This window comes from Ambystoma mexicanum, chromosome 9 (assembly GCF_040938575.1).
Source record: "Ambystoma mexicanum isolate Mex_15411 chromosome 9, UKY_AmexF1_1, whole genome shotgun sequence".
In the NCBI taxonomy this organism is placed as follows: domain Eukaryota; kingdom Metazoa; phylum Chordata; class Amphibia; order Caudata; family Ambystomatidae; genus Ambystoma; species Ambystoma mexicanum.
Window position 1 is genome coordinate 1086024789 of NC_090931.1, and position 144179 is coordinate 1086168967.

Sequence of the window (144179 nt, forward strand, 5' to 3'; positions counted from 1 at the left end):
CAACTCTCGCTATACGCGGATGATATGCTCCTATTCGTACGCGAGCCAACCACTAACCTACCCTGCCTCCTAGAGGCGATCGAGCGTACACTAGGCTTTCGGGCATAGCGATTAATAAAGAGAAGTCCCTCCTCTTCCCCTTGGCAGGTCTGAAACACACACCCCCCCCCATTGTCTGCCGGACCTGGGTCTGACATGGGCGCCCCGCACCTTCAAATATTTGGGTATAGGGATACATCATAATACCGCTGATACCCATGCATCCAACACGCTCGTCGCTCTAGAGAGAACACAGCAGTCAATGACTTTCTGGGGGACACTACCACTGGGAATGATGGGAAGAGCAGCCCTCCTGAAAATGGTGGTGCTGCCCCGCCTATTATACTTCCTCACAAGCATCCCATACAGCATACCCAGGGCCTTTTTCACTAAACTAAATACAATAACGCGTTCATTCCTATGGGGGGGAGGGAGAAATAGGATCGCAATAAGGACCCTGCAGAAGGACTACGAAGAAGGGGGTATCAGACTACCAGACTTTGAGAAGTACTATTTAGCGGGGCAGCTGCAATTTGCAGTAAAATGGCTGGGGGAAGACGAAACAATAGACACTCGCATTTTCCAACCTGCACTGAAACAGTATTACCTAAGGGAAATACTATAGCTCGATAGACCCCGGCTCAGAACCCTGCCGAACATGCTCAACATCGCAGTGGACTTATAGAAAAGAGTGTGGAAACTCCAAGGGGTAAAGGATCCGCAGTCAACGCAAATCCCTCTAGCGGGTCTCCTGGGAGGGAACACAAATACACTAGCAACATATCGAGCACACTGGGAGGCTAAAGGGGTAGCACAAATTGGAGACCTGAGAAGGGAGGGAAGGTGGGTGGACTTCCACGAAATGGTAGATGAATACGAAATACATATGGGTCAATTCATCCTATATTCCAGCATGCTGAGAAACATCACAAGAAGATGGCCAGATTGGGAAGACCAGGATGAGGAAACAGCATTAGATGTATGGTATGATATTGCAGAGGGAACGCAAACAACCTCCAGGTTGTACGAACAGCTACTGAAGGCCAAAGACCCACAGGAACAACACACGAGGCAGCGTTGGGAGGAGGAGTTGGGGAGGCCCCTCAGCGATCAAGAATGGACTAGGGCCCTACGATACCCAAAAAAGGTATACAGAAATGCAAGATTTAGGCAGGCACAGCTATATGTAACACACAGAGCGTATCTCACACCCAAGAAGATGAATAAAGTCCATACAGGAGCCCAGAACGGGTGCCTCCGCTGCTCGTCGGAAGAAGCGGACATGGTACACATGTTCTGGTCCTGCCCAGTGATACAAGAGTTCTGGGACGGGATCAGACTCAAGATAGCGGAAAGCGGACTTGAAATCCAGGCGGAACATCCCGAAAAGTATCTACTGGGCCTCTTCTCGAGAGGGGGTAAGCATGAATCGCATCTGGCAAAGATGAAAGATTTGATAAGTATACTGGCCAATAGACGGATAGCAATGACATGGAAGTCAAAGGAGGGCCCGCGTGTGGAGGCATGGTGGTCAGACCTTCAGAAGTGGGCGCAGGCAGAGACAGTGGTGTGGACAAGAGCAGTGATAAGAGGGGAAGGTGAAACTGCACACAAGTTGACTGCATGGAACACACTAATACAAGACCTCTTTGGCCACCCGGAGGAAGGAAACTCTGAAGATCCCTCGGAAATAGAGGATCCATAGGTGAAATAGTAAGGCCAAGCACGAAGCCCAAGAATAGAACATTATGCGTACCAGACCTGGTGCTCGACCCCACGGGAGGTCCAGACTGAACTGATAAGGTCGCTGGGGAAACTATGAAACCACAATGGAAAGACAAGATCCGTATGAAATGCTAATAAGCCATTTATGTTAAAGTTGTTTGTATGTTATGTGTTTGTTGTTGTTAAAAAAACAATAAAGAAATTAAAAAAGAAAAGTGACTAATCATAGAAATAGTAACCAAAAGTAGCAATGAGTCCTTTCCACAGACTTCTGTACACTTTACTTAGCTCCAAGAGGCTTGAAGGGTCGGTGTTTGTGGTCATATCATTTAGACTGCAAGCAGAAGACTATCTATTTACAGCAATAATACCTTTTGGAACAGAAGTTGATTCTGAAACAAGCATCTTGAATACTTGGATCTCATCATTGGATCATCCTGCGGCTAGCCACTGTGTTACATCATTATGGCCATTGCATCAGCCTCAGATGTGCCCCATGAACCTACTGTGAACCCAAAGAAAGCTACGACACCCCACTGACATCGCATTGGGTGAGCAGTAATTACAAAAAGAAATCTTTGGGATCGATTTAATCATACTGCAAATAGCAACTGCATTATATGATTGAGGTCAGTCCATCTTCCTCAGTTGTGCCCCACAGTTCCCCCAAGACGTCTGGGATCTGCCGACATCACCGTGTCGTTGCTGGGGCTCTGAACAGTGAGCTGAGTCAAGATTGGAGGGTCCATTCAAGTAACTGGGCTGGCAGAATTTTAAAATGGTTTTGGGGTTTGATTTCATCATCCTGCAGCTACCAACTGTGACCCGCAGAGCCCAGCACTACCAAGATCTCCCAACATCATCTTGCCATCAGTGTGACCCAGAACAGTAGGGCACACCCTGATTGGATGGTAACACACATGGCTGAGCCAATCGATTGGGCAAGCAGTGATTTAAAAAATGCCTTGCATGTTAACTATTGACTTCATTACATCATTGATGTCTGGTCATTGGCCTCAGGGAACCACTCCAAGACCGCTGCAGACCTGTTGTTGGTCCGGACACTGATTGGAGTATCCAAACATGTGACTGGGCTGATCCATTGGTCGAGCTGCAATTTTAAAAACACTTTAGAGGTTGCTTCTAGTGACTGCTTTACATCACTGAGGACTGACCATCTGCATCAGCTGGGACCCACTGAAGCCCCACACACCTCTGGGATGTCGTAACACCACCCTGCCCTCACTGTGGCCCAGAACAGTGGTTAGCAGATCCCATCATGTGACCAGGCCGAGCGATTGGGCGGGCAGCATTTTCAAAAATGCTTTGGGTGTTTATTAAATCACAATGTGGCTAGCAACATCACTACATTTTGGCCTGTCTTTCAGCTTGAGCTGTTCCTCTTAAATCCCCTTCCAAAACTGCTTGGATCTCCTTACTCATACATAGATGCCAAATGTATCTGTTCCATGCAGAATCTTTGAGCCAGTCCTGTTTACTTTTCCGCACTGCATGCTGGGACTTGTAGGCCCACCATTGCAATGGGAAAAACAAAACTACAAGTTCCACCAGGCAATTGGAAGCAGACACCAGGACTGACTTGAGATGTCAAGCATGAAACTGGGAAACTTGGCAATGAGGGTCGAGTGTCCCTAATAGCCACGTCAGCTGCTGGGCGCCCATGGCCAGGGTTTCAGCAGATGGAGGGTCCCCAGAGCCCTAGCTGTAAGGCATTAGAGTTTAGCCCTTGGTAGAAGTATGGGGCCTCTCTGGGGTGCCTGAGAGCAAGGGCAGCAACTGCTGCCAGCCGGGGTGTGTAAGAGTTTTTTTCTCCAATGGGAGCCAGGGCTACCGCTGGGGTGCATGGGAACATCGACCATGGACAGGTGAGCGGTGAGCGTTTTGGCTCGGTTCTTGTGGGGTGCAGACCTGGAATACCCCAGATGACTTCTGGGAGCCATGTCCAGGACCTGAGACTCACTCTGTCTGCCTTCCCATACACCTGGGTGTCCAGATGCTGTGCTTGGTGGTGCTCTCATTCTGCTCTTGCTCCTCTGGGGCCCGTTGGTTAAGGCCCTGTGCTCTAGGATCTCAACCCAGGGGGCCCAGGACTGCCTCATGGAGCACTGGCAACTCTTCCCTGTGACTCCCGCCCGACTCCAGGTCCTACATGGGCCTCAGCTGATGGCCTCACCCTTTGCTCAGGCCTGTTGGGCACCACCTGCACTAGTGCCCCCTGACCACCTCGGATAGAAGGGGGTGACAAGCTGAATTCCTGGGACAATGGTTTGGGTCTGGAGGAGGCATTTTCCATTTGTGCCACACACTTCCCATCGACTATTAAGCCCCCACAAAGTGGGGATTATGGAGCCTGGCTGAAGACAAATGTAGGAGTCAGCCGGTGAAGCCGCGACTCGGGCTATCTGGTCCGACCATCCCAGCCAGTTGGCCAGTTGGGCCAGCCAAAGGATCAGATGACCCGGGCAAACCTGCCCAGTCCAGGTGCCTGTTCAGCTATGAGTTTATGCCTGCCTTAAGGCCATCATCCAGGGTTGCCGCTTAAGCAGTCAGCTACGCTCCCGGTGGCTGATGCTTAAGCCACCATCCGAAACCAAGACCCAGCCTCTCTTCCCTGCCTGCTACAGGCTCGGACAAGGCCATCTGGTCTACTAGGTTGACCGGAAAGGGAGAGAAGAGTGCTCCCCGGCACGCCCGTACCACCGCGGGTGCATCCATGGTGGGTCGGAGCTTCCCGTGTGTCCCAAGAAGGATGGAGATCCTTTTGCACGGCCAGGGTGCCTTTTTTGACAAAAGCTTGGCTCAGAGGATAACTTTCAATAGATGGCAGTGAGGTAGATGTTCTGCTACTTACAAAACCCTGAATCAGAATGAGGTTGTTTACGAATGATTTATAACCAGGTTCCCCACGGACGTGCGATGCACAGTTGGCCAGAGAGGTGGTCCCCTTCTGTCCACACTCAAGTCCCTAGCTGAGTGGCTCTATGCACTGGCCCAAAGGCCAGCTATCCTAGACCCTGCTGAGGCTCTACAGGGCTACGGTATCATTATGGTTTAGGGGGGATTCTCACTTAGAGGGTGTAGTCATAGTCCCATAGATGGTAGCTTCACCCCATTGGCTCATCCGCCAAGCACATACACCAAATGTCTGAACCTGAGGTTCCTCTCATACTGAGCAGAATTACCATTGCAACAACACATCATCAGTAGGGTAAAACAAACCTTTCTCAAGATGGGCTAAACACAGCTCATGTTTCCTATCAGTGGGTTAACAATCCAACTCATGTTAAATTCTGCTTCACAATTGAAGGAACAGCTGACATTGAAGGATCAAAAAGCGACGTTGCTTGAACGCTTGGCCTCCACAATCCAGTTATTCCTCTGGTATCTTTTCAGACACCTCCTGCTTGAAACCTAAAAAGCCAGAAGGATCATGAGGCCCAGTGAATATGGTCTGTATTCATACTGAAAATTGAGATCCAGTGAGCTTTTGCCCTTCTGCTGCATGGGAAGTTTCTGTCCTCCCTGAGCTCTCCTGAGGACACCTGCATTATCATTTGACAGGCGTACCACCCCAGTCAAACTCCCCAACTGCCACTGTCTCCAGAGCATGTCATGCCCGGTGGGTGCCGGGCACTTGGAGCCAGAATCTAGAAACCCATGGGACTTGTCCCTATTGCCTCACTGGGTAAGTGAAAAAACAAGAGCAGAAGTATTTCACCGGTGGCCCAAGGGCCTCTCACTTATCCTATGCATCTCATATCTCTTCTCAGTACCAGACTCGAGTCACGCTCAATGGGGTATTCTTGCCCCCGTGATTGTACCAAGCCCCTTCCCTTGGCTGTGGTTTCTCTAGATAGTAGGTAGGGACAGTGGCGATATCGTTCATACATTCATGCACGCCACTAATCAGATGTAGGAGCATTCTGATATTTTTGTACCACATAAGGGGCCCATTCCGGGTTAATGAGCTGCCCTTAGCTGACAATGTATTGTTTTTTTACAGGCTAAGAGCAGAATCAAATACATTCTCCAAAACATGCTCTATGCACACCTGGTATAATACTTACAACGCGTGAACATAGGTGTAACAATGCAGCACTTGAGACACCTCCTAACAATACTATTATCTACCACCATATATCTAACATTGTGCGGTGCTGGAAGTATCTGGGCAGTGGTCCTGTGAGGGATCCGCAGCTCTGGGCACTTGATCTGCCCATCATGTTGAATCCTCCTGGTAGACTGCACAGACCCCACCCGTCTATCTCTCAATGGTTTCACGCCATCTTGAACTCTCTCTTCAAAGTTCTTTTCAACTTTCCCTTTTGGTAATTGGTGGCTATCGTTCTCGCGCCGGTATTTAGCCTTAGATGGAGTTTACCACCTGCTTTGGACTCCAGTCCCAAGCAACCGAACTCTGAGAAGACCCAATCCTGGTGCACCGTAGGTAGCTACAAGCCTAAGACCTTCCATGGAGTGAGCCTCTCTCAGAAGGACTTGGGCCCTCTGAGTGATGCTGGGGAGTTGGTCTTCTGTACGCCAAAATTCCTGTCCAGGCTGCCGGATGGGGATTCAGCGTTGGGCTCTTCTCTCTTCACTCGCCACTACTGAAGAATACTGGTTTGTTTATTTTCCTCTGCTTACTATTATGCTTAAATTCAGTGGCTCGCTATATCTGATCTGAGTTTGTAGTCAGAGAGCCAAATCTCTGATGGCCCCAATCCCTCACCTCTGGTGTGGTCAAATGTGGGCTCTCCTTATCTGCATGGAAGCCTGCCTCAGAGAGGTTGCTTGCCTGATGCTGTCGCGAGGCCTACACTCAAAGGTTGTCCGCAGAGGCAGCTGTGGGACACCACAGACAGCCACACAAGACATGGCCCTGGGATGGGGAGATGCATCAGTATTTAGGCCAGTGCCACCACCACTGAGGATTGCCGGGGCACCTGGCCCTAACAACCCCACAAGGGGTTAAACAGAGAGGCCCAGATCAATGGTCAGCAAGACTCCATGCCAGGCTCAGTGATCCTGCGACAGTGCTGATCGAGGTCTGACCTTAGGGATGAAGGGAAAGTGGGTCCCTGCAATTGTCACAGCCATGCCTCAGGGAGTATCCCCAGGTGAATGACATTCAGCAACCCTCAGAAAGGTGTAACCCTGAGAGGGACTCAGGACTACAAGCTGCGTTCAAAGTGTCAATGATCATGTGTCCTGAAATTCACACCAATTCTCTGAGCTAGCTGCATTCTCCATCGACATGCAAGCTGAGTGATCTACTGCCAAGAGTCAGAGGCAACCTTCAGACATCAGCCCGACCTGCCGGTGCATGAGAGCCTGGGGGGGCAGCACTGCCCATTCCCCCACATGTTGAGAAGGCCCAGCACCCTGTCTAGCTTCCCCACTTGGGATTCAGCCAAGACCATCAGGGTTTAAATAAAAAAATGGGTTCCAGTAAGCCCCTGCCATCTGCGGCAGCACGAGAGGCTTCCCACGGCAAAGCAGGCAGGCTGCTCCACGGCTGGCCCACTCAGACACACAGCAGTCATTCATCCACCTCTAATCCTTTGAGGGATGAAGGGGAAGGCTGGTGGTTGCAGGAGGTCAGGTGGGACTGTTAGAGTCTTCAAACCACAGCCCGGCCACACGGGTCTCACTCTAGGTACCTGGAGACAAGGGAGGTTCACTCACTGGACCGGCAAACATGGCCACCCTCGCTGCCCACCCTTCAAGTAGGCTCAGCTGTGCCATGGCTCAGAGATGAACCGGTGTACCAACCCCATCCACTTTGAGACACGTCTTTCGAGAACAGTTTCCCTCAGCTCTGCCCCCACTCAGGACTTTCCCGCTAACCGGGGCACCATCAAGCGATCAGAGACAGAGTGTCCAACCGTCACAGCAGCTGCAGCTTGGGGGGGAAGACTGGAGCGCTCTTGCTCTCTCTCTCTCACTTTCTTGTGCATGTGTGGGAGGTACTCTACCAGCAAGTTAAACCAACCCTGCTGGATGTCCCCATCCGTCTGCTGGGCCGCAGCCTCTAAGGGGAGGTCATCCCAGCCCCAGCACTTGGTCCCCCATGTACCCTGTCACGCACCGCTTCATTAGCCAGACTGTAGCTTGAGGGATGTTCCAGACTGTGGGTGTGCGCATCTCGGACGTAACCAAGGTCAGGCCTGTGGCTCACCTTCTGGCTGCTCCAAGATTAATGATCCTTCCGCAGGTTCACCTACGGAAACCTTGTTATGACTTTTACTTCCTCTAGATAGTCAAGTTTGATTGTCTTCTCGGTGCTCCACCTGGACCCTTGTTGACCCCAGCAATGACAATCTGAGGACCTCACTAAACCATGTAATCAGTAGTAGTGAAGTTCAGTGTGCACAAAGGACAGGGACTTAACCAATGCAAGCTTATGACCTGCACTTACTGGGAATTCCTTGTTCATGGGAAATAATTGCAAACTCCAATCTATATCACTAATGGCGTTAAAGGGTTACCCGCACCTGTCGGCAAAGGATAGACACACGCTGATCCATGCTACGCGCATCACAGACCTGTTATTGGTCCATCTCCTGTGGCTGAGCGCCTCTTGTCCCTCTATGAAGGTGAATACCGACTGCTGGGGGTTGTGTAAGAACTGCCATGCACCATCACCAACAGATTGACAAAGAGCTTTCAATCTGTCAATCCTTTCCATGTCCGTTCCAGGTGAGGTTTGCCATGCTGAGTCAAAATAAGCTGCAAGCTCAACTCCTGGTGGTCTCCTTCTGTCAATCCCTTTGAGTTTCAGCTTTGCAATCATACTCACTCTGGGTTCCAAAGACTTTGGTTTCCTGGAAGCTGCTCAGTGGGGCATGGAAATAACACTGCCAGATCGCTAGTCGGCATCATTCATGGTGGGAACAACGACAGTATCTGAACATATTCGAACCTCTGACATTCATTTTTGATTAATGAAAATAATCTTGGCAAACGCTTTGCTTTGGTTCATCTTGAGTCAGTCCAAGAATGTCACCTCTCCCCACACAATCTGAATGCCCCCGAACGTTCCTCTTAATCATGGACCCAGTTCTGAAAACCGACAAAATAGAACAAGAGTCCTATTGCATTATTCATAGCTGAAGTATTCAGGCGACCAACCTGCTTTAAGCACTCACATTTTTTCGAAGTAAACGCTTTGGACCCCCAAGACACTAAGTTAATACCAGCAAGGAGGTGCAGAGAGGCAGCGGCTGTGACAGGCGGTAGCTCGCTGCAAGGCAGACCTTGAGCTCAATGCAAAGATCCAACTACAAGCTTTTTAACTAAAGCAACTTTAATATATGCCATTGGAGCTGGAATTACAGCGGCTGCTGGCACCAGACTTGCCCTCCAATGGATCCCTGTTAAATGATTTAAAGTGTACTCATTCCAATTACAGGGCCCAAAAGAGTCTTGTATTGTTATTTTTCATCACTACCTCCCCAAGTCGGGAGTGGGTAATTTGCACGCCTGCTGCTAGCCTTGGATGTGGTAGCCGTTTCTCGAGCTCCCACTCTGGAATCATGAGCCATGGTCACCATTGTAGGTACAGAAAGTACCAATGAACGCATGTTAGTAGTAGTAATAATAGTAGTAGTGCATCATTTGTATAGCTCCTTTCACCATTAGTATGGGCACAATGCGTTGAAGGTTGAATGCCCTCAGGGGACCAGAGTCCAGATATGGGAAGACATTTCAGGAGGTGCTAGTATGTAAGTGTGCATATTGGCCAGTGCATGGGGTACGAGGTGTGGTCAAGTCCCTGCTAGCCACCCATGTCGATCTGGCATGTGGATGGATGGTGAAGTGGTCTACAGAAAATAAGAGAGAGCGGGATAGAAGTTATGTGTGCATTTACATATAGAATTTTGGTTGCCAATGATGGCTCCATTCTTATGGCAGAAGTATTGCACAAAGCATTGTCAAGTGGTGTATGATGGCAGATGCATGCGGGTCTGCGGCTGTGTCTTGAGCTAGTTTACATATATTATGTTATGTTGTTTTATATCACACACCACTACCACCCAAGGGCAGTCTCCAGGTGCTAACGTGGCTCTGGAAGAAAGAGGACAGGGTTGGTTAGTGTGGGTAGCATGATACGATATGTCCAGAACCAGGAGAAACTGGCATCTGAGTTTGTTGGCTTGCAGATGGTTGATTGCGTGCACTGGCTTGTATCCGTATGGGTAAGAGCCAATGCCTCAGTTGTTTTCTATGTGAACGTTTGTTATGTTGGGCTGTGTCTGTCTGTTTTTATGTAGATTGTCCGGTATTTTAGGTTGTGGTTGTTGCGCACTGGCTTGTTGTACCCATATGGGTAAGATTCGGTGTCATGGATTGTTTGTTCTTTGTGAGTCTTACTTATGTTGGGTGTGTGTTTGTGTATAATTTGACTAGCCCAAGTGGGAGTGTATAGTACTTGGGTGTTGAAGGGGAGCAGGAGCAGGCGGGTAGTACATCTATGTTCTTCTAGGTGCCTAATCTACACAATTCTATCTAATGTGATGGATGACTAATCTTCACAATCCTGTATAGTGATACGCATGGTTAATTTTACAATCTGTCTAACTGTGGCTTGTGCTAATCTTCACAATACTATCTAGATGTGATGCATGGCTAATCTTCACAGACCTACCTAAATGTGATGCATGGCTAAACTACACAAATCTAAGTGTGACGCATGGTTAATATTTGCAATTCTATCTAAGTGTGACACATGGCTAGTCCTTGCAATTGCTAATTACAGAATATTGCTGCCTTACAAAGTTAGACTATATGCAGTATATGGCTAACCTACACAATTAGGCTAAATGCAAAACATGGCTACCCTACACAATTAGGCTGGATGTGAGATATGGCAACCCCTCCAAAATCAGGCTGAATGTGAGATATGGCAAACTATACACAATTAGACTAAATGCAAAACATGGCTACTCTACACAATTAGGCTAAATGTGAGATATGGCAACCCTACACAAATAGGCTAGCTGTGAGATATGCCATCTCTACAGTTCAAGACCCTCTGCATTGTCCACAAGGCCTTCTGGGGCCTGGGTCCTCAAAACCTCCAGCTCTCTCTTCGCAAATACCTTCCTACTTGGGCTCTTTGCTCCTCCACCTCCAACTCCCTCAGGGTCAGTCGCTTCTTCAAGCAACAGGTTGGTGGTATATCTCTTTCTTTGTCTGGGGCCTCCCTCTGGAACAGCTTCCTGAGGAGAACCATCTCCGGTTCCAGAAGCAGCTCAAGACCTTCCTCTTTGCTTCTGCCTTTTCTCTTCCTATCCCCTGCTGACTGCACTGGTCACCTGGCCACCCTCTGCTTTTGGGCCCACGTCCCTACCCGCCTAGTTGCACACCTGCACTGGCTCCTGGCAACCCTTGCACTTGGGTCTATATCTGTAACGCTACAGACCCCCTATCTGCACTTTTGGACACCTGTTGTCTGCACTTACCATTGCCCCTGCAACCTGCTGACCGCACTTCTTTTTATTGTTTTGATCACATGTACAGCACTGCCGCCTCCCCTTTCCCCTGGCACTTTTCCCCTCCCCATCCCCAAGTCACTTGGCCTGATATATTCCACATTCTTCGAGATTCCAAGCTTAGCTAACATTCTTCAGTTCACCAAGGTTCAGTATCCATGTTAGATGGTACATTTAGCTTAGATTCCATATAGGAACATTCTGAGTTCACCAAGTTCAGTACAATGGCACCATTCTGAGTTCACCCGGAAGTAATATAATGGCTGCATTCCGCAAGAATATAGAATTTAGTGATGGTTCCATTACATGGGTAACTACAATCAATACATTAGCTGTATTTTTCATTCATCTAGATTCAAGCGTAGCTGCATTCTGTAGTCCACAAAGACCTGATGATATGTGATGGCTACTGCGTACAGGCACTCAGAAGCACTTGATGTATTCTTCATCCACCTGGTTTTTGGCTGTCTGCATTCTGCAATCATATAGTGTCGGAACCCTGGTTGCACTATGGCAATCAACTTTATAGAATACAGTGTATGTACTTAAATGGTCGCCTTGCTGCATGCAACCACTGACAATGAGATTTAGGGCATTGTGTTTTACCTGGCAGTTGCTGTCAATTGGTTTTGATGCCTGGGTGGGGCCTCCCACGGGAGAAGGGGCAAGCTATGGTTTGGGAGTTGTCCCTGATAACCTGCCCCGTCCCCTACTGGACGCCCGGCCAGGAGTGTCCTGGTTGAACCATCGAGTGCAAGTGTTCTCTGGTCACTAGAGTAAATTCAGGAAAAGTCAGGTTGCACGAAGGAAAAGCCACATTTTTAGGGCCTTCCTGAATATGAGGTGATCCTCTTGGAGGTAGAGGTTGAAAGGGAGGGAGTTTCAGATTGTGGGTGCTTAAACAGAGAAAGATGATCCCCCTAATCTGGTGAAATTGAAGGGGGCACCACCAGGGGGTGCGCATAGCCAGATCTGAGTATTCCGTTGGGTTGACACAAGAGTTTGTTTTGGCGGAATTCAGGACTTTTCTTCTGGAGGTCACAGTGGGTGATGCAGATGGCTTTGAAAGTGCCCCTTTGGATGATTGCAGGGGATATGTGTTCTCTTGGGGAGAGGGCAAGGAGAAGACTCGCTGCAGAGTTTTGGTTCCGTTGGGGCTTTCTGAGCTGGGAGGCAGGGGCACCTATGTAGAGGGGGTTGGCATAATCTAGCCAAGAGAGGATGATGGTCAAGATTGCAGAGATTCTGTGAGGGTAGGAGAGAGAGGGGAATATTAGCCTGACAATGCGGGGGTGGTAGTGGCAAGATCATAAAATGGTATTGAAGTGGCTAGAGAGAGTAAGGTCCAAGCTGAGGGTGCATCCCAGGTTCTTTACTGAGGAGGTTGCTGAGAGAGGGGGGCCTATGGAGGGTAGCCAGCATGTGGGTCAGGGTAAGAATGCTGTCTTGCAAAAAAAAAAAATCAGGATTTTGGCCGATATCCGTGAGGCAGGAGGCAGGGTCTCGGTGCAGGGAGGCCAGGGAGTTGGGAATCTTAAAATGATCTGATTGCCATCGGCGTAGTTGTAGCAGGTAATGTTGTGGGAGCAGATGAGCGAAGGGAGGGAGCTTAGGTAGAAGTTGAAGTGGAGCGGGAGATGGATGCTCCCTGGGGAGCCCCCTGAGGCACAGGGTGGGAGGGAAAGGAGAAGGAAGGGAGGATGGTGATTTGCTAGTGGTAAGAGAGGAAAGAAAATATCCATCGTAAAGGAGAGTCCCTCATGCCTAGAGAGTGGAGTCTGTCTATGAGGGTGACATGCTCGATTGTTTTAAATGCTGCAGAGAGGCCAAGCAGGATGAGGGCAGCACATGCTTCTGAGTCTGCTGCTCTTTTCATGTTATCCCAGATGGAGACAATGGAGGATTTGGTTCCACTGAGCTGTCTGAAGCTAGGTTGGGGGATTCTGTGTAAAGGGAGAGTAGGGAGTATGCAGTGTGATGTAAACATTTGGCAATGAAGTGGTTGTTGAAGATTGGGTGGTAGTTAGATGGGGGTCAGGGGTCAAGGTTGGGCTTTTTGAGTAAAGGTTTGACATGAGAGGCTTTGTAATCTGCTGGGAAGATGCCTGATGTTAGATAAAATTGAATTATTGATCTGCACAAGTGGAGGAGAGGGTGTTTTTAGGAGTGAGGGTGGAAGGGGTCTCCATGGGATCCTGAGGGGCAGCTACTTGAGAGTATCTTCAGGAATTCTGGATCGGAGATGGAGGAGAAGGAGCGGATGAGGGAATGCAGGAGGGCTGGGCAGGAGGCGTGGGAGTTGGAGAGGGAGAGGGTGAGTGGGGGGCATGTTGCTAATCTAGTGCTGATGGTGAGGTTTCTTTCAATTGCAATGTTATGAAGGTGGTTTGACAGGGCATCACAGAGTGATTGGGAGTGAGGGTGGATTGGGAAGAGCAGAGAGGGGCCTTGAATTCTGAGTTGATCTTGTAGAGTTCCATTACTGTTGTTGGGGGCTTTGGATGTTTGGGAGCCATAGAAAGATATTTTTGGCGTTCCTTTTTTCAGCCCTGTAGGCCCTGATCTGCCTGGATAGGTTGGCCTTGTAAAGGGGGGATGGATCAGCACACTATTTACATTCCAGGTAGTGGTTCAGGGATTTGAGGGAAGGTATGAATGACTTTGTAGAAGGGCCTGCTCTATGGGAGGGGAATCTGTAAAGGGTGAGGGGGGAGAGAGCACCAGAGAGCCATAGGGGTATTCCTCATAGGGGAGCAAGAGTGGGAATGGAGGATTGCAGGGAGTTAGCTAGGTCTGGGGAAACAATTACCTTGTTCCAGAGGGGGGCAGGGTGGGGTGGGCATACAAAATAGGGTGGGGGCGAGGGGGTACTAAGAGAAAAGAAGATGGTTGAGTGATCTCTCCATACAAGGGGCGGGTGGAGGGTGGGCTGGTTGTTATTAATATTAAAATTGGTTATTTATAAAGCGCTTAATACCCAGAGGTTTCTAAGCGTGGACCCGGGGATCGAACCTGTGTTTCTCCACGTCATCTTGCTTCCAAGGCAAGCACGTTGCCCCTGAGCTATCCTCCTTAGACAATTGAATCAGTGTAGCTGAATACAGCGTCAAGAGTGTGTGCTGTTATGGGGGTGAGACCTGATACCAGCTCGGTCATGTTGTGAGCTTCCAAGATGTCGATGAGGGGGCAGGTCCTGGGGTTTGATGTGGGGTCAAACCAGATGTTGAGGTCTCCTAGCACGGTAAGCAAAGGGTGTGAAATCAGGATGGCTGGTAGGGAGACACTGCAAAGTTTCCATTATAGCCAGCGGGTCTATAAAGGATTAGGAAGCTGTGGGTCATTACAATGGAGAGTTGGAATTTGACTAGCAGAGATTTGCAGTCAGCGTGGCAGGGTTGATACTCAATGTGTAGGACTGTGAGATGTAGTTTCTGGAGAATGGCTCTCCCCATGCTCTGTTGGATCTATTATGTACTATCAGGGAGTATCCAGGTGGGCAGGCCTCGTGTGTGGTGGGAAGGAAGCTGTCAGAGAACCAGGTTTTAATAAAGAAGAGGATGTCTGTGTTTTCTGAAGAGATAAAGTTGAATATAATGTGTTTGTTTTTGGCAACATATCTGGCATTGATAAGAATGCATGATAGGGGTGGGAGAGCGGCAGTGCGGGGTGGGTGAGGAAGGGCAGAGTGACTAGGTGTGGGAGAGAGCATGCTGGGGAAGCAAACTTCTAAGGGGTGGTTCAAGGGGGAGGACAATTGGATGGGGTGCACTGGAGAAGTGGAGGGGTGATCAGGGGTAGGAAGAGGGGATAGTGAGGGAGGTGTGTTTCTGGGAGTGTGGGGGGAGTAGATGCTAGGGTGGGCTGGGACTGGGGGAAGAGTGCACAAGATGGTAGAGGGTGCTAGGGGTCCAGAGGGGGGCAGAGCTTGGAGAATTGGAAAGAGAAGAGAAGAGTGGATTGATGGCGTTAGCAATGGGGGGAAGTCATCAGGGTAAAGTGGATCTGAGCAGCATGGGTTCTAAGAAGGAGAATCAGGGATGAATGTTGGGACTAGAGAGTACAGTGAGAGCTGCTTCCAGGTTTTGAGCGGTGTGATGGTGCCTGAGGTGGATGTGTGAGTGTAGGCGGGGCTGCTGAAAGCGGGATGTGGGGTCTCTGCTAGGGCTGCATGGCCTGAGCTTAGGGAAGGGAAGGCTGAGTGAGGGACAGGGGGAGGGAGGTGGTGGGGAGTAGAAGGGGGTGCTGTGGAGGAAATGAATGGTGGAAAAGCAGGGGGTTAGTGAAGAGGGCTTGAAAAGAAGGCAGCAGCAGACAGGAGGGATGGAGGGGTTAGGTGTCATGCCACTTACCTTGTGCCATGGTTCGAAAAAAAACTCATCTTTTTTTTTTGGGGGGGGTAAAAACATTCAATATATGGTTGTGGGTGTAAGGGAATAAAAAATAAAAAAGGGGGGTTTGGGGGTACCCCCCAAAAAAATAAAAAAAATAAACAAGTTTTTCAAAAAAAAAAGGCGATGAAAAAACCTGCGATGAAAAATACCGCGGCAAAATAACATAGAACCGGTTCAAGGTCATGGGTGCCCTCCTAGAGGCTCTACCCACGCTGGAGGTGGCCTTGGGTATGCTCAGCATGGCCACCGACGGTGATGGCTGCTGCCATTATGGCAGCTCTGCGCATGCACCGGATACCGTGCTCGGCCCTTCATGCATGCGCAATCCGCAATGCCCTTTCAGTTGCCAGAGCCACCATTACCGGTGTTCCCCAGCCATCCGCTCAGTTGTCTGCTCATTTGCCTGCCTATAAAGGCAGTGGGAAGATGCTCTTCCATGTGTCTCAATGTGGAAATTCTTGTCCATGTCCTCGCTCCTGGGATCTGTCCCTTGTTTGCTCCCTTGTTAGTCCAAGCAGCTTTTCCCATTCCTGTTCTCTTTCCCCTTCTCGCCCTGGTCTTCCTCTTCTTGTCCTGCCTCCTGCCTTGCTTCATGTGCGTTGGCTTCGCAGTCTCCTGCAACCTACCCAGCTGTTTTGCTTGCCTTGACTCTGCGGTCTTCATTAATAAAGCCATCTGTTCCATCACTGTGGCCAGCTGATCTCTTCTTCATTCTGCTTGCTGGTGATTCTCCTGGGCTCTGATCTCCATGTGGCCTTCCCTGTCAGTGCTTGCACTGTCCTTGCACCACATAAATCAGGGAAGGTCTGACCTGTGGAGTGAGGAGCTGATCCAGCGTAATCCTGTGAATTGGGGTGTCACAGGGTTGGTTTCCCTTCCTTACCTTGTCATCTGACCATCTGGAATCTACCTTGTGGCTTACTCGCTTCACCATCTCTTCAGCAACAAAAGAAATCAGGTATGCAGCACAATAGCGAGACTCTGCATGATAGATTGAGGTGCCTTCAACCGGATCACGACATAGGCAGAAATGGCGACCCTACTCCAGAAAAACACCATCTTAGGTCAAGCAATGGTACAAGGTGCTTCTGCTTCCTCTCACGCTGAGAGCACCATGACACAGACTTATCTGATGAAGTTTGACCGAGATCCATGATGTCTGGCTGAGTTTTGCAATCATTGCAAGGTGCATTTTTGGTGCCGTCCAACTCACTTTGTACAGGATAAAACCAAGATTAGGATACATCTTGGGAAATCTAACTGGGAGTGCTTTGGCCTGGGCAGCTCCCTATGTGCTCCCCAACAGCCCACTCGTAGCTGATTTTGCAGAATTTGAGAAGACCTATTGATTTATTTTATTTATTTGTATTTATAAAGTGCACACAAACAGCCCAGAGGCATTGTGACACTGTTACATGGAATCGGCTTAGTTATATTTGCACATAGATGTACTTAGTTATGCAGGATGTGTTACATGGAGGGTGATAATGCTGCACAGGGTTACATGATGAGCAGCATATTGTTACATAGCACATACATACAGCTGTTTGTAGTCTACGTACATAATTGGCTTGGCCAGGGATACTTGGGAGGTTTTAGGCAAAAAGCATGGTGTGAAGGTTCAGATCGAAGGGCACGTGGGAGGGTGTTCATTGCCTGGCAGCGATGAAGGGGAAGCTTACACCCCCTCCTCTGGCGCGTTTAACTATGGGAACAGGCAGCAAGTTGGCGTAGGGTGTTCTTGTGGGTCTGGAGGTGGAAGGAATGATAACCCTCTGAGAAAGGAGGAGCGGGACTGTATAATGGATGCATTTGTGGGTTAAGGGCAAGTGTTTTGAAAAGGACACGTTTGCGGACAGGCAACCAGTGGGCTTGTCGTCTGGCTGCGGAGATGTGTTCCCTTTAAGGGATGCCTATGGCAGTGCGTAGGGTGTTGTTTTTAATGGTTTGAAGTATGTCCACGTTTTTTGCAATGGTTCGAGTAAAGAGGACATTACAATAGTCCAGTCTTGAACCGATTAAGACTCTGGTGATAGGCAGGCAGTTTGCGGTGGAGAGGAATGGCCTTGTAGAATTTAGAAGTTTAGTGTAGTAGGCTGCAGAGGCAGCGATGGCACTAACTTGTCTGCTCATGGTTAGGTTAGAATCCAGGTAGATTCCCAGTGTTTTGAGTGACTGGGAGACTGGAATGGTAGTGTTGTCGATAGTGAAGGATGAGTATTGGTTGTCAAGTTTTATCCGCAAATCGGTAGGAGCTAGCAGCAGTAGTTCTGTCTTATCCCCATTTAGGCAAAGCCAGTTCTCAGCCACTGAGGTGTGGATGGTAGTGTAAATGGAGTTAAGGGTTTTGGAATCAGCCTCATAGTCACCGGACAGAGGGAGGAGAATTTTAGTATCGTCTGCGTAGTTGGTGTACACGATGCCGAGCGAGTCAAGTGTGTTGAAGAGAGGTATGGTGAAAATGTTATATAACGTGGTGAACAGACAGGAGCCCTGTGGGACTCCGCATTGGATGGTGGCTGGTTTCACTGATGCGTGGTCAGAGAAGACTCGGATGGCTCTGTCTTCGAGGAAGGAGGAGATCCAGGTGATGGCATTGGGGAAGAATAAGGCTGAGGAGAAGAGATGTTGACAGCGTAGCTTGTGGCCCACCAAGTTGAAGGCGGCTGAGAGCTCTAGGAAGAGAAGTAGGGCGGGTTTGCCTGCGTCTCTAATGTCATCAATTTGGATTTTGAGGTCTAGCAGGGCAGTTTCAATTCCGTGATCAGGACGGAAGCCGGATTGTCGGGAGCCAAGGATGTTGTTAGATTATAGAAAGTGCTGGACTTGCAGGTAGGCTGCCTTGTAGAGGATTCTTAGTAGGAAGGGCACAGTAGTTATGGGTCTGTAGTTATTAGGGTTGGTTGGGTCTAGGGAGGGCTTTTTTAGGGGGGGCGTACCCATGCTACCTTTAGTCTAGACAGATCCTGATACAAAGGAGGCCTTGATGAATGCTGTGAGGAAGGGTGCCAGTGTGTATGTGCACTCTTTGATGAGGGTGGCGGGGCAAACACCCCCTTTGCACATGGATGGTTTAATGTTCTTCTTGATCGAGATTACGTCAGTCTCGTTGATTTTTATTTTATTTATTATTTATATAGCGCACCTAACCCAAGGGTATCTGGGCACATTACTTGAGGGTTACACAGTTGTTGCGCGACAACAATGACAAATCATTACAGATCATTACATAGAAGGTAGAAGGACAAACAATACAAAGTTATGAAAAGTAATTACATAGCTGGTAGATGGACATAGTCAGGACAGATGAGTGCGGATGTAGATCAGGGGCACCATTATCGCTCTTGTGTAAAGAGCAAAGTTTTAAAAAAATGTCTAAAGTTCCAGAAGGAGGGTACTGCTCTAAGAACCAAAGGCATGAAATTCCATAGTTTTTTGCGGCTAGAACCGTGAATCTGTTACCCCCAGCTTTTTGTAGCTTAAATCTTGGAATCTTTAAGCAGTGTGTAAGTATGGACCGGGTAGGTCGGTCAGAGTGATTTCTGGGGAATTTGTTCAATAGGTATTTTGGAGCTGAGTTGGAGAGACACTTGTGAGTAAGTTCTAAAGTTTTGAACACAGTTCTGCCTCGAACAGGAAGCCAGTGGGTGTTTCATCTAGCTGATGAGATGTGGTTGGCTTTTGGGATGTTAAATCCCGCTCTCAGTGCACTGTTTTGTAGTACTTGTAATCTATTTATAGTGCGTCTGTTCGTCCCTAGACAAAGGGCATTGCAATAATCAAGTTTAGAGAGTACAAGTGCTCTAGCCAGGGTAATACAACTGTTGGGTGACAGGAATGGTCTACAGGCATTAATCAGTTCAGATGTGTAGGCTGTTGCTGATGCCGTAGCATTCACTTGTTTGGTGAGAGTGAAGGTGGAATCAAGATAAATGCAAAGAGTTTTCACTTCCTTGGAGACTTTAATATCAATGCCATCGATATTGAAGGAGTTGAATTGAGTGTCAAGTTTGGAGTTCTGTCTTATCACCTTTAAGGCAGAGGCTGTGGATAGCCATCCAAGCCTAGATGGTTTGAAACATTCTGTTGAGTAGTCTGGTGTCTGTGTAGTAGTAGCCTGAGATAGGGATAAGGATTTGGGTATCATCCGCATAGTTAGTGTAGGTGACACCCATGTAGTCCAATTTGTCAAAAAGTGGCTTGGTAAAAATGTTATATAATGTAGGGGAGATGCAGGATCCCTGCAATACTCCACATGTGACTAGGGCAGGCTCAGCTGAGGCTGAGGGTGCAAAAACCCTCATGGTTCTGTTGGCAAGGAAGGTTTGAATCCATGTGGATGCTTTGGCAGTGAAGTGGGCAGCCGAGGTCAGGTGTTTACACAGGACTTTGTGGTCGACTAAATCAAAGGCAGCTGATAGATCTAATGGGAGGAGAAGGGCTAAGTTTACTTTGTCTTTTAGCTCATCCATTTGGGTGTTTAGGTCTATAATGGCTGATTCAGTACCATGACCTGGTCTGAAGCCTGATTGTCAAAAGTCTATGAGATTATTCAATTCTAGATGTGATTGGATCTGTAGGTATGCCACCCTGTCCAGAATTTTAAGTAAGAAGGGTACTGTCTTTATGGGCCTGTAATTTGTGGGGATGTTGGAGTCGAGGGTCAGTTTCTTTAGTAGAGGGTGGACCCAGGCGTCTTTCTGATTAGTCGGGACAAAGCTTGTATTGAAGGATGCGTTTATTAGCATGGTGATGAATGGAGCAAGCTCCACTGATGCCTCTTTAACGATTGTCAACGGGCAGATGGCCCCTTGGCATCTGGATGGTTTTAGACTCATTATTATTCCTTCTACATCCCTAGTTGAGACAGGGGCAAACTCGAATGGTCTGCAGTGGTTGATGGAGGATTCGGTTGTATCTGAGTATTGTGTGTCAGCTGTCAAGCTGAGATTTTTGGTCTCTACTTTTGTTTGTAAGAATTATATTTTGTCTAGTAATGCTTTTTTTTTTCTAGTGCTCGAACATACAAAAAGAGGTGGTATAGGAGATACTAATTGTCTCAGGATGATGAACAACTCTTTGGTTCCAGTGTTACCGTTCAGGATTCTGTCGTTGTAGGTATCTCTTTTAGTTTGGAGGATCGCTGCCTTATATGTATTAGAGACAGTAGAAAACTTTGTTTTGTTAGAGTCCGATGGGTATTTTAACCAGTTTACTTCGGCTGTTCTTTTGTTCTTACGCAAGGTTTTAAGGTTAGTCGTGAACCATGTGTTCAGGTGTGCAAGCCAACATAAGAAAGGGGTGCAGGCAAAAAGCTTAACAGGGGCTAGGGCACTAAACAACTTAAACTAGGCCAATAATACACAAAAAAGAAGTACAATGCCCTCTATCCATGTATAACAAGGTTTTGAAACAAACACAATCTTTCAATGGATCCAAAACAGAAAATACTTTATTGTTGTCTTATCAAAATCAACAAGTTCAAAATAACAAATAATTCACATTAACCCAAAATTGTTTACAAGACTGATTTGCAATGCAAATTTGACACTGCTAACCTACCAATGATCAAAACACACCCACTACTTTCACACCACTCTTACATACCACACACAAACATGACATAACCAATCATAACCAAAAAGGAACCCAGGCTAAAAACATATAACGTTTTGCATTGCTAAACAAACTGGATGTATAAAACCATTAGGTTTTTCATACAAATGTCCAACATTCTTCAATGTTTTGATGGTACTGTGAGTTGCCCTTCCTTCTCCTCTCGACTTCATTTCTTGAGACAGTCCGCTCCAACTGGGTTTCTGCAGGGGCAAACCGGTGGATCATTTTTATTATTGGTTACATTTTGCATTCATCTATCTTAGGCTTGAAGTGAATTTTTCCTTCTTCCTGTTTCCATTTTATTTCCGTTCCCCCCCTCTTTTGAAATCATCACGCAGGTGATGGGTGTATAGTAGCCCGCCTTGCTTATGTCTGTAGATGAACTATTCTAGGTTGTTGAATTTTTCATCACAGCACAAATTAGCCATTTTTCACCACCTTTCATCCACTTCGTCCTGATGAGGCTGGTCCGCAAAGCATCTTGAGGACCCTTGGTAAAGCCGAAACTCGAGTCGACGAAGACTTTGGATTTACATCTATTCTAAGAAGTATAGAGTTTGTAAATAATATACAACTCACAGTAGCATCAAAACATTGAAGAATCTTGGACATTTGTATGAAAAACCTAATGGTTTTATACATCCAGTTTGTTTAGCAATGTATAACTTTATTTGATTTTAGCTTATATTTCTTTTTGGTAATGATTGGTTATGTCATGTTTGTGTGTGGTATGTATGATTGGTTTGAAAGTAGTGGGTGTGTTTTGATTATTGGTAGGTTAGCAGTGTCAAATTTGCATTGCAAATCAGTCTTGTAAACAATTTGGGGTTAATGTGAATTATTGATGTTATTTTGAACTTGTTGATTTTGATCAACAATATAGACAACAATAACATATTTTCTGTTTTAGATCCATTGAAAGATTGTGTTTGTTTGAAAACCTTGTTATAATTGGCTAGAGGGCATTGTACTTCTTTTTTATGTTTAGGTGTGCAAGCGTGTTAGCTTTGCGCATTTCAAATGGAGCTACTTTATCTATGGCCTGAAGTAGAGTATGGTTGTACAGCTCCACGATGGAGGTGGGGTCCAAACTCGTGTAAGTAGGGTGATTGATGATGGGCTGTAATAAAGGCAATCATTTCTGTACTGTAATATTCTGATTGTTTCTGGTGAGAGCTGGAGGTACTTGTGTGGTGCTGGAATTTGATCTCGGGCTGTCTTGGATAGTGAACGAGATAACATGGTGGTCAGACCAGGCACATGGAGGGTTGGATAATATCTTGGTGTCACAGTTTAGGTCAGCAAGCCAATCAAGGGTTCTGCCTTTATTGTGCATAGGATTAGTGATGCGGTGAGAGAACCTTAACTCCGTGATTGCGTTGGCTAAGGCTAGTGCATTGTCATCCTTAGGGCCTGAGTCATGGAACGTTTTCCTATGAGATTGCACCATTATAAAACACTTCCATGAATCAGGCCCTTAGAGTAATTGAAACCTTAGTTGAGATCTCCCAGCAGCATGATTTGGGAACCTAGTTTTTTGTTCCATGAGAGGAGTTGTATGATGCCTTCCTCTAAAGAATATATAGGGCCTTGGGGTCTATATATAAGGTGGATAGTTAAGGTGCCTGCAGACGTAAGTGGTAATTTGATCGATAGGAGTTCTCCTGAAGGGAGCATTTGGTTTGGTAGTTTTCTCAGACCAAGCTGATTTTTAGCAATGATGGCTACTCCGCCTCCTCTGGTGGTTTTTCTATCAGATCTGAGAATAGTTTAGGTTTCTGGTATGGCTAGTGATAAAGTAGGGCCTGCTGTGGCATGGAGCCAGCTTTCGGAGATTGCTAGGAAGTCTAGGTTGTTTGTTACGATGAGGTCAGCTATATCTAGCGCATGTGCCGGAAGTGACCTCGCGTTTATGAGAGCACCATTGATTAGTGGGGAGTGACTATGAGTTGTGTATTGTTGGCAGGAGTGGGCAGATTGCTACTGCCTTTGTGGATGTCATGGTTACCCTAGTAGGTGATGCCTTCCTCCATGATTGTGTTCTGTGATGGGTGGGCAGCAGCTGGTGATTTTTTTAGTTGAGAGCCTATTCTCGAGTTACTAATGTTTGTAGGACACAGTTGATTCGGTGCAGGCTATGTGGCATATAGTCGGATCCATTGGCTGGGTGTGGAAGGGTCATGGTTGCTCAGCATCGTTCCTGAGTAGGTATTAGTTTAGGTTATGAAAGGCTGTAGTGCTGGTAGGAATATGGTAGGTGCTATTGCATGGGATGGTGGTAGTAGCGTGGACATAGTTAGTGTCACACTATACTTATTATTCATTGTAGTAAGGCTAGTACGCAGGGAGCAGTATATTGGACCTATATAAGTGAGCTGCTGCATAGATCAATTTGGGGGAAGCAGTTTGTTGGCGCTATGCTATGGCAAAGGATTGGGTGTAGGAAACACGTTGGCAGTACACTGTTTTGCAATGCAGGTGCACAAGTGAGATAAGGGCAATTTAGCAAGTATAGGCATGGCGTAAGATGCACATTGGCAATACACAGTTCTGCAGTAAATGTACTGCAAGATAATAGGTCTGCCTAAGGACAGTTAACAGGTCTAGGGGCAGTTCTGGAATTCAGGTGCACTAGTCAAATATGGTCTATTTGGTAGATATAGGCATGGCATGGGAGACACATTGGCAGTACACAGTTCATCCGTACAGATGCAGCAGGTTAATAGCAAGTCAGGCGGTGGGATTGGGCCAGGTCCACAGAGAAATGATCGTATACACAATCTCTATGATATGCGATGGTGCGGAATTGCACACGATTGTAACAGCGGATTGCAGATTCCGCGAGGCTATATACTGCAGATGAGGGAGGTATACAAATTAAGCCTAGGATGGGGTAGAGGCATCTGGCGATGAGGTCGCAAGTACAACCGCGGTGGGTGATGTTGGCACTGTTAATGGCAATGTTTCGTGTTGTGGGTTGTGCGTCCCTTATGCACATAGAGTTCACCGGTGGGTGCAAGTCTGGTGGCTAAACTGCCATTTGATGTTTGGAGGACATGAGGCCGTAAAGCAAGAGTTTACAATATAAGTAGGTTGCAAGTATGTTCATAAAAATAGATTAGTGTCCAAGTGGATAGTCCGTGGGCACCACAAGCGCTGTTCCCGAATGAGAAGTGTGTTGAGTTGGTGGCCCTATGGTTGGAGGCGAGGGAGTGGACGGGATTAGGGAGATGAGTGTGGAGTTGTTTGGTTAGTATTTTGTTCCGGAGGGTATCTAGCTTGAGGAGCATGGCAGATTGTATGTTGGATCACCAGGCTTCATTTTTAGGAATGGCTTGGAGGTTAGCGGGTAGGAGTTTCCAGTACCCTGAAGATGGCGAAGATTTCCTTGGAATTGGATTTAGCATTAGATATTCTTGTGTTGAAAGAGTTGGCCTTGGCGTGAATGATTGCTTTTTTGTATTCATTGGAGAGTTTATTGAACTCAAGTGTGTCTGAGTCTAGTTGGTTGGTTTGCCACTTATATAGGGCTGTACACTTTTTGGAACGCAGGTCAGAGAGTTCCGGGGTGAACCATGTGTTGGAGTGTTTGGTCAGTTTGGCTTTGTGGACAGTTGGGGGGGGGGCGATGGCTTCTATTCGCTTAGTAAGTATAGTACTAAAGGAGTGGGCAAGTATATTTGGGTCTTTGGAGAATGGGGCCTTTAAGGCTGTGACTCAAATGTAGGAAGCAAGTCTCTCTTTACTGAGGAGGCATGCGCTCTTAGTGGAGGAGGAGGGGAGAGACATGGTGGGTGATTTTTGGTATTTGGGAGGGGAGAGGGTGAACTGGATGAGGTGGTGGTCAATCTATGGGAGAGGAGAGTTGGCAGTGATGACAGGTGGGCAGTTGTGGTGTGCTAGTCAATCGAGGGTGCGTCATTTGCTGTGTGTTAGATTGGAGACTGAGTGTATGAAGCCTAATGTTTCCAGTGCCTTAGCTAGGGATTTTTCTGGGGTGTCGTTGGGGTTGTGGAGTCCTAGGCTGTCGGTGCCTGCGAGGATAACCTTGGAGGAGGTCTTTAAGTTGTCAGAGAGGAGGTGTATGAGGGTGGAATAGAAGTCAGTAAGTGGACAAGAGGGGCAGTAAACAATGTGTAGTGTGATAGTGCAGTTGTGAGAGGTGGTAAGCTTGAGGGTTAGGAAGTAACAATTACTTGTGACTGTTTTTTCAATCTTTCTGCTGGCGATAGAATCTTTGGCTATGAGGGCTACCCCGCCTCCTTTGGAGTGAAGGTGGTCTTGAAGATGGTGTAACCAATGGGAAGTGCAAGCGCGAGAGCTTGCCCAGATGCTTCATGGAGCCAAGTTTCTGTAATGGCAAAAAGGTTGAGGTTGTGGGCGATAATCAGGTCGTGTAGGTCTGCAATCTGGGCTGGGAGAGAGCGTGCATTGTTGAGGGCACAGCTAAGAGTGCTCTGTGGTGGGAAGGAGTGTGGTATTAGAGCAGCCAGCAGTAGCGACTGGACTGTTACAAGTTGGCATAGTAGTGGGCAGAGTAGGCATAGTAGTAACATTGGGATATGCGGTAACAGCAACATCATTACATGTGGGCAGGGTGGACACAGTATGTGGCATGGACGCAAGAGGGCATGTAACAGCAGTAACAGCATCATCATTACCAATGGGCATAGTAGACAAAGTAGGCATGGTAGTAGCATTGGGACATGCAATGGCAACAACTTCATTACATCTGGGCATGATAGGCACAGTATGTGGCATGGTGGCCACAGGGCATGTTACAATGGAGGTGAGGTCACAAGTGGGTAAGCAAGCATTATAGGTTATCTGCATATGGTTCTTGGGTGTTTTAGGCATCTTTGTGGTTGGATATTCAACAATAGCATGCTGGATGGGTGTCCGTGAGGTGGGCATCCGTGTGGCATATGCAGAACAAACTTCTTGAAGTCCATGACTCTGATACAGAGCCTGGGTTATGTTGAGAATGTTGGCGGGAGGGTGTATGCTCGCAGGTGCGCAGACCAGTGGGTCAGGGTGGCACTGTGTAGAGACAACCTGGGGTAAGGCATGCAGGGAACAGTGCAAGGCTTCAGCGTAGCGGCAAGGGATTGAGAGGTAGGCCCATCCTGGGACGTGGACGGCTTACCATGATGCAATCGCGTGTAGTATTGAGAGACATGGATGTGGGCAGAGATGGCAGCTGCGAGCAGCAGAGAGCTGCGGAGAGCGATGTCGGCCTTCCAATCAGGTCTTCCCAGCATGGCCTCGCCTGCCAGCTAGGAAGCGCACCAATTATGGAGGAGTTGCTGCAGGAAGGAAGGTGTTTGTGCCAATCCGGGCCCGTGGCGGTGCATATTTTATGATTGTTGTTGACACTTGTTGTGATGGGGATGGCGGCGGCCATCTTAATAGGCTGGGTTTCTGAATCTGGCCCGCCAGGCAAGGCAAAGGTGGGGGAGCACTCCAGTGTCCCTTGTGTTGTGCATCCTGGGGGTCCGGACTGCTGATGATGTGGGGCTCTCAGCAGAGCTGCGGAGAGCGATGTCAGCCTTTCCATCAGGTCTTCCCAGCACAGCTTTGCCTACCGGCTGGGAGCACACCATTTATGGAGAAGCTGGTGCAGGTAGGAAGGTTTTGGGGCCAATCCGTGCATGCTGCTGTGCATATTTTATGATTGTAGTTGATGCTTGTTGTCATGGGGATGGCGGCGGCCATCTTAATAGGCTCGGTTTCTGAATCTGGCCCGCAAGGCAAGGCCAAAGTGGGGGAGCACTCTGGTGTCCCTTGTGTTGCGCATCCTTGGGGTCCTGACCGCTGGTGATGCGCGGCACGCAGCAGAGCTTCAGAGAGCGACATCGGCCTTTCCATCAGGCCTTCCCAGCACGTCTTCGCCTGCTGGCTGGGTCGCACACCATTTATGGAGGAACTGATGCAGGTAGGGAGGTGTTGGGGCCAATCCAGGCCCACAGGAGTGCATATTTTATGATTGTTGTTGATGCTTCTTGTCATGGGGACGGCGGCGGCCATCTTAATAGGCCGGGTTTCGGAATCTTGCACGCGACAGTCATGTTGAAGTAATGTCTGGGTCATTTAGAAACATCATATGGATTGTGAGAGGTTTAAATTGCCTGTCCAAGTGTCGTAAATTCCTGATATATCTGCAAAGACACCAGGAAACGCATCCAACAACGGAGATAGAATCAAAATTTGGGAAAGTCTTGGGGTTTCCACCGCTACTTTTCCTCATACTCGACATATGCCAGGGGGGGTGTATACTAATCCACAATTCCATTGGGTTTAGAATGATCTCTACAAGTAAAGATCGGGAGGGGCGGGGCCTGATAGTACAAGGTATCATACAAGGCAAACTGTACATGCTGGTCAACTAGTATGGCACGAATCAGGACACCACAGAAGCACTTGAATGGATTGACATCCAACTGGGAAGGCTCACACCCGGCGAGGGACTTCAACGTGGTCATTGGCCAGACCCAAGATCACACCGTGGGGGTCCATCGGCAGGTACCCAAAGGGACTGGCATATTGCAGGGTTGGTAATGTGTGGAGAATCAGGAACCAAGAAGGATTGGAGTATACATACCACTCATCCATTCATAACTTTGCATCCCGGTTGGATTTCTTCCTGGTCTCTCACACATTGATGGGCAAAGTGAAAGAGGTGAATATTCTAGGGCACAGACTGTCAGACCATGCCCCGATATGACTAGCGGTCAAGCTAACGGGCCACAGGAAAGATAGGGCAGCCTGGGTATTTAAGAGTGAGGGGCTAATGGACATACTGTTTCGAGAAGGTCTGGCAAGAACAATAGACCCGTTCTTCGAAATCAATGAGGGATCGGTGGGATTGCCTGGGACTCTGTGGGAAATCTTCAAATGCGTAATAGAAGGGGAATGTATATCGAGGGAATCCGGGATATTGAAACAGATAAGGGAGAGTACTGATAGCCAATACTGAGGCCCTCATTAGGGGACAGAAGTCTGGAGCACCCACACCCACACTATCGGAACAAGCAGAGATTAAGAAACATCTGCAGTTATTCAACGAATTGACGCTCAGAGAATCCACATTTCTTGCAAGGAAAGTGGTGGTGAGGCATGGGAAAGGGCAAAAACCGGGTAAGATGCTCACAAGGTCTGCCAAGCTGGAAAATCTTAAGGACCGGATCTTCATAAAAGACATCTGGGGGGGGTACATTTGCAGATGTAGAGCTAGTCCAGGAGTTCTTTCAATTTTACAGTCAGTTATACTCCCACAATCAGGTTTCCCAACAAGAAGTTAACGTCTAACTAAATCAGGTGGCCTTATATTGGTGCACTGAGGAAGAAAGGGAGTGGTTGAGTCGCCCAGTGTCTCCCTGGAGTAGGTGCATAGCGTTATTAGGTCTCTCCACTCTGGAAAATTTCCTGGGCCTGATGGATTCACAGCAGAGTTCTACAAACAATATGCTGGGAAACTTGCTCCATACTTACTTCTGATGTTCCATCAAATCCTGCAAGACATCCGATTACCGGACTCTCTAAGGGAAGCCGTGTTGGTGTTGCTGCTAAACCAGATAAAGCCCCAAATGAATGCTCTTCCTATAAGCCCATGCCTCAATACCCTGGACAATAAAATCCTGGCCAAAATAATGGCATCTAGGTTAGCACCCCTGATGCAAAGGCTGGTAAAGGCAGACCAGGCTGAATTTATTCCAGGATGATCTACCTCACACGGTATATGGAGGATGTTTGGGTTGATAGCTGCAGTACAGCAGGAGGAACCAATAATAGCAGCCTTACTAAATGCTACTAAAGTGTTTGACTCTGTGGAGTGGCCCTTCCTATTCACAGTACTACGTAGGATGGGGATGGGGGAACCATTGATCTCTATGGTGTCATTGCTATATTCCATACCAACGGCTAAGACAAGGGTGAATAGACAGTTCACACCGAACATAAAGCTGGAGAGAGGTGCACAGCAGGGCTGCCCCCTGTGACCACTGTTATTCGTGTTGGCGTTAGAGCCATTGGCTGATAGAATAAGGGAGAGGCACCTGCACAGAGGAGTTCAGTTATACAAGCACAGTTTGGTTATCTCTCTATACGCTGACGACATGGTGCTGTTTATCACTGATCCCAAACACAACCTAGATCCAGTAATGCGAGATGTCATCCAGTTCGGGGATTTCTCGGGGCTCAGGGTGAATGCTACCAAATCTGTCATATTTCCACTAACATTAAACGTGGACCAGTACATAGATGGGTGGGGGTTTCAATGGCATATGGACCAAACTCGGTAGTTAGGGGTCAATATTGCCCGGGACCCAGCTATTCTGTACAAATTTAACTATTACAAGGTGCTTGAGTGGACCAAGTCTGCAATAGACATATGGGGGAATTTGCCTCCTAACCTCTACGGTAGAATCTCCCTGATTAAAATGGTGCTATTAACCCTGTTCCTATTTTTAAATTATTTTTATTCAAAATGTTTTGGTTTATAAAACCTTTACAACACTTTCAAAATTTCATTAGCAATACAAATGTACACCAAAAAGAATCTATGATAAACATAGCTTTCTTCGAATAAAATTTCATAACATTAGCACATTAGACAATACAGAATAAACAAAACCAAAACAAAACAAATCTTCCCCAAACAGAAAACACAATTCAACAGTTTCATTTAGAATCATGCATGATTAAGAATCTTGAACGAAAGCTATACCAGACTCCTAAAACTACCACTCCTAGGGAGCATATCAATATTTAGATACAAAGTCTACAAATCCTATTATTAACATATCTCATCAATCACCATGAATCAAGAATATAGACCGGGTACAGGTTGAACATTGCCCACACCAGGGGATCTGTGTTAATTCAGCAAGTTTTATGAACACACAAAAAAGCTAGTTCAGGGTAACTTGCATACATTTTATTCCTTTTTCTTCAACCATACTCCACCAAATGAATATTCAAGCAGTGTACAAAGGACACTAATCTCAGCTTTAATGGCATTGAGTCTCCATGTAACATAGACGACCAAAGCTGATCTCTAAACACTCATTGAGTGTCATGAACAAATTGGGCAAAATAAAGCAATCGAGCCGATAATAAAGTGGGACACAAAATTAGCAGATGAAATAAGGTTTCCACCTCTCCAGAATTCATACAGAATCTCCAGCTCCCATGACCACTGACTCAATTATGCCTACTAATATGAATTTCATGCATACTTAATACTTTAAAACGGAAACATATTATGTTGTTTCGCACACCTCTATTTGGGTATTTCTTCAGGTAAGTCTCCATGGCCTGATACCACTTGAATGGGCAGACTGCCTAAAAATATAATTTGAAGTCCAATATTTCACTATTGCTTGTTCTCCAATTTTTGGCTATTATGAGTTTTTTTATCTTGCGAGGATTATGTATAGGTGTGCGCATGGATGAACCCAAACGGAGCAAAATCTCAGCACCTTCCATGAGTAAATCCTTAACATAGCCTTCTGAGTCATATTCGTCCAGCAAACTGTAAAGGCTCTCTTTCGGGGACAGTAGACATTTTCTCAATAATGAGAGTCTTTTCCACTGCATGATACTGCTTATGGACTGAAGACCCATCTCATATCGGATTAATTGGATAGGAACATATTTTGGTAAATGATAGAGAACCCCCATACAAGACCCTCCACAACTTTCAAATACGGAAGAATCCATAAGGGTTAGAATTCCAAACCGTAACACGGCATCAGCAGTACTTTCTTTCTGTAATACTCCCTGCACAGAGTCAAAGTAACTTTACCACATTTCCGATCGATCTAACTCAGTTTGCCGATGTTACTACTTTTGTTTTCAGACAATTGCAGTGAAAAAAGTTAGACTGAATACCCGAAATTGAATACCCGAGGTATTTCATGGTCCTTTCACTGACCAGGACCTTATTCTCGTATTTCCAGCAAAACTTAGAAGCAAGCCGAGTGCTTTTGCCAAATCTCATAATTATTGTTGTGGAGGGATTCATGTTTACCTCTAACCCCTCCATGTATAGGCCAAAAGCATTAATCCGTTTCTGGAGCCCAATCGGCGTGCAGTCAATCAAGACAAAATCATCAGCATAGGCCGCCCACTGGACTCCAAGAGACCCTATTTTAGGTGATACAAGACCACATTCATCCAGAGACCTTACTGCACCTGCCACATACAGGTTGAATAAAGTAGGCTCTAATATGCACCCCTGGCCAAGCCCCTTATGCATGAATAAACTAGCTGACATAAAACCATCGGAATTCAGTCTAAACTTCATCTGAGTGTTATTGTGTAAATTAATTATAATACTTATCAAATCCTTGGGAATACCAAAGTCTGAGAGTTTTTTTCCATAAGAATGCCCTATTGACCAAATCAAAAGTCATGGACATATCCATGAAGGCCACAAACACACGGAGCGCATTAGTTTAGCCCATAGGCGCACATCTTCAGGATCACCTATGACAAGTTATTAGGTCCTGCTGCTTTGGAGGCTTTGCATTTCTTAATGTTTCTAGTAAATTATCAATGGAGCTATCCAAAGACCATTCCCACCATCCACTGTGGGAGTTTCAACTAACATGGCAGGAGCCTTATAGATACCGTAAAAAATGTTTAATCATTTAGCCTCAGCAATCTGTTTAATAATTAACTGCTCTTGCCGAAACTCAGAACGGTTTACAAATTCCCAGAAATTGTGAGTATTTTCTACCTTCACTGAGGCCAGCATCTCTTTGCTGTCCTTTTGATACAGAACAGACCTATGATGTTTCAGCCAATTCTTAAAGGTTTGTCTAGCTTTCTTTATCTGAGATTTGCAAGTAGAACGCATGCCCCCTCTTTTACCTGTGATTCTAACTTCTTTCTGGAGGGCTCCTTGATGCTCTTTCACCTGAATACCCAATGCATGCCTATATTTGCGAGCCACTGCCCTATTAGACTGATTAAATCTAGAGAGTCTTGCCATGTTTTTCTCTAAGTATGCCCGAAAGGTACCAACAGAATAAATCTGTCTTTTTCTCCAGGGTATAAGAATTAAAGTCGTGCAGCATGGTGGCATTCAGCCTGCGAGTCAAGGCAGAGGGCCATTTTAATCGATTCCCTCTGGTGTTGACTTCCAAGTTACCCAATACATACATGGAATCGAGCACCTTAGGGGACCAACTCAGGTTCACACAGAGCATTGAATGATCCCTGTGATGAACATATCCTAAAATCACTTATCCTAACAAACAATAATTCTGAAACAAATATGTAGTCAATTACAGAGCTTGAACCCCTCGACTGCCAGGTAGGATTGTCATTCACCACCACTTCTAGCCCCATTCCTCTGCAAAATTCAACCAGTGAGCCTCCCGAGTTAGTTTCCTCAGGTAGGAAGAGGTAGATTTGTCCAAAAAGGATAATTGCTCCAGCATATCAGTGGAGGCTTCCTTACAGTTGGCATTAAGATTCGCCAGACAGAATGATGACCCCTCCCGAGAACCTTGAAGAAACACTCATCAAAGAGCTCAAACTTTCCAAGGCAGAAACTAATTTGGTTTCATCTTTCTCAGCATTGTTCCAATGAACATTTACTAGCATCATATAATTTACGCCCCATGGTCATCTGCATGAATTGCAATAAGCAGAAAAGCATCCAAGATCCTCCACTACCCCACTTTAGCTATGTGAAAGCCCTGTTTATATGCTACACCTCCTTTGGGATGCCCCTTCACCCCCTCCTTGGCACACAGGCAGGTAACCTCAAACCCGTCCCAAATAAGGTTACCCAAAGCCTATGTTTCCTGCAGAAATAATAAATCAAAAGACTTCAGTTACTTAATCAAAATCTCATTAGAAATTAGATGCTAGTGCCTACTGGAATTCCAAGACACAAAGCTAAAACCCTCTACCCAACTAAAGTGGTTGGGTCAGTGTTTTTAATTGGGCTATGGAGTCTCTTAACAAGCATCCTTCACTAACTCCCCAATGGAAGTTGTGAGTGCCCTCATCGCCTCTAGAGATAACATGGCCTCCCCAGTAATTTTTAGTGAAGCCTGACCCCATGTTGATGGCACTTATGATGTTATCTACGCTCTCCTTGATAGTAATCTAACACTCTGAGATGGAGGTCATGGCCTTGAGTACCTGATTCAGGGTCAACGTATGAGTTTTAATTTCGTTCCTAAATTCGGTCTTCCAGTCCAGAGATGTTTTAGATAAGGATGGCTCCTCGATGCCCTTGGATGTTGGGGTGCACTCTGAGTGGGGCTGTTTCTAATCTCGCCTTGCCCTCCCCCTTCTAAATGTTGTGGCAGGCCCAATAAGGTAATTTCGCCTGACAGGAAGATCGGGGGAGTATCCAGGAAGGAGCAAACCAGAATGCGCTACTTCCGACGGTCAGCAATGTTGAGAAAGTTCCCTCAGATGAGGTGCCTTATCAGGGATCATGTCCTCCACAAACAATGATTGCAAGTGATCCTGCCCCTCCAGAGATTGAATATACAACACCTGAATTTGGGGGCTGCTAATGGCCCCACCCCCCTCTCTTCACACTCTTTTTCTGGTGAACGAAGCAGGGGCATTGCCAACGCCTTTGAAATACTATCTCTGCGACTGGTAAAGACCAGAGGCACCGCTAAAATATCTTTTCTAGAGGATGGCATCTTCTTTCTCATTATGAATGAGAAGTTGCCAATTGCTTAAGGGGAGGAAAGTAGCACTCAGCACCAGCGGATTAGCACATTGTTACTTAGTTGACATTTTTATCACAAGTCGTAGGCTTGTTGAACTACTCCCACCCTTCCTTGACCCTCGAGCAAATGATCCATTAATACAGGTCAGTGACAAAGAAAATATGATACTAACAGCAAAGCTGATCACTGTATATATGTGAAGTGATTCCTAGCAGCTGAATCTGCCACGTTAAACCTGTAATCGTTAAGCAAACAGACATCCCCTGCTTGGTAATATCTCCCAAGCCTTTAGATTGTATGAGCGGCATCTCACCATAGATCAAAACAACAATGCGCAAAATCAAGTGCAATTTAATCCATTCATTGAATCAAGGTTCAGGACCAACATTCCAACCATGAAAAGCCCCCCTCAGCCCCTCACCCAGAAAACAGCCAAACAGCGATTTCCAAGCGCACTCCTGATGTGTGCATGTGATGCGCGCGACCCAAAGCTTTATGGTGCACCAAGTGGAAGGGGCATCCAATACCAAACTTTTCCTCTGTTAGGTAAAGCAAAAAAAAAAACAAAGCAATGTTATATTCCAGTTCAGATTGATAGTAGCTTCAATATGTCCAATGACCACACGGATGCTTATACCTCTCCAAATCCAGCAATCGATAAAATGTTTGTCGCGGCTCAACTCAGCGCAAAGTAACACCGTCAGTGTAACAACGTATAGCAACGGCCCCTGTATCAGCCAAACAGCGCACGTCGAGTGCACTCCTGAAGCGGGCGCACAAATGGGCATGACCCAGAAGCTTTATGGTGCATCAAGTGGGTGTGATCTCCAATGCAAAACTTTTCCTCTCTCCAAATCCAGCAATCGATAAAATGTTTGTCGCGGCTCAACTCAGCTCAATGTAACAGCATCAGTGTAACAACGTATAGCAACTGCCCCTGCACCAGCAAAACAGTGCACTTCGAGCACACTACTTATGCATACCCCGGTTCCTACATATTTATTGTGCCCCTTTAGCACTACCTGGTGAATATTTCCGGGATCTAAAATCGGTGACGCTAAGGTTTTTTTGGGCAGGGAAACAGGTCAGAATATCATGAGATAAACTGATGGCGCCAAGGGGGGGGGACCTAGCACTACCTGAGTACGAAAATTACTATAATGTGGCTCAAGAGGGCCTTCTTCTTTGTTGGTTTGGGGAGCGAGGAGACTGTGGGGTCTAGGGGTGTTGTTAATGTTGGCACTTGTTGCCGGTCGAGTTGCAAATGCCAACAAATGCCAATAAAAAGAGTTAAATAAGTAAATATGACTTGAATAATTTACTGGCAGGACTCATTACAGGTTGGTGGCTAGGGAAGCATTATAAGGTATTAGTGATCAATGTTCATGATCCACCCGGGATGGGAAATGCCCACGAGATAAAAGAATATATTGAAAAATGAATGGAAGAGGTCCATCGGCTTGGTATGATTCCAATCAATATATATAGGGAACCTAAGGCCAGAATTTCCTCATATATGCAAGATTATGTTGAAATTGCCGTAGGAATTCCCAATGTCATCTTGAAAAAAAGATTTATAACCACAAAGGGAAAAATGGCTAGCTAGCTATGACTATGCTGAATTCGCGTGTTAGCAGCGACATATCAGGAGGTTATTGTAATTGTAATTGTCTATTTGTAGAACGCTTTTACACAGTTGAAGTGCTTTAAAGTGCTTCAAGGTGGGAAGGGAACAAGGGATTACAGTGATCCTTCTTAGCACTTGAAGATTCCGAATGATCTAACAACAATAACTAGCATCCTAGGCCAGAGGAATATCTACTAGTGAAGTGCTTGACAAATGGTGCGTGGAGAAAGAAGGGGGAAAGGGAAGAGGGAAAGGAACATCCAGATCAATAAACAACAGTACTGGTCTGCCGACATTTTAGATTGCTTGGTGGTTTGGTCATCCAGTGCACCTATGCATGAGCACAACCAGGTTAGGGAGGGGAGACAGAGGGAGGACCTAACAGACAGACTTGCTAGGCCTAGTACATTCAAGGACGACTAAGTCAGTAGAAGAGAACAGGAAGTGCGAGGCAGGGGGACATGTGCACCCAGTCCAGCAGGGACCAGGGTTAAATGCCTCAGGTTACACCAAAATCAAGGCCAAGAGTGCCTCAACTCCGGATTACATTTGTATTCATACCTGCTATTACCAGTGTACAACAGGTTTAGATATTTTAAGAAGGGAAGAAAGCGATCACTATACCCTACTGCTTAGGTGTTACACTGATAAGGTGAATAACCTACACTCAGTTCCTTTAAAAGGTATGGATAATATAGATGTAAATCAGGGTGGAAATGGTATTATTTGGAAAGCTAATAAGATGTACCAAGCCAACAATAGCTTTACTCACGAGGCAGACAAACTCTTTGCTCAAAATAACTTGGAATACTTTTTGACAATGGACCCCCTTCTTGATAGGGGTGATGGATAATCTCAGAAACAGCAGCCATCTCGTCTACACTCTCACCTGTTGAAGATGTGGACTTTTCAAATTCTGATGGTTTAGCCATACAGCCCGTTGTCTGTCTCTTGGTAGCGCTAATAGAATGCTTGGCATTGGTGAGTGAACTGAGGTGTGTGATGAGAGCTGCAGGCTATGCATGCATAGGGCAGGCTGACATCACTGCCATATGGGCCACTTTCTTGAGGGGAATGCAATTACATTAATATAACATCTGACAAAACTCTGGCTGACTGTAAACAGTAGGTTGGAAGATCTTATTAATGAATTGTGAGGTGAAGGTTTGACCACTTATAAATAAGTATTGACTTATCTATGATAGTCATGTGTTTCAGCTGCTGAGGCTTTATCCTATTTATTATACTGCCTCTTCATCTGCTTTTATGTATGGTATGGAAGTGGCTTAACATGTAAGCAATAGGGATGACCTATTTGATTATTTTGAAAAAAGATTTCATTATTTGGTCCTTTTTAAATTTAATCCATTCACCTTGTTTTTCAAAAACTGTACATTGAATATTTTGCATATCTTGTAGGAGTCATCATTATTTGAAACTGTGCTGAACAAATGATCTGAGGCACTAGGCCTTGAAGCAGACACACAATAGATGATTGTTTTTTGCTGTGCCAAGCTCAAAAGGATGAGGCTTGTATGGAGATCTGGTCTTTCGAAGCCTTATTTTGCTAACGGAGTAGGCATGTGACTTTTGTCATGCCTTGCCCCTCATAAACTGTGACGCTCTATGAAAATGTGTTTTGGAACACAAGGCCTAGAACTGCTTGCATGTGTAATATGGGAGCATATGCTCTGAATACCCACAGGTGTGTCTGTTCGGCTCAGCCGATAGATAGTTACTGATTAACGGTGTGTCTCTTCTACCACACAGATAATCTTTGTATCTATTGGCTTGGGAGGAAATCTCTAAATGAGTGCTAGCTAGATTTGCAAGAGTCCAGGTACATTTAACATTTAAAGTGACTTCAATGCAAAAGGCAATGCTAATGTTGTACATTTCACTTAACAAAAACGTAATAATGTAAGTCTTATAAACACATTTAAATCAATCAGCATAATATATACTGCATTGACTTGAATATTAGAATACAGTGTATGGGTCATTTATGTAACATGGCTGAATAAATAAACATTGTTCGCACTAGACATTTGCTGTGTACCTTGTTTAGTGAGATAGATTTCATGTATATAAAATAAACTTGACAAACCATTTTGCATATTAAGAATTGCTGCCACTATACCTTTGTCAATACTTCCTTCAAATTGTTCAAGCGTGCCTTAAATATAAAGATGATGCATAACATGACAGAAGATTAAGCAGTCATCATGAACATATCAAAGGTGGCCTTATTGTCAGATCCCACAGTGCCACAGAAAAAGAAGAAGGGGCGTTGTCCTTGCCCGGCATAAAACTGGCAAAAGAACAGTAAATGCATTGCTGTCTCAAGACTCCCAGTTTTACATAGACAGAAAGATTCAGTGGGATCCGTCCCTGCGCAAACCGCAATCACCACATTTAGTGGAAGAGAACTCAATCAGACATGGGCAAGTAGAGATCTATGCCTTTTATGGGTGACAATTTGCATAAAAACGTCACTCGTACTGACGGGTGTGAGCAACACATATAAACTATTATGATGTTTTCATAAGATCTGCTCCTCACAGTTTTGAGTTAAGGTTGTTAAGCACATTTGCTCTCAAGTCTTCTTTTGCGCTACTTGGCATCCCCTCTGGGGTGGTAAACCAGCTAAGAATGCTTAATATTGTCACATTTCGCATTTTACATAGTTTAACTACAGAATCTTTGAAATATTAAATGTACGGTTCAAATCACTTAGTACAGTTATAGTAAAGGAGGCCTTCCTCTTAGACCAAACATGGCAATGAAATCGTTTGGTGGCAATAATATAAATAAGGGACTCCATGGACCGGATTACAGAAACTTTGCACCTGTGCAAGTGCAAAGTTGCACCATATTAGCACCTGGTTCGAAAAGCATTGGGACCATTTTCAAAAAGATTTGCACTGTGACAAGTGCCCTTTTTCATTTTCTAAGCACTATGGCAAACATGTCCCTAGTGAGAAAAAAAACCTTTGAGTGCATTTTTTACAGAATTGTATTAGCACTAGTGGCTTCCCCTTGCCATCAAAGTCTGCAGACCTTCTCCATGACTGTCCTTTAAGTGACATGTCACATAACTTAAAGTGAATCCCTCCCCTGCTCATCTGGAAGAGAACGTTTGCTGTCTACCATGATGGATTAGGTAGCTTTAGGTTCCATAGTAGAGAAGAAAGGACTTGACCATCTTGCTACGAGGCTCAGCCCTCATGTTTCTATGACAGTGGGACTGCTCTAATAGATTGATCGTTATAATCCAGAGCCTAGTGCAACACCATCCCCAGGCACCGTAAAACCAGGCTCAGGCAACAGACCCATGCCTGCAACAGGCTAGATCATCTGCGCAGAGGCAGAGTGCATCACATGGAGATGCGTCCCAGATGTTCGAGGGCCTCACCCAAAGAAATGTGGGTGTCACAGGCTTGCTGAAATTATGGCTTGACTAGAGATGTAAAGGGAAACAAAACTTTGACATGTGTTCTGCCAGATTGTCAGGTTTGACCAGGATGTTTTAGGATATCAGAATCCCAGTGCAGCATGCAATTAATTCAAGGTGTATATACGTTCTGACTCTCAACTCAAGCATGCAAAGGGATCTTTCAATGTTTCAATCTTTCTATGGACAATTCAGGGTCTTTGACTCTCAGTTCCAATACATGCAACACATAACCTCTTTCATTAGGTGCTTTTGGACGTTAATGCTCCAGATTACAGCCTTTCTTTGCAATACTTCTTTCTCAAGTTCTAGCATGCAGCATTTCTACCCCCATTTAATGTTCCATCAGGGTTTAGCCTTTGTTACATTTTGTCTGCATTCGGGGAATAAACTCATCTCCTCACTCTGGCCTCTAGCATCACCACAACCGGGGACCTCCACTTATGTCACAGTTCTGTGCATCACCTTCTCATAACTTTTCTAGTCCGGGTTTTCTCTCTTCTGAGGTGTATGTCCCCACAGTAGGATTCCTGGCAGCTTTGCTCAGGCACAGCTGTTTGCGCATCTCTTGTGCTTCCGGCTTTTGCCTTCTCTACCTCTGGCTCCATTTTCCCCACTCCAGCACTAGTTCTTGTCTTAGCCTCACTCTTGCTGCTGTTAAGCTTCATGTCATGCCATCACCAATACTACACAGCACCGCTTTGTCTCATAGATCTTCTCTTCACACTGGTTAGCATTCTCCCGGCAAGCATTGTATTCCTTGATGTTACCTTCTCTTACACTGACTTTGGGTTTTTATTTCTGGATGGGATGCTTCCAGGTCAGCTGACTGTTGTCATGAAAAACAGACTCCAGAAATGATATTTCGCCGTAGGCAGTGAAAGGCACCTCATCACATCTGAGCTCTAAGAAAAACAATAGTTGAACTCACAACGGAATCCACTGAAGGAAGGAGGCCACAGAGAGTTGTCAGCGCGACCTTAGCTCTTCCGTGTTATCAGAAGCCATGACAGTTGTTAGCACTAAAGATACTCTGCTCAATGAAGTATAAATCTTTGTATATAATGCATATGAGGGCAAAATGCAAGGGGATAGCCAAACCTGCTCAACACTCTTTTTCCATTGAGCTGTATGCATACTGCATTTGACATTTTGTTGAAGCTTTTTTAACATCCTATAGGTTTCACATATATTTACACCACTGTAAAAGAGTTGTTTGGCCATCATAAATGATAGCGGAAAAATAACATAGATCCCATCTCATCAAAATAAAAACAGGGAAGACCCTGTTAGGAGTGTAGCACATTATTAGGGTCTCAATAGCTCATTTTGCTTGTCCATTTTTCGGGTAAAAAAGCGGATGAAAATAATAGCATTTTGGCAATGAACATCCCAGCTAACTCTATGCATGTATTTTAGGAAATTGGGAAAAGGGGGCCACTTTGGATAAAGCATTTTTGATCTTATGTTATGTTATTTTTATGTTATTTGGGATTTATATAGCCCTCTATATATCATTGTTATGACCTCAAAGCGCTGGTAGGTTGAACTCCCTCGGGGACCGTAGTCCAGGTTAGTCGAGAGTGTAGGGTGTAATACGGTGCTTGGGTGCACCGATTATACAGCAGATGTCTCGGGGACCGTAGTCCAGGTTAGTCGAGAGTGTAGGGTGTAATACGGTGCTTGGGTGCACCGATTATGCAGCAGATGTGATTGCCTTATGGTAGCTGCATCCCAGCATTAGGTGTGGTAGTATTTGATATCAGTTGAATGTGTGCAGTCTGGAGGTTGGTCACCAAGACTGGCTTCTGGCTGCGTTAAGCCTGTGTAGGACGCTTATGTGTGCCGCTAGGCTGATTTTCGTGCGTTATAGCTGTGTTTTATCAGAATGTTGAGGTGTTCATGAAGTATTGTTTGTATGTGAGCAGCTAGGCCGTAATTGATCGAGGGGTGTAGCTGCGCTCTAATTGAGTGTTGGTGTAGAGTAGAGGTTGAGCATAGTGACAGGTGAGTGTCTAGGTGGAGGTATTGATCTGATGAGCTCGCAATTCCGGATTACAAGTGCACGTTTGCAATTGCCGCGTGATGATCATTATGCTTGTGAAACATTTGGAGACAGATATGTTAGTGATAACTGTGCGCTAATGCTCAAATGACAGTTCCAAATGATGGAGAAAGCAACTGGGCATGTCTTTGGTATTTGCTTAAGCAGGTTGAGCAAGTAGACACATACCACAAGCCGTCCTGCCTCATCCTGGGGCATCAGTAGTTGCATGAATCAATGTCAAGCATGGAGGTAACATCGCAATGTCCTGCACCGGAGACCCCTGGCACATGTTTAGAACCAGCTTCTGGATCGCAGAGGGCAAATGGCACAACCTGGTTTGATCACAGATGCAATATTTGTACGCACATCCCAGCCCCATGTTAGTCATTTATCCTTGTGTGGGATAGCTGTTATAACACATTAGATGTATAACTCTTAGAAAATATGCTTTCCAAGGCTAGTAGATACCAAGCAAAATCGTTACATGAGAAATGTGGGTCAGTAAAAGGAGATGAGGTGGACTTATCAGGGTACTTAGAGTCATGTTCTGATAACCATGTAGATACATGACAATGAAGGGGAATTATGAAAAGATGTAGGCTCAACATGCCTGTTGGTTATTCCTCCATGGTATTGTCCAGCACTAAGCTGATGATATGTGTAAGATCTTAGATGAAGGCAAAGAAGACAGCAGTACAATGTTGCAGAAGGTAGACTAAGGAGGACCAGTGGAGGTACAGGGCAGGCCAGGCGTTGAGAACAGAAGAGGTTGGGTGCAGCAAGAGCAGATAGGAACAGGTGAGGCCAAGGAAAGAGGTTGACAGGAACAGAACACGCGGAGAAAAGCAGAAGGGGAATGCAGCTAATAGGGACCAGATGGTGCTACACAAGGCATGGCAATGGGAGCAAACAGAGCGTATTAAGATGCATCTGTGTCTGACTTTGCAAGTTTAAAATCCCTGGTGCTGTGAAAGTTGCGGTCTCTGGTGGGGTTGCCAAGGCAACAGCCATAATGTGCATGTGCTGGAACATGGTGTCAGTTCCCACGCATGCGCAGACACTGCATTATGGTGGCCCCCACAGCGTGCAGGGATTTGGCATTCCTGAAACCATGCCGGGAGCCAACCTGCCACTAGAGACCCACACCTGGCCTGCTGGTCCTTTGCAGGAGAAGCGCCAACATGGGTACACCCTCCAGCAAGGTAAGTGTGGGGCACGGTGGTGACAGCATAGAATCACAGGTATATTCTGAAGAACGGAATTCAGTTTCATGATGTAAACAAGCAAGCCTTTTTTTCCTTCTTCATTGCAGGTCTCATTCAAGACAAACTTTTCCTTTTAAAAAATTACATCATTCCTCTCTATCTCAGTCATTTCACTATGGAGGTAAAAAGTAGATGTTCTTCTCACTCGGGAAACAATATACCACCTAGGGCCTAGCCAAAGGCATCTCTTACACCATGTGCTTTCTATTGTCCCGCTTTCCCTTAAATGTAGCCTGTGTAAATGCTACCTTTAAGGGGAAAAGGTACAGCTAAGAGCCACCAAGTCCCACTCACATTTGATAACACTTTCCTGAGGTGATGTCTGCTAAATAACGTGAAAAAGGTATGAATGAATCCACAGTAGATGTTTGCAAACCAAGTAAGCACTTTGACTGAGTGATTATAGAGGGATGTGGCTAGATCAATACTGCGGGGAGTTTCTTGGAGTCCGTGGAAGGACCTGCAGGAGACAGAATGCTGTCTAGCTAGACCAATGAGGACTGCTTGAATATATTTTTGCTTTTTCCTACAAATGTTTTTCTTTTAGATGCTGAAGGACAGCTCGCACATGTTGGTCCATGGTATGGAAAAAATAAAATATCATCCATTTAAATAATGACTGATACACTGAGCATTTCCAAGAAGACCACTTCTATAAATCACTAGACTATTGCATTGTCATTAAACAACCTAAACGATATTAAATATTCTTCTTAGTAGTCAAAGGGTCTAAGCAATGTATTCTTCCACTGATCACCACCTCTGGTATGCATGCCTTGCCTTTATATACCCTATCAACAGGATACAGTATAAATATTTAAAGGTTGTCATTGAACCCAAAAATTCAATGCATGGCCTGACGTCCTATGTTTTCTTTCACACAAAAATCAAATTAACTTCAGTTGAATACATAGAAAGGCTAGTGAGGCCACTGTCATGCTGCTCGACAGGGAGCCCTTTAATATGTCTTCCTTATATACTGAAACATGTACATTTAACCAAAGGGAATTACTATTTCAGGTACTTGATCTATAAGGCAGTCACACATCGAGTATGGTGGTAGAGTCTAGGCAGCAGGACTCTCTGAAATATCACAAGAAGCATGTATGTTGTATGTATTACTTCTATGGATCCAGCAGCTGTGGATTTTCGAAACCCGTTCTGGGCACAAAACAGAGCCCTATAACAATAGCCAGAGAGCAGTTAAAATCCCGGTGGAGCTGATTTGTAATTTGCCTTTTGTCACCTGAGAGGGCTTACTATTTCAGCTGCTTGAAGGAGGAACATCAGAAAGAGAAATACAAAAGATTTGATGATTGTGCAACTGTTGATCTGAAGAATATGTGTTAGTAGACAGAAGGCCTGGTGTGTTTTTCTGTGCAAGGGGAGGTTGGTGAGGGTGAAGCGAGGGTATTATCAACCTCCTTCTAAGGGAAACAAGCCCAAGGTGTTACTAGATTGCCGTGATTTTGGGTATTTCAAAATGATCACCAGGATGTAGAGTCCATCTGAGGGCTGAGTCACAAAAAAGTAAGATCAAAAGATCCTAATTTCCAGCTGTTCTGACTGAAATATGCATAGTCTGCCTAATCTAGAGTAAGGAAGAATCATAGATCTTAGAAAGTGCCAGCATCATCCCCACACCCCCCACCTTGATACTACCAATGACTCAGAGGCAAGATATTTCTCTTTGAAGCTCATGTCTGCGTCTTTGCAATCGGTAGAGGTGATAACTGTTTATTAGTCAAAAGCCATTTGAGCATACATTGCCCAAAAAAAGGGAATGTTCAGAACAGTGATGGTGATGCATATGCGTGCATTCAGCAATTGATATCTTTTGGGACAGAGGCCCTTTACATTGTTTGGCTCCCTAGAGTATCCAATCTAAAAAGAAGTGAGTGGGGCAAATATGAAAAAACAAAACTCCTGCTCAACAATGCATTGAACTCTACAACAGAAATCCTGATAGGTTTGGCAACATTGTGCCACTAATCCAGCGGTGTTGTCAACCCAGGGATTTGTTTGTGCCCCAATAATAGCTGGAGCAAAGTATGCATGAGTAAAGCCAAAAAGCCTAAGAGGTTTGATTGTTTGGCCCCCCTCTAACCCTGAGACAGGAGAACAGGGAGATAGGAATGTCAAAGAGGCTGATGTGCAAAGCCTTGATCTTTTTTCAAATTTAACTTGTATTATCTTTACAAAGGGAGAACAGAAACATACAAGGATATAAACAAAACAAGCTATTTGACATGAGTTGTCTTATCTCCCACATCCTTCCCCTCTCCGCCCCTCAAAATCAATACTGTAAGATCCCTTGGCCAATAGACCACAAATACTCCAATCAACCTCACTTCTCATTTTCTGGTGTAACCACAACTGACTTGTAAAAACAGTTAACAACCATGAGACTCATCACATGTTCAGAAAATATCCCCCCTCCCAAAATCATTTTAGACCACAAGAAGCTTTTTGTCCCGTTCCTCACTAGTTTCGTGACGGCCTCTTGTAGAGACAGCAAGGTGCCGAAGTATATCAAACGCATCTCAGTTACAACACTTCAAAAATAAAATCTCAACCTCAAAGACCCAAATAATCTCAGACCAATAACTAACTCCAATTTTCTTCTCAAGATATTGGATAAAGCTGCATATTTTCAATTTCAATCCTTCGTAGAATCCAACAACATCCTACATGACAGGCAGTCAGGTTTTCAACCTAACTATAGCACTGAGACAGCCCTAGTGGACCTCCATTCACACAAGTTCAAAATCACTGACAAAGGGAAATCTGGGCTCCTGGTCCTATTGTACCTGTCGGCGTCCTTCGACCTTGGGATCATGGCCTTCTCCAACAAGCCCTCAGCCAGCTTTGCCATGCGCTCTACAGAAGTGGCTGACTGGTTCCTCTCCTTTTTGTCAGGATGGGAGTCTAGAATTCAATGGGGTTAAGTATGCTCACCCACAGCTCCCATCTGATGTGGTGTCCCACAGGGTGCCAGTTTGTCACCCATACTGTTCAATCTCTATATTACGCCCCTCTGTTCTCTCCTAGAAAATCTGGGAGTGTTTTCCATTAACTTTGCAGATGATACGCAGTTAGCCATAGAAGCCACTGTGGACCACACTCTTGACTCTGCTACCCTATCTAACATATTGAACTTATGGCCCTTTAGTAACGAACATGCAATTGCTGGGGATGCAGAATAACTGTGACACCAAATAATCGAGCCATCTCAGGAAGATGGAAAAAATACTGTTTTATTAACAATTATCTACCACAGGGAATTACAACGAACATCAACAGACGCTCGCTCAGGCTCTCAACGATCTTCACATGAAAACATTCTTATATGCAAAAAATTATGTCAGATGTGACATCATGTTATGTGTAAAATAATAGAAAACCTATCAAGGGTTGGGATTGGTTAAGGGAGACATCTAAATATTCTTTCTACAGGGAATAGGATTGTGATTGGCTGCCCACTGTCAGGTGGACAATGTATGCCTACCTCTTCAACACTATTAAGTACACAGTTTATCATTGGTCTTCAAACTATAAGGCCCTTCATGATACTGCCCTACTGCCCTCTACAATTGGTTGGCACGCTCGTGCCATGTCTGGAACATTTGGTTCACTTAGCAGCACGTAAGCTCAGACACAGGTGCCAGGAGGTAGACTTGACTTTACCTCTTCACCCAATTAGCCCAACATCTCTCATCACCCATGCCTTCTGCCATGAAGATTGTCTATGAACTTGGCCTTGCGAACTATACTTGTCTCTGGGAATATATGGGAGTGCAGGCATTCACTATTGTTCTTCTAGGACCCCAAGATCAACTCTATTTCCATCCTTGGCTCATGTGACAGAAGACCATGATTTGGTACATTTTACAGCATTCAAATGAATAAAACTTTGCACTCTTGGTGTTCTTTCTTTGCACCTTAACAAGGCATGATTCATCCTTTGCACGTTCACTGCTTTCAAGAACAGGTTACCAACCTTGGCTGCTTCAGTTTTGATACCAGGCCAGACAGCCTTGTCATGCGCTTCCACAATCTTAGCTCCTTCTTGCTGCGACACAATTCTCGCCTTTTCTCTCCATGGGTCCTGGCTTACTAAATCCATGACACTGATGGCCAGCTCCTATACAATTGCGGCTTCATCTGCAGTCTATTCACTACATATAGCTAGCTTCTAAGATTACTTAGTCTACTTGCATTTCAGCGTCTGTACAATTATTCAATGGTTGCATTTTCTGCAGCACTTTGCACACATCCAATTTTCTTTTTGCATATGAAAGTTTACTTGATTCTTAGCTTCGTCATCAGTCCCTGTAAGATCCATGCATTCTCTTCAGCCAGTATTCACGGGGCGTCACGCATGTTTCTTGTGAAGTCTCTAGCTTCTCTCTTTGATCCTTTTCATATTCCTTCAGGGAGTTCCTCCCTTAGATTGTCGTCTCTTTGGGAATACATTTGATAGGGTTTTCTCAGTGGGTACCTTCTTTTAAATATCCACTGTGGTATTGGCACAACTGCTGGTATCAAACATGGCAAGATCCCAGGCTTCCAACATATAGGAGGAAGGGGGCGGGATTTCCTGCAGAGACATGTAACTGCTCCTCTACAATATACCAACACATTGAAGCCTGGTTGTCATCCAACTGGCTTTGCCTCAATGTCAATAACACAGAGATACTGATTTTTGGGTCAAAAACAACCCAGGCAAAACTAAACTCCGACTATGCAAGTTTCCAAATAGGAGCTGACACTGTTAAAGTAAAAATTAAGGTCAAAACCCGGGGGGTTATACTGGAGGACTCCTTGAATGCGGACACCCACGTTAATCAACTGGCAAAAACATGTAATTACCCGCTCTGTCTCTTGGAAAAATATCAGTGCATACATCACCAAAGATAATAGGGCCACCATTCCCCATGCTACCATCCTATAGAGACTGGACTATTGCAATTCCCTACTGGTTGGGACCTCGACCTCCAACATAAGAAAATGCCAAGTACTACAGAACAATGCTGTACGCATCGTCAATAAACCAACCAGAAAGGAACATGTCTCAACCCATATATTCAAAACCTACATTGGTTGTCCACACAGGAACGCATTGACTTTAAAGTCATCACCCTGGTCCACAAATGTGTGAATGGGGCCGCCCCAGAGTATCTGAAATCATTATTCCCACAGTACCGGCCTTCATAAATGCTACTGTCCTCAAATAAGAAACAGATCACATGCCAAAAATTAAAGAGCATCAATGGCCTGGGAAAGGTCTTTCCCGGTCAAAGCAGCAAAACTTTGAAACTCACTCGCCACCACTGTGTCAGGGGAACTAGAATTAAGAACATTCAGGAAATCCTTAAAAGCCCTGCTATTCAAAAAAGTCAGCCACTCTTTCTGCATCTCGTGTCCTCTTGTCTCATCACCTTGATGTCTTAGTCTTACTGTGTTTACATGCTCCTTCGCACCCTGATGCCTGTGAGCTTTCGGCGTGCTATAAATAAATTAAAGACAAAAACAAAAAACAAAAGAAACAGGGCATTGCTCTTTTAATATACCCTGAGAGGGCACCAGACTTTATCTACCAAAACCCTGAGGTTTGGTAAACACTGAAAGCGGGAAACTTAGTTGCCAAAACCTAAAGATCAAGGGAATTTCCAAACAAATAATCTATTTCAATTTGAGCCTGTCCCTAACACACAAAGGAGAGAAACTGAGGGCAAGCTTAAGGTGGAGGAAAATTAGAAAGTACCTAAATACTTCAGAGGAGCAATGCACTGACCATTGAAAAGTTCCTAAGAGAATATGTATTCCTCGACCCTAAACTGTGAGGTGATGCAGGGCATGAGAAGAAATTAGAAAGGCACTGACTCCTGCGTGGGACCACAGAACATCCCTCGTATCCCATGTGAGATGAGCCATGCTTTAGGGAATAAGAGAAGCAAAAAGGAAATTGGAAAGGTCACAGAGCCTGCTCAGCAAACCATGACCACTGACACATAAATCCCAAAAGCCAATTCTCGCCATGCCTCAGATCCGGTGCATTCAATAGGATAAGTGCAAGGGGGTGGGAATGGGGCAGAACTCACTCAGCAAGGCATCAGCTCGTGGAAAAGAAGACCTAAAATAGTTTTGCACATAAAGAAGAATGTGATCCAACCCGAAAAAGTGCCTGTTTCACTGTAAAACAGAACAACACAAACAGAAAAACACAAACAGAAAACACAAACTTCTTGGGAGAGGCTACTGAAATGCTTCCTTTAGGCAGGGGCAACAAGGTTTTGTCAAATTTAAAGTATAGCAGAGTATCCGGTTTCCAAGACATAAGTTGTTCCACAAGACACAGTAAGAACCGTGTCAAGAGAGATGGACCAAGTGGCAACACATGGCTATTTATATCATCTGGTATGTGAGCCCAAAAATCCTGCCATGTGATTGGATTAGATATGATATGTCATTTATAACGCGCTTATAAACAAGTGTTACAAGGCGTGATAAGACAAGGTAGGGAAGACAAAGGGAGGACAAGACAAACGATCTTACTAGGCCTTGTGTCATTCAGATCGTGCAAGTGTGACAGTACAAAGTGCAGGGTGGAAGGGAGAGAGGGGAAGTGTCAGGGAGAGGGAGGTGAGAAGTGCAATCAGGGCAACAATTTCTCTGAGTAAGTGCAGCCAGGGCAGCGCAGCTCTGGGTAAGTGTAAGGAGTCAGGAAACTGTAGAGATTATGTTGACATTCCCTGAGTGCGTGGTAGACCCAGAGGCAAAGCAGTGGGGACTAAATCGTAGAGGGACCTTGTACCCAGTGAAGCTCTGATGGTAGCCAGGCAACCAGTCAGTGCAGCAGACAGGTAGGTCAGCAGGGGAGGGAGAGAGAGAAAGCAGAGGAGAAAAGGAAGGTCTTGATCTGCTTCTGGAACTTAAGGTGGTCCGGCTCAAGTTTGAGAAGGACAGGAGACCATTCCAGAGGGAGGCACCTGCAGAGGAGCGAGATCTACCCCCACTCTCTGCCTGGAGAAGCGTCTAACCCTTAGAGAGTTGGAGGCAGATGAGCAAAGGGCTCGGGAAGAAAAGTATTTTGGAAGAGTTGGATGCGGGCCCCCAGAAAATCTTGTGGGTGATGCATAGGGTCTTAAACTTGATCCTTCCAGCCACCGGGAGCCAGTATAGAGATTTCAAGGCTGGAGAGATACGGTCCGTGGGCTTGAGGCCAATAATTAGTCTTGCAGTCCTATTCTGGATTAGTTGAAGAGGCCGGAGAGTAGAGGAAGGCAGATTAAGAAAGAGGCTGTTGCAGAAGACCATCCTAGAGAGAACCAGGGCTCTGGAGACAATGAGCTTTTGGGGGAAAGTGAGAAAAGGAAGAATACCTCTGAGAAGGTACAGCTAGTAGTGGGCCTTCTTGGCAACATCTGTGATGTGAGGAGAGAAGTAGAGAGTGGAGTCGAAGATGACACCAAGGTTTTTTGCCTCACAGGAAGGCGAAGGAGGGAGACCCAAACAGGGCGGCTACAGTGAAAGAGGGAAAAGCGAGAGCAGGGGTCCCAATGAGCAGGATCTAAGTCTTGCTGGTGTTAAGGCAGAGATTGTTGGAGGCACACCAATCCTGAATCACTGATAGAGAGTCAGGAATGAGCAAGAGAGGAGGGAAGGCTGAGGGGAGCTTGAAAGAGAGCTGAGTGTCATCAGCATAACACTGAAAAGTAGAGGAGAAGATACAGATCAGGTGGAACAAAGGGGCCAGGTAGACATTGAATAATCAGGGTGAGAGAGTAGAGCCCTGTGGAACACCACATGTGGAGAGAGAGGTGGTGAACAGAAAGGACTCAAGTTGGACCTGGGAGGGTCAGTCCAGAAGGAAGGTTGTCAACCACTCCAGGGTCTGATCCGTGATGCCCAGGTTCTCACTGAGTCGAATGATCCGGATGGTTTGATTGATCGTGTACAAAGCAACGGAAAGATCAAGGAGGATGAGGACAGAAGGAAGGATAGAATCAAGATTAGAGAGCAGATCTTCACAGTTTGCCCAGGAAAGGAGTGGGTTAAGCATAGTTCAACCTGGATGGCTGAATAAAACCATGCCATTATGTATTTGTTGAAGTAAATTAGCAGAACAATAGCTGTTCTTATTTTACACTATTCAAACGGCTAGATTGATGTAACTTTCAAAAGCAGGAGCTGCGTTGATCACTATCATTCTCAAGGCATTATATATCAACTTCAACGGCCACATTAAATGTCTCTTATAACAAGTTCACCATAATATTCTCCCAAAATCGATGTTGAAAAAGATCTTATGAATGACGATGAGGATGCTCTCTGATTTAGGGATAAACATAGAACCCACAAAATCAAGTCAAAGCAAACCATCTCCAGGGGTGTCAAATTGTTGTGAAACTATCATGACCTCCAGCACGCTGGCAATGAAATGATAAGACATGGTCCAAAGAATTGAATTTATTATAGATTGAAATGTCCTGCAGAGCCCACATGTAAGCTGTGTACCAGTCACTTACACTATCTAAAAGTAGATACATCCCCCCAACAACCAAATAGGGGAAAATACTTCTAACAAAATAGGTAACAATGGCCACGCAGGAAGAAGCCGGCAACCTGCTTCCAGCGATCAGCCCTAGGTAAAAGCTCTGATCAGTGATACTGCAGAGCAGTGCGATGGGAAAGATCTCTTACAGTTTAGGCCCACTCTAAAGAAGGAACATTGCAGTAACAATGGATACTTTGAATTGCATTTTGAGTTCTTAGGTGTATTGAAGTTTACAAAAATATATTCGTTTTAGAGTTAAAATATATGTTTACTCGCCTACAAAATACTCATATACTGTGAATTGCTGTTAACTACTTATAAATAATTGCACTCCTAACTTCAGAAAATAGGAAGTAAAATACTCCAACCTCAAAATCTTATCTGGATCCCGGATTACATGGCATGAAAACTATTTGCAACGCCCACAAGCAATAAGCATCATTGATCTATTTAACACATGTAAAGTATATGTCAATGTTAAAGCCATGTATTCAGGTATTCGGGAGTACATCAGCATGCCATTTTTGCTTGTCACCTACTGTATCATAGTAAAAAAAAAAACGAAAAAAACAAATGACCATTCAAGATTTGTACTAGTGGTGTTTTATTGTTCAAGTGTATATTGTGCATTTGGTAGCATTTAATATTTTAAATCCGTAGACCTCCAGTGTATGTTGATGTTTTATTCTAGGTGCCTACATTTATGGAACAAAAATACCTTCTTCAAGTAAGCTCTATCAAAGCCAAAGCAAGGAAATACAGCCAATGTACTATAGATGCGAAATATGTGGGAAGAAAAACATGAAATAAATAACTTCATTCAAGGGTGTCGTGTGAAAAAACGCCAGATTGATCCGCCGGATTGAGATGACTTTTCAAGAGCATCCGGCTGTGGTATCCTGCTGCGTTTAAAAGGTGGTCTTGTCTCGTTTGAAATGGGGTCTTTTAAACATTTCTATTATTCTGACTGCTGTGCACAAACTTTGTTGTATAATTGATCCCGGGTGAAAGAGAATTACAGATTGGATGCTTGGCCAGAAGACGATTCAGAGAACTCCAAGAGAAGATTGAAAGAGGGAATGATGAAAGATAAATATGTTTATGCGACACGCCGGCTCTAGCTGAGTAAAGCCAAACGCCATCACCAAGCCTTGTTTGCCACTTACGGCAGCAGTGACTCAATGACATGGTTTCAGGGGATATATTGTCTAAATAAGACTCATTTAAATCGATTGTACTTTTGTCTCCATTCATCTCTAACTAGAGATTCTGCAGCAGATATCATACATGTGACATTCCAAGACTCTTAGATTAGCCATACTACTTTAGACTGCGCACAGTGCAAACAGCACGATGTTAGTTTCTAGTAAAACAGTATTTTTTATATCATTATTTTTACACGCGTTGGCTGTTTAGTTGATCAAATTACCTGCTTTACTAGTTTCTGAACCCACTTATTATTGCCCGTCTCCCACCAGTCAGTTTCTCACTAAACTCTCCCAAAAAGTATGGCAAGTAATCCAGGATGGCCCCGACAGCTGTTATTTATATTGTACATTTTACTAAGAGAAACAGCCCTGTAACCTCAATAAGTGTCAAACATGTCAATAATACAAGTAATGGCTCACTAATGGTAATAGCCTAAACTTGGCAGCTCTTGTGCAACTGAAAATGCACTGCACTGCAGCTTGAATCAACGCACTTCCCCTACTCGTCACACTCTGCATCTTCAATAAGACGCAATGCTTAATATTATATAATGCCGCAAAATGTATGCAGGTGACTGCTACACTCACCATTTCCATGGCCCTGGTCTCCCTCTCACTAAGGGCCTGATTCACAGAAGCGTTTTATATTGGTGCAGTCCCATGGGAAAACGCTCTGTGAATCAGGCCCTTAAGTCTCCTCCTCACATCCCGTCATCATCATAATCTGAAATAGGTGCCAGTGGTAGCAAATGTACCCCAGTGCAGTAGGTGCCAGTGGTAGCAAATGTACCCCAGTGCAGTTGACCTAAATATAGTGCATGCCCTGGCACACCTTTACCAGTCTTTTTTCTATACTCTCTCGGTCCTCTTGAGCCCCACCAGGATATGGAATGTGACATCTGAGTGGGTGTGAATGCCTTTGATACTGATTCCCCCATTGTCTTTTTTGAATATTCATTCTCTGCTTCTGATTGTCAAGTTTCCCTGTTCTTTGGGGAAGTTCTTGCTGTAAGAGTTCTCCAAGCCATCATTGTGCTGAGGAGGCTGGGATTTGATTTGATGTGAAGATTCTGCAAGCTGATTGGAAGTTGAGGGTTCTAGGGAACTGAAGGGGGATTCTAAACTGCCTTTCATTGTCCTCACCTTAACAGGAAGGTCCTGTTTTATGAATCCCCTCTGTTAGGCTCATTTTGAACTCTAGAAATTGACCCAGGTTGGAGAAGATGCAGGTTCGAGTCCAGGGCTACGTGGGACAAGACAAGCAGTGAAACTGATGGGAGCGTTGCGCTCTGGTTCCTTAAGAAACGCCATCAAAATTCAGTGACTTTAAAATGTGTAATCTGTGCAATTGTTAACAGTCAAGGAGTTGCTACCAAGTTGTTTGTTGCATTCAGTTAATAGTTTAGGTATTTAGTCAGTTATGTTTAACAGCTACTCTTGTAGCTTCTAACACTCTGTATGAAAGTGTATTTAGAGCGTCAGAGTGAGCAAACAGTCACACACTTGTTTGGTAAACAACTATTTAAATAAGATACGCCAGTTTAAATAAGATATGCACGCGCAGCGTTTCTCCTCATCTCAAACAAGAGACCCAGTTTGCACGTTTACTGTGTGAGAGCTAATTTAAATTATTTTGGAAGTGAATTGTTACCTCTCGGCGCACGCACAGCGGCAAACTATATCTTTGAATGTGCAGCTCGCGCGCACGCTTGTGAGGTGTGAGTCACCTACCTGAAAGTGGGATGGTAGGAAAGCATCCATTTGTTACGGATGCGCGGCGGCAAGCAGTTTCTTTCGTTTTGGCTGCTCTTGCGCATGCGCAGCTTACTAGTGTCTCTCTCCGAGGCATACACTGAACAGCATCCCTATTAAAGACTGAGAAGAGAGAGAATCGCTAATATCAGCCAGCAATTTAAAACACAGGAAAGCAAGCTACAAGCAAGATGTTCATGCACATGCTCCTAGGACTTGTGTCAGAGAGCAGTATGCAGCTTTAATTTTTAAACAAGAAAAAAGACAGTGATGTTTTCTCAACTCAGTTCATTAAAGGAGCGTTAGTAGAAAGGAATGTGTAGTAAATTGCCTCATTAAGTGAAGACAGGAGCCGTAATTTACTTGCACCAGTGGTTTATTTAAAATGGAGTGCAGTGATAAACTGAAGCTGCAATATCAATGGCCAACGGGCCTAACAGTGCTGAGGCTCAGGATTCCTCAGGCTGCATAAACGCGATGCTTTTCAGTCCCGTGCTCGGAGGAGCCGGGGAGACGCTTCTCCTCGCGTCTTGAGCTTCCCCCGTAATGCCCGCGTAACGTGCGGGGGCGGAGCCGTGTTTACGCGCGAGGTCTCGCGAGAGCGGGGCTCTCGCGATCGCACTACAGAATGCTAAAAGTATGCAGTAAAGAAGTGAAAGGTTCATTTCAATTAGGGGAAACACTACATTAAAGATCTCAAGTCAGTTTGCAAAACATCTTTAAACAAAGACTTCTAGCTTGTTAGAGAACACTTCCTCTTCAAAGAGAAACAACATTCTATTCAAGGAAGCAAGATTTCAGTCAAGTACATCGAAGTTTATGAACTCAAATCATAACTGAAAAAAGGTACAGACACTTTAAATTTGTGCAAGTTACATAAGAAGTTTTCTCTCAGGTTAAGAGTTGATTTAAGGTCCTGCAAGGAGATTCAAAATAAACTCACCTTCCAGCTATCGAGGGAGGCATAACAGGTACTGAAAGCTACAGGGGAACCTTTGTGGGGCAATTTGTTTGAAAGGAAATAATACCTCTAATTTTCTCGTCCTCTGCAGGTGTGACTTGTGTTCTTTTTTTTTATTTTATCCACTTCCCCTTTCCCACCGGAATGTTGAGACTTCTGCTGTTATCATTGAGTAGTTCACTACACATCTTAGAGGGTCTGTCGGGCTCAGCAGATCCTGCGAACAAGGATTCAGGACCGGACACTGATCATGGCCCCAACAAGTTTCTGTGAATCTTCCCTAGCACTCAGCTCTCTCATTAGTTGCACCCACCTCTTCGTCCTTTCTCTTTTCACCTCTCATTTCTCCTCCCTCACTCCATCACATGGGACTCTCTACTCTTTTCATGCCCTGGTACAACCTACCCCATTTTCTGAGCTTGCTTTCTCCTTTTTAGCTTGTCCCGCACCAGGATCTGCAATGTGAACGCTTGTTGCCTGGGCCCACTGTCCCCTCTTATTCATTTGTTTGGGTGTTTGCTTTCCCTCTCTCAACTTGTCTCCCATCAGGATCTGTAATGAGACCTCTAGGTTTCTGTGAATGTTGCCTGGCACCCTCCACCCCCTCCTCTACTCTACCTTGTCCTTCTTTCTCTTTTCCACTTCACTATTCCTTCATGGTGCTTTGAAGCAATTTGTATTGCAATGTAGGGTTACCAGAGGTGTCAACAGGGTAGGACTCTCCCAAAATATGTAATGTCCAATCAGCATGCAGCACTGTGTGGGAATTTATGATGTCACCCTGTAGACTGAGCAGCAGGCATCGCTCAGGAACCAGGAATGCCTGACTGATTCCTGTTTCCTGTCTACGTGCAGCGTGGTAGTCGTGGCCTATGGACCAGCTGAGAAGGCATGGCGAGTCTGGAGGGAAACAGAATGTAAAGGGAAAAAAAGTGTCTATGTTTGTGTCTATGTCTGGCGTGCAAGGATTGTATGTATGTATGTGTATGCAAGAGAGGGTGTATGTAAATGCATGTATGTATGTATGTATGTATGTCCGCTCCTGTATCTTGATCTGCAGGAGCTGCTGAGCCCCACAGTCACCCCAGGATGTGTAGTCACCCACTGAATGCAACAGTAGAGGTCTCTATACCCCAAGGGGAAGGTGGATAAAATACAAAACAGAACACAGGTCACTTCCTCTGCAATCAGCTGAGTTCCACCTGCAGAGGATAGAAAACAAAAAGTTATTTTCCCTTAAACAGTTAGTTCCCCAACCTCCCTAAATTAGCAAACTGCTTTACCTGTATAGTCTTCCTGGAAATCTCGAAGACTGAAAGAAATTCTTAACTCTTCTCAACCTTCTGGCTCGATTACAGAATTAAAGGCTTCTTTGAGTTCAAGACATTGGAGAGGCTTAATTTTAAGAAAAAAAAATCTCTCTTTGCTTCCTCTCATTAAATACAAAGTCTCCTCGAAAAATAAATGCTGATACTGTGCTTTCTCCTGTTAAATGGAAGACTTTGGGCCTCATTACGACCCAGGCGGTCCGGAAATAACGGTGGCGGCAAACCCGCCGCCACCGTTGTTTCCGGACCGCCTGAGTCCGACCCCTGCAGGCGGGAGGTGATGTTCCCGCCAGGTCTGACCTGGCGGGTTTAACACCTCCCGCATGCAGGCGGACGAGGAAACACCAGCAGCATTACGAGATGCTGCCAGTGTTTCCATGATCCCCATTTCCATCGAGTCCCATAGGACTCAATGGGAATGGGGATTTACACCATTCCGCCTCCGTGATTCCCGAAAACCGGGGTTGTAATGCCCCTGTAATTCCGGGAATCACGGAGGCGGAATGGTAATACGAGTCTGGCGTTAACCAGGCAGGTTTTACCGCCTCGGTTAACGCCAGACTCGTAATGAAGCCCTTTGTCTTCAGAAATGAATGCTTAACTCATTTATTCAGACCAACCGGTTCTAGTAGCACTTATTTACATTTAACTCCTTTTGCTCTTGCTAGTGAAGAGTTCTTTCGATGCACCAAAATGGATGTGTGGGCACAGTCAGTATGAACATGTGTTTTACGTTTGCATAGTATTGACAAGACACTATAAAAGTCGTTGGAACATGCTCCTGTGCATTGTAGGTGACTTGGAATCTAATGGACTTTTTTCATGACTTTCCCTACAAAACCGATTGTAAATTGTGCGTTTTTTTTACCTAATTTGTCACAGAAAGTGTACTGTAAAATGCACCATTTTAACCTATTGTTTCAAAAATGTTCTGAGGGAGAACCTCCACCCTCCAACTGAAACCTCCTTGATTGGTATGCGCATTTGGCCAGAAGCACTTCACTCTGCGAGCACGCCTTAGGTCCCACTTGTCACAATCCTGACTATGGCTCTGAGTGTGATATACTAAACAATAACAAATAAATAAATTATGGGATAGATTGAGGGAGACCTGCGAGCAGAAACAATCACATGTGTCAAAGAGGGTGACCCACTTGGAATCGGAAGGTTTCTGCTTTTCTTTTTTCTTTTTACATGTTTATTACATTATTATGCATAACAAAATCACACAAACAATAACCATCATAATGAAAACACAAACTAAAATTGAGTTCATCGCATATAGGGTGCCCAACACTTTTCAGAGATAAGTATTTACATCTTTACGAAAACAATTAAGCAAAACAATCATATTTCCAAGATGGAGTGCATAATAAAGAAAAATACCTTACAGTTCCAAACATTTTCCCCAGATCTGTTCCAATAAGTTCAATGTCTTGTCTTCCTCCAGTCTTGCCACTTGATTTAGATCCGCCAACCATTCTGCCACATCTGGTGAGTCCTCACTTTTCCACTTCCTCAGAATTCTTTTTTTGCAGAGTTTGCAGCCCTGAAAAACCAGCATCTTTGTGGGAAAGGAAAATCTTCCACTAAATCCTCCTCACCTAAGATTATACTCTCATAGTCAAAATATTCGTTCAGCATGAGAACCTTGTTCATTCTTTATGTGACTTCCCTCCAAAAGCATCTTAATTCATAACAATCCCAAATCATGTGTTCAAAGGTTCCCCTGACATGCTTACTCATCCAACAAGCCTCTGAGTCCAGTAAACCTCTCTCAAACAACCTTTGCAGTGTCCAAAATACTCTGTTTAATATTTTGATTTGGTGACTCCTTTCCCCCCGATTCAGAGAGGTAAGTGTCATATTCTTGCACACATTCCGCCACCTGCTCTCAGACATCTCTAATCCTAATGTTTCTCACCATTTCTCCAGTAAATCTTTATTTGGCTCCTTATACTGCTCCAAATTCTTGTACACCTTAGAGGCCAGGTGACCTTCTGATTTAAATTCTCTCAACCAAATATGCCATTCCTTGCCACCTCTAGAACCGTTTTTCACCAGTGCTTTCTTCAGCTTTTTATATTCAGCTTGTGTGCAGTCTTTGAGACCCATTTTTAAAGTTAATTGCTTAAAGTTGATCCATTTTTGGCCCTCAACGAGATCTTCCAGCCACTGTACACTTTTGTCAATGCCTAAAGGATATCTTGATTTGTTTTATAGGTGCTGTTCGACTGTCCGTGCCTCCAGGCATGTCTGCTTGCTCGCTCATGTCGTACTTTTAATTAGTTCGGGGACTCAACTGCTGTCCTACAGACACCAGCACGCATGCGCACATGATTTCACTGTGCCCCAGGACACAGCGCCTCTCTGTACATGTCCACTCGCATATGTCACACTTTTCATTAGTTCGGGGACTCCACCCCGTCCTACGGACATTAGCCGCATGTGCACACGATTTCATTGTTCCCCCAGACACTGCGCCTGTCCGCAGATGTCTGCTTGTATGTGTCACACTTTTAATCAGTTTGGGGACTCCAGACCTGTCTTATGGATACTAGCACACATGCGCACATGATTTCACTCTTCCCCCGGACACTGCACCTGTCCGCACATGTCCCTTCGCACGTGTCGCGCTTTGAATTATTTGTCTGGGGACTCCAGCCCTATCCTACGAACACTGGCGCACATGCACACCTGATCCCATTGTGCCCCCGGATACCTCACCTGTCCGCACTTGTCCGCTCGCATGTGTCACATTTTTAATTAGTTTGGGGACTCAACCCTGGTCCTACGGACCCTAGCACATATGTGTACACTGGCTCCCATGCAATAGGTGTCTGCAAGACAGCCGTCCTGTCTGCAGCCATCCGGGGGCATCATCATGTGACTGCAGCATATCCGCAGACAGTTTCCGTACGCCCGGACAGGATTTGGCCATCCAGGGTGTTTGAAACTTTACCCTTGCAAAGCTCCTAGACCATGTCTTAGTTGATCTGGAAACTTTTGGATAACTTTCTGAACCCTATCTGTGGATCGACTGTCCGCGGACAGTCACGCCATCCATGGACAGCCCTTCTAAAGGGACCCACCCACTACTGCTCATCATGGTGTTTCTGGCTGTCCAGCAGAGAGCACATGCTGCTGATTTTGGCTATTTGGTATCTGTACTTTCTACTTTTTGGAGACAATAGCATTCATGGCCACAGCAGCTGCCCCACCACCACCACCATCTGGAGGGCCTGGAGAGGGGAACAGACGTGGTAATACAGAAGTGGATCAAGAAGAGGATAAGGATGAGGTATTGGAAGTCCCTCTCTCTGGCTCCCGATATGAATCTTGGGTGTGGCAGCTTTTTACCACTATTGAGGGTGTACCTAAGGCTCGGGCGGACAAGGTTATATGCACTGAGTGCAAAGTTGTACTCAATCGAAGAAAACTGGGTATGTACAGCTACAGGACCACCTGCATGCAGTGCCACCCCAGATCAAATCATAAGGGAGCAGTAGCAATGGTCGTACCTTTTTCGAAGGGATGAATAGGCTGACAGCCACTACCACACCCTCATCATCCGCTCCTGCCACAAGAGCCACTCCTATGGGGCAGTGGATCCCTGTGGAAGCCTTGCAGGTCATATACAACACAGTCAACCCTTATCTTTTGAGGGTGACAGTGCTCTGTATGTACTATGACGCACCGCTCTGAAGGGGGGAGCAGTTTCGGAGTGCTTTTGAGGCTGCGATCAAGGAGTATGAGAAACACTGTCCCCTACCTAATTAAGGCCCACCTAACATCTTCCTCTCTCCACCTGCCCCTTGCACCCTGTTGTTGGTGCCCCTTCACTCCCTTCCCTCCCCTCTCCTGTCTCTCCTGAGAAAAAAAGACCAAACAAATATATAAAACAAACAATAAAAAAGGTTCTTTTCAGAGCCACCATTCACAGTTCTAAAATAGAAGGACCAAAAAAAGTTGCAGGCCCCTGCATAGCCTGCGAAGTCCGCGGATAGCGAAGTGGTCTGCAGACATCTAAAAAATGTGGGTGGTGGTGGCATCAAAAACATTTAAGTATTTTGCATGGGAAAGTGCTGGCTCTGAAAAGAACCTTTTTTGTATATTTTTAGTTTTTGAAACTTTTTTCAAGTTTTAAAGTAAACTAAGCAACATTCTGTCTATCGAACTAAATTTTTTCTTTCAACTTGCAAAATAGTAGGCATTTTGTTTTCGCCGTGCTTCCATGCATTTTTTTCACCTACTGAAAAATGCTTTCTATATTTAGAAAAGGTGCTTCTAAGCATTTTGAATGTTTTTCAGAAAAAGCTGATTAGCCGCATCGGTAAGATGCACTTCATCCTTGCTGAAAATATTGGCAATGTCACATTTAATATTTTCATTGTAGAAAGACGTAATGCTAACATGTCCCTAAAATGCACACAAAGCCTTTTTGACCTTGCACTTCGCTTTCTCCATTTTCAGACCAAAGGAACTCGAGCGCATCCACATCTGTCTCTGGGCAATGTTAGAAAAAATTAGTTGAGAATTCAGGAACATTTTCTTCAATTTGCCAATTGTCTCTTTCATTGCAAACTGAAATTGGTGAAATTCCAGTTATATGCCCTAAACTGTTCCCTCCACAATGAATAAAGATAATGCCCGGATGTTGCAGTGTGACCAAACTGACACTAAATGGGAGCAAGTCCACCCACTTCATGCTTCACACTCCATACCATTGCACATGAACATCATGAAATTCAAGATTTTCAGCCAATCCACACTGCTCTGCATACACCTTCAATCAATTAATCCACGAGTCTGCCAAAATCCACACACTCTGCCTCCTGAAAGACATAGCCACAGCCATAGCCATGTGCAGTCCTCTCAGCAAACAGACCATCTCCCAGACTCTCTCCTTACATAACTCACCCAAGAAACCTGATTGGCTGATCCACCTGGCCTACACAGTCCCATTTCCATGCCTGCCATCCTCAAAAGACATGAATGTGGCACATACCATCTGGGGATTACTGCAGTGTCCGTGGACAGATCGTTCATTTCAAGAGGGTGGGGACAGAAATTAAACGCAAGGTAAGTTATTTACTCTTTAGTGGTGGCTCTGAAAAGAACCTTTTTTAAGGTGGTTTGTAAACAAACATCTTTTTTTGTTGTGTTGCTTTTATGTTGTTGTTTGTTGGACATCTCTGTGTGAGTCTCTGATTTATTTCCGTAAAAATAATCTTAGCAGCAGGAAACACGCACCCCCCTAGCCACCCTGGGGAAAAAGATATGGCACAGAACGAAGATGCTCACCCATTCACGGAACACCTATGCACCAGAAGTACCACTGCTCACAGACCTCTGTAAAACGGCCACAGATCTGAAACAAATTAGATTATGGGAAAGAGAGGGGGTCTACACCTGGGGAGACCTCTACGAAGAAGGCATCTTCAAAGAGTTTGCCTCACTACAAGAAATAGAAGGCATCCACCCAGGCCAGTTCCTATGGTATCAAAGGGTTCGCACCACTGCACGACGCAAGTGGGACACATGGCCTGAAGAACTGGACACAGACCCACTCTTAATGATGCTATACAACCTGGGGGAGGGCAGCAGACCAATATCACAAATATATGGCCATCTAAGTGACATACCCAACCCCCGGAGCATGGAAATGAAAAACAAATGGGAAAGGGACATAGGCAGAGAAATGACAGAGGGGGAGTGGGGCAGGGTGCTCACATTCCCCAAAGAAGTCTCAAGAAACCACAGATTCAGACAGATACAGATGAATGTACTGCACCGAACTTACCTGACCCCACACCGAATAGCCAAATTTAACAAGCAAGCTCAACAGAACTGCACCTGCTGTGAGGAGGAAAAGGCCGATCTGATACATATGCTGTGGGAATGCCCCAAAGCAAGTCCGCTGTGGGGCAAAGTAAAACAGGCGTGTGAGAAAGCAGGCATGACCAAATACAAATGGACACCAGAGGAGTGCCTGTTAGGTACTTACCCAGATTGGCCAAGCTTAAACACGTGGTACGACTCATGGACTTGGCATGCATATTGGCCAAAAGAACCATTGCCATGTCCTGGAAAAAAACAGCGGGACCACAATACAAAATATGGCTCAGTGAAGCAGAGCGGTGGGTGCTGGCAGAGATCAAGGCTTGGGAGGATTGCATCGCTAGATCCACTGATGAATCTAGCAGGGCGCTGGAGGCATGGAGAGAACTCACCAGACATATGTTCCACCCCTCTGATGATAAACCCCCATGAACTAAAGGCCTCAGGCTAAGCATATTCGCAGTATAATCAGAAACGACACGGGCAAGACCACTGAATATAAAGCTGGCCCTCTGAGGACACCCCCAGCCCCCCTTTGGACCGTCTGACTACCCCCCTACCAACCCCTGATATGGAAGGTACAAAATTGTAGGAACAGAACATGGAGACAGTTGTTGTTTACGTTAATGTTTAATGTTAAGTTAAAAATGCATTGCAATCATATATGTGCACTGCACTCTTGAATGTCATGTGATTGATATTGCTGAAAACTGCCAATAAACAAATTTAAAAATAAAATAAATAAGGCTTTTTAAAAAATTCTTCAGCGCAACTTGCAAAGACACTGGGGTCACAAACCCCAAACTGTCCCCTTTACAAAGGAAAATCACAATATCTAGACTTTTTAAAATACGCCATACTCTCACAAAAGGAAAGCAAGCTTGCCCAGTCTGAGCCACAAACTGCATGCCAGGAAACTTTTACTTCTGGCAACCCAATATTTCCGAGCATGCCATGATTCTCAGCATGAACCTTCGATGACTGAATTGAAGAGTCCTCCAGAATCAACACACTCTGCCTCCTGAAAGACATAGCCATATCCATAGCCATCTGTACTCCTCTCAGCAAACACACCTTCTACCAAACTCTCTCCTTTTATACCATATCCAGGAAACCTTATTGGCTAATCCCCTGGCCTGCAGAGTCCCTTTTCCATGCCAGGCATCCTCAAAAGACCCGGATATGGCACAACCTGTCCGTGGACTACCGCGCTGTCCACAGACACTGTAACACAGGACAGCCCTTCTTCCCTTTCCACTTCAATCTTTGTAGCAATCCCTCATGGGCTACCTTCAAGCAGTCACACACCCATCCACCAATCAGATCTAAAAACTCTACAATTAACTCTGTCATCTCAGTTCCACATTTCAGATGTACCATTGAACACTCAGAGTTCATGACTCCTGTTACTCCCAAGCACCTGCATCAACCACATTTGCATCTATCAGCACAAAGTACAGGTATGCATATATTTTTAAAATTACATTTCAAACTCTTTTACAAATGCATATAAACAAGGCTCCTGCCACTTACCCTGCATTAAGTGAGTCAATAATCATACTCTAATGTGTAACACCTCCCGACATCAACTAGCAATTGCTTACAATGCTGTGTGGTTGCAAACTTTTCTTTTACTGAGATTGTTCATAACATTTTCAAAACACATGTTTGTAATTTCAGCAGCACTCTCTGTGTCTTTTTTGGAAAAGAAAAGAAAACCACATTTAAAACATTTCCATAGCATGTTTAAGTGCCAGATCCTTTGTCAAAGTTCAATATTTTACCAGTATATCTATACTTGCCAATGTGACCCATTACAATCTACAAAGTGTAATTTCTTTCATTCATTCTATTACTTTCAACTCCACTTCTCCCACTAACAAATTTATACTAAAACTCCCACAATACAAACTGAAAACGAAAATTGCATGTATGTTACGAAAGCATGGCATGCACATGGAATGAAAAATGGTAAAATGCAATGCATTTACAAATATTTATTTCAGCACCATTTCAAGTAAAACAAATAAATGCATGTATACATTTACAACAGTGCTGTGTGTAATCTATAATAAGTAAATGGAAGAAAATGGAAATTATTTCTCCAACATATTGCAATAACACTCAGGCCCATATTCTCATCTTGGCGCAGTGAAGGTGCTAAACAGCACGATTCACTGCGCCAAAACAGGATGCCCAGGCTCCAATGCTATTCTCAAGGGGCCTGGGCGTCCCCATAGAGCACGACAGTGATCTGTGAGGATTGCACCTGTTTTAAGCTGTTGCGGGCGCAATCCAATCTCGGCAGCATTTTTGTAAAATAACGACAGATTCGTTATTTTACGAAAATGCTGCCGAGAACACAGATTAACACGTTTCTATACACCAAAGTGAGCAGCTTCAACGTTGCAGGATGTTGAAGCTGCTTAATGTGGTGTATAGGAAAGTGTTCATATACACCTTCATGGTGTATATGAACACTTTCATTTAAAGCAAGCAGCTTCAACGTTGCAGCATGCAAAGTTGAAGGTGCTTGCTTTGGTTTAAATGAAAGTGTTCATATACACCCGTGGGGTGCATGTGAACACTTTCATTGAAAGCGAGCAGCTTCAATGTTGCATGCTGCAATGTTGAAGCTGCTAGGTTTGGTGTAAATGGAAGTGTTCAAATACACCCGTGTGTTTTATATGAACACTTTCATGTACACCAAAGCAAGCAGCTTCAATGTAACATTGAAGCTGCTTGCTTTAGTGTACATGAAAGTGTCCATATACAACACACGGGTGTATATGAACACTTTCATTTACACCAAAGAAGGCTTCTTGTGGCACTCCTCCAGTTTAACGGCACCAAAAGGGTACTGTATTGTTGAGCATGTTTAGCGCACATATTAAACTGGCGGAGTGCCACAAAAATGGGCTTCCAAAAAGCCAGTTTCCAAATGTGGCAGTTGCTAGGTTGGTTTCCAACCCATCCCAGCAACCACCACATATATTCCGAAATTGGCGCATTCCTTCCGACTTCGGAGGAATGCACCAACTTCAGAATAGGTCTACCGAAAAGGTTGTTAAGCCTTTTAACATCCTTTTCGGTACTTAACACCTACATGAGAATAGGGCCATCAGTGTGTGCAATTTCATTAACTTTCCCACACATGCATACTTGATAACATTCCTCTTTCTAATCTGTACATGCTTATTGGCTGCTTGATTTTTCTCTGTATTCTGGGCATGCACTGCACCTTTTCTTATGCAAATATTTTCCATCTCCATTTCTTTTTTTTACAAAAAAGTTATGCATAATGCTGCTATAAATCCACAAAACCATTTTTTTACTTTCATGTACAGCCTCCCAAAAAGGACAGCTTTTTAAACGCTCAGCATTTTCCATTTTGAATTGTATAAAAATGTCATACTTTCTTGCTACAGCCCCATTGGGCATACTTATCACAGGAACACCAGCCCCATTAGCAACGCTGCCAGTGCTCCCTTGTCCCCATTCCTGTAAAGTCCTATGCAACACCACAGAAATAGGGAATAACATTTTCTAGCACCTGACTTTCCAAGCCAACAGGACCTGTAATGTCCTGGTGGGACTGGGAAGCTAGCTGCCGAAAAATGATTAGGAATCTGTTAACAATCTGTCTGCACCAATGGCAGGGTTACCACCATACTCGTAATGAGGCCCAATGTTATTAACTCTTCTTCACAACAACTCCTCCTACATTCACAAATAATGTCTTCTTATACTAAACTTACTTCACCATTACCATAGATACCCCGATAATTTTCTTCTTTCCAATTGCAGTGAAGAACAACCTCCTGGAAAACATCAACCTGAAGAAAACTACTCTTCACATTCTACAAAATAAGTGTACTAATGCGGTAGTATTCTTTCTGTTACTCATACAGTACAGTGTAGCCGGATAGTAGCCTTCAAAATTCCTTTCACACCAACAACATTTACTTCAGTCTTGTTCATTGCACCTCAGCATGTACACTCTTTGTATTCTCACCTGAACACCATTATCATAACACCCACTATTATCGTGAAAACATTGCAATGTCCTTACTTATTAATTGATACTACCACTCTCTTACGCACTAACCCAAGCCCTTCACACATCTAAACACACAGCTACTCTTACAACCTTCCCATCCAGAACTACCAGCCCATTGCACAATCACACAGCCCTCTATTTATGCCTGCCCTCATATTCACACACTCATTCACAATACACGCAAATATATTCCACAACATTCAAACCCACAATTTCCTTTTTTCTCCAACAGACAGAACAGAATGCCTACTACAAAGCGACTCCGTAGAAAACAAAGAAAAAATAGAGCAGATAAAAATAAAAGCATGCAAAATACTCATCCAGCTTTAGTAGAATTTAAACAAAACTGCTAATACAGTCAGTCAACAAAACTCAACCTGCTAGCACTAAAAAACTAAAAATGTAAAACAATGTATAAAGAAGAATAAAACTGCTAATGACCCTACCACTATATGTACCAATGTCAAAGTAGCCACAGTTAAGCATTCCGAAAAAAATGTATTTTACCAAAAATGTGCCTCTGTAGAGTACTTCACAATCTTATGAAAACAGTGGAAAAGTCACCCTCGACCTTTAAGAATTACCGCAGAAGACTAATCCTGGAAGCTCTCATTGTCAGTGCAATTCTGCTCAAAAGAAAATTGTTAATATTAATTTTAACCAGAATGAAACCACTAACAAAATTAATCAGTGAACTACAAAATGTATTTCCAAACATGCACAATGTCAACATAAATACCTTTGCAAACTTATGTGAAGGTGAATGGTTTCACAGAAGTGCACAGAACCATATTTCAATGAAGATGCTTATCAATAAGAACAGAAAACCCAATTGCCATACATAGTAATGGTCGGCAGCATGAAATGCTAGAAAACACCATTCTGGCACAACAATCCCTTATTGAAAAAAGTCCCCAACAAACTTGCAATCAACTGTTCCTTTCACCAAACCAATCCATCCAGTCTACAAATGGCCATGCAGATCAGTATGTAACATTCGGAAACAACCCGTCAAATTTTAACGACAATTTCGTAATCACTATGTGAAAGTAAAAGACAAAATTAAAATAAAAACTTTACAAAAAATGGACTCCTGTCCAGTGCGCAACCACACAGGACTGTGAGGAAATTCATTAGCCTGCATTTCGGGACCTGGTTGCGAAAGCATCTTCCACCACATCAAAATGTTAGCAACACACCATTCCACTATACAGAATCTTCTCCAGAGACTGTACTATGCAAAATGTCCTGCTTTACAACTGCAACATTTTAATAACATTCTCCTAAATGGGACAGGACAGCCAAAGAACTTCTTCAACAAATAGACCACATCCAAAGTAAATATTTTGGAAGTGAAGATGACTTAGAAAAGTCAGTAACTTAAGAGAACATTAGCAAAAACCTTACAAACGCCAATCTTCTAATAAACACATACAAAAAGAAATAGCAAAGTATAAAAGCACATCTGCTGAAGTACCAAACCAAGTATGTGAGTGTTGTCGTAGAACTGTTTTATAAAAAGAGCACAACAATTGTAGATATGACTTACAAAATAGTAGACAAAGAGGAATCCCAACGGTTCCAATTAGCTCTATATCTTATAACAGAATACAAATACAAAATAAGTGACCCCTCAATACTTTGTACATACTGCAATACAAAGCTTGATACTAACCAAATGCCTTCATGTGCTGTCACTAATACCTTAGAAATGTTCCCACTTCCAAAACCTCTCCAAACAGCTTGATTTGTAAGAGAGCATTATAATCCAAACAGTACACCCATTTCAAGTTATAATGCGCCTTCAACCCAAAACAGCCAAATTGCCTCCTTCTGAATTACTAAAAGGCATTAATGGCAAAGTAGTTTATTTGCCAAATGTAAAAACTCTAGGAGTGCAATGGACAATAGATCAATCTTTGATTATCCTAGTGAATGTTGTACCAATGAAAGACAAAATAAATTGGCAACAACTAGTAAGTAGACTTAAAGTTAGAAAAGCCCTACAAATCTAAAAGAAAAACATGACTAACATATAAGAAATTGAAGAGAACTTAAGGGAAACCACCCAAATAATTCAGGATTCATCACCAACTCTTCAGTTTGAACTTGTAGATCCATCACGGCATCCAATATTTCAGACCAGTATACAATTCACCCACTACACTCCAAAGACATCATAGACAATGCATTAGAAACATATGAAATTCATCAAGCCAAAGGATCTCCAATCAGCATATGGGAGAAAAGTGTAGAATCACAAGCCTTGCCGCCTCTACTCTTTCCAGTGATTAATAGGGCTCATGGCTAAACCCTGATCTACCCAGGTGGCTCAAAAATAGCAACAGATGATCAGGGTGACCAAATGAAACAAACACACTTCAGTGTTCACTAAATGTATACAATGAATGCCATTCTTTTGAGGTTAGGTAAATAAACTTTAGTTTTAATCAAATGCTTCAATGCATACATTCGTAATGGGACGAAATTACAACAGGACAGACAATAGTGAAAATACAGTAACCATATGTGATACAACATTTTGACCTGGACATACATCTAGAAAAACAACAGGGTCCCATGTAACATTTTGGGATCGGATGATCTAGTTCAACAAGAACAACATTAGTGTAAACCAAATTACAATATTGACAGTGTTGACACTAAACACTGAGAGGGATGTTGACACAGACATGTTTTGGCCAATTGAGAGCTGATCTTTTGTGCTGAGAAATGGATGGCGTTCATCAGGATGAAAGGGGGTGTTCATTGATGGAGTCCTGTTTCTCTCTGCCAATAAATGAACAGAGATGGGCGTGTGAGAGTGTGTGTTTGTTTGGGTAGTAATTAGTTAATTTTAACAAGGCATTCAATGCTTATTCGTTAAGGAAAAAAGGGGCATCTCCCTCCGTTAGGAGGGAGATGGTTGTTATTATCGTGTTTTCATAGTTTCACACAGTATTTTCAAAAATCCACTTCCAGGTTAATGGTGGAGGAGAAGTGATGATGCTAAACTTTCTTGCTGCTGGAGTCTCTATAAGTAGACAGTGGAAGTAGTTATGGGGCTGTGCTTCCCACTCAGAAAAAACAGCAATTGTATTGCCCATATACATAGGTATAGGACAATTAGTCTAGATTGCTAAGGCTATATTAGCTGACATTGTAAGTACTCCAATGGTATTAGTTACTTGTGTAACATATGGTGTGAAATATTTGACCCCATATGGTTAAATTCAGCTAGATAGTTTGATGGTCCCCTCCGCCGAGTGCGGTAGGGTCCAGTGGATATACTGCTGGGCTGGAGCTGGGTAATTTACTGTAATAAGTAAACAACACGTTTTAAGAAATGGGCCTAGGTCCATTTAACTATATTAAAACATGATTGGGAAAAATGTGATTGAGAAATAGCCACTGTGAGGTACATGCATGGCACGGGTGGTGTGGTTCACCCGAGATTGTTTAAAATGCCATGTGATGTATGCTGCAAGAGGTATGCTGAGCTTTATGAGCCGCATGCTATAATATAGAAATGTCCATCCGATGGCCTCTGGTGCAAAATAATAATATTGTGCTGGCTGTGCGTATTTCAAATGCGATAGTAAATTCAACTGTCGCTTGATGTGGCCGTTTCAGTGATTTCTATGCGAGATAGTGTGTGAATACCAGATCGGAGTTGAATTAACTAGCTGGTCCCACATACTATAATACATGCATGCCCATCCGATGGTCTCTGGGCGTGAGTGCCTAATGAATTCAGAATATTGAGTGGAAATAATCCTCTCACACAATGCACAGATACTAGATCAGGGCTGAACTATCTCGCCGGTCCCTCAATCGTGGTGTTGTGATCTCTTACCTTGCGGACCGGAGTTCCAAGCCGTGGTCGGCGAGTAAAGCTGCCTGTGTGTGTTGATGCGGCATGGCTTCTCTGATTACTGTAAAAGATGCCGAGCACCATTGCCCAGGCAACGTTCAGTTTATACCGCAGAGGCCATATTGAAGGAATTTGTGTTGCACGGTGCTAGAATGCAATGTGTGCAGGGAACCATGCACTGGGCAGAAATCATTTGGATTTAGCCGAATGTCTGAACATTTGTGAAAAGAAAACATAAAAAGGGTGTTTAAGTATAACTTTGGGTTATTGTTGCCTGGGTAACGCTCTTGTTTATGCGGCAGCCATATTGGAATAATGCCGTTTTTATTGGTTGCTTATGTATGCGACCCCACACTATAGACCTGTGTTGTCCCGGGTTGTCTGTGAAAGCTTTGTCATTCTAATATCTGCACCTGCAGTTACATTCTGGTGTTAGCAGTCATAGACACTGCGAATGGCTAGAAACCCTAAAAACGTATGATGTTTACTGATAATTTAATCACAGGCCGGTAATTATACAGGTATAGAACCAAAATATAATTGTGTATATAGATCCTGATAAAAACCCCAACAAAACACATATTTAGAGATGGCTTAAGAAGTTACAATTCTGAATTGCAAGGCTTATACAGTGTACATTGTATGTTACAGGGAAAGCCTCCATAAAGCTCAGTGTTCTTGGTGGATATGATGGGGGTAATTCATAGAATTCAGCGCACAAGTGGCGCACGCGGCTAGCGGACAGTGTGCGCATACGAATCCCTGCACCATCTGCGTGCGCCAAAATACATTTCCGCGCACAGCGTATTCATGGATTCCAGCCACCAAAACCAGCCGTGGCGCACAGTGGCGCAGCGACCCTGCAGCAGCGCCAGTTACGCCCCCAAGAACGCCCCTTGCGCAGGGAAAAGCCATCAAAATCCCCAATCCAATGCAAAGGGCTGTGCTAACCCTGTACCAGCACGGCAAGCGGGCTACGTGTATCACTGGGGTGCGCGGGAAGTACCTCATGTTATTTCAGCTGGGTACGTGTATTTCAGGGGTGCGCTGGAAGTTTCACACGCGATTCCATCAGGGTACGTGTACATCAGGGGTGCGCGGGAAGTTTCACACGTGAATTCAGCAGGGTACTTGTACATCAGGGGATGCGCGGGAAGTTCCACACCCGAATGTCCTGGGTACGTGTATTTCGGGGTGCGCGGGAAGTTTCACACGCGATATCAGCAGGGTACGTGTATTACTGGGGTGCGCTGGAAGTTCCACACGCGAATGTCCTGGGTACATGTATCTTGGGGTGCGCGCGAAGTTTCACACGCGATATCAGCAGGGTACGTGTATTCCAGGGGTGCGCTGGAAGTTCCACACGCAATTGTCCTGGGTACGTGTATCTTGGGGTGCGCGGGAAGTTTCACACGCGATATCAGCAGGGTACGTGTATTTCAGGGGTGCGCTGGAAGTTCCACACGCGAATGTCCTGGGTACGTGTATCCTGGGGTGCGCGGGAAGTTTCACACGCAATATCAGCAAGGTGCGTGTATTTCAGGGGTGTGCTGGAAGTTCCACACGCGAATGTCCTGGGTATGTGTATCTTGGGGTGCGCGGGAAGTTTCACACGTGATATCAGCAGGGTATGTGTATTTCAGGGGTGCGCTGGAAGTTCCACACGCGAATGTCCTGGGTACGTGTATCTTGGGGTGCGCGGGAAGTTTCACACGCGATATCAGCAGGGTACGTGTATTTCAGGGATTCCGTGGAGTACTACACGTGAATTGGCCGTGTGGGTCCTCCCAGGTGTTCGCTCCACAACCTCCACGGCCCCTGCAGGCAGCCCACACCACGGGGGACTAGCCTGCACCCCCACTCATGTTCTCCTGCACCCCCAACCCCCAGCACTGTGGGGCACCCTCCACCAGGCCCCAACTCATGTTCCCCTGCACCCCCACCCCCAGCACTGTGGGGCACCCTCCACCAGGCCCCAACTCATGTTCCCCTGCACCCCCACCCCCCAGCACTTTGGGGCACCTGCCAGCAGGCCCCCAATCATGTTCCCCTGCACCCCCATCCCCCAGCACTGTGGGGCACCTGCCAGCAGGCCCCCACTCATGTCCAACTCATGTTCCCCTGCACCCTCACCCCCCAGCACTGTGGGGCACCCTCCACCAGGACCCCACTCATGTCTCCAATCACCCCCTCCCCCGAGCACTGTGGGGCACCCTCCACCAGGCCCCAACTCATGTTCCCCTGCACCCCACCCCCATCACTGTGGGGAACCTGCCAGCAGGCCCCCACTCATGTTCCCCTGCACCCCCACCCCCCAGCACTGGGGGGCACCCTCCACCAGGCCCCAACTCATGTTCCCCTGCACCCCCACCCCCCCAGCACTGTGGGGCACCTGCCAGCAGGCCCCAACTCATGTACCCCTGCACCCCCACCCCCCAGCACTGTGGGGCACCCTCCACCAGGCCCCAACTCATGTTCCCCTGCGCCCCCACCCCCCAGCACTGTGGGGCACCCTCCACCAGGCCCCAACTCATGTCCAACTCATGTTCCCCTGCACCCCCACCCCCCAGCACTGTGGGGCACCTGCCAGCAGGCCCCCAATCATGTTCCCCTGCACCTCCACCCCCCAGCACTGTGGGGCACCTGCCAGCAGGCCCCCACTCATGTCCAACTCATGTTCCCCTGTACCCCCACCCCCCAGCACTGTGGTGCACCCTCCACCAGGCCCCCACTCATGTCTCCCATCACTCCCAACCCCCAGCACTGTGGGGCACCCTCCACCAGGCCCCAACTCATGTTCCCCTGCACCCCCACCCCCAGCACTGTGGGGCACCCTCCACCAGGCCCCAACTCATGTCCAACTCATGTTCCCCTGCACCCCCACCCTCCAGCACTGTGGGGCACCTGCCAGCAGGCCCCCACTCATGTTCCCCTGCACCCCCACCCCCCAGCACTGTGGGGCACCTGCCAGCAGGCCCCCACTCATGTCCAACTCATGTTCCCCTGCACCCCCACCCCCAGCACTGTGGTGCACCCTCCACCAGGCCCCCACTCATGTCTCCCATCACCCCCACCCCCCAGCACTGTGGTGCACCCTCCACCAGGCCCCCACTCATGTTCCCCTGCACCCCTACCCCCCAGCACTGTGGGGCACCTGCCAGCAGGCCCCCACTCATGTCCAACTCATGTTCCCCTGCACCCCCACCCCCCAGCACTGTGGGGCACCCTCCACCAGGCCCCAACTCATGTTCCCCTGCACCCCCACCCCCCAGCACTGTGGGGCACCTGCCAGCAGGCCCCCACTCATGTCCAACTCATGTTCCCCTGGAACCCCACCCCCCAGCACTGTGGTGCACCCTCCACCAGGCCCCCACTCATGTCTCCCATCACCCCCACCCCCCAGCACTGTGGTGCACCCTCCACCAGGCCCCCACTTATGTTCCCCTGCACGCCCACCCCCAGCACTGTGGGGCACCTGCCAGCAGGCCCCCACTCATGTCCAACTCATGTTCCCCTGCACCCCCAGCACTGTGGGGCACCTGCCAGCAGGCCTCCACTCATGTCCAACTCATGTTCCCCTGCACCCCCACCCCCCAGCACTGTGGGACACCTGCCAGCAGGCCCCAACTCATGTTCCCCTGCACCCCCACCCCCCAGCATTGTGGGGCACCCTCCACCAGGCCCCAACTCATGTTCCCCTGCACCCCCACCCCACAGCACTGTGGTGCACCCTCCACCAGGCCCCCACTCATGTTTCCCATCACCCCTACACCCCAGCACTGTGGTGCACCCTCCACCAGGCCCCCACTCATGTCTCCCATCACCCCCACCCCCCAGCACTGTGGTGCACCCTCCACCAGGCCCCCACTCATGTCTCCCATCACCCCCACCCCCCAGCACTGTGGGGCACCCTCCACCAGGCCCCAACTCATGTCCAACTCATGTTCCCCTGCACCCCCACCCCCAGCACTGTGGGGCACCTGCCAGCAGGCCCCAACTCATGTCCAACTCATGTTCCCCTGCACCCCCATCCCCAGCACTGTGGGGCACCTGCCAGCAGGCCCCCACTCATGTTCCCCTGCACCCCCACCCCCCAGCACTGTGGGGCACCTGCCAGCAGGCCCCCACTCATGTCCAACTCATGTTCCCCTGCACCCCCACCCCCCAGCACTGTGGTGCACCCTCCAGCAGGCCCCCACTCATGTCTCCCATCACCCCCACCCCCCAGCACTGTGGGGCACCCTCCACCAGGCCCCAACTCATGTTCCCCTGCACCCCCAGCCCCAGCACTGGGGGGCACCTGCTAGCAGGCCCCCACTCATGTCCAACTCATGTTCCCCTGCACCCCCACCCCCCAGCACTGTGGTGCACCCTCCGCCAGGCCCCCACTCATGTCTCCCATCACCCCCACCCCCCAGCAATGTGGTGCACCCTCCACCAGGCCCCCACTCATGTTCCCCTGCACCCCCACCCCCCAGCACTGTGGGGCACCCTCCACCAGCCCCCAACTCATGTACCCCAGCCAACATGTCATCACAATCTAGATCCCTGGTCCCTATGGTCAGCCTCCAAATGCCAAACACCCACCCGAGTACTGCATCCACCCACTTAGAAATGGCAATAACATGATAGAACCCCAATTGCAAGTTTGGAAACAAACACATGTCCCTCACATACACCCAATGGGTGTCAGTGAATCTCAAAACCCATATGATGATATGCATGAAACCAATGAGATGATACTACACATTGAAGTTTGAACAAAAAATATGTATTAAAGGAAACATAAATTGAATCCAAAATAAACAAACAGAAATGGGAATTTAAAAAAATAAAAAGAAGCATGTCTGTGAAAAAATGCAAAACCAAAAATCATAATCCAAAGGAATGGTGTCCAAAGTCACAGTCCACAAAAGAAAATCCAATGGAAAATTATAATTGAAAGCCTTTGCTCCATGGGTAAATTGTAAAAAAAAAAGAAAATCCAACAGTCAACTATGTACAGATGAACAAGCCAGGGTCCATGATCCCAACAGAAGAAATGAAACCTATCTAATAACACTACCTAATAAAAAAACACTATATACAAAAATGTGGCCCATTGTCCAAAAGATCCAAAAAAAATGCAAAACCAAAGGAAACCTAACACCTAACTACAGAACAGAACTATGTACAAGGGCAGCGGGCTAGTCCGACGCCTCACTTTTGGATGTCCTGGGCCAGGGCATCATCGAACTCCTGCTCAATGTCCCGGAGGCGGTCCTCCTCCATGGCCCCGAGGGTCTGCAGGGCCGTCGATGTGTCCACCTCCAACCCCCTGCGGATTGCCTCGAGGCACTCAGCCCGCCTCAGGGCCCTCTGCATGGAGTTCTCCGCCATGACCATCGTGAGCCGTGCCTCTTCCGCCCGCTGCCGCTCCGCATCTATGGCGTGGCCCAACCGCTGCCACACGGAAGACACTTTCTGTCCTGGGTCCTCCTGCCCTCCGGCCGATGCCTGCCCCTCCGATGTCGAAGGCCCCGAGCCTTCATGGCTCCCACCACGTTGCTGCTGCTGCTGTGCCTCTGCCCGTGCACTGCCTCCTGCTGCCTGCACATCCTCCGCTGGCTGGGGTGCAGTCGTTGATGTGGCCACCCCTGCTGGACTTCCGACTCCAGACTGTGGCAGGGATGCCTCCTCCACCAGCCTGGCCGCACCGTCAGAGGCAGCTCCACAGGGCACCCAGGTGACTGATGGGTGGGAAGATGGAACGGAGGACGACTGGCGCATAGGGGGTTCAGTTGAGGAGGGGGTCACAGCAAGCCCCATCAAACGGAGGAATCCGGTCTGGGTGACCTGTCCCAGTAGGCCGACGCGGTAAACGAGCCATTCGAGATGACGTGCAGTCTCCTCATGAAAAGACTGCAGGTCACCTCTCATGGCCCGTTGACGCAACGCCACACCAGTCAGGACAGGCTCAACCCGGACCCAGATGGCCACGTCCGCAGGCAGAGGAAGGCCAGTTGTCGTGAGCTCATACCCTGCCTGAAAACGGGTCTGGACGTAGGCATCCCTGCTGGTGCAAGATGATGCAGGGACAGGATCAGGGACAAGATTGCACACAGGCACCTCCGCGGCGGCCTGTGCTGCCACCTGTCCCTGGTCCTGCACTGCACCACTAGCACCAGTGGAATCCCCACCTCCAGACCCCGCCTCTGTTGCTTGCACGGCCTCCTCCTCCACCAAACCCCCCACCAACCTGGATGACTCCGTGCCATCTTCCCCCGTTGGGCCCTGTGGGGTCACAGCTGCCCCTTCTGCTGCCGAGGAGTCCAACTCCAACCTCCGCCTCTTGGACCTCCCCCGGCAGCTGCGGCCTGGAATGCGGCACCGGACTCCTCACTCCCCGACAAGATCACAACCTGGGAGGGGAGCCGGGCCTTGCGTCTCCGGCTGGCGGTGGGATCCCCGCCGCTGTGCTCCACAGCACCTTCTCCGCCCTCTTCATCAGTTGACGCTGCAGACAGGGAGAAATAAAACACAGGCATCAGGGCACTGTACAATGGACACATACACACATGACAGTTGTACATGAGTGGCATTGGCAAACCTCAGACATGCCATCACAATCCCCAACACACATGTCATTTCAACTCGCACACATGAGCCATACCACAGCCATATCGCAATTGCCAGCACCATCCATACACATACAACAGCATGAGCAGGCAAAGCTGAGCCAGACATCACATGCAACACAGGGAGTGCCCTACACATGTACACACACCACCACACTTGCATGCATGTGTACACCTCTGCCAAGTGTCGCAGTCTTCAGATGGGCATCCATGTCACATCTGCCAATCAGGCTTCCACATCCCGCTGTCACATGCATCCATGTTGCATCACTGTTGCACCCTTGTCAAATACACACACATGCACATGTACACAGTGCTGATACATGCAGCTGAAAACAACATACATGCGTGACATCATGAACATGTATACTTACATACACATTCATCCAAACATGTGTGCCCACACAACTGCATTTAGCATGAAAGCCTACACACACAAGCACCATTCATGTCTCACACATTACAGCCCTTGCATGTGTGAGCCTCACGGCCCTGTACACCCCCACCCATACTCGACCCCATACAAACAGATGTGCAACCTGCACACTACTGAAACATCACCACACGCACAGCTCACAATCAGGATGCATGTACACTTACCGCTCGACTCCAGACGGGTCTGCCTCTCAAGGACCTGGACGTGGAGCGCTGGGGATATGCATTCCAGGACCCTCATCAGATCTTCCGACAAGTGGCCCCGGCGCCCCTTAGCATCCGCTGCCTTCAAGAGGCGCCGAGGGCCTTGTTCAGGGTCCTGGACCTGAAGTCCTCCCAGCGCTTCTTGACATGTTGGAAGTCGCGGACTGCAACCCCCTCTGCGTTGATGGCAGTCACGATGTCCGTCCAGATCCGAGTCCGTCCTTCCTTGTCGGAGCGGGAACTTCCGAAGAGGGCATCATACTGCCCCAGGACTTGCTCCACCAGGACACCAACTTCCCTGGCACTGAAGCTGGTGCCCCTCTGCCTCTCTGGCCGGGGGTTGTCAGTGGTGCCAGATGTTGCAGTGCCCGACATGACAACCCCAGAGGCAGGAGTGGGTGGGCAACCGGGTCCTGGGGAGCGATGGAATCCCAGTCGGGAGTCTTCGGTTCCAGCAGGGGTGGTCACAGCAACAGCACCCCTGGCTGATGTGCAGGCAGCAAATTGCAGGGCACGTGGGCAGCAGGCAGTCAGGCAGCAGCAGATGGCAGGTGGGAGCGTGCTCGGGGCTCTGGGGGGCAGTAATTCGGCCTTCTAGATACGGAGTGATTTGGCACGTGAAAATTCTGCACATCAGCGTGTAATTCGAGGAAAGGCCCTAAGCGCGTAAGCGCATCTGCACGCATACGCAATTTCATTGGACAGAAGGCCCCTCAAGCGCAAGCACCCCTGTGATGTGACGAGCGCAGGCGTGCATGGGCATTTCAGCCCGCGTGAAAAACTGCACGTCCGCGTGTAATCCGAGGAAAGGGCCCATGCACGTAAGTGACGTGATGCGCGCGGGCGTTTACCTCAGCACAGGTTAAAGGTGAGCGGGCCCAGCAGTTCGCTGTACGTGCCTTTCGTGGAGACCGACGTGTCTTGCTGCTTCCTGTTGTTTCGCGCGCCATCACAACTTCACAGCGATCAAGGACGTATCTCTTCTTTTGGCGGGGGTATTGGCTACCCGTGTTTTTCTGCATCGCGCTAGTCAGACGGTGAGTCGCACACGCTCTTTTTCCCACTGCGGGTGCCCCTGTGTATCGCACCCATTTTCGATGTCATAGTAGCCTGCGTGTCCCACGCGTACGCGTTATTCGTGTTACTGGGTGCCACCGCGTACTGCGGGAGGTTGAATCCACGCACGTAGGCTGCAGGGTTGTGTGCACGGTTTTACTGCAGTTTTGGGGTGCCTGAGCGTTGCGTGACCCGTCACTACATCACCGGGGTCACATACAGCCTTGCAGGTGCAGGGGGGCTGTTAATATCTTGCTTCTCACCACCTTCACCCCAATTGCCCAGGTCAATTGTGGTGTACACCTCCCATTGGCACCACTCCATCTGTGCCGGCACTACTACATCTGTGCCATGGTTGGGAGGCCACCAAAGGTGAGGGGCGCCTCAGCTGGGCGTACTCCTCGTGGCGGGCGTGGTCGGGGATGTGGCCGTGGTGACCAGGGAGTAGGGGGACTCCAGGGTGTCCAGGGCGGCCACAGAGGGGGAAGAGGCAGGGGTGCGCCACTTGAGCACAATGTTGTGCCATGTGTCAGTGCAGTCATGCCACCACCCCCTGTGGTTCCGGGGGATGCAGCTTCTGCATCTGGCACTGGCGCCCGTGTGACCCGGCAGTCTGTTCCATCGACTGCCACGGGCCCGAGGGTAGTGGTAGCTGCTGGTGCAGCTGTGGACACCGCCACCCAGGCTCAGGGTCTGCCAGCGCATGCTGCGTTGGCACTTGAGGAGCCCTTGGTAGATCTCCAACAGGCCAGGAGGGAAACCATAGGGGCAGGCCGGGCTGCTCAGACCAAGACACGTGTCCCTGGGGCAGTCATGTCATCTGCTGCCCCGAACAGCCGGGTGTTGGCAAGTGCAGGGGCAGATGCATCCAACAACACCCCGGTTGTGAGTCTGCCAACCAGGACTGTTGCGGTCAATGATCCTGCCACAGCTGATGTTGCTGCGCAGGATCCATTAGAGGGCACCCAGCTGCCACTGACACAAGTCAGGCCTTTGGTCGTCCCTCCACCTGCCACTCCCTTGGCTCAATCCACCGAACCCACTGGCCATACTGGTCAGGGCGGCATTAGCCAGCCAGGGTCTGCGCCACAGTCCAAAAGGAAGAAGGTTGCATCTGCAGCACAGGCTGGGACCCCACACACAGCCACGACCTCCTGCACGTCGAGGAAGAAGCCTTTCTGCAAGCAGGCACTGGACGTCCTCGTGGACTACGTGCGGGGCCACAGCCGTGACATGCTAGTGGGTGCCAATAGTCAGACTACGGCTGCCCAACATGACACCCACTGGAAGCATGTTGCGGAACATGTCAGTTCATTCGGCCATGAGGTGCGCATGGCGCAAGAGTGCAAAAAGCGTTGGAATGACATCAAACGCAGCACTAAGGCTAAGCGTGCCCCTAATTACAACTTGACTCTGGTGACTGGCGGTGGGCCTGCACCAGAGGAGGAAGTGCTCACTCCGCATGAGGCACTCGTTGCGGAGTTCATACCACCTGAATTGGTCGAAGGAGTGGGAGAGATGCTGGACTTTGATGCCCAGTCCAGTGAGTGTTGATGCGTGTTTGTTGAGGACGTGTGTGTTTCACTTGTGGGATGTGTTGTGCATGATTGCCACTACATGTGACGTGTACATGGTTCTGATGTGTAAGTAATGCAATGCTTCCGTGATGCATGTCTCCTCTCCCTGCATGTGGGGACTCCATGTAGGCATGCTCCCTTGCCCCTCCTCCGCCACTCTGCACCCCAGTTCCACCTTTGCACTGGTCTGCTTCAATCTTGCCAATGTGTACTTTCTTGTTCATGCGTCCTGTGTAGATGCTAACTTCCAGCGTAGAATCTGCCAGACATATGCCGTGTGGTACAGCCTTAGTACTTGAAGCAGGGTATTTCACTTGTACTGTGCATAGGTCAGATGTCCCACAGGGACATGAGTGCCCATTCATGTTCCATGTGCATTGCACGCATGCCCCTATGTGTCCTTGAGTGGATGATCACTGTAATACAAGTCCTTGGTTACATACATTGCCTGGCATCTCATCAGCCTTCCCATGTCAACTGTGGCTCAGTACTGCGTTGCACACATGTTTAGGGTCTGACAATCTGTGTGGCTCACAGGCCTCAGCCTGTTCAATGGCCAATGACTCTGTCCAACTGTTGTTGTGTCTTCTTCACACATGGGCGGCATCCAGAGTTTTCATCATGTGTCCTGCTTACTGTCCCAGCATCATTTGCAGTGTTGTCACTTGAATCACATTAAGCTGTTGATGCCAGTCAACACTGCCTGTCAATACACAGGTGTATGGTCGGCCTTTTGATACCATGCTAGGCATCCCTGCTTTGGTACTGGGGTGGAGGGGTGCTTGGCTTCTAGATATGGTACACATTGAATGCACAATGCACGTGATGTCTGAATTTGACATTGAACTGCCTTCACATTTCCTGGCACACACCATGGAGTCCTTGTACATGTAGGTAGTGAGTGGCGTACACATTTTCTGCACTGCATAGACCCACTTCCATGGAAACTGCCACCTTTCAACAGGTCTGATCACAGAAGCAATTCAAAGTTGACCCAGCATGCATGCCAGGTTATATGTTGTGTGTCACATGTCTGCCTGATGTGTTTGCTGTCGGTGTGTGTGTGTGTTGTGTGCTTCTGACATGCGTAGTGACCTTTTTTCTCTCTATTTTTCAGGTGATGACGCAATGGAGGCGGAGGATGGAGTTGTCATGCCAGACACAGGGTTGTTACCACTACATTAACCTGGCACTATTGGAGGTCGTGGGGTGGTAGGCCACGAAAACCCCCAAGTGCTACAGTCCATCTTGTCTCTGGCTGCCTATGAGTCCAGCCTTGATGACGACTCTGACGTCCATGTTAAGTTGGATGAGCATCAAGTCCATGTGTCAGGGGTGAGTGATTCTGATGTGGACACTCCTCTGTCCGCGACACCTGCACTGAGGGATCAGACAGTCTTGGTTCCACGGCCCGTGGTGGATCGGGACGCAGGGTCACCCTCCACACCAGTCACTGATGTGCTTGGGACATCACGTCGACGGGGGCATGTAGTCGTGCAGCCGCGGGTGGTGCCAACACAGCGAGGACCCCCGGTCCTTGGGTCCCGCAGGGGTCAAGCCCGGCAAAGCGGTCGCCACGCGCAACCGCAGTATACTGAGTGGGAGCAAGACATGACTGCCAATTCCGAACGGCAGGGGGCAGCAATGGAGAACATCGCTGAGAGCATGGAGCGTGTGGCCCGATCTGTGCTCCCCCCTGCTAGGCAGGTGCTTCTCCAGCAGCAGGCGGCACGGTCCACGGCCCGCTCGCTCAGGCTGGGCATGGCGGCCTCAGACAGGGCACGCCAGGCTGAAATGTCGTCTCTGCGTCAAGCAATTGCTGCTCACGCAGAGGCGCACATGGATGCCCTGAGGGAGTAGTATGCTTCCCTCAGATCCACTCTGGGTGTCCTTATGATGTCCCAGAGGCGGCAGGCAGAGGAGAGGTTTGCACAGCTTGAGCGTACCATCTCGGCTGAGCTACAGGCTTACCGGGAGGTGCAGCGGTTGTCCAGCCAGGCCTTGCAGGAGGAGCTCCGTGTTACACGTGCTACCTTGCAAGAGGAAGCACGTGTATCACGTGAGGTTCTGCATGCAGTCCTACGTCACATTGCCACACAGAACCAGGCTCACCCGTCCGGCAGACTTGCTGCCGATGAGGGGCAAGCTGCGGCTAGGCGTGGCCAGGCTACCGTGCCACGTCCTCCTTTACAGGATGAGTCAGACTCGGACGACCATCTATCTCCCACATAGGTCGGGCTGTGCAGGCGTTGAGCCCATGGAGGTTTTTTTTTTTGGCTCAGCATCATCGCATGTGGATGTTGAGCAGCACCCTGTACCTCCCCCCTCCTGGGTGCCTCCCCTCCCCCCCGGGTCGTATGTGGCCATTTTTGATTTTTCTTTTAGTTTAGTTAGTTAAGTTTCTGTTTGATAGTTAGTTTAATTAGGTAATGTAGGTTTTCCATAGTTAGTGTAATTAGTTAATGTAGTTTAAAATTGCTTGTCTATTGTGCTTTCATGTGACGGTGCAGTGCTTTGTGGCTTTTGAAGGCATCCACTGTCTGTTCCAGCTGGGCCCTTAAGGCTTGTCTTGTGTATGTGTTTGCTGCTTGGGGTCCTTGACTCACATATGCCACTCATGCCTCCCTTATCCATGGGCTCGCAAGGATGGTTCGGTGTCACAACCTTTTACACAAGGGCTTTGGACTGTCATATCTGTGGCATGTCTGGTGCTGTGTGACTTGTGTTTACACCCCTAGTGGGGATGATTTTGGTGTTATTGTCCACTGTTCAGCTTTTGCTAGATGGGGTGTTTCATGATTAATGTGTACATTCATTGCTATGCATTGTGTAGTATGTTTCTTATCTTTACTGTACACGTGCTTGTTGCAATTCATGCCATAGATAGTGTTCCACACTTTGGATGTGAAAGACGGACTGATGGTGTGATTTCTGATGTGACTCTCTGACATGGTCAAGTAATGAGATGTCTGAAGAGACACACACAGATGACTTTGAAGCATTAATCATGTGTTTCATGCCCTTTCTGCAGGGGGATGAGCCTCCAGAGCACCTTTGCCAGCAGATAAGGCCCATTGGACGTCGGAATTCTGGACACGTTTATTGGTGCCCACATGCACATGTGTGCACAAGCAGAGGCACAGGGATTGCAGACCTACATCCTAGAACTGCTGACGTGTTCCAAGGAACTCCAGGCAAGGTGAGCAGCACAGGGGGGCCACAACACAGCAAAGCTTGCACCAAGCGAGTTGCACATGCAGGCTTAGTCACAGCACTGAGGATGAGCTTGGACGAATATTGGTGTTGAAGCACACAATGCAGCTCAGATGTGTTGGTGGACTGATGGCTGGTGATTGTAAGGTTGTCTGGGACACCTGCAGGGGCAGTGGCACATACCCTCCGGTACACCAAGGTCCATTGAGGCACTTGTATCAACCATGTAGCCTTCCGAGACATGGAAAGGGGCATTTCACAGGGACATACAGCAAGGGACATACTCGGGTGCAGTGCATTTCATTTCCATGTACATTTTGATAAATGCACTGCCAACTTTGTTTCGGTCATGGTGGTACACAACTTGCTCTGAAGTCTTGGCTTGCTATATGGGTATGTCTGCTTACCCATGGAACATTGCATGTTGTGTGAATTGTGACACATTGGTGTTCCATTTGCCACGCACCCACCGGCGGCTGACTTACTGCATTGACTGTGTCTGACCCATCACAGGGGTAATGTTATATATGGGTACGAAGCATCTACACCAGATTGTCTGTTTGTAGAGTAGTTTGTTGCTATGGGGCATGTTTGGTGGTGTGCTTTTGTGTAATGGGCACGTACAGGTTGTTGACTGTGGCTCTCTTTGCAGCATTGCAGTGCTCCTGTAACCGGACCTGAGAGTGCGCAGGCAGGAGGCCAGCACTCAAAACCAGAGCTAAGTGTCTTGTTGTTTTTTTTTCAAACTGCTCTGCATAGGCTTGCTGGGGGTGCACTAATGCATGGATGAATGTGTAATTCAATTTGGTATGTTTTTTTCCCCCTAATCACCCGGAATCCTATGCAATTTTAAACCCTGTACCCTCTACCCGGTGTTCCTGCTTCCCGTACCTATCCAAGCAACGTTCCCTAACCCTCTTTCCCCGCTGGGGTTGCGGATGCCTGTGTAAGCCCCAAACTTGCAGGCGCCAAAACCCTAGAGGGGGTGGTTGGTTCGTGCCACTCCTAAGCCTGGACTACAGAAGGCCATGACAATGATGTCCAAGTTTGTTTGGATTGTGTATGTGTTCATGCAGGTAGTACATTTTCGTGCATTCCCTACTTTCATGTGTCATTCCTCCTCCCCTCTCCTGCCACTCATTCCAGTTATCCAGTGTGCCAACACCTGTCCCGACTGCATATCCCTGGCCCTCCTTCCCCAACAGGGTCTCAGAGGGCTGTGTGAGTTTGACCTTGCAGGCACCCAGGACACGGTGGGGGTGGTTGTTTTGTGACACTCCCGCGTCTGTACACGGGACCTGTGACAGTACACATCCGTTCATAGTGCATCATTCTATGTTATGTACCACACATGGTTCACATCCTGTTGTGACATTGTTTTACTGTGCTACCTTGGTTGTTACATCATTGTGGTAGTACTTGGCCTTTGTGAGGTACTGCTACGTCAAGTCATCTACTGGAGGGTGTTCTGGTTCGTTTTTCTGGCTTGGATTTTGTGATTTTGGAAATTAGTGTGGATTCTGAGGGTGCAGGCACCTTTTTACACACAAGGAGGGAGATGGTGACGAAGGGGAAAGGTGATCCTGTGGCCAGGTGGAATTGAGGGGTGAAGGCTCCATGACCCAGGTGCAGTTGTTCAGTGGGTCATGGTCATTTGTGAGGGGGGGGGGGGTTGTTGTTGATAGTTGCCTTGCCCTGCAGTGTGATGGGAACCCTGACATTGTAATGGTGGTATCCTATGTACATGTTGTGTTCTGCTGATCAATGCCTGTTCATGTGTTGTGTTTACCTTTCAGGTGCGAGGGGATAGTTGTGGTTTGACATGCTGGGGTGTACACATGGTGAATGTTCACATGTGATGTGTAGGGAACACTGATGGTCACTTGATTGCACATGCATATGTTGAGTGCATGTCCTTACTGACCCACACACTTGCACTCTGATGCACTACATGTACAACCACCCTTGCATATCCACGTGTACACTGTTTGCCTTCTGGTGCCCACTGTGTCCCTGAAGCACATGTTCTGTGACCAATTATGGATCCTGTACATGCCTAATTTGCTTTTTGATGTGGTCTGTCGCTTAGATGTGATGCTCAGGGTGTGCATCACACACAATGGCTGTTCACTGTGCTGTGCGCTGAGCAGTGTGTTGCAGGAGTTGGACACAGCACACAGAAGCTGCAGTGTTGATTTTGCAATGCACAATGTGCATGTAGACAGGCATTCATTGTTATGTTACGTCTACAATTCTTGTAATGCATTTGGAAATGACTTATTTTGGGTGGGAAGTTGTTGGTCAGTCATTTCATCTGATTCCAGGTCAGGCATCATTGTCTGATGCCACTGTACATTTTGGACATGGCAATGTGTGCCTTATTGTTACTGTGTTGGTGTATGGATATTGCTTGCCATGTCATGTTGTGGTTTGGGAGGGTTTGAGTGACATAACAGTGATGGCCATGGCCTGTTTTGCAGGTGTGTGTGATTCACACCTTGCATGTCAGGGTCATCCGCTTCTCAAAGCAACTAGCTGGGGGTAGATCTCTCTCCGCGGCAGGGCCCTCCCTCTGGAACAGCCTTCCTGCCTCACTGGAACTTGAGGAGAACCATCTCCAGTTCGGGAAGCACCTCAAGACCTTCCTCTTTACTTCTGCTTTCTCTCTGCCTCTCCCTTGCTAAATTCTTCACTGGAACTGCACTGGATCTGCAACTGGGCCACTCTCACCGACCTCATTCCCTGGCCCAGCCACTCTCCACTTGCACTGCCTCCCTGGCAACCCCTGCACTGCGGGACTGTCTCTGTATCCCTACAGCCCCCCCTTCCCAGCACTTGTCTGCACATACCTTTGCAGTTGCCACCAGCTGGCCTATGTATTTGTTTTTTAGTCTACTTACCCTGTACTGCACTCCCCCCTCCCCTTCCCCTTGCACTATTCCCTTCCCCCTACCCCTGCCCTTGTACAATCTAAATGACACCTGGCCTAGTAGTACCGTTGTCTGTCTTCCCTTGTTCCCCCCTCCCTGCCTCATCGCACCTTGAAATACGTGTGTATAGGCCATATGATGTCATGTCATATGTGTGCCTTTTGGTCACACAGGATAGCTTGTGTTTAAGTAGCTAGGGATGCAGACAATGTGGCACTTCCATGGCAACTATCTCAGGGTGGTAGGGTTGTGACAGTTGACTGTCTCTTTGTCATCATCGATTGTCACCTGGTATGTGCCAGGCTTGTGTGCACTCCGCAGGGGTGGGAGTTTCGGTGAAAAATGTGGCCACAAGCTGGGTCCGGGCTTCCTCGCCACGTGCCCTGTCCCCTCCCATGGGCAGCGCCTGTGCCTGTGGTTGGGGATGTGGGGGCACCACCATGTCCACCGGGACGCCCTGCCGTGTTGCAACATTGTGCAGGACACATGCTGCCACAATGATCCTGCACACTACTGGTGGTCCATAGAGTAGCTGCCCGCCAGAGCGGTTAAGGGAACAGAAACGTGACTTGAGCACTCCGAATGTGCGCTCCACTATGGCCCTGGTTGCAATATGGGCGGCATTGTATTTTACCTGGGGTGGTGTGGTGGGGTTCCGGATTGGCGTCATCATGTGGTTGCTCAGAGGGTAGGCACTGTCCCCTGGGGAGGTGTAAATGGTTGTGACTATTGGGGTTTGTGTATTTGTGTGTGTGTGTGTGACATGCATGCATGTGCAAGGGCATTTGTACTCACCTAGGAGCCAGGTGTCGCCATGCTGCCCAGCTTCCAGGGCCCGGCTCAGGGCGGACATTCTGTATATGAAACTGTCATGGGTGGAGCCAGGGTAGTTTGCATAGACAGAGGTGATGATTCCCTTTGCATCGCATACCACCTGTACATTGATGGAATGCCAGTGCTTGCGGTTTCGGTAGATGTGCTCAGTGGCCCTAGGTGGACGTAGGGCCACATGGGTGCAATCTATGGCACAGAGCACTTTGGGGAAGTGTGCCACCCTGAAAAAATCCAGGACAATGGCCTGCCTTTCTACGGGTGTTCTGGTCATGTATATGTGCCTGCGGACTGAGGGGCGCGCTGTCATGATTGCCAGTACCTGGTGTAGGCAGCGTGACTGCGTGGCCTGTGAGACCCCCCCCACTACGGCAGTAGTCCGCTGAAATGACCCAGTGGCCAAAAAATGCAGGACATTGAGCAGCTTCTCCAAGGGGCTCAATGCTTGGGAGCAAAGGGTGGGGGATGTAAGGTCATCTTCCCACTCCCTGACCAGGTCTAGGATGATGTGGGGTGGAAACCTATACCTGCCATAGACCTGGTCGTCAGGCATCCCAAAAAGGCTTGTCCGTGGTGCGAAAATGCGTGCCGTGGCTATTCTCCTTCTCCTGCGGTGTCCCACGATCAGTGCTGCGACAAATGGGGCATTCATCGCAGCTGTATATACGTGTTTGTTGTTTGCGCGCACTTTTATACTGTGCGCGGGGACGCTTCCGCCTGCCTTCGTGTGGCGGACGCGTTGACGCCTGTGTCTGTCTTTTGCCGTGCGCGGGTTTCCCGTATTCGAATCCATGAATACGGGTTGTTGGCGTGCGTGTGGGCATTCCGTGTAGTTCCCTGCAGTACTTCCCCAGTTACGCCTTCTTTTTCACGCGTTATTCCCCATTCCGCGTGTTACGCCCACTGTTCCGCCCACTTTGGTTGTGTGCACCGCGCTATGTGCGCACGCCGTGTGTGCCTGCGTGCGCCATGGCAGGATTGGGCGCACGGACAGCGGGAAACACGTGCAGCATCTTGCTTGAATCGCACACGTACGCTTGCGCTGCATTTCTCGCGCTTGTGCTACCTTGCGCCTGCTTGCACTGGGATTTTCGGCGCACGTTTGCTCCATGAATCGACCCCGATGTGTCTAGGCCCCCATGAAATGTTTCCACTCAACCATGATGTTGAGGCCATTTTTTACTGTGTCTAGGATCTGTACCCATCTTTGCTCTAGTTTCGAGCTTTATTCACATCGCCCCCTCTTTTTTGTGGGGCCATCTTCTGCAAAACAAACAATTTCAAGTCCATATTGGTGTGTTTCTTTGCAGTGCAGTGTTCCACTAGAGGCTTGTCTACAACCTCATTCTTTATACATGATTGATGCTCTGAGTGCCATTATTTTACTGCTCTGGTGGTTTTTCAAACATAAAGCAAACCACAGGGGCATTCAATGATGTAAGTGAAGAGCCTACTGTTGCAGTTAGTGTGTTCCATAAGCTCCCAACATAAGTTGTTATGGTTGAACACTTTTTGGTCTCAGTGAAGTTACATGCTACACAGTGTCCACATTTGTAGTGACCCTTAACTGGTGGTAGGCCCCACAAAGTTGCTGGTGTTTTGGGGGGGCTCAATGTATGTATGAACCAGATTCTCCTCAAAATTGCGATTCTTTTTGAAAGTGAAAAAGGGTTTCTCCACCAAACTTCCTGCATTCTTGACCATGTGCCAATGTTTGCTGACGGTGCGCTTGATCAGAGTACTGAGCGGGCTGTAGGTCGTTACACAGACCCATCTCTAGACTTTCCTACAGGAAAGGGGGAAGATATTATGAAAGATTCACACAAATAACTGCATCAGAATACTGCTCTTTACAAATGTATTCTGAAGACCCCAGATTCAGACAAAATGTAGAATAAATATTCCACCTCCTGTTTGAAAGTGAGGTAGCAACTCTATGTTACAGAGTTGCACACACATTGAAAACAGGCTACAATTTTTTTACACATGACTGCTACCCAACTACTTCAAAAGATAAAAGACAAAGATGAAGTCTTGCAGTCAAGTATCACAAATCTCTTGGCAAATATGTGTGGTACAAAAGAATACTGGTTCTGATGCCATGCTGATGTACAGTGTACGCTAAGGGAACTGAGCCCACCCACATTGTTTGTTACTTTACGTTGTGCAGAATATCCAAATATGCATGGGATGACATGCACATCTTCCCACGCATAGCAAACCAAAAAAAAGAAGGAATAGACATAAAAATGACAGGAGACCTCTGCTCTCTTGACCCTGAAAATGTATCAAGATACTTTCACCACCGCGTTATTGCCATGCTGCACTTCATCTGCAATGAAAATATCCCTCCCCTTAGAGGAGTGGATCACTTTTTTGGGAGAAAAGAATATCAACCCAGAGGAGCACCTCACATCCACATGCTTTTATGGATAAATGATGCTCCTAACTTTTGTCATGACAGTGATGCCACCGTTTTGCAGTTCATTCACAAATTCATAACCTGCAACATCCCTTCAGAAAGCACACATACTGAGTTACGTACACACATTTTAAGCTTCCAAAAACATACGTTTGGCAAATACTGCTGACGCAAATATAAAAACAAAGGTAAATACTACACCAAATGCCGTTTTGGTTTTCCTAGACCAGTTTCAGCAAAAGGACAAGTAAACAGCTTCATGTCGACTGTTACACACAGTGTGAAAGTCAAATTGCCTAAAAACACATACAGCATTAAAAGAAATGAAGTTTTAAAGTACATCAATGATTACAATGCAATCATTGCCCTCTATTGGAATGCAAACATAGATATAGACTATATTGCAGACAATTACACTGTTGTTGCAAGATATGTCACAGCCTACCTAACCAAAGTTGAAAAATCAGAGCTAAATGACCTCTGGGATGACATATCACCTGACAAAACACTGTTAAAACATTTTTTTACAGCTTTGGCATAAAAATTCTCTTCCATAGAGAATGTGGATGCTACGAAGCAGCAGGCAATAATAATAATTTAGCATTGATATAGAGCTACAAACCCTCAGGCATCTGAGTGCTGCTTATTATTACCCACGGTATGTGGTGCTCATTTATCGACCTCAGAAGGATGAAAGGCTGAGTTTGGCCATGCCGTGATTCAAGCCTGTGTCAGCAGGCTCTGCACAGATGTCAAAGCTAGCACTCTACTCACTCTGCTATCAGACCATTTAACACACACAGCCTTATATGGCAAATGTGAACACATAGTCTGGCTAAGCCTTGGTCCAACTGCACCCAGAAAAAGAGTGCTGAAATCCTACCAAGATATAGAAATAATAGCCAAAAATGGTTCCAACAGCCAGGACATTTTAAAAAACAATTTATTAGACACATGCTACCCAAACAAAAGTACTGCTTTGGAAAACATGTGCCTGTACCACGTAGCCCAACATTTCTCCTACAAAAATAATGTGAAACCAGATGAAAAATTTAGAAAATACGTGGTCTCAGTTTGTGAAGGGTGCCTGGTCAAACTTACCAAAGCCAGCCTAGTTAATCATATAAAGTTATCATTTAAAACTCCTCAACATAAAGAACTTTACTACATGGCCCTAGTCCAACTTTTTAAACCACGGATAAAAGAAGAGGATTTATTAGGCAACCATGACTCATTTGAAGCTGCAGTCAATGCAAATGAAAGCAGTATAACAAATATCAATTTCAAGCAATGCAAAAACATGTTGGACAATGAACGCCAGCAAGAGTTGCCTTAGGGCCGATGTGTGCTATATAAATTCAAATGAATAAAAATAAGAGTAAGAAGTTCAAGCAAAACACCCCTGAGGGCAGTGAACCTTATGTTACAGGACGCAAAAAAAAATACATGGAGAGCCACTCATAGTAAATGAAGCAGAATTAGCCATGACTGTAGCAGAGAACACCATGTATACATTTGAGCAATCAGAAGAAAGCTTGGAAGTGCTAAAATTACAGCTAAATGATGAGCTACTTAACATTTACCTACAAGTGACTCTACTCCTATATTTAAGTGCTGATGATGGTTCTGGAAAAACATTCTTAATGAAATTCATCAGCCAATTCCTACAAATGTTAACAAACAACAACCTTTCAGCTGTTGTAACAGACCCCACAGGTTTAGCTGCCTACAGCATAGGAGGTGTTACTTTACACCCACTACTGTTCCTTCCAGTAGAACACCAAAACAAATTGGAATGCTGGAAACTATCAACAGAAGCAGCCACTCAAGTGCGCAGAATTCTGAAACAAATGAAAATGCTCCTAATAGATGAGGTAAGCATGGTTTCCATCCTAATATTGGCTTTAATTCACCTCGGATTACAAGAAGTACTTAAAACGGACTACAAAGAACTCTTCAGAGGAAAACAAGTTATTGTTTTTGGAGATCTCCTACAATTACCACCAGTGGAAGGTGAACATATTTTTAAAACCTTAGGACACAAACCTTAGGACACAAACAGTGCCGCAACACACTTGACAGGATAGGAAATGTAAATCTCTGGCAACATTTCCAATACAGAGAACTAACTCAAAACATGCATCAGTCTGTAGACCTCACCTATGCTAACATTTTAAAAAGCATTAGGACTGGTATTCTTTCTAAAGATGAACAATCTATCTTAAATAGTAGACTCATCCATGAGCTATACGGGCATGACACATCTGCTCCTGATGTCATGGAACAATTAGCATAAAAAATGTAAAATATATGTCCTTAATGCCAACCCTAGCAAGATATATGCAATGCAATGAGACAATGTTAAAAGAAGAAATGCAACAATAGTGCATATTACCTCCACAGACAAACTGGAAGTGCGCGACATGACACTCCCTTTGTGTTAGCAAGCAATAGCATGACTTAATAGCTTAGAAAACAGCTAATTTTCAGAAAATGTTAATGTTGTGTTTAAACTGCAGAGTCATTCTGAAACATAGAAAGAAAGAGACCTTGGCCGTGAGGCCAGCGGTGTGAGCTGCATACCCTAAAACCACTATCTAGTGGTATAATTCAATAATTAAAGTTCTTCCAGAAGTGTCAATATTATTTTCAAAGGTTATTTATTCCACCGTAATTTAAATGTATATTTGTCTTCTATAAACTTAAATGTTAGCTTATTGCAGCAGATATAGCACATATTTGGCCTATGCATTTTGGGCTTTCATGCCCTTCTTCGGGGCCCGTGATCACACATATTCATATGTCAATTGGTCAAGTTATCAACAGTGTATATATAGAAATCCATCCACCAAAACATAAAACCCATCCACAAAATATTGCATCATGGTTATGCATTTGTGGCCATCCGGTAACAGGCACATTCATTGTGCAGCATTAGCAATTCCAAAGTATATATCCATCATGTGTACAAATGTACATGTATGTAAATTCACATAGAAATAAACATTACCCCGAATCCAGTCATGTGACATATGTGACAGCAATCACGAAGACGAAAATGCATGAAAAAGAAAAGAAAGAAAATCGTACAGAAAAAGTGAATACAATGCGTGGTCACTCGATTCCGTTAGAGATGAGTGTATAATAATCTTGTTCTCACTGCCTACCTAAAGCAGCCTCACTGACCTGTGAGTAGCGCTACAACTGTGATACACGTAGAGTTCAACTGGCAGGAAAGTGCTGCTTGACTCATGAGTGGTCGGCTTCTAGATCTACAAAAGATAAACCCGTGCGCATTAACCGAAATACTTTCATAAGGATATGTTCACTAAAATACACCATCTGCCGCTAGACACGTAATGTCTTACTTGTACAAGGAATCCTAGGACTCTGCTGTTGTCGAACGCCTTCGAGCGCGTGCACAGCGAGGTCCCTGCTTTGTTGTGTGGCGGTCCCCTTGGTAACCGTTACCAGTGTCGGGCGGCCATGTTTGAGAGAGAGAGTCTACTGCAAAGCCTCTTGCTGTGATCATTGCAGCCATGTTTCATGAAAATGCTCAATGCAGGTCCGTGCTAGCCGCAAATGGAAATGAAAAAATAAACAGATCTAATGGGAAGATGTGGCGTGTACGAGTGAGAGAGAAAGTCAAGTCAAAAATAAATGAACCAGTCTCAATGATCGACTGAGGATATCACTAACTCATATAGCGCGATATTCTGGTCTGTATTGGCTCATGGAAAAATAGAATCAAAAATAAATAATAAATAATGAATAATAAATACTAAATAAAAAATAAAACAGTCGAAAAATCCAACAGTAATACACTCGAGAGAAAAGAAAAGAATAGAATGTTCAAAAAAAGTCAAGAAAACAGAAGAGAGAATACAGCATAGTTCAAAAAAATTTGTCATTGCTGTAGTAAAGTGCATACAAGGAAAATATATGTGAATATGTATATGCGTCGTGCATAGGTAGAATTCATGTACCAGAAAGCAAAAAAAATAATGATAATAAACTAGGCCAAAAAAAGAGAAGGCATCATGAAAAATAAATACAAGCAAGATGTAAACATTCATTCACACCAAACATCCTGGTTGTGAGGTAAAGGTACATCAGGACATCGGAATTAAACAGAGACCGCTGGTCTAAGGGACAATCATCTGCCTCATAGAAAGCAACTTAGATCAAGCTCCTCATTCATCCCTTCCGGAGCAAGGGATCCCATTCTTTCAATCCACTCTGCTTCTTTCTGGGCTCTTAGTTTTTTTCATATTGCAAGTTTGTCCCTTAGTCAGTATAGCTTCCAATACACCAAATTTAAGTTGTGCTACTGTATGTCCAGCAACTGCTGAAGTTCTGTTATTCAATCTTATGCATGATTTGTGTTCGTTCATAAGAACTCGTAGTTTGCGCACGGTTTCTCCAACATAGTACTGTGCGCAAGGGCACTTAATGGCAAAAATCACATTTTCCGATAAACATGTAGCATGTTGTTTCAGTTTGATTTGTTCTCCTGTTTGGGGGTGAAATATGAAGGGTCCTTTAATAATATTGTTGCAGTTCCCACAACTTAGACACAAGTATGTACCCGGATGTTTATCTGGTGTTTTCTGTTTACCGATTTTTTTGTTCTGAGTGTCAACAAGTAGATTCCACAAATTGTTGCTTTTTTGGTAAGCGAACACCAGAGGGTTCGCAAAAAGATCTCTTGTCCTGTTATCATTCTGCAGTATATTCCATCTTTTGAGAATGCTGTCTTTAATTTGTCGACTCTGTATGGAATATTTAGTAACAAAGACCAACTCGGGGCTTTCTCATTCTTGTTTCTTGGATAGCAATTGTGTACGGTTGTGTGTGTTCGTCTTAGCTCTGGCCGCTAGAAGGTCTTCCTCTGGATAGCCTCTTTCCTGTAGTTTCTTATGAAGTTTGTCCTATTCAATGTCGCATTCTGTTGGATCGCTCACAATTCTTTTAATACGTAACATTTGTCCAAGAGGTAGGTTGTGCAAAATGCTGGGTGGGTGAAAGCTCATTCTATGAAGTAAATCATTTCTGTCAGTAGGTTTTGTATATAGTGTTGTAGAAATACGTGAGTCTTCAATGATTGTCTGTACTCTACAACACTATATACAAAACCTACTGACAGAAAAACAACTGCTACTCCATCAAGTAGTACAACCACAAAACTATCTAGTGCAAACACAAGTGCACATCCATCAGCAGATTTAAAGAGAAATAGAGGTCCAGCAAATGACAACGAGACAGAACTCTCAGGTCCATTTACATTTTGCAATACAACTGGTATAAATTGCAATGTAAATGTAGCAATCAATCTTCTGTTCCAATTGCTACCAATTGTTCAAACCATTTACTTGAACGGCTCAGACCAGTTGTGTTTACAAATGCTCGTCCTTCACAGAAATGCCAGAAATGATCTTGACAACACTTATAGTGTCTCAGGAATAAGGCAAAAATTGGACTACTGTGCAGGAATGGTAAAATTCACCATAAACACACAGGAAGATCTACAATAATTTCTAATGTACTCGCTCACAAGTAATGGAAACCAAAAACATGCCTATGAATGAAATCTTCCAGATTTCATACATGTGGAAATAAGAACACATCCCCAATGAACAATCTGTATATGTATATATACCAAATTGTGAATCCATTCCACTTCATCAGGTGTTGCAAAATTCAAATCATTCCATTTTATGTACTGTTTGCAATTCAGACAATCATTCCACCTTACACAAACTCACATAGCCAATATGTAATACTAATGCTTTTAAGGTACAATGCAGATGGTACCATGAATAACTGCAAGCTTACTAGCTTCACACACGGTCACGTATATCTTGGCAAAAAAAACCTAAACAACAGTAGGCATAATCTATCACACTGGCATCACAACCACTGCAGGTCACTATACTGCATACATTAAAATAAGATGTGGTTGGTTTGAATGCAACAACACTTCCATTAGTCTAAAATAAAGAATACTAGCAAATCTAACAAATGCCTACTAAATGCTCCTTAAACCTAAATTTAGTCACTGACCTATGAAACTATCAACTGTTAGTGCACTTTAAACATTCTCTTAAGTACTGCACACTTCAAACAAACATACTCTGAAAGTTAAATTCACATAAATGTAGTACGTTTATACTGTATCGATTTTTTTCCCAATGACCCAATGGACAGCCCAAACAGCTGGGTGGATTTTCACCAAATTTGCAGCGGGAGCGGAGGCTTGGTATCAACAGCCTGCTTTTGGAAATTTTGTGTAAATCCGCACAGTAGTTTTCTTTAAAATGGGCCAAAAGTAGGTAGCAAAAAATGTGTGATATCTGGGTTCAGTCCGTGGACTCAATTTCCGTGTTCGCCCTGCAGACAGCCCTCCGATTGATCCAGGGAGCGACATATGCAGGGTATGTATGGTAAAGGTGATGTCATTTTAGTACAAGAAGACATTCATTGTGAATGTAGGAGGAGTTTTTGGGAAGACGTGTTAATAGCATTGGGCCTCATTATGAGTATGGTGGAAACCCTGCCATTGCCGTTGCCGCAGACGGGTTGCCACCAGATTCCTAATAATCTTTCGGCAGATAGCTTCCCAGTGCCACCAGGACATTTCAGGTCCTGTTGGCCTCGAAAGTGAGGTGCTGGAAAATATTAGTCCCTATTTCTGTGGAGTCGCATAGGCTTCTACGGGAATGAGGACATGGGAGCACTGGCAGCGTTGCATAACGGGGCCATAGCAAGAAAGACTGACATTTTTGTACAATCCAAAATGGAAAATGCGAGTGTTTAAAAAGCTGTCCTTTGTGGGAGGCTGTACGTGAAAGTAAAAAACAGCAGCACTGTGCATAATCTTTTTCTAAAAAAAAGAAATGGAGATGGAAAATATTTGTAGAACACTTTTAAGTGGTACTTGAGTGAAGGTTGTTATGTTGTGAGTAAACGCATACTTGCGAATGGGATGCATTGTAATGTGTAGTTGCTTCTTACATGATGGTTCTTCTGTTTGTATTGTGGGGATTGTGGTTGCACTATTTGCATTCGAAAAGGTGCACTGCAAGTCCCAGAATGCAGAGAAAGATGAAGGAGCCAATAAGCACATACAGATTAGAAAGGGGAATGTTAGCAAGTATGCATGTGCAGGAAAGTTAATGAAATTGCATACACTGAGTGTTATTGCAAAATGTTGGAAAAATCGATTCCATTTTGTTTCATTTATTTATTAAAAATTACACACAGCACTGTTGTAAATGTATACATGCATTTATTTAGTTTACTTGAAATGGTGCTGAAATAAATGTTTGTAAACTCTTTGCAGTTTGCCGTTTTTCATTCCATACACATGCCATGCTTCGGTAACATACATTCAGTTTTCGTTTTGAGTTTGCATTGTGGGAGTTTTAGTGTAACTTTGTTAGTGGGAGAAGTGGTGTTAAAAGGGGCAGAATGAATGGAATAAATAACACTTGGTAGATTATAATGGGTCATATTTGCAAGTATGGATGTACTGGTAATATGCTGAACTTTGACACAGGATATGGCACTTAAAGATGATGTGGAAATGATTTCAATGTGGTTTTCTTTTCTTTGACAAAAAAGACACAGACAGTGCTGCTGAAATTGCAAATATATGTTTTGAAACTGTTATGAAAATGCTCATTAAAAGAAAACTTTGAAACCACACAGCATTGTAAGCAACTGTCACTTGAAGTCACGAGGTGGGACAAACAAGAGTACAATTATTGAGTAGGTTAAGGCAGGGCAAGTGGCAGGAACCCTGTTTGTATGCATTTGTAGAAGAGTTGTAAATGTAATTTTAAAAATATATGTATACCTTTACTTTGTATTGATAGATGCAGATGTGGTTGAATCTGCAAACAGAAATCCTTTACAGTAGTTTTTGATGCAGGTGCTTCATTGTAACAGGAGACATGTATTCTAAGTGTTCAACAGTACATCTGAAGTGTTGAACTGAGATGACAAAGTTAGATGCAGAGTGTTTGCATGTGATTGGTGGATGGGTGTGTGACTGCTTGAAAGTAGCCAATGAGGGAGTGTTACAAAGATTAAAGTGGAAAGGGAAGAAGGGCTGTCTTGTGTTATGGTGCCACATCTGGGTCTTTCAAGGATGCCTGGCATGGAAAGGGGACTGTGGAGATTAGCCAATGAGGTATTCTGTTTGTGCTTGATAGGAAGAGAGGGTAACAGTTATTTGTTATTTCTGTGTGTAAGGAAGATGGCTGTGGTTATTGAGATGAGAAGGCTTACTGTGTGGATGGTAGGAGGTTCTGTGATGGTGAATCTAAAAAAGTACACAGAAATGTGTGGCATTTCTGCTAACCTTGGATTGGAGGCATTGGAGGCTTGTTGGTGTGGTGCGGCTGGGCAAAACTGGGATACTTTATTTGCACATTGTAAGAATATGTCTCATTTCCAATGTCCGGATGGCATTGTGGTGCATTGTGGAGGACATAATTTGGGGTACATCAGTGCAATAACTTTGTAGATTACATTGAAAGATATGCAGAAAGCACTAATGGAACTGTTTCCATGTGGAAAGGTAATCTTTTCACATATACCTCTTGCGCCTAGACGCCCTATGGGCCTTAGTTGTGCTTTATACATTTTATAATAATATAATAATAAAGGCACTGTGGAGATGCATCAATGGGCCTCATTCCGAGTATGGCGGTAAGGGATAGCGAGGATTAGGAAAATAATCGGAGTCAACAGCTACCCTAGTCATTGACGCTTTCAGTAGGAAAAGGTCACAGTGGAGCTAACTTAGCACATATCAGTTAGCTCATAACATAAACACCAAAAGATAAGGATATCTTTTTCAAACATTAAAGAATGCGATTTATTAGATTTGCACAATTAAAAACCTTTACAAGAGTCGAAAGGTAAAGTATTCCATCCTTGGCACAAGAAAAACAATAAGTTTGTACAAAGTTATGCAGTAATTATACGCATGGGTGGGTTAGTACAACAATGGTGATTATGATTACATATACTGCTAATGTTATGGCAGTATGAAAACTTGTCGACACACACAAAGTTCAGGTGTTTCTGGTACGGTGAGTAGATGGAAGAACCAGCGGATGAGATAGTGGAACCTACTGGCAGTTTCACCGGACTGTCTTCAGGACTGGGGGATTTGTTTAAAAAAGAAAACACAAAGTGGTTGGTGAAGTGCCAGGCACCTAGGGTAGTTGATGCGTCATGACTAACGTGGTATATTTTGTATAGGGCCACAATCTGGATGAGTCTCTGGCCGGTGGGTTTTGTCCAATATTAGGACAGGAGGTCTCTGGTCTGGTTCACAAAATGAGTCCCAGGTTGTTAGAGATGAGAACTGATTTCTATCTAGGATGCTGGGTAACCACCGTCTGGTCTCATTCACAAAATGAGTCCCAGGTTGTTAGAGATGAGAATTGATTTCTATCTAGGATGCTGGGTAACCGCCGTATTCTTAGGCACAATCTGCTTCTTGGGCTGCCCAAGCTTGAACGGAATCCAGCTCATTTCTTTTGGAATCCCTTACCGCCATACTCCGAGTTCCCTTTGCGCCCTCGCCCTTAACGCCTGCTTTAAGCAGGTGTTAAAGTCGAGGGCGCAAAGGGGCCTCCAAGCCAATAACGGTGACCGTAATGAACGGTCACCGTTATTTGCATCTTCCCCATTCCCATTGAGCACTATGGGGGCTCATTTGGGAATGGGGAAGAGCCTTGGTGAATGGGGAATTACCACCCCGCCAACCTTGGAATGGGGCGGTAAATCCGCCATCCACCAAGGCGCTGCCGGTCCGGGTACGGCGTCAACCAAGGCGTTAATAGCGCCATTGGTTAGCGCCGTACTCTGAATGAGGCCCAATGTCTTTTGTCCTGAACAAGACGCAGGAAGCTGCCTTGTGAACAAAGGGGTATGTTCATTTTTGCTTGCTGTTGGGATGACATCCTTCTTAAATGAGAACATTCTGGTGGATGGTGCACGTACTTTGTTCAGTCATGGCATCACTTTCACTGATTGTGGCAATGCAATCTTTCTTGACAATATTCAAAATGCACTCAGAAAGTTCTTGTGAAAATGATGTAGAGTGCATGTGAGTAGGTGTAGGAAACACATTTGAAAAGCCCCCCAAAAAAAGTCAAACCACAAAAAAGGTTATTTTCAGAACCACCACTAAAGAGTAAATAACTTACATTGCATTTAATTTCTCTCCCCCGACTTCATTTGGATGATCTGTCCGCGGACAAAGCAGTTGTCCACGGATGGCATGTGCCACATCTGGATCTTTTGAGGATGCCAGACATGGAAATGAGACTGTGCAGCCCAGGGGATTGGCCAATAAGGTTTCCTGGTGTGGCATGCAAGGAGAGAGTATGGTAAAAGGTCTGTTTGCTGAGAGGAGTGAAGATGGATATGGCTATGTCTTTCAGGAGGCAGAGAGTGTACATTTTGGGGGACTTGTGGATCCATTGGTTGAAGGTGTTTGCAGAGCAGTGTGGAGTGGCTGAAAATCTTGGATTTCCTGATGTTGATGTGCAATGGTATGGAGTGCGTGACATGTAGTGGGTGGACTTGCTCCCATTTTATGTCAATTTGATCACACTGCAACATCCGCACATTATCATTGTTCATTGTGGAGTGAAGAGTTTGTGCTATGTCACTGGAATTTCAGTTTGCAATGAAGGAGACATTTGGAAAATTAAAGTAAATGTTCCTGAATTCTAGACTGATTATTTCTTTCATTGCACAGAGACAGATGTGTATGCGCTCGAGTTCATTTGGTCCACAAATGGAGAAGGTGAAGAGCAATGTCAACAAGGCTGTGTGTGCATTTTTTGGTGATGTTGGCATGATGTCTTTCTATAATGAAAATATTAAATTTGACAATGCCAATATTTTCTGCAGAGATGGAGTACATCTTAACAATGCGGATAATATTCTTTTTCTGTAAAACATTAAAAATGCTTTGAAGCACTGTTTGTAAATATAGAAAGCATTTTCCAGCAGGTGAAAAAAGAATGCACGGAAGCACAGCGAAAACAAAATGCCTACTGTTTTGCAAGTTGAAAATAAATGTTTTGTTTAGTAGAATGTTGCTTAGTTTATTTTAAAACTTGAAAAAAACTTTTAAGAACAAAAAATACCAAAAAGTTTCTTTTCAGAGCCACCACTTTCTCACGCAAAAGAGTTACATGTTTTTGATGGCACCACCACCTACATTCTTAGATGTCCGCAGACCACTGTGCTGTCCACGGACTCCACAGGCTGCATAGGGGCCTGTAACCTTTTTTGGTACGTCTATTTTTGAACTGTGAAAGGTGGCTCTGAAAAGAAATTCTTTTGGGCATTTTTTGTCTTTTATATTTTTTCGGGAATTTTTTTTCACAGGAGAGAAAAGGGAGGGGAGGGAAGGGAGGCAAGGGGCACCAACCATAGGGATGGAGGCACAGGTGGAAAATGGACGATGTTGGGTGGGCCTTGATCATGTAGGGGACAGTGCTTCTCCTGCTCCTTGACCGCAGCCTTGAAAGCACTCCGGAACTGCTCCCCCCTAAAGAGCGGTGTGTCACAGTACATACAGAGCACTGTCACCCTCGAAAGATAAGGGTTGACTGTGTTGTGGATGTCCTGTGAGGCTTCGGCAGGGATCCTCTGCCCCACATGAGTGTCCCTTGTGGTGGCAGGAGTGGATGATGAGGGTGCGGTAGTGGCCATCAGCCTTCTCATCCCATCAAAAGGTACAACCTTTCGCACTGCTCCCTTGTGATTTGATCTGAAGTGGCGCCACATGGAGGTGGTCCCGTAGCTGTACAGACCAGGTTTCCCGTAACTCAGTACAACCTTGCATTGAACCTTGTCCGCCCGAGCCTTAGACACACCCCCAACACTGGTAAAAAGCTGTCACACCCAAGATTCACATTGGGAGTTGGAGAGAGGGACTTCCAGTACCTCATCCTTATCCTCTTCATGATCCACTTCTGTAGCACCACGTCTGTTCCCCTCTCCAGGCCCTCCAGACGGTGGTGGTGGTGGGGCAGCTGCAGTGGCTATGGACGCCATTGTCTCCAAGAAGCAGAAAGCAGAGATAGCTAATAGCAAAATCAGCAGCAGGTGCTCTCTCCTGGACAGCCAAAAACACAATAAGGAGCAGTAGTGGGTGGGTCCCTTTAGAGGGGCTGTCTGCAGATGGCACAACTGTCCACAGATGGTCGCGCCACAGATAAGGCTTAAAAAGTTATACAAAGTTGCCAGATCAACCAAGACAGGGTCTAGGAGCTCTGGAAGTGTAAAGTTACAGCTTCAAATATCCTGGATTGGCCAAAAATACAGTTTTAAACTGTTCTGGGGTACGGACACTGTCCGTGAATACTCCCGACGTGCAGCCTGGGTGCGGTCACCTGATCTATTGTGCGGAAGAAAGTGTGCGCATGTGTGCTAGTGTCTGTAGGACCGGGGTGGAGTCCTCAAACTAATTAAAAGTGCAACATGTGCGAGCGGACATGTCCGAACAGGCGAGGTGTCCGGGAGCACAATGAGATCAGATGCGCCTGCGTGCTGGTGTCCGTAGGACAGGGGCAGAGTCCCCAAATTAATAGAAAATGCAACAGGTGCAAGTGTACATGTCCAGACAGGCACAGTGTCCAGGCTGCAAACTGAGCTCAGGGGTGCATGAGTGTTAGTGTCCGTAGGACAAGGGTGGAGTCCCCGAATTAATTAAAAGTGCAACACATGTGTGCAGACATTTCTGGACAGGCACGGTGTCCGGGGGCACAGCAACATCAGGTGTGCATATGTGTTAGTGTCTGTAAGACAGGTCTTGAGTCCCCAAACTAATTAAAAGTGTGACACATGCGAGCGGACACCTCCATTTTGGTTACGGACAGCCCAGACATTCAAGCAGTCTGCGGTCCCCAAATTGGGCTTTTAAAAAAAACACACACCAACAGTAAACACACATATATTTATTAAAACAAAAACATATAATCAATTAGGAAAGAGATGGGGAATCAGAATGGGAAACATATATGGGAGAATTGGGGTTTTCTACAAACTATTCATGAGGGGAGGAAGGGATTGAGGTTTCGTCATAGCGTCTTTCATTTAGGGAATTTGATGGGGATGATTGGTTAGGACAGGGTGAATGGGCACAGGGCACAGGTACAAGTCGGGCAGTGATATTGTATATTTTCCTTCACATGATTTTCACCAAACGTCATCAACTGTATAAAATTATTATTTAGTTCATCCATTTTTGTAGATAAGTTTATTAGTTCATTTTGTGCATTTGCAGTTAGGGGCTGTCTGTGGCCATCTTGAGGTTCATTTAATTGTAATTCGGGCCCACTTTCTTCATTCTCACTATGTGCTGTTAAAAAGAAAACCATGTTTTAGTGACATCTCAACACATTACATCACTTTTTTTGCTTTAAAAACTGTATTCTGTACCATTAGAGTTGTTCCCTTCACTCATTTCGTCATGGGGGAAATGTTCCTCCAACCACTCCAGTGTGCTTGCCATTTCCGTCGAAAGAAAACAATACTGCTATTTCTTACATATTATTTATACATAATACATTGTAATGGTACAGAAAGAAATATAGTGCACTTACTCTTTTTCTACGGGATTCTTCAGAAATAACTGCCAGTTGCTTCTTAGTGTGTAAGGAGGGGTCAACTGAGGTGATACTGTTAGGTGTACAGTTAACGTTTGTGCTTGGTGCATTCCATTATGTTGTGCAACCTTTGAAAACATACTTCTGGTTTCTATACAGATTTATTTTTGGATGTGCTACATATTTCTCTTATTGTTTCATGTACATGTCTTTTCCCGTTGCAGTATACAACAAGGTAAGGTAACCCCTGTGATTTTCGGCAGTGTGAATGCTGTCCGAAGTTCGCGGACATTCGCACAGTCTGTGGACTCTGTTGCTATCATGTTGGATGCACGGGGATCAGTATGATGTAAGGGACATGTAGAAAATTAACGGTATCCTAGTATAAACCCATGAAATTTTGTGAAAAATCTTGTTAAGGGTATGTTATGGTTAATTTGCACTAATAAAAACCTATCAAATTCAATGAAAAAACTTTGTTGAAGGGACATTATGGTTAAGTTGCACTAATAAAAACATAACAAATTCAGTGGACAAACTTTGTTAAAGGGATGTTATTGTTACAAGTAAAACCGAAAAACCCCAGAAATTCGCCAGTTATGGTAAGTTAAGCCATTGCTTATCATCTTAATGTGCTCCACACTCTGTTCACTCAAGCTTGGTATATGTATCTTCATGGGCGGCACTTTTTGTTTTGCACATAGTAAAAAGGTGGTCATTTTTGACGGTTGTCCCTTTACAAGACTAGAAATGGATCTATCTAGAAAGGAAGACAACAGCCTATTTTCAGAAATATTCCCACAAATAGTCTGGTCTCCTTGTATTTCATGAGCAATTATGTGAGCATCAGTCCCCAGGTCACAGGTTGTGGGCTGTAAATTATTTGAATTATCAATTCAATTTATATCAGAAATAGCAGTGCTGTGGGGCTTGGCCAAGCGCCGAAGAAGAGCTGCTCCACCTCACTTAATAACAACATGCATTAATTTGCTATTCCTTACTTTCTATTTTTTTTACTTGCACTTACCTGTATATCCCGTTGGTGATCCGCGCGGTGGTGTGGGCCTCTGGAGCTAGTCCTGTCCTTGTGAAGCATGTTATCTCTGGGTCTGGAGCTTGGAAGTCGGCCCGAGTGCAGCGCTGGGTGCATGCCGCCCCTCATGAGGGGAGGTGCGGCGTCGCATACCAAGTGACGTGCTGGCTACGGGCCAACACGACGCGACTGAAAAAAAATATATCCATTTGCCTCTGGCGCCATCTATTGCTGCATGTTTGCGGTACAACAACAAATAAGAAATAGATATAAAAGAATATTAATAATTAAAGGACATTAAGAGTTATAAGCCTGCTCATCCATATCAAAGAACAGAACTTGAAGTAAGAAAAAGAGGAGCAGGAGAAGAGCAGAAAGGAGAGGAGAGGCAAGAGAGGAGGAGAAGAAGGAAAGGGAGAACAAAAAGTGGACACTGTGACAGAAGAGGTGTGTGAGAAGAAGAGTCAAAAAGGTGAGAGGTGTGGAGAGGTGTGGAGAGAGAGGGGCAGCACATATGGTGATAGAACTAGTACTTACTGAGTGAGAGGAAGGAGGGAGAATAGTTTGGAGGAAAGAGATAAAGTGAAATAAGACGGCAAAGGTTGATACATTTTCATAAAGCCTAGTAATCCCAGCAGTACAAAATTAACCCTCTTTCAGTGCCTCTGCTAAGGCTGTCCAGTGAGTGGAGCTTAACATTATCAACTAATACAACGCAAACTACATATATAAATCCGCTTCTTTTGCCTTTCTGCTCACTCCTTGAGTACATCCAAAAATTAAAATAGCCTTGGACGTTAGCTCCTGACCTGTCTGCCTCATCACAGGCTACATAAGTGCTTGCATTGTTGAGCTACAGCCTCAATGCCATAGCTGTTCCGCTTCTAATAACCTACTGCATCGACGGATTTGGTCAAAAATCCTATTATTAATATATGACAAGTCTTGGAACAAATCTCAACGTGCTATAGCAGTGGGCAAGATCAGATTTACACCTCTCCATTCCACTATAGTGACATTACTATACTATTTATTAATCGTGCTCTGCTCCTTATTATTCTCTGCTAGGTCATTCTGACCCCTTATTCTTTAAGGTTTGCAGTATACATAAAATGGAAGTGATAATTGGAGATTATGAGAAGCTACGGAACCTAAATTAGTCGTCATTGTTGCTCAAAGGGAAGTAGAACCGCTGTCTGCAAATCTGTAACAGCATTTAACCTATACTATCAGACAAATATATATCTTTCTGAGCTGCTCACTTTCAAGATTCTAACAACACTCATCAAACTGTCTACCAGCAAAACGATTCAAAAAAGCACATCTACATCAAAGGAATCTACTGCCTCCACAAGGAATCTCAAAAGACCTAAAAGTGACTCACCGCCTCTACTTAGCATCTCTGATCCCGCCATTGAAACTATCCTTGCAGAAATAAGAGCTTTAAAGCCATTTATCGAGACTACAAATATGAAACTGCAACAACTAGATGAAAGATGGTTGGGATTCGACAATAGAATGGAAGAAGTGGAAAGAAGAGTGGGGGTCATAGAAGACATTTCCCCTAGAGTTGAGAAATTAGAGAAATGCATCAAAGAGCTCCAAAAACATAACGAAGATTTAGAAAACTGCAGCAGGCGCAATAACCTACGCATCTCAGGCTTACCGGACGGCTCCGAAGGATCAGACCCTATTACGTTTCTACAAAAGTTTTTGCCAGCCATCTTACACCTACCCTTGGAAACTGTTCTCAACATACAGCGCGCTCATAGAATTTGTCAAACCTCAGTTTCCACTGCTTCTCGTCCATCACCTAGAACACTCATATTTTACCTCTTGGAATACTCTCAGTTTCAGCTCATTATAACTTCTGACAAGGAACGCAAATCCATCATATGGCATGGAAACAAGATATTCATCTCTCAAGATGTGGCCAGAAGCACAGCCCAATGCAGAAGAGTTTTCTTATCCTTTCATCCTGCTCTAAAGCAGCTTAATATCCGCTATGGGTTATACCACCCATGCTCCTTTAAAGTTACCCATGAAGGTTGTACAGCTGTGTTTGATGATCCAACTGATCTTAGAACCTTTATTCAATCAATAAAAGGTGATGGCATGGACACATCCTCTCCCGCAAGTACCTCAACATCATCTGTTACCTGAGAATTTGGCCTTATGTCATGTACTGGTTTTTCTATTCCTTTGCCTCTCTCTCTCTCCTTTACTAATTACTATTTACTTAATGCAATCTTTACCCAATCACTCTAGCAAAGTGAGGTTGGCGCTCTAATAGCGTCCTTCTTCCACGGTGGTCGCTCATTCTCCTTTTTGGCGACCCAGTAGGTGTTACCTATCCCTACTACATTCTTCTTTCCTGTTCATTTTCCTATGTCCTGTTTGATCCCTAAAGCTATTTTCTCCTTATTACATTTAGTGTCTCAATCTATGATCAAACTCCTTTCCCCTATCCCTTATTCCCAATGTGTTATCCCTCTGTATCACTGCTTGGGTATATATGTCTTAACTAACATCATTGTGAATCTAATATCAATATGGTACTACGGCTATTTAATGCATGGTTATCACTATGCATATGATTAGATGATTTTTAAGTGTATCACATGGAACATCAAAGGATGTAAGAATCCCATTAAGAGATAATAAAATCTTATCTCACCTAAACAAATTTAAGCCATCGGTAGCATGTCTGCAGGAAACTCATTTATCAAACAAAGAAACAATGAAACTAAAATCCCTATGGGTAAAGGAGGTTATTTCAAGTCCAGCAATATCCAAAAGGAATGGCGTGGCTATTTTGAGAAGTAAAAAACAACCCTTTAAAATTCTTGATCAAGATGCTGACACCAATGGAAGATGGGTCTGGGTGAAACTACTAATTGATTCAACACAAGTCTCAATCTTAAACATTTATGGTCCCACTTTACCAGATCCTGTCTTCTGGACATCAATAAAACAAATGATACTCAAGAACAACTTTACCAACTTAATTATGTGTGGAGATGTACATCAGGTACTAGATCCTTTTTTAATCGAAAATCCAGTTGTATGTTCAAAACTAACAAAACCCACAAGTCCTTTGTGAATTGTATAGCCAAAACAAGACTTATTGATACCTGGAGACTATCCCATCCCACACAAATAGATTATACCTTCCATTCACCCCCACAAATACACTATCACGTTTGGATTATATTTTTGCAATCAAAAGCCTATCTGGCTCCATTGTCGATTCTAAAATCTCCAATATTATTATATCAGACAATGCTCCTGTAATTACATCCTTCTGTTTAGCCGATATGAACAAAACTTCTAGCCGATGGAAACTTAATAATTTCCTCTTACAAGATCCACAGTTTACTCAATCCATTCAATCATTTATCCTACAATATTTCACTAATAACCTAGATTGTGACACTTCAGTTGTAAACAACTGGGATGCGTTTAAGGCTGCTCTAAGAGACCACATCATGCACTCTCAGGTAAAAACAAGAAACTTAGAAAAACGCATCTGGATGACCTCTATTCTCAATTTACCCAAGCTGAACAATGCTATTATAGAAACTCTACCTCGACCAATCTTCGAGAGGTCATGGTGCTACATTTCAAAATAAATAAGGAAATTACAGAACTAGCCGCAGGGACAATACTCAAATATAAAACACAAATATATCAGACATCTAATAAAGGTGGTAAAATGCTTGCCTCTTATCTAAAAACAAAAAAAGAAAAGTTTCACATATCCCATGTAAAGGATGCTCAAGGCATATCTCAATATCGATCCGAAGATATACTCAATTGCTTTAGGGAGTTTTATACTGATCTTTATACCCCAGAATGTCCTATTCCTAATGATAACATAAAATCCTTCTTTAACAACATTAGTCGGGCAACATACCCTCAAATAGACCTTTCCCACCTTGATAAGAAAATTACATCCTCAGAGATCATTAAAGCCATCAAGGGCTTGGGCAAAGGCAAAGCTCCGGGGCCTGATGGACTGTCTACTGAATTCTATATTAATCTATCTAACGTCCTAACCCCCAAACTTAAAACACTATTTTCATATTTCATATCTCAAAAATCATCTTCTGGCTCATTCTCAGAAGCTTTAGTCATTATATTTCCTAAACCTGATAAAGACACTACAATTCCTAGTAATTATAGACCTATATCCCACAGAAATATTGAAAGCAAAATATTTGCAAAAATATTAGCCAACAGAATTGAATCCTCACTCCGAGCTCCTATTAAAGCAGACCAAACTGGTTATGTGAAAGGACGTTACATCTCATCAAATGCTAGACTGTTACTAAATGCCCTCAATTTAGGAGCTAAAGACAAAAAAGACAAACAAGGATATGCAGCCATCGCACTAGATGTGGAAAAAGCATTTAACCATGTCAATTGGAATGTTATGTTTCACGCCCTTCGCTGGCACGGTTGTGGCGAGACATTTATTTCCCTGGTCAAGCTTCTATATTCATCCCCTGAATCCTCTATCTATCTAAATGGCCAAACATCCTCCTTCTTCCCTTTACTTAGAGGTACACGGGAAGGCTGCCCCTTTTCACCTTTACTATATATTCTTTCTCTTGAACCTTTGTTAGAACTAATACGATCTAATAAAAACATACCTGGTATTTCGACTGGTACCTCATACATCAAAATAGCAGCATGTGCTGATGATATCCTTATTCTTATCAAGAATCCCAAACGTCATCTACCAAATATACTTGATGCTCTAGCTCAGTTTGGTCAAGTGTCAGGATACAAATTAAACAGAGAAAAGTCAGAAATAATGCCCCTTAACACTTATTGTTCCAAACATGACATTGACATATTTCGGCTTAAATGGTGTAGTAGCTCTCTAAAATACTTAGGAATTCGATTCAATTCTCTCCAACTTATTTTCATTGCAGATTTGGTATAACTACTCATGTTTAATTTGTATTGCTTCCATAACCTAAGCTCAGAGAAGTTAGCAAAATAATACATGTTGTTCATTGAACGTTTTATGCTTTACTAACTTTTTCACATGTTATTATGGTTATCCTATGTTTAATTTCTGTAACTGGTTCCTTTAGATGACTGTAACTTGCGAACACATGTGCTATCATTATTTATTAAAATAATAAAAATGTATTAAAATAAAAAAAAGAAATAGCAGTGCTAACAGTACTGTAGCTCCCGCTTCCTGATGCAAAATTGTCTGCAGCCTGTGGTCTAAAGATCACTAAGTCCCTAGAAGTTAAAACCTGTGTTTTTAAAACAGAACCAGAGAGACACTCTGATGTGAAATGCACTCAACCAGAGATGACAGTGTATTAGGGATATGGGCACGTGCAGGCCCATCAGAGTCCGGCCTGCCACTTCATTCGGCTATCATTATGTTATCGCTGCAGATCACCTCAGGATCTAACACAGAAGAAACCAAATGGGGAGAAGCCCATGCTTTATCGACAAACATAAAAGTCTTTAGATTCTTATCCAGAACCCCCAACTTATCTGCATAAGCGACAACAATTCCCTTTATGTTGTCCTATAGTCTTAGCAATGATTCCAAGACCAGGTGCAGAGCAGAAATAGAGGGTGACCAGAGCAAGCCATTATCAGATGGTAAAACCGTTTGGTTATGAAAGTGTCTGTTTTGAGGTGTCAAGAAATCTACCTTTAGTTGTGCCATGTTATGGGTGTCTAAACAGTCAATGCCTTGGTTTGTCCTGCAATTCACTAAAGGAGTTTCATTCAGGTGAAAGGTCGACATAGATCTGGCCGAAGATGACTCCAAGGTGTCTGGCTTCAGAAGAAGGATAAGGGGGATAGCCCAAGGTGGGAGGCCAGAGAGAAGGGACAAAGTAGGGAGCAGGGATCCCAATAGGAAGGATATCAGTTTTGCTGGCATTGAGGAGGCAGAGATAATTGGAAGAGCATGAAGCCCAGATGGCCGACAGGCAGTCAGGGATGAAGGAAGGTGTGAGTGAAGCAGAAAGTGTGAAAAAGAGTTGAGTGTCATATGCATAGCACTGGAAGTTGGGGGAGAAGGAGATGAGGTGTGCCAGCTGAGCAAGGTAGATGTTAAAGAGGCAGGGGGAGAGGATAGATCCCTGGGGACACCATAGGTGGAGAAGGAAGTGGGAGAGGAAAAGGTGTCAAGGATGACATGGGAAGAGCAGTCAGTTAGGAGAGAAGTCAGCCATTCCAATGCCCGTTCCGAGATTGCATGGGTATCGTGGAGCCTTTGTATGAGGATGGAATGGTTGAAAGTGTCAAAGCAAGAAGAGAGATCAAGCAGAATGAAGAAAGCTGGGGAGTTGGAGTGCAGTGATGCGCGAAGTTCTTCACAGGTGTTCCGAAGAGCAGTTTCCATGCCTCTGAATGCTCAGAATACAAATTGATGATCATGGAGACCACTGACAAGTTCAGTGTGCGAGTTGAGTTGGGGCAAGGCCAGCTTCTCTTGCAGTTTCCCCAGGACGGGGGTGATTGAAATAGGGCGGTAGTTGGATGGACAGGTAGAGTCTGCTGAAGGCTTTTTCAATAGTGGGTGCCCAAGGGAGTGCTTGAGGGAGGAGGGGAAGGAGCCAGTGGCGATAAAGTGGTTGCAGAAATCAGCGAGCTCTGGGGAAAGAGAGCCAATGTTGTCCTTGAATGTTCTGGATGAGCAGGGGGGACCTGTTTGGAAGAAGCCTCATAGAGCTGACAACTCTGGTAACTTCCTCAGGTGTGACAGGAGTGAAGTTGCAGAAGAAGGAGGGGAGTGGCCAATGGAGGCAAGGGGGTGTGGGAGTGAAGTGGTTAGGTGGGTGAGTGTACAGCATGTCCTGAGTTTTGGTGGTAAAGTGTGTGGCCAGTGCTTTGCATAGGGCCTGGGAAGGAAGAAGAGACTGTGGAAGGCTTGGCTAGCTCTCTGCAGATTTTGAAAAGTTCTGCTGTGTTATTGGATTCACCTGATAACCGTGGTTGAATGTGGGCCCTTTTCTTGGCATGGATTGCAAGTCTGTATTGCTTTTGGAGCAGGCGGCAGGCCAGTTTGTCAGAGGGTGAACCTGAGGTTTGCCAGTTATGTTCCGCTGCTCTGCACTTTCGTTCAGGGCTGCAAGTTTGGAGTCATACCAGGTGTTATGCTAAGAGGCAGGTTTCAGGTGGATCCTCATGACTGGGAACATATGTACCTATAGTATATATAAGTGTTAATAACTTAATTGGCTGTCTTTATCTGGGGGGCACGCCTCAAACTCCCTCTAAATATGTATAATTCGGATTACAACGAAACAAATGGCAGCGGATTGGTCTTTACAACATTGTATCAACTACATAGCTACATAGACTCTCTGATTGGTTGGCATGCTTTCCCAAGCTTGGACTTTTCGGCTCATTAGCAGCACTTAAGCAAAATGAAACTCAGGTGCTGAAAGCAACATCAGACTACTGCCCACTTTCCCAATTAGTCTATAGTCTCTCATCACCCAGACCCCAAGCCAAGTCTTTGCCTTTGTAGTTGACCTCAAAGCCTGCTCTCTGCTCTGGGACATTCAAGGGAGCGTAAGCACACTATAATCTTCATTTGGGCTTAATGAATAGCCATTGTTTTCAACTACTGAATCAAGTGTGAGGAGACCACAAATGTGTCCATCTAGACCTTCTATTTACTGCTATTTGATTCAATTGAATTTGGTGTCATTACCCTTCTTGACCTCAAGAGACTTGCTCATTCCATCTTACATGGGTTTCTGCTTCTTTAATTGTCTAATACTTGGCTCTTGCAACTGTTTTTGCCTTTTCTTAATCTAAAAGTAATATGTCTTACGTACATGTCTTATCCTTTTGACTCCCCTTGTGTCTTGTAATTATTCCTTAAAGTAGCATCCTTGATCCCAGGCCAATAGACTCTTCTTTATTACTCACACAAAGCTATTTTTCCAGCCTCTCTTGATTTTGCAGCCCTGTTTTGCCCCTGAGGTAGCTTGAATGGTTTTAATATGAGTCAGACGCCCATCTTTCCATCATGGTCGCTCTAGCCATGTTATAGTTTCCTCTGAAACAAGATTCAGTATGTCTCACATACCATGGGTTTTGGCGTACATACATTTATTAATCAGTAGGTTACTTTATCTTCTTTGCATATGCGATTTCTTCATATTCGATTACATGTTTCTCTTGTTAATTCAGTTAAATCCTTATTCTTCGTTTCAGTAAGTCTCAGTATCTTTCCTCTGTGACATCACTCTGCTCTTGTCAGATTTCACTTATAACTCTATGATTTCCAATGGTGTGTGCAGAGATCCTTCCACACTCTCAGTGCGAGGGTACATTTGATATGGTTGTCTGAGTGCATATCGTCTCTCTTACACTCAATGCGGTATTGGGATGATACCTGGTGTCCCACATAGAGCTCTTCTCCTACTGTTCAAATATGACGGAGGTGAGGGAGCAGGGGCTAGGGATAACATGTCCACCTGCACCTCTACATTTAGTGCTGTATCTTTCATTCATAATGCTCATTTACCTCTAGATGCGAAAAAAGGACAGGCTCTAGACACAATAAGAAACACCTATACACTTTCATAGTTGGGCAATTCTCTATGTCTATGCAGACATATCAGATATCTAACATTGTATAATGGCAGCAGCTTAATTATCAGCCTTGAGAACGTCCTATGGTCGAAACATGTGTTGGTTGCTGGCTGTTAACAAAATGTATATAATTTATGACTTGTAGAAGGCTTCTGACTATTAACGAAATGTATATGTTAACCTATGACTTGTAGAAGTTTGATGTCAGGCTGTGTTACATTAGGGAACTTTAGCATATGATTTGTTAACTTACTTGTTAAAGTGGACAATATTGGTTTAAATAGCCTTCTGGCTGTTCAAGTAACATATATGTGAATTATTGAGTAGCAGCCAACAAAAATTTGGTCGCTGGCTGTCTGAAATGAATTTATGTTTATGAAATGTTTAACAATTTTGAGAAAAAAGACAACTGAAAGATTGTAATTAAATTGTTTGTATTTTAACACAACCACAATTTATAAACAAGACTGCTGTCTTGCATGCTTATTTCCAGACACATTTTGGATAGCGCAGAGCATTAGTTAAACTGCTATAACTGTTTATACACATTAGGTCAAGGGAAGGACCTATATTGACTAGCACTGCAGCTTACTGACAATGCCTATCAATCCAAATCAGGTACACAACCATGAGGCCAAGCTCACTTAATATCTGATTAACCTAAATTTAGTAATGCCTTAACATTCTTGTTTTTTTCAACTTTCTTTTGTATTTTCTTTATCTCATGTTTTGAGTGTAACGGTTTGATTTGATTTACATTGCCAAACTGTTCCACAGCCAGATCGCCTTCCTTCATTAGTATTCTGTAAGCAACATTTTCTTTGTTTCCCCAATTCTGAACGGGCCACGCCAGGACGCCATGAACTTAGAATTTCTGCTTTTTCCTTTTGTAAAATTGAATTTATATACAAGGTCACTTACCTCAAATTCTCTAATGGTTAATTGTCTGCCATCAATGGCACTACCATCCCGGTGTTTATCTTAATGCTGAGCTCAATACATCTAAACATGTCAACGCCCTTTCATCATCTACTGCTCACCTGGCCAAGCTCATTAACCTCTACAGAAAATTCCTGTTACCAGACAACTGATTTGGTCTTGTCAGAGCCATCATCAGCAGTAAATTGGTCTACTGTAATACCCTACTTATAGGTACTTCTGCAAATATCCTTACAAAACCTCAACTGTTGCAAAACAAATTCCTAAGAGCTACACTGGGCCTAAAACCTTCAGACCACATATCACAGGCCAGATGCAATGTGCATTGGATCCCCATCAAAGTAAGTATTGTTTTCAAACTCCTATCCATTACTCACTGCTGCATTTACAACATTGCACCCATTTACCTCAATCAACACATCTCCATAAAATCTGTGTCTTGTCCACTATGGTCCTCCTCTGCCCTCTCATGCCTTACTCTCCAATTCAAAAGCAAACAAGCGGGTGGGTCCAGCTTCATGGTCATTGCACGCAACTTGTGGAACTCTCTCCCCATCACCATTAAAAATGAGCCTTCTGACAGGATTTTCAGAAAACCCCTAAAACATGGTTGATCAACATATATGACTGGTGGTTTCTCCTCTTGATTTGACTCTTACTCACAGATTTGTATGTACTTACTCTCACCTTTTCCGTACCAGCTCCATCACACCCCTGGGTTTGGGCGATACATAAATGCAATAAATAAATAAAATAGTATGACCCTCAGTCGATCTTTCTAGATTTCTCTGCACAAATGTACATTTGTATTGCAAATGCTTCCTCAACTCTTTCACATATTGAAGAATTGTGGATGCATTTACCAAGACCTGCTCGTTGATTCTGTAGAATAAATCTTGGGGAAGTACCATTTTCCTGCCTGTGATTATCTCGTATGGGGTGACATTTGTAGATTTTGATGGTGTCACTGTGATTGCCATGAGCACTAAAGGGAGTCGTAAATCCCAAGTAACCCCTGCTTCAGTCACAAAAGTTTTTAGTATATCAACTATAATCTGTTGCATTTCTCCACTCCCCTGCTGGAGGATGGCCGATTTGAAATTCCCACACCCACTCTCTGGTCAACGTTCCTCTAGGACTTTGGTGTTGTGGCTGTCAGAGGCGGCTGCGTATCTGAAGTGTGGCTTGAGGGCTTCAAGGCAAAGGCAGGCATGCAAGCAATGCTGCAAGGACCTTTCCTTCCAGCTTCCAGTGCTCTGTGCTTGGCTCCGGCGTGTGCTTCACCTAGGCTGATTCGGATGGCGGACGGCATAGATAGGTTTACTGTGGCCGCCTGCGGTTGCGAAATCCTGCAAAATCCAGCCTTCTGAGTCTAACAAATCTTGTTCTCCTCGGTGCCGGTGGTAGGCTGATGGGTGCCTGACGGCAGCAGCAGTGGTCCGGCTGTGGTACACGTGAGCGTAGACGAGCAAGAGAGGTGGGTTTTTTGCAACCTCTAAATAGTCCCTTGAAAAGTTTGTTGAAAAACCCAAGAAACCATGAGACCCCTGACCACCACCCACCCCTGCATGCATGGTGAGTGAGTTCTTTCTGCACCTTTAAGCTGCACTCTTAACAAGCAGTGAATGGTGTTCCTGGCCCTGGTGCAAAGTGGTGAGTCTGGCGAGTGTGGGTGTGGTAAAGTGGATCCAGCAAGCCTGGTAAGCCCAGCAAGTCTGGTAGGAATACCCTGATATTCCTGATATTCACTGGAAAATTGTCTGGAAAATGACAACTGCGAATCTGGGGTTACCATTGACCTGGCTGTGGCTGCTAGGGAGAGTTTTGTAGAGTGTGATGAAGATGCCCGTTGCTGGCAATTGTTTGCACATTGCCAGCACCATTAGTTGAGCTGTGAAGTGAGCTGCTATGTGTCACCCATCGGTCTGTCTGCCCATTCGCTTGGAGTTGTTGGTGCCTGAGTTGGTGCTCCATTATTGGGTCTGCTGAGAAGTAAAGCAACATCAAGTAGCTGTGCAATCAACACTTAACTATGGGCAAAACAAGTATTGCAAGTGGAGTAAGCAAGAAGGCTACGCTTTCTACTAGGATGAAAGAACATCCTAGATGTGCAAGGGGTGCACTTAGCCAGACTAGTAAATGAAGGGATATTTTAAAACAGTCACCAATTTAATGGGCTCTGCAGAGCAAGCCAGCCGTCAATCTTGCCTCAGCCCTGCAGGTCTCAAGCCTGCAAAAGCTTCTTGCCCCAGTGGCCACATCTCGACTATTTATGTCATCGGATGGACTCTTCCTATACCCGAGAGTGAGCGTGGATCTCCTCTAGTCTGTGCTCAAGAATTGCCTAGTCAACCCATGGCTGTGTGCAATTCCCTACATGAATACCAGGCCCAGCCCTCTCTGGGCAATGGATCAGGCAATAACCTGGGGGATAGGCTGAATGGGGCCTGTATAAATGTCTTGAATGTTCCAAATAGTTCAATACTTTTTTTCTCCTCCTTCCCCAGAACGATTGGATAGAGCCACTCTTAAGGAATTTGAGAGATCTATGGATCCTCATTATGAGAACTGTGCGTGCAGGCAGTTCAGAGAGTTCCGTGAGAGTGTATGTAGTGTTCAACATCACTCAAGGACTTTGGTGTTGTGGCTGTTGGAGGCGGCTGCTTATCTGCAGTGTGGCTTGAGAGCTTGAAAGCAAAGACAAGACATGCAAGCGACGCTGCAAGGTCCTTTCCTTCCAGCTTCCAGTGTTTTGTGATGTTGTTGACATCTGTTTAAGCTGTCCCTAGCTCATCTGTATTAAAAGAGAGGTGTCAAAGTTGGACTTTCCATCTTTTAATGTGTTTATTGAGAGTGATGTAAAACCAAGAGCAATTGAAATACAGAAAGATGCTAACTAGGTATAAGGAGAGAGAGAAGCTGTAACTCGGAAAATCGACAGTTAACTGACTGGCTGGTAGAACTGAGGCACAGGGCCCTACTTATGAAACTTAGAACAAGCACATTGCCTCTGGAATCAAACTGACCGTGGGGTAAAAGCCATGGGATTGACTGCAAGTGTTTGTGTGTCAGACATTTGGCAGAAGGTCTTTCCCGTTTTCTGCTATTCTGTCTGATTTATGCAAAAGTAAGAAGAACATATGTATTTCCTTCCTTCAGAAATGGGGGTAAGGAAAGCTTGAATCCGCTTTATGTTTCACCTTCGCATTACAGGGCAAATGCTCTGCTTATGCCATGTAACATTTTATTGAACGCACACTTCTTATTAGAAACAAGATGTTAGTTGTTGTGAATACTTGAGCTTGTTGATTAGTGTGGTTAAGTTCTGAAGCAAACTTTATTAACTATTGTATGTATTGGGTATTCTTATGACATTTTAATGATTTGGTATTTGTGAACGTTTGAGGAAATTGCTTCAATTTAAAACTTTAATTCGTTTATCATTTTTGTTTGTCATCAGTGTATTGGGCAGCCATCATGCCAAGTATATCACATGAGGCACTAGACAACGCCATATAGGTTACAAAGTATTGGAAAATAAATTGATTTGGGGATTCTTTTAAATCATTCGAACAGGGCAAGATTTGGGATATTCACATTTGAATAGCTTAGATCAAAGAAAACAGTTAATTACTCTTTCTCTGCAATGCCAACGTCGGCCTTTAGAGTGCCAATGAGAATCCTATGGTGCATTGTATTTAAAGACCAGTCATCAGTAAACTGAAGCATGGGTGCTTCCTACTGCTTCATAGGGTGACTGCAGCCCAGTATTTCACCAGCAGGTTGTCAAAAATGCCATTAGATCGATACGAATTGAGTGGAAGCTTAGCCATGGTAGAACTAGAACACTATAGCGATCAAACCTACTATCAGGAGCTGACAGAGCCGATAACAGTAGGCTATGCACCACATATACTTACACACAACCCACCAATACATGACTCACACCAAGGCACATTCACAGCAACACACACATGCCAAACAAAGCCCCCATAAAAACACAGCAACATCGACCAGACTTACGCAACCGCCACATAGTTTTTTTCTCTGACTATGTGTACATATGCACACATAGACACTCAATATGCACTCAGCACATGGAATTTCAAGCCACACCTACAATCTTCATGTAAAATGCAAATGCATAGGTAGAACAAATGCATGGAGTGCACACAGTACATCACACACAAACAAAACAAGCACATGATATATCGGTATCTAGTCATTGCATCGAATGAAATAGCATCGAATGCCTTACCATAGAAAAGAAAGCATTAAAAAAAGCATCAAATGCATTTTTTTAAAGGTAACATTTTATTTTAAATGTAATGGGTTTGAAAGGTTAAAAAAAAGGGGCTGGGGGCACCCCCAGGGGACCCACCATTAAAAAACAAAATGGAAAAATAAAATGCATTCAATGCTTTTATTTTCGATGCATTTTTTGGAAGGTAAGGCATTCGATTCTATTTAATTTGATGCAATGACTATAAACCGATATATCCAATGACATATACACACACATGAAACACCATACTATACACATAAACAGTTGGTAAGTTAATCAATCAGGCAATACACCCTGATCTCAGCCTAGTATGGAGCGCATAGCTGAAATGCTTATTTTATTATGTCTGTAGGTTCAATATTCTGAGTAATATACTACTCATATCACTCCCCTTCTCAAATACCCCCAGGTCACAATGGACCAGGAATCAGGCTGGTTGGTAAAGGTAATATGTATTTATGTATTTAAATTCCAAATCAAACGTATACTTTTGAATAGGGAGCAGCAATCATCAGTGTGGTGACAATACCAGATAAAAAGGTATGCAAGGCACTTAAATTCACTCTTAAGCAACACAGAATGAAAACACCAGAGAAAAGAACACTTTTGGTTTGTTTGGAAAGATGGCATTTGAGTTAAGATTTCCCCTGCAATATTCCTCAACCCACAAATAAACCATTCTAATTAGATATAAGGAAGCAGCAGGTAATCAGGAATAAGGAATGGAAGACAGAATGTGAATCCAACCTTCCCTCCCAAACAAGAGAGAAAAACAGCCTTGGAATCTTACACTTTAAAATGACATTTGGAAATGGCTGTGTAAAACAATGAATGTGTGCAAAAGTCCTTAAATCAATACACATCTCTATGGGAGCAACATTGGAAGGATACTAACAATCATTAGCTATAGTTTGAGCAAAAATAAATACTTTGAATCTGAATGGAAGGTTGAAAATAATTTAAACTAAAAATCACACGTAAAAATTTGCAAAATTGTGGATTACGGCCTAAGCCTAACCAAATGGTTTTTAAGGGAAAGGGTGATTTTGAGTCGGTTGGGATGTAGCTATAGGTTTTAGGTATAATCCAGAGTTGAAATGAAGTCTCTAGCTATTAAATTGAGGAAGATATGCAAGGTTGAATGAGAGGCATTTTTAGAAAAATCGGGTAGTGAAAACAGAAATGAAACTCAGTTTGGACAGGAAAATATTTACTATAGTTTTAGTCTAGGCTAGAGCATTCCAGCCAGAATACCAAGGAGGTACCCAGTAAGCTCTAGAGTTGATTCATGACTTCAACACTAGATCCCCAGTGTCCTCTCCGGCGGAACCAGTCGGATCACTCGAAGTAGGATGGATAGTTTTAAAATTTACACAAGATAAAATGACTAAAGAAATGGTGCTTAGCAAGATAAATCAAAGACGGGATTGCAATAAGGATTTTGACAATGTTACAAGTTCCTAAGGTCAGGATAGGATGGTTTAGAGATTGGGATAAGACAAGGCAAGGCAAGGTAGGCTATGGTTTTCTATGATTCCTATTAATACTTACATTCCACTTTAATTTAGGATTTTGGACCGTCAAGGGTTCTGGTCATCACACGGATCGGGTCTAACCAAGAACAGCTGGGCAAATCGGGTGGGACAGGACCATCTAGGCTGTTCTGGTCACCGGACTGCACTGGACTGCACTGGATGGCGCTGGACTGGCCCTTCTGGTTACTGGAGACTGGAGATCAGTGGCGAGTTTGCAGGCATGCATCTAGTAGTAGCAAGCCAGACTGGATCAGAATGCTTGCCTTGAGTTTTTGAGATTTTTAGAATTTGAGTCCTAGCTGAAAAGTCCTAGCTGAAAAGGGGTTCAGCAATGCATAGGCCTTGGCTTTGCAATGAAATCTGGAATCAGGATCAAGTAGGATGAAGAAATCAGGAACAGGATGCCACACAGGAAATCAGGAAGAAAGTCAGGAATCTGTGTCTTTTCTGTGTGTGTCAGGTTCCCTTATTTATCATGCCAAATGACATCACTAAAGTATATGGCAAGGGCAGGCTTACTAACCACACCCATAGTGCTAGGATTGGGCAAGAGCATAGCTTCTGCCTTGCTCTTCACTGATTGGATCACAGAAAAGGATGTCATGTTTATGGGATGATTTTTACAATGACTAGAATCCAACGTTCTCACAAATACATATTTATGCACGTAGAACCTCTGAGAAAATCATATGCACCAGTTGCTGTTTTGTGGATCACATTTCAATCCAAACCCCAAGTCTGTGGGACCTGGTTTTGCCTTTCTGCTACATTTGGCAATTTTAACCATGAAAGATTTGGCCTAGCATTTCCCAACTTTCTACACAGATGCGCATTTACCCCTGGGATGTGTGTACCAAAAGTTATGTGCGCAATATCAATACTTTCGCCACAATCTGTTATTCTTTACAACTTCTGTTCCTTATGCACTAAGGAGTTCTTCCAAGTTTTCAGAGAAAGAGCATAAAATTAGATTTAAAACTTTTCATATTTTTCTTCATTGTTGCTGTAAATTTAAATGTCTTTAAAATTCTGTTACAAATAGGCTTTTTTAAAACCAAAAGGAAGTCTATTGTCACTTATCCGTTTTTTTTTCTTTTCCCCAACTGCCAGAAAATGTCAATTCCTTTGAAGCAGGATGAGGGGCCTCTCTTTTGACTGAAGTTTCCTGCCCCTCACACTTGACAGGTGAGAGTCCTAGCCTGCTATTGTCCCACCCTGAAGCAAAGACGAATGTCTAATGCAAATTTGAAAGTCCTATTGTCCTGAGTATGCAAAGCCTCCAAGCTAGCACTTAGCCTTTCCTGTGCCGGCAGTTTGTGAGGTGTCTCAGGGCTAGCAACTGGCAGAGCAAGTGTTTTTATTTATATAGTTTGCCAACTCAGCCTGGTTTAGCTTTGATTTTCTCCTTTTAAATCTTAACTTTAAACCTATAGAATTAAAACAGTTTATAGGTGTATTTTTAACAGTAACAAATCATTTTACATTTCTAATTAATCAAGCCTTTACACATTAATGTACTTTTAAATAGGCGATGTTCCCCTTTCAGTCAGGAAAAAGCCCATTTTACTCTTCCTTTAAAATCGGTTTTCATCTCCAGCAGCCATACACTTTGTGCAGCCATAGTTCTTTTCTTGAGTGCTGGAATTGTTTTGCAGCATAGAAACAGCATAGATATAGTAAGAGGCATCTATATAGAATCTTTCTCTGGACAGCTGATTCTTGATACTGTTGCAACAAAATAGCCGTATTTCCCATGTAAAATGAAAACAGAGCCCGGGTTGATTTTTCAAGGACACATTTGACAGGAGCTGTCATTCAAATGAAGCCAGGTTCCTCTGAGACACAAGGAATGATCCTGGGCATTGCAACTCCTTTTTAATCACAGTGGTTCATTAGAAATTGATGAATTTAGCGCCACGCAGCACTTTTAAGGTTGAGAAAGTATCATTTTGAAGAGGCATTTTGGGTTTTCAGCAAAATAATGCTGCCTCTTTCACTTCGCTCCATGTAAAATGTTGCAGAGCACACTGGCACATTCCTGCAGTGAGTAATCTGTTTCACACTACCTGAAATGTGTGTGGCAGGGGGTGCAGCCATTTTCTGGTTGTTATAAAGTGCACTTTAAAGATATCTGCGCACACACGAGTCAGTGCGGCCATTTTGTGCTGTTCTTGCAACAATGCAGCAACGTGATGTAACATAGCACAGCTCGGTGGGTCGAAATATCCCACACAATGCATCCATAATGCATGCAAGCAAGAAACAAATGCAAAGAACATACATACACCTTACATGTTAGCTCAATATGCACTGTGGTGAATTTCCAAGGACCACAAGACTTTAGAAGTGACGTTGACAATAATTCATCTTGCTCACACGAGATAGAGTAGGATTAAACGTCTGTGGTGATTAGCCATTTAACTACAACATAATATATCCTAGTTAACAACATCAGTATGGGATAAACAACAAAGTGTCAGGAGTTGCTAATGACTTCTGTTCTATGGAATATTTTCACGTTTCTAATAATTCATTTATTACGGCGAAATATTCCTAATCAAACTCGTCTCCCTCCAACCACAAATCCCAATGTACAATCTACGACAGGAAACTGGCAGTTTCCAATTTTAATATTTTGTTTTATTTAAAATAATAAATCAGGAAAGTATGTGTCGTCACCTGACTATCAATGCTGGAGGGTAGTCACCCACAACATTCCACATGAATATGTAATGTTTGTCTACTGAAAAGAAGATGCAATCTGATTGATGTTATTTCACAAACGCTTGCATTCACAATACAATATCCAACTTATTTTGCATAATCACACCAACATCCAAGCATAAACATATAATCCAATCAAAATGACAATTCTATACAGAAATGGGATCTTCTAATGTGTGTGGCTACATGAAACTAAATACTTCCTTCTCTCTTTTATATATCAAATACCTCCGAAGAAACAGTTTAATAATACAGACATTCTATTGCATGCCTATCAAAGTGTACCAGCAAACTATTGTTTTTAAAACAAAAGAAATACGTGGCTGAAATCTCAGACACTAATTTCTAAATCATTTTAATTAAAAGTGAAGTTGTGGTGAAATCACATGGTGATGTGAGCAAACAGCTTTTACATCAGCAACATGGAACTGTCATTTGAAAATGACTCAGGATTTCTTGTTGAAATATATGGAAATGATTACCAGTTAGAACATTTTATTTTGGGGAACAAAAACATGTGTATTAAAGTGCTGCCCAAGCACGAGATCACAGAATTGAAATGATAGCAGAATCGCCAAATGAACGTTAATTGGCATTAGGAGCCTTCATATATTCCTGTGCAGTTTTACTTTGAAAAAAGAAGTTGGTTGTTTAAATTGACACTCATTTCTTGGGAACGAAGGGGCGAAATCAATCTTCTTTCCTTCTGCACATTAAGGAGGAGAAAACTCTATTCAGGATGTTATAATGTAAACTCTGGTTTTCATAGGTCAAGAAGTTTATCAATCCTGCAAATCGTTGAGGTGCGCTATACACCACCATAGCAAACCCAAATATAGTTTGCTCCTGTGAAAACTTAGGGAATTCATTAGTAATTGCTTTCTGGCAGAGACTAATAAGTGCTGCACAATTACAGATTCTAGGGCAAACTATTTTAAATATACTTTCCCAAAGTTTGCTACACTTTGGGCCTCATTATGAGATTGGTGGTAGTCATGGCGCTATTTGCACCATGACTGCCACCAATAACGTGTCTGGCACCAGTCTCGTTCAATGGGGACTTACCGGTGTAGTCCGACCTTTGCGGTACCGGTAAGTCCCCATTGAAAAAAACATTCCCCATTCCCATTTGAGCCCCTATAGGGCTCAATGGGAATGGGGAAGGCGCTAATAACGGTACCGCAAGTTGCGGTACCGTTATTGGCTCTGAATTCCCTTAATGGGTCCCGTCCAGTAGAGTAGGGACCCGCTAAGGGAACTCATAGTAGGGCGGTAAGGGATTACTGGCACAGGTCTCCTTACCGGTGCCCGGTATCCCTTACCGCCCCACTCGTAATGAGGCCCTTTGTGATTTATCTTGTAAACAGGATTTCTTTAAAAACCTTTAATTGCTACCTGGGATTTAATTAATTCTAGTGACATTTGTCTAAATACTTTGGTATCTTTTTACACCCTTTTGATTTGTCTAGCAAAGACCCAGGAAAGGATGTGGAACATCAACTGTGTTCAGGCAGCACAAGTGGAGCATGGCAGATGGTAGTCATTGGGCCTGTTTACATTAAATTGGAGGAATTATCAATCCCCATTGCAGTAGATTGCTTGAAGTAAGCAGCTAAATTGCATACATTGCCCTAGAAGGTTAATCATTGTTTTTAGCGTGTGGGCCTGTTGGCTTTAAAGGTTTCACAATTGTAAAATAGGTTGCCCTACTGGGACTCTATTTCTAGGTTCAGGAACTGATCTTAACTATCCAACTAGTATATTCTTACCCTGTTGGTGTCGTGGAGGTGGCTCCCTTGAAGGTAATGGTGCACAGTGTTCATCCTGGAGCACCACCATCTTGAGCTCATTATTTAGCTGTTGAGTGGATGTACCGCGTAAGGGACGCAATGACATCATACTTTTGAAACACAGCGGTGAGAGTAGGCTAATTACGACATTGTCGCAGTATCTTGCCCGTAGTGTGATAAAAGTTCCATATTTCCATTGCATTACAGGCAGAAAATTGCATGGTCTATATTGAGACTGGTTTCTGTGGTATCACATAGAAGTCATAAGCATAAACTGCTGCCTGGTTGGTTAGCATTACAGAGGTGGCCATAAGTTTGGACTAGTAACTAATTCCGTCCGTATTAAAGAGAATACCCATAGTTTGTAGCTTCACAACTGATTAGGGTCCGTGGGTCAGTGGTTAAATTTCTCTGGTATTTGGGCAGCCCACATAGGATTGTGTTGACGTTATAAGCATAAAATGCTGCCTAACTGGTTGGCATTGTAGAGTTGGCCATAATTTAGGGCAAGTAACTGATTTGATCCATGTAAAAGAGAATTCCCATAATGTGTGGCTTAAATACTGATTATGGTTCATGGGCCATGGGGTGGAACATCAGTCATGGGTGATGCCGAACTGTATGATTAGGTGGATAGGTTCACTGATGCTGTGAACTGGTGACAATGTACAGTTTTTAACATTACACTGTGTCTTGGGTTGTGTGTGCCATAGTGTTTAGTGCCGCTTACTCATCGATGTGTACCGGATGTAGAAGGTCATCCACTAGACCTAACCACTATGGATAAAATTCAATGAACTATTACACCAGAACACCTCATGAAGTAAAACCACTAGATATAATCAATGGTCAGCAATAAGACTGTATACAGAGATCCATTCCTGACCTCCTTAACTCCTTTTTCTCCTCCTTTCCCCTTATGTCTTCCTTCCCGCACAATTTTGTAGAAGATACTGTAACCTAAATTAATGTTAATGACTCTATGAATATATGAAATGAATACAATAAAATGTACACAACCAATTCAAATTACTTGATGAAATACACTTTGAAAGTGCTATGAAATGTACTAAATCAGTAATCTGTAACCTGATATAAATGCACATAAAAAGTCCTATGATATGTACTAAATTAACAATCTGTAACCTGATAAAATGGATGCAACGAACGTACAGCACCAGAATGTACCAGAGTCTACACACCAATTAAGTGTACTATGCAACGCCTTGACAAAGCCTGATAAAGGGTGAAACATAAGCATGTGCAACCACCATGTCTATGTTGGCTGAAATGGGTCTGATTCACAATACCTATTGTTCCTCATGGAACCTCCAATAAAACATTCTAAACTGTGTTTACATAGATCATACCTTTTCTCTTATTACCTAGCTCAGCAACAGGCCTAACTACTTTCACAAAAAAACTCTATGTGTTTGCATTTAAATACCCAGCAAACTCCACCAATGGAACCTCATTTGATGCAGGATATTTCGATTGGACAGGGCTTTTGATAGGTTACCCTCACTTATGCGCTCCCATTAGGGTCATCCTCCATGCGTCTATTGATTTATCGAGTTCTCTATGCCATGAGGGGATGTGTCAGCTGTGAGCTTGCCCTCCCCTCAGTAATGAGAAATTGGAATTTGACTGGAATATTCCATTTTTGAATTAGTCTCTCAGTGGACATGTGACATTATTTAAAAATGTATATTTCCTTTCAGAAGAATAAGCCGATATGAAACATGTACCTTCCTTTTCACCGCTAGCTTTTTCCACATCTTGGTCATTACTGCAATGGTAAAATGACTTCCTATCAGCCAGAGTAAAACAAAGAACCATCTGCACCTATGTTCAAGTCCAGGGGGAAGCAACAACAAGGGGGCCAACAGACACCTCAAGGGAAGCCTGACCAAAATCTCCCGCAACTCTGGGGTTCAGACCATATGACAGAGGGGAAAAAAAGAACCAAGAGGAGCACGCAGCCAATACGGATATGGAAAAAGCAAACGCAGAGATGGTGACAAAAGAGGATATGAGGGCATGGTTCGGGGAACTGCAAGCACAATTCATGACCATGGTGCAAATCCAATTTGAGACAATGAAGGGTGAAATGAAGGTGGCAATACAAGAACTAAGGACAGAAGTAACAAATATAGGCGAGCAAACAGATACCCTGGAAAAGGTGGTGAAAAATCTAGAAGAAGAAGCGCGACAATACTCAGAGGCAATGGAACACTTAATACGCCTGACACATAACCTCGAAATACAAAGTGAAGATTTAGAAAATCGTTCAAGGAGGTAAAACATAAGGATAAAAAATATGTTATAAACGATTGAAGAAAAAGACTTAAAAGATGCAGTCCAGCAAATATTCAAGGACATTTTAGATGGAAAAGAAGACGAGGATGTGCCAATAGACAGGGTACATAGAGTAGGCCCAAAGAGAATGGGAGAACCGGGCGCAAGACCACGCGACGTCCTGGTAGCCCTCACATCATATCCCCAAAAGTAACAAATCCTGCGACAAGCAAGAACAATGGAACATATCCGCATGAATGGACAGGACATTCAGCTGTATTAGGACTTAGCGCAATCAACGCTTTTGAAACAAAGAGACATGGGCCCAATAGTGCGAGAGCTAACAGCAAAATAAATTAGGTACAAATGGACCTTCCCTTTTGGACTACTGTTTGTATGGGACGGGAAGCAACGCAGGATAACAACATGTGAAGAAGGAATGCAAATAATGGGAACACAGGACCAGGAATACAGGACCAGGAGAGAGACCACCATGACAGAGCAAGAGGAAGATCGATCTCAAGGACATCCACATGGGGATGGATGACGAATGATAGAAGAATGAAGCGACCACAGACAAAGAAATTGGAGCACGGCAGAGAGCGGAAGGCACCCAACAGAGGAGGACCACAGCCCAGAGTATATCCTTCATCCCCATCATGCACGACCAAGAGAAGAGCAAGCAATCTACACAAACCAGGTGCCAGAGAGGGGGGCTCCCGGGCACAAATTGGAATCAAGAAGGGTTTTAGGACACCCAACGAGTTATCCCTGATGTGATCGAGGGCATGGCGCAGAAGGCTATACGCCAAAGCGATCAAAGGAACCGAAGTCCTCAGGGCAGTTATGGGGGAGGGAGGTTGGATGCCTCACAGTTTGGGGGTGGCAGAATTAGAAGGGGGGAGGGAGACGGAAAGGACAGCATATATCCATCGCCTAACAGAGCATCACAACTAAAAATCCAACAACTCAAAGTGGGATGGGGCTAAAGATACTGACATACAATGTAAGGGGACTGAATTCCCCAGTCAAGAGGAAGAAGCTCGAACATTTCCTGGTGCAGGGAAAATACAAAATTATAATGCTACAGGAAACCCACATTAAAGCAAAATATTGGGCAAAGGTTAGATTTAAAGGTTATGTTATGTTATGTTATGTTATTTTGCACTTATATAGTGCCTTATATACCATTGGTATGGTCTGAAGGCGCTGGTAGGTTGAACGCCCTTGGGAACCGAAGTTCAGATCAGTAGAGAGAGTAGAGAGAGTCAAAGAGGTGCGTGTGAGCACCGGATATGTGTGCAGCTCGTGCGGTATTCGTGTGATAGCTGCTTCTTAGCGATAGGTGTGGTGGTTGAGAGATCAGGAGAATGTGTTCGTTCTGGCAGTATTTATCCAGAACGGATGTGGCTGCGTTAGGCCTGAGGAGAACGCCTGGCTAGGGGGTGTGAAACCAGCAGTGTTTACTTAGAGTGATGTGGAGTAAGCGGCCGATGTTGGTATGAGAACAGTTATACCGAATGGTGTCATAGTATCTCTGCGTTCTAGTTGAGTGGTGATGTAAAGGAGAGAGTAAGTGTGGTGGTGTGATAGGATGGGTTATATGCTCTTTCGAAACATTCTCTGCATTCCAGATTGTATTATATACGCTCCAGATACTTTGTTTATTTTCTAAATCCACACATAGGTTATTGGGTACACTTCTAAATGCAACTTTCTCAGAGAGGATATTGTGCACAACTTCTAAATATACACAGAGGCTATTGGGCAGAGCTTCTAAATGCAACTTCTAAATATACACATTGGCTAGTGGGTACACTTCTAAATGCAACTTTTCTCAGAGCGGCTATTGGGCACAACTTCTAAATGCAACTTTTCTCAGAGAGGCTATTGGGCACAACTTCTGAATGCAACTACAAAATATACACATTGGCTAGTGGGTACACTTCTAAATGCAACCTTTCTCAGAGAGGCTATTGGGCACAACTTCTAAATATACACACTGGCTATTAGGCATTACTTCTAAATGCAACTTTCTCATTGAGGCTATTGGGCACAACTTCTAAATGCAGCTTTTCTCTGAGGGGTTATTGGGCACAGCTTCTAAATGTACCCATAGGCTATTGGGTCCACTTCTGAATGCAACTTTTCCTGAGGGAGTCTATTGGGCACAACTTCTAAATGCAGCTTTTCTCTGAGGTTTTATTGGGCATAGCTTCTAAATGTACACATAGGCTATCGGGTACACTTCTAAATGGAACTTTCCTCAGAGAGGTTATTGGGTACACTTCTAAATGCAACCTTTCTCAGAGAGGCTTTTGGGCACAACTTCTAAATATACACACTGGCTATTGGATACACTTCTAAAATGCAACTTTTTCTCAGAGAGGCTATTGGGCACAACTTCTAAATATACACACTGGTTATTGGGTACACTTCTAGATGCAACTTTTCTCAGAGAGGCTATTGGGCACAACTTCTAAATATACACACTGGCTATTGGGTATACTTCTAAATGCAACTTTTCTCAGAGAGGTTATTGGGCACAACTTCTAAATGCAACTTTTCTCAGAGAGGCTATTGGGCACAACTTCTGAATGCAACTTCAAAATATACACATTGGCTAGTGGGTACACTTCTAAATGCAACCTTTCTCAGAGTGGCTATTGGGCACAACTTCTAATTATACACACTGGCTATTAGGCATTACTTCTAAATGCAACTTTCTCATTGAGGATATTGGGCACAACTTCTAAATGCAGCTTTTCTCTGAGGGGTTATTGGGCACAGCTTCTAAATCTACCCATAGGCTATTGGGTCCACTTCTGAATGCAACTTTTCCTGAGGGAGGCTATTGGGCACAACTTCTAAATGCAGCTTTTCTCTGAGGTGTTATTGGGCATAGCTTCTAAATGTACACATAGGCTAACGGGTACACTTCTAAATGGAACTTTCCTCAGAGAGGTTATTGGATACACTTCTAGATGCAACTTTTCTCAGAGAGGCTATTGGGCACAACTTCTAAATATACACACTGGCTATTGGGTATACTTCTAAATGCAACTTTTCTCAGAGAGGCTATTGGGCACAACTTCTAAATGCAACTTTTCTCAGAGAGGCTATTGGGCACAACTTCTAAATGCAGCTTTTCTCAGAGGGGCTATTGGGCACAACTTCTAAATGCAACTTTTCTCAGAGAGGCTAGTGGGCACAACTTCTAAATGCAACTTTTCTCACAGAGGCTATTGGGCACAACTTCTAAATGCAACTTTCTCAGAGAGGCTATTGGGCACAACTTCTAAATATACACACTGGCTATTGGGTACACTTCTAGATGCAACTTTTCTCAGAGAGGCTATTGGGCACAACTTCTAAATATACACAATGGCTATTGGGTATACTTCTAAATGCAACTTTTCTCAGAGAGGCTATTGGGCACAACTTCTAAATGCAACTTTTCTCAGAGAGGCTATTGGGCACAACTTCTAAATGCAGCTTTTCTCAGAGGGGCTATTGGGCACAACTTCTAAATGCAACTTTTCTCAGAGAGGCTAGTGGGCACAACTTCTAAATGCAACTTTTCTCACAGAGGCTATTGGGCACAACTTCTAAATGCAACTTTCTCAGAGAGGATATTGTGCACAACTTCTAAATATACACAGAGGCTATTGGGCAGAGCTTCTAAATGCAACTTCTAAATATACACATTGGCTAGTGGGTACACTTCTAAATGCAACTTTTCTCAGAGCGGCTATTGGGCACAACTTCTAAATGCAACTTTTCTCAGAGAGGCTATTGGGCACAACTTCTGAATGCAACTACAAAATATACACATTGGCTAGTGGGTACACTTCTAAATGCAACCTTTCTCAGAGAGGCTATTGGGCACAACTTCTAAATATACACACTGGCTATTAGGCATTACTTCTAAATGCAACTTTCTCATTGAGGCTATTGGGCACAACTTCTAAATGCAGCTTTTCTCTGAGGGGTTATTGGGCACAGCTTCTAAATGTACCCATAGGCTATTGGGTCCACTTCTGAATGCAACTTTTCCTGAGGGAGGCTATTGGGCACAACTTCTAAATGCAGCTTTTCTCTGAGGTTTTATTGGGCATAGCTTCTAAATGTACACATAGGCTATCGGGTACACTTCTAAATGGAACGTTCCTCAGAGAGGTTATTGGGTACACTTCTAAATGCAACCTTTCTCAGAGAGGCTATTGGGCACAACTTCTAAATATACACACTGGCTATTGGATACACTTCTAAAATGCAACTTTTTCTCAGAGAGGCTATTGGGCACAACTTCTAAATATACACACTGGTTATTGGGTACACTTCTAGATGCAACTTTTCTCAGAGAGGCTATTGGGCACAACTTCTAAATATACACACTGGCTATTGGGTATACTTCTAAATGCAACTTTTCTCAGAGAGGCTATTGGGCACAACTTCTAAATGCAACTTTTCTCAGAGAGGCTATTGGGCACAACTTCTGAATGCAACTTCAAAATATACACATTGGCTAGTGGGTACACTTCTAAATGCAACCTTTCTCAGAGTGGCTATTGGGCACAACTTCTAATTATACACGCTGGCTATTAGGCATTACTTCTAAATGCAACTTTCTCATTGAGGATATCGGGCACAACTTCTAAATGCAGCTTTTCTCTGAGGGGTTATTGGGCACAGCTTCTAAATCTACCCATAGGCTATTGGGTCCACTTCTGAATGCAACTTTTCCTGAGGGAGGCTATTGGGCACAACTTCTAAATGCAGCTTTTCTCTGAGGTGTTATTGGGCATAGCTTCCAAATGTACACATAGGCTAACGGGTACACTTCTAAATGGAACTTTCCTCAGAGAGGTTATTGGATACACTTCTAGATGCAACTTTTCTCAGAGAGGCTATTGGGCACAACTTCTAAATATACACACTGGCTATTGGGTATACTTCTAAATGCAACTTTTCTCAGAGACGCTATTGGGCACAACTTCTAAATGCAACTTTTCTCAGAGAGGCTATTGGGCACAACTTCTAAATGCAGCTTTTCTCAGAGGGGCTATTGGGCACAACTTCTAAATGCAACTTTTCTCAGAGAGGCTAGTGGGCACAACTTCTAAATGCAACTTTTCTCACAGAGGCTATTGGGCACAACTTCTAAATGCAACTTTCTCAGAGAGGCTATTGGGCACAACTTCTAAATATACACACTGGCTATTGGGTACACTTCTAGATGCAACTTTTCTCAGAGAGGCTATTGGGCACAACTTCTAAATATACACAATGGCTATTGGGTATACTTCTAAATGCAACTTTTCTCAGAGAGGCTATTGGGCACAACTTCTAAATGCAATTTTTCTCAGAGAGGCTATTGGGCACAACTTCTAAATGCAGCTTTTCTCAGAGGGGCTATTGGGCACAACTTCTAAATGCAACTTTTCTCAGAGAGGCTAGTGGGCACAACTTCTAAATGCAACTTTTCTCACAGAGGCTATTGGGCACAACTTCTAAATGCAACTTTCTCAGAGAGGCTATTGGGCACAACTTCTAAATATACACACTGGCTATTGAGCACTACTTCTAAATGCACCTTTTCTCAGAGAGGTTATTGGGTACACTTCTAAATGCAGCTTTTCTCTGAGGGGTTATTGGGCACAGCTTCTAAATGTACACATAGGCTATTGGGTACACTTCTAAATGGAACTTTCCTCAGAGAGGTTACTGGGCACAATTCTAAATGCAACTTTTCTCAGAGCGGCTATTGGGCACAGCTTCTAAATGCAACTTCAAAATATACACATTGGCTCGTGGGTACACTTCTAAATGCAACCTTTCTCAGAAAGGCTATTGGGCACAACTTCTAAATATACACACTGGCTATTGGGTATACTTCTAGATGCAACGTTTCTCAGAGAGGCTATTGGGCACAACTTCTAAATGCAACTTTTCTCAGAGAGGCTATTGGGCACAACTTCGAAATGCAGCTTTTTTTCAGAGAGGCTATTGGGCACAACTTCTAAATGCAGCTTTTCTCAGAGATGCTATTGGGCACAACTTCTAAATGCAGCTTTTCTCAGAGTGGCTATTGGGCACAACTTCTAAATATACACACTGGCTATTGGGTACACTTCTAAAATGCAACTTTTTCTCAGAGAGGCTATTGGGAACAATTTCTAAATATACACACTGTTTATTGGATACACTTCTAGATGCAACCTTTCTCAGAGAGGCTATTGGGCACAACCTCTAAATATACACACTGGCTATTGGGCACAACTTCTAAATGCAACTTTTCTCAGAGAGGCTATTGGGCACAACTTCTAAATGCAACTTTTCTCAGAGAGGCTATTGGGCACAACTTCTAAATGCAGCTTTTCTCAGAGAGGCTATTGGGCACAACTTCTAAATGCAACTTTCTCAGAGAGGCTATTGGGCACAACTTCTAAATATACACACTGGCTATTGAGCACTACTTCTAAATGCACCTTTTTTCAGAGAGGCTATTGGGCACAACTTCTAAATGCAACTTTTTCTCAGAGAGGCTATTGGGAACAATTTCTAAATATACACACTGGTTATTGGATACACTTCTAGATGCAACCTTTCTCAGAGAGGCTATTGGGCACAACCTCTAAATATACACACTGGCTATTGGGCACAACTTCTAAATGCAACTTTTCTCAGAGAGGCTATTGGGCACAACTTCTAAATGCAACTTTTCTCAGAGAGGCTATTGGGCACAACTTCTAAATGCAGCTTTTCTCAGAGAGGCTATTGGGCACAACTTCTAAATATACACACTGGCTATTAAGCACTACTTCTAAATGCACCTTTTCTCAGAGAGGTTATTGGGTACACTTCTAAATGCAGCTTTTCTCTGAGGGGTTATTGGGCACAGCTTCTAAATGTACACATAGGCTATTGGGTATACTTCTAAATGGAACTTTCCTCAGAGAGGTTACTGGGCACAATTCTAAATGCAACTTTTCTCAGAGCGGCTATTGGGCACAGCTTCTAAATGCAACTTCAAAATATACACATTGGCTAGTGGGTACACTTCTAAATGCAACCTTTCTCAGAGAGGCTATTGGGCACAACTTCTAAATATACACACTGGCTATTGGGTATACTTCTAGATGCAACGTTTCTCAGAGAGGCTATTGGGCACAACTTCTAAATGCAACTTTTCTCAGAGAGGCTATTGGGCACAACTTTGAAATGCAGCTTTTTTTCAGAGAGGCTATTGGGCACAACTTCTAAATGCAGCTTTCCTCAGAGATGCTATTGGGCACAACTTCTAAATGCAGCTTTTCTCAGAGTGGCTATTGGGCACAACTTCTAAATATACACACTGGCTATTGGGTACACTTCTAAAATGCAACTTTTTCTCAGAGAGGCTATTGGGAACAATTTCTAAATATACACACTGGTTATTGGATACACTTCTAGATGCAACCTTTCTCAGAGAGGCTATTGGGCACAACCTCTAAATATACACACTGGCTATTGGGCACAACTTCTAAATGCAACTTTTCTCAGAGAGGCTATTGGGCACAACTTCTAAATGCAACTTTTCTCAGAGAGGCTATTGGGCACAACTTCTAAATGCAGCTTTTCTCAGAGAGGCTATTGGGCACAACTTCTAAATGCAACTTTCTCAGAGAGGCTATTGGGCACAACTTCTAAATATACACATAGGCTATTGGGCACAGCTTCTAAATGGAACTTCTAAATATACACATTGGCTAGTGGGTACACTTCTGAATGCAACTTTTCTCAGAGCGGCTATTGGGCACAGCTTCTGAATGCAACTTCAAAATATACACATTGGCTAGTGGGTACACTTCTAAATGCAACCTTTCTCAGAGAGGCTATTGGGCACAACTTCTAAATATACCCACTGGCTATTGGGCACTACTTCTAAATGCAACTTTCTCAGAGAGGCTATTGGGCACAACTTCTAAATATACACACTGGCTATTGGGTACACTTCTAAATGCAACTTTTCTCATAGAGGTTATTGGCTACACTTCTAAATGCAGCTTTTCTCTGAGGGGTTATTGGGCACAGCATCTAAATGTACACATAGGCTATTGGGTACACTTCTGAATGCAACTTTCCTGAGGGAGGCTATTGGGCACAACTTCTAAATGCAGCTTTTCTCTGAGGGGCTATTGGGCATAGCTTCTAAATGTACACATAGGCTATCGGGTACACTTTTAAATGGAACTTTCCTCAGAGAGGTTATTGGGCACAATTCTAAATGCAACTTTTCTCAGAGCGGCTATTGGGCACAACTTCTAAATATACACACTGGCTATTGGGTATTCTTCTAGATACAACATTTCTCAGAGAGGCTATTGGGCACAACTTCGAAATGCAGCTTTTCTCAGAGAGGCTATTGGGCACAACTTCTAAATGCAGCTTTTCTCAGAGAGGCTATTGGGCACAACTTCTAAATATACACACTGGCTATTTGGGTACACTTCTAAATGCAACTTTCACATGTTTAGGACAGAGTTTCCAAATGCAAATATACTGCAGGAGTAATGAATTTACATGTTTTGTTAGATGAGTGGTAGGGTAGTATGGCCTGAAATAGTGACTTCTGGCCCTGCCCTTGCCACACTTACTTGTTGTTGGCTTCTTGCTTCTCCTGCGGATACCTGCAGATACGATCTGGAGCTGTCTACCGTATGAGTCGTCCTTTGCCTCGGGTCCTTAGCCGCAGGGGCTGCACGGGCAGAGGGCTGCCCTGGGATGGTCGGTAATCGTCTGGATTAGATAGTGCGAGGGCCAATCAGGGATGGGGGCGGGAGGGCGACGGAGGATCAGGAAGGGGAGGCAGGGAAACACTGGGCAACGCGGGGCCTGGGGCTCCAAGAAAACCCTAAAACCCACGGAAATGGGGTCGCGGGGGGCTGGCGCACTCACCTGCTCCTCAGATGGGAAAGGGGAGCAGGTGCACCGTGCGGGTCACTAGACCCAGGCAGCCACTTGCCAACAGCCAATCAGGGGTGGGGGGGCAGGCTGGGAGGCGGGAGGGCGACAGAGGACCAGGAAGGGGAGGCAGGGAAACACTGGGCAACGCGGGGCCTGGGTCTCCAAGAAAACCCTAAAACCCACGGAAATGGGGTCGCGGGGGGCTGGCGCACTCACCTGCTCCTCAGACGGATATAATCAAATTATACAAGCCAACGCCCAAGCAAAGAGAGCGGGGGTACTGATTGCCTTCAGGAACACAGTGAATGCACAGAAATACGGACAAAAATAGACAAACAGGGCAGATATGTCCTAGTGAATGCAAAATTAGAGGGCCACCCCATCACGATAGCGGCACTCTATGTCCCAAATACAGGACACGGGGGGTTTCTCAAGGAAACGTTAGACAAATTGGAGCAATTTGCAGTATGCGAGATAATATTGGGAGCGGATTTGAACATAGCTTGGGATCCCAACTTAGTATCCTACTCAAAAAGGCTTCACATACTTCTCTAACGTCCACAACACAATGTCCAGGATAGATTACCTGTGGGTCTCGACCGGTCTACTGGGCAGGATAAAACAAGCGGAGACGGCTCTATTACTTTATCAGACCATGCCCCCCTGTGGGCAGACATAATACCAACCCAAACCCGCTCGGGACTATAGAGGTGGAGGCTCCCAGAGGAAATAATCAGAGACCCAGTACTAGAGAACACACTCAAGGAACACATGTTAGAATACCTCTCATATAATAACCTCCCAGAAAAATCTAAAGAAACCCAATGGGAAACATTTAAGGCAGTAACAAGGGGCCACCTGATAGAATTAAAAGCACAACGGGATAAACAGAACCACAAATGGGAAGAGGAGCTAGAATCAAACATAAATGCAATTCACACAGAAATGGCCCAGAAACCAACAATTAAACTGCAGAGGTCCCTGAGATACCTCCAAGGACAGCTGGAATCCCTCCGCACCAGAGGAGCGGAGAGAGACCTATTATATATGAAACACTGGTAATACATTAAGGCAAACAAGGCAGACAAACTCTTAGTGAGACAGCTTACAGGGAACAAGCAAAATCAGACCGTAAAGGCACTAATAGATGAAAAAGGGCAAGTGAAGACACTAATATCGGAAATAGGGGACACCTTTTGGCAATTCTATCTGAATCTATACTCCTCGGAACATCCAGATGAGGTACAACAGAGATCGGACCTGGACGGGGCCTCCGTCCCGAAAATATCGGAGGCCGAGAAGCAGCAATTAGATAAAGAAATCACAGAAGAAGAGGTGAATCTAGCAATTAGAGATCTCCCGAAGAATAAGGCCCTGGGACCGGACGACTACACAGATACAAAGACATAATAGCCCCACTCCTAACTAACCTCTTCAACTCATTCAAAGAGAGAGGTAACATTACCCAATCGATGAATGAGGCCAAAGTGTTGGTCTTCCACAAACAAGGGAACTCCCAAGCTCATACCCCCGAATGTGTTAATAAACTTAGGTGCAAAATTATACACCGAGATTCTAGCAAAAAGATTGGTGCCATTTCTCCCGAAACTAATCCACCAAGACCAGTCAGGATTCATCCCAAACAGGCAGACACATGACAACATCAGAAGAGTGTTTCACTTGGTGGAAAAAATAGGAATAACACAAACCCCGGCCATAGCATTGGCACTCGACGTGGAAGAAGCGTTCGACCGCGTTGAGTGGTCACTTCTCTTCCTCATATTAAGGCAGATAAGTATGGGAGATCCCTTCATAAAAATGATACAGGCAAATTATAGCTCCCCAACAATACGGATAGCGGTGAACAGTGAACTGTCAAAGAAAACCCACATAGACAGGGGGACGAAACAGGGGTGCCCACTATCCCCACTTTTATACGTGATATTCTTGGAACCCCTGCTATCCCGAATTAGGAACAATCCGACCATCAAAGGTATAGACATGGCAGGTCATTCGCATAAAGTCTCTGCGTATGCGGACGATGCTGGCGATGTTGGGGGACCCTGAGGAATCCCTCCCAAACCTTCTGCAGGAGATAGAGACATTTGGCACTCTGTCGGGACTGAACATTAATAGGCAAAAATCCAAAGTCCTGATACTGGCGGGAGACGATGCGCATATCCAAGCACTCGCATCGATGCTACAGTTGAAAGTGGCGAAGGGAGGGGTTAGGTACCTGGGGATCACTCTGACAGGAAGCTTGGATACAGTGTACGCTCAAAACTATCCCCAACTCCTAGAAAAAATCAAACGGGACATACTGAAATGGAACCCACTTTCGACATCATGGTGGGGTAGAATTACTGTGGTCAAGATGACCATATTACCCAGACTCATGTATCTCTTCCAGGCTCTACCCATTAGAGTCCTTCCATCCTTCTTTAAATCCCTGACAAAATTGATACTAGCATACATATGGCAGAATAAGACCCCCAGAGTATCAATAGCGGTTCTAACGGCTCTGAAAAGAGAAGGAGGCTGCGCACTCCTGCACTTCCAAAAATACTATGAAGCAGCCCAATTATGGTTGTTAAAAGAATGGATACCGGATAACTCACAGAGATTTGGGCGGCACAGGATAGGGCAGTAGGGACAACCCCCACCATACATCTTCTGTGGCTAGGGAAACAGTATAGACACCCCAATGTCCAAATTACCGAAATCATGAAGGCGACCTTAGGGGTCTGGGATAAGGCAACTCAGAAAGGCTCTCTAACAAAATATCCAGCCCCATTTATGCCACTATTTAAAAACCCAGAATTTCCACTAGGATTAGAAAAAGGGGCATACAAGAAATGGGAGGAGGCGGGATGCAAAATGGTCGGAGACGTACCAGGCGCAACAGATATGGCCCTTCGCGGAATGTATGGAGTTACTGAACTTAACTGCATCAGACAAATACAGATATGATCAGCTCCACCACTGGCTGAACACCCCCAGAATTAAGAATGCAGCGGCAAGGGAACTGACACCATTCAAGGCATATATCATGACACACACAGGGACGAAAAAGTTTATCTCAAATACATACAAATTCATAAATACCTCGACGGAGGAGGTAAAATGGCAATATATAAAAAGATGGGAAAGGACATTAAAACCACCCCAGCAAAGGAACGATGGGACTGCGTATGGGGGGCAATACATAAACTCATGAGAGCAATACAGACCAGAGAACTGTGGATGAAAATACTAATACAGTGGCATTACACGCCAGAAAGCCTCCACACGATGTTCTGGAATTCACCAAATTCATGCTGGAGAGAATGTGGAGGGATGGGGGACTGTAGGCACATATGGTGGGACTGCCCGGCCCCACAACCCTACTGGGCAGAAATAAAGATACAGATGCAGTCAATGTTCCCAGACATGGGGGACCTAGGAGAAGAAGTGTGGCTATGCGGACTGTGGAACCCAAGGGAAAAAACCTTTAACATGACACAGAAACGGAACTTCATGGGACTATTGATAGCAGCATGGTTGGAAATAGCCCAAAAATGGAAGAAGAAACATCCACCCCAGGCAATAGACTGGACATGCAGAATCTGGTCACATTTAGCTATGGAGCGCTTAACATACATTATCCAAGGGGAAACCCCCAAATTCAGAGAAGACTGGGGCGGAGTTTTGGAATTTCTACAAGGAGACTATATGCAACAAGGGTGCCCACATAAAATACGGATACTAGACTTATTCAATTAAGGCCAAAAGAAATACAAGGGAAGTCGAACTAACAGACCTTTCCAGGGGAGGAGGGAAAAAGGGGGAGGGGCAGGAGGAGGTTGAAATGTTCCAGTTGACTGTAATATCTGAGAAAATCAATAAAAATATATTTTTAAAAAGAATGACTTCCACGGTCTGACTCTATTTTCTGGGCTAAACCAAATCTGAAAAATATGGGTTTCACCAACAGGGTAGCTGCTATCTGTCCACTGCAATCAGGAGCAAGTATGCATTCCAACCATTTTGACATTAAACATGTAACTGTCAGCATATACTTGTTTCCCCATCATTTGCGAATGCGACCAGGGTAGTGTCAATCCTCTCTACATTAATGGTGCTCTATGTGTTGGGGACGTGGTCTGAAACCGTGCACACACAAAACACCCCAGCGTATATAATTCCACATCTTGGAACATATACATCCAATAAGCACATTCCCTTAAGATACCTCTGTGAACTGCAGTTATTGCATCATCGGCATGATGTAACATCAGCCCCCAAAATGAAACAGGGACTACTCACTGAAAATAACCTGAAATGGACTTTCGGACCAACAGCCCATATTGTAACTGAAACTGCTTTTTACTCTTCATGATCATCCTTATTTCCTCTCTGCCCTTGCAGTCCTCCTCTGTAATGGGATTATTTTCTGCATCAACCATATGAATGTAAAACATACCTACAAATGAGTCTTCCTATTGTGTCTTAATCAAATTCTGATCAGGTGTATCTCCATTGAACTAATGGTTAATTGTCTACCTCCTGAGATTAGAAACATGTCATTATGTCTACTTGTATCACACTGAGCAAGTGTTCAATGGAAAACAGTTCTCCCATTATTGCCCAAATTCTGGCCAATTGGTCAGCCTTATCATTTCTTTCCTTGTCTTCTCTTCATGTTTTGGCATGTTCCCTTATTTTCCTCCAGTGAATTTTCATCTCATTTTCTGAAACAAGATTGTCGATGGCCTGAATTAGTTTGCCATGCTAAAAGGTTTTTTTCTTACAAGTGACCATCCCTCTCAACTTCCATCCGGTAAATATTCCACAGAGATATTCCGGGCATAGTCAGAGTCATTGACGATCACTATTTCTTTTAACTTGTTTTCTACTGCTGTGTATATTGCTTTGTAGGTTGCAGCCAACTATACTACCTGACTAGTCCTGGGACATTATCTTTATGCTCAATGATGAGATATTTTGACATTTGACCCACACATTCCTGATTCCTGCCACTAATTCCTTTTCAGGATCATTACTTACATCATATGCACACGAATCCACATATACAGTTGGGAGATTTCTACATGTTTCTTCATCAAATGCTTTGTGTGGTGAATGTTCGAATTCAACCAAATCAGTTTACAACTCTGTACTGTCTGTATTTCCTACCAATGCACAATCATGTAATTCTGCAAGCCCCTGAGCCACTGGACTTCTTTTATTCTGCCCATATCTCACTTTTACGGGGGAACCCCTGTAATGTTCGTTTCCATTGTGTATTATGATTGCTCTAAATTTCATGATTTGATCATTTTATTTTGCAGAAATTGTAGAGGTTGATGTGCAGTTTCAACGATTACCAGCTCTACTTGAATAATGGGGTGGAAATATTGTAATGCCCAAACAGTTGTCAACAGTGCCTTTTCACATTAATTCAATTTGTGGCAAAGCTCGAGTCGTGCTTCTGATACAAGGCAGCTGGCATGTACAGGTCAGTGAATGCTATCTCTTTAAAGAAATTCTGATTCTTCTTTGGATAATCCAAACATGGTGCCCCGAACAATCCTTTAACTTAGCTACTGCCTCACACTGTTCATGTCCCCATTTCCGGGGCATGTCCTGTTTCAGTAGCTTAGTCAATGGTTGTGTGATTTCGGTATAATCTTCTATGAAATGTCTATTGTAACTTGTCATCCCTAAGAGGCTTTTCAAAACCTTCAAATTGGTGGAATCTTTCAATTTTTGAATGGCTTCCACCATTTTCTTATGCAAGTTCATTCCCTGGTCTGTGACTTCATGTACCAAGAAATGTACCCTTTTTCTGCAACACTGCAGCTTTTACAATTATACTTTTGCCCCAGTCTTTTGTAATGGGCTGAGTACATGTTCCGACTGAAACATGATTGGTGACAGAGCAGAAGATTATAGCATTGAGATAAGGAACGAGGTGGACGCTTACTAATCCTTCCAGAAGTTGAATAAGAAGTTGAATAAGTGAAATTGGGGAAACAATTAGAAGGATCAGAAGAATCGAGAGGGGATTTTAGCAAAGGAACAACAGTTACAATTTTAAATGCAATGGGAAGTATTGGAAGGTAAAGAGAGATTGAACAATACAGAGAGGACCATTGCAAGAGCAGGAAAAATTGACTTCACGAAAGAGGTAGGAAGAGGATCTGCCGGGGAAGCTGTGGAATGAGCCAGAGAGACCATAGAAGTGACATTGCCCTCAGAAATTGGTGAGGAAGAAGAAAACACAGTCAGCCAAGGGAGATATATATGCACAAATCATGGAGTTGTTTTCAATTACGTTGATCCCAAGCCCATGATGACCATCTCCTACATCTCAAGGTCATCTTCCTAACTAACATACATGATCTAATACATAGAAACTGTGTTCCAGGAAAGTGCAATACTGAGACATTTAAAAATAAAAAAGCGACTTTTTCATGCAATTTACTCTAATAATTGGGCCTTCCCTTCAGAGATAAATGGATATTAGTATTATGTTCTTTATTTGGACTTTTCATGTTTTAGATCTAGTGTATTTGTATTCTAGTTAAAGGATTTGGTTCATCTATTGTTGTAAGATACTTGAGGACAGCAACATATCCTCTAACACTTCCAGCATTGCACGTGTGCATCAAGATATTACACTTGAAGTAACTTCACAAGTGCCATTGTAAAAACATGAATGAAAGATTACACGTAATCCAGCTCTACAGGAGCACATTTGAAAAATACACCATGTCCTCATTAATTAAATATACCAGATCCTTGAAATGTTAATAATGTATTTTTAATTACTGCTTCAGTACAATAATCCTGAACAGGCGTGGCCAATGCATTGAAACCCTATTGAAGATGATGCTTCATTTTGTGGCGTTTAAGAATCTAAAAGATGGGTTTAAAACATGCACGTTTCTCTTCTGGGGGGGCACAGTGGTCTGGCTATCTATGGCAAAATTAGACAGTATTTGAGGAGCAGGTGTATAGACCCTTGACTTATGTTCACCTTTTTTGGGGGGTAGCTAGCAGTTTGTAGTGGCTAGCAGCTAAAAGTTCTAAATAAGAGTTAAATGAGACTCAGCGTTGTTTTGTTGTCTTCATGGGGCATTCAATATAGAGATGATAACAAAATGGGATAATTTAATGCACTAGTGATCGGTACGGTTATACATTTGAAATATCAAATAAAAATACCCATGCCCTATTTTGAAAAAAATTGAGGATAATCTGAATTGAATTGTTCAAACGTCTTCAAAAATATTGGTGACTACATTAAAAGGCAGGATGAGGTCATCCATACAGAATGTGTCTCTCCCATCATGTAAGGGGAGCAAAGAGAGAGAGATCTAGAAACACATGTGTATAGGTATGTTATAAATGACTTATCATATCATGACTTATCATATATCTGTAAGGGTTCCATTCTGTGTACCCGGTAAAAGTGAGCCATTTATCTAATTTGAAAGAAAATGTTGTCACAATTCCCCATTCCACCGATTCTAAGATGGTGCCAAGTGCAAGGCTATAGCGGGGAGGGTTTCATGAAGTGGGCCTCAGGCTTGGGACACTTTATGGGAGGCTGGTGGCACTTCCCTGTGCTAGTGTCCACCCCATGCGGGTCACACAACCTCATCAGCATTAGACCGCACACAGGAACATCCTAATTGCCTGGGAAAGAGCAATGCTATGCTGTTTCATCCAAAGGCTCCTACACTGTGGAGTCCCACCTCGCTTATGCTACAGACAGTAAGAATACCTGCCTTACCCCATATGGATCCTTAACCCTGAGTGGATCTTGTAGCCTTGGTGAACCCGCCAACCGAGGTGCATCTTCAGGGTTGCTCTTTTTGCTTGCTGGCTGTCTGGTGGGGCAAGTGTTAGGATCTGCCACCTCTCTTGCACAGCTCATGTGGCAGGCAATGCAGTAGTGCACTGCTGTGAGTCCTTGATGGTTTATCTGTGGGGCATGTTACCAATGGCAGAGAGGCAACCACTTGGTCTGTCAGTGAGGAGTGGAACACCCTGTAGTGAAGGCGTCGACCGCACCTCGGATGGACTCTTACAGATACAATCATGGCACTCAGATACTGCACAGGCATCCACCAGTGATTGAACCGAAAAAGCAGCTTCAGAACTCACACTCAGAAGTCCTTCTCTAGAAAACTGATTGATTGTTTACATCTTTACAGTCCATATCAACTCAAACCACCTATAAGGGAATTAAGTACTTGAATACTGACTGTAATAACTTTCCATTGAGCATCCTCCAGGGTTCTCCCCTTCACACATCTTGTGAGCAGAAAGGGGCCATGGCTAAACCCTCAAAAAAAACCTGAGTGCAGAGACATTTTGTCACTCATGCACAGGCAAGAGAATACTAAATCCTTACGTGATTGTAGCGGCACAGGGTCATGCAACACCTGTAGTTGATGAAGACTTAACAGAAACATCCTCTAACCAAGATGTCATGTAGATGCTCTCAGAAATTAAAACAAATTCCGGGCAGGATGGCAGACCTGGCCCAGAAATTGGTGACAGTAGATAAGAGAAAAGAGGTCTTTCATAGAAGAAATAAAAAAAACTCACATGTGACCAAGGTTGTGAGCTCTACCAACTATTTAATTATCTGGACATGCATGAATTTCAATGTTCAGCACTACAGGTCAAATAAGAAGATGTGGAAAATAGATCTAGGAGAAATAATACCTTCATAAGGGCCATTCCTAACCAAATAAAAGAGGCAGACCTCTTCCAATATCTTTTGAAAGAATTAGATGCACACCTATCAAGCTAAATCTTACAGAATGTGTTTTCAACAGAATAAACTAATCTGTGATGTTATCAAGAGAGTGACCCACTTCAGAATGAAAGAGAACATTATGTCAGCAGCCAGAAGGAAACCAGATATCACCTTCAGAGACACAAAAATCCTTCTACATGTTTTGGGTCCAACCACTCTGCTTAAAAGGAGACACCTTTGTGTTTGTATCTCGTGGCTACATCAGAAAGGGATTAAATACAAATTAAAGTGCCCATAGTCGGTGAACAGTGTTCTGGAAGGGAGGCATTGCTCAATGTCCATCCACTAAGCAAGAGGCACCCTCCACAGCTT